The following is a 144,179-nucleotide window of genomic DNA, read 5'->3' as shown; positions in this document are numbered from 1 at the left end:
AGCCGTGAAGGCCTGAGGCGGGGAGCGTTCCCTCCTCGTCCCTGAGCGTCAGGGCCTTGCCGGACGATCACGGTCAATGGCACTGCGATAGCTCGGGGAAGAGTGGCCCATCCCTGGGGGGGTGGGGAACTTACCTAAAGGCCAGAGAGGAGTGGTGAGTGTGATGAGCCAGCGCCGGAAAAAGAGGACGAGGGCAAGCTGCTGCTGGTGTTGGGGGAAGACGGGGCCCAGTTGGGGTGTCCCGTCTCCCGGGTTTCGGTACCAATGAAAGGAAAGGAGTGACACACAACACCAATTCACTGGAGAGTTCCGCTTTATTAGGGAAAGGTGCTGGATTATATAGGAAGGGGCATAGGGTGATTGTGGTGTTCTACGGGGGGCCCCTTCTACGGGGCTGGTGGCTGTTGGCTAGGTGCTGGGATTGGGAGGGGGGCGAGAGGTGATTGGGCTTCAGGTGGCGCCGGCGGGAACCGAGGACCCCGAAAAGAAGCCGGAAGTTTGCCATCTTACTGGTGGGAACCCTTCAGGTATGCTCTTGATAATAAATTGTGAAGGGTTCCAATTTGCCCTTAAAATAATTGTCTAGAAAAAAAAAATCTGTGTTTTTACCAAATAATTGTCCATGCTTTATGTTATCTTTGTCAAGTCTTTGATTACTTAAGAAAACTGAGCCTTTTGAATATTAAGAGAGCTAAGTTTTACTAGCAACTATTTCACCTTCTGCATTTACTTGTGAAGTCCTTATCACTTTGCTTAAGTAGGTAATTAAGCATTGTTTCACAGTGACCCATAATGCTATTGACCAAGTACTTAAAAACTTTTCTGGTGAATTTCTCAAAATCTGGTAAGTCATGGTACAGTGTTACCACTTGTAGCTATTCTCTTACCTTTCTGAAATTGCTGTCTTTAATACTGAGGCTCACATGGAAGGAATTGAACCTGAGTAACAGGAAAATGCCCTAGCTGATTGTCATAAAAGGTAGCAGCCACAAGATCTGTAAAGGGTATGGTGCATATGGGTGAAGTCCAATCTGCTTCTACAGAAATGACCTCCACTGGCCATCCTGATAGTAACATGGCAATAATCCACTCCTGATTCAGAGAAATTAAGACGAGCATGTAATGGTTGTAAATCAATGAATAGTTGGGGCTATGAAAAACCCAAGACAGCTGCTCGGTTCTTCCCTGCTTCCTGGAAAACTCCATTTTTTGGTTTTTGCATTCCTCTGTTCACCTTGTTGCATTTAAGGAAACTATTTTGGTTCCCAGAGTCTCAGAGTTCCTCCCTCTGTGTGTTTTTGAATACTGGCAGCTGGGCCCCATTCAACTGCCACTTAGCGTGAGTTATTAATATGTTCTTGTTATTCTGTATATGTGGCAAAAGCCTTCTTTAGCCACAAGACTGATACCCAGTAGCAAAGAAACTTAGAAAACACGTTTCCCATTTGGGTATACCTTCTGTAGTCTCCAGTAATAGAGGCACCCACTTCACTGGGCATATCATATAAGCCTTAATGAAAGGCTTGCAAACACTTGGCCTCAAACTTAAAATATCTAACCTTGTCAGAACTACTGGACTTCCTTGGCCTCAAGTACTCACTGGTTTTGTTGACTATTCATAGTACCCCCTTTCTGAGAACATAAACTCACTCCACATTAGATAGTCACTGTCAGAACGTGTCTATTAGTATACATTTTGCAGATCCCTCGTCTCATGCTAATCTGCAAGTCTTTAATATCTGTCTTGCCAATGGGTTTCAGCCCTGGGCAAGTTCGCTATGGATTTAATGTGACCAAAGAAAATGACAGCAAAACGTTCTTGGGTGAAAGGGTTACATCCAACTTTATTTCCAGGTAGCAGGTCAGTCACTAGAATCCCTTTCACTCAGAGTGACCCTGCATGCAACCAGCCAGTCTCTGCCTCTGGGACCCTCTGTCTGTACAGCCATCTCTAGGCCCCTCTGTCCACACAGCCGTCCTCTGGGCCTCTCTGCCTGCACAGCTGTCCCACACAGCCGTCCTCTGGGCCTCTCCACACAGTCATCCCGCACAGTTGTCCTCCGGGCCTCTCTGCACAGTCATCCCACACAGCCATCCTCTGGGCCTCTGTCCTTGGTGCTGCCACCACTCCAGCCTCTGCTCTGCTCTCCTGCAGCCTTACAGCCCTGCCACCGTGGTGCCCAGAGCACTGGGTGGAGCTCTTTATACAGAGTCAACAGCTGTGTACTGCCCACAGGTGTTCAGGGAGCCAGTCAACCAGGGCCAGGTGAGAATCCTGGCCACAGGAACTCTCATTTTATCCACATATCTTATTCTAAAGCCTGTCATTGATAGGTTAAGGCGGCCTTCCTGAACCCTATTCAAAGGTTGGTCACAGGCTGAAGCCTGGTGACTGTGTATTCTGGAAACACAGGAAGACAGCTCTTGAATCTCATTAGCAGGGACCTTACCAGGTGCTCCTGACCATGGACACTGCTGCAAAATTAGAAAACACGGGAGGCCTCTGAATCAGATTAATGAGGAAGAGAAGAAGCTGATGTGAGCATAGCATAAACTGCTTTCAGCTAAGATGACTGATCAAGACTTCATATTTTAACTAGATGTGAAATACTTTCTTCTGCTTCTCCTTTCCTTTACCCTGACATTGGCCTGGAAAGATAACACCCTCATCCTTATACCCCAGGCCTTGCTAAAGAGAGTAACCTCTGGAATTTAGCACAACCTTTAAGGCTAGGAGAAAATTTAACTGTGCCCCTATCTTTACACAAACAAAATAAGACCTCTCACTGGTAGATTTCCCGAAATTTATACCATTAAATTAGAAAGGACGTTCCATAGGCTTTAATGATGCCTTTGGGCAGGCTCTGCTCCCTGGTTAGGGGTGCATGTAGATGGGGTTGTGATCAGGAAACTCTTAATTCCTGAAGTTACTGCAGGATCTAATGCTGAAGTAACCGCTGCCAGATAAGGGTTCTTAGGCAAAAGTCAAAGTGTTCTTCATAACATGATACCCTCAATTATCTTTTGAGAAGGAGGTGTCTGTACTGTGGCCAATGCCACCTGGTGTCCCTCTATCAACACTCCTGGGAACTCAGTTACATGAAGTCACTGAGTTTGATTTGAAGAGGTAGCTACTCATTTTATTTTGATCAGCTTGTGTCCTGTGAACCATGGTTCCGAAGTGCACTCCAAACAGGAATTATCCTGCTTATAGGAATCATAATAATCTCCCTGGTGCATTGTATCCTCTCAGAAAGCTTTAAGTGCATGTAAGCAGCTGCTAACTACCAAATAGATCATCTTCCTAAGAGTGGAACATTGGAGGAGAATCTAAAAGAATGACTGACTTAAGAATTATGAACCTGAAGTTAACTTGTGAGTATCACAGGGGTACAGAAAACATCATGACCCATGGACACCAAACAAAAGGAACAACGAAAGATACAGAACTACAGAGCAGTCGTTGAGAGTGGTGCTGCTGACTTAAATGATGATCACATCTCTCAGTTCAGCTAAGAGTCTGATCAGAACTGGGGAATTGTTAAAAAAGAAAGGCACAGACCCATCTGCTGGGCCATGTCACCAACCTGGGGCTTAATACAGAACCTAACTGCAGTTTCCACTATCCCGCAGAAATATAGTCAGGAATTTTTCTTGTCAGCGCTGCTTAGATAATGTCACATAAGCCCTCTCCATCCCCAAAGGAAGATGAAGTAACCACCTAATGAGACCCTTACCCTTACCATCTCTGGCACACACAGACAGCATCAGAATGTCAATAGCATGATCTCTTAGGACACTAACCAGATGTATTCATGTCATGCTGCTTGATGTATTGATAAATGTAGCCTCATTTCTACACATATCTCCTGTTACAGAAAAAGTATTTAAGATGCCTCCAAATGAAGGGTTTGGAGCAGTTTACCAAAACTCCTCTTGAATTATTTTGTTGGCCATAATCCTCAGTAAAACTATGGGTAAACTATCTTAAATATAACACTGTGTTGATTTCCACTGAGACTTATATTTCTTATTTGGGAGGCCTTGAATTTTTGAGGACCAAGAAGTCTCCCTGTTACCATTTTAATTTTGATACAAATTAATCTGTTTCAAAGAGCACCAAAATAGATAAGCTTATCAGAATAGTCACATTCATGCCCTTTTAAAATAATATTTTATACAGTATTTTGTAGTGTTTGTAAATGGGCTATCTATGGATAATCCTTCTTGAAATGGCTCTATACTTTAAATAGTGTAAAATGAATGAATGCTTTATATATTTAAATAGTCATACTAATTTGTAGAAACTGCATGGCTTTAGGAAAAACACCAAGAAACATAATTAAAAATGATTATGAAAACAATATTTATTATTTACTATAGCTAAAAAAGTTTAAAGTGCTGAAAACATTTTTATTTGTCTCTAATTAAAATAAATGATAAAGAAGACTTAAATAAAATGAATTCCCCATAATACATCCTATGCAACAATACAAAATTATGGTTGCTTTGCTGCTCAGAACTAAACATTTAAAGAAAAAGGGGCAAATATCAACATTTATATTAGAAATTACATTTCTCTTCAGTTGATTAAAGCAATATGCCCTTTTACTCAATGTTGTTCTTAAATGAGCTGAATTTACTTCTTGATATTAAATTCCAAACAATAAAAGCAAAGGGATCTCAATTTAAAGCCACCTTGCTCTATAAAACACATTTCATATGTAGCTGAATTCCATTTTTTTGTCCCTAATGAATGAGTAACAATGCTTAGGCACCTATTGGTAATAAAAAGATGAGGTTAGATAAGACAGGGCTGTCTGATCTTTGCAGGTCTCCCAGAATCATGATGTGCTGCTTTTCAAACATGCATAGTTAAGACTCTGTGAGTATGGAAGGATGCCTTAGTGATAAGAAAAAGTAGTTATAAAAAAAATATCTCAGTAATGAAGAGGAGATTATCTGTTGTGTCAGGACCTCCTAAGTAGCTCTTGTATAAATAAGGATGACATAGGCAGTTTAAGACCTTTCCCTTTAGAGAAACAAATGATAGACATGTGCTGATGATAACTCATGTGTCTTTCATAGAAATGAAGTTATACTGTGGCCTAGTTGGCCATTTTGAATTAGAAGCATTAGAACAAATTCCATATGCTGGAAATTGAGTAAATTCATGTTGAGTAATGAGGATGATAAATTAAAGAATATATGTGTGATTTATCACTTCTTCATGGAGAACACCTTTAGAAATAGCAAATGTAAATTAAGATGACACTACAAAATGTATCAGTGGAAAAGAGTAATGCAGAATTCCAGAGAGATTAACAATGCGAACAGGAGGCATTTTAAAAATCACAGAAGAAGCTCAAGTGCCTGTTGCTCTTGGAAAGAATCAGTGGTTTATCCCTTTCATCCAGGAATCTCAGTACATTTAAACATATTTCAAATTGATTTTCACATGTGAAAGTATCCATATTGTAACTTAAATCCTAGAGATCAAAATAAATATTAAAGTGTCCTATCTTTATTAAAAACTACAAAACAGAAAGAAGGCTACTAATGAATCCCTCTTGGTAAATTATTCACAAAACAGACACAATTGTAGGGAAGATGAGCAGAAAACACTGTGCTTCACTAATGCTGCGTGGCAGGATAATTTATAGGAAAATTCATTTGTGTTTTGTTTTCTCTGCTGAGGAAGAATCAGAAAGACAGAGTTCACTGTGTTTTGTACTTGGCATTTCTCCATAGTTCTGTGTAGGTCTTTGTATTTCTTTTTGCCTTGGGGCTTTTCATAGCCTAAAGCAGAAGGTGCTTGAAAATAACCTCTCTTTCTGGCTTTTGTGAAAGTACAAACCGGGGGTCACAGATTCAAATACCAACAGAGCCAGACAAGCGCCTAAACGAACAAAGCGTACTGGGTTTAAGTTTTTCTACATAGGCTCAATTTTATGGAGTATTTATCTATGCAGGAATAATCTTTACTCTCACTAAGTATACTTTCTTCCACTTTTCTTAAAACATTTAGAATTTTGGTTCACTCTTTTCTTCTTTTTATAGTATCAAAGAAAAATTGCACAGCAGAGCTAAACAGGCAAGAAAAACTTTACTCAATATTATTACCGTAGGGGTCAAGACAGTTAGAATAGGAGAAACTGAATTCAATTTTGTGGAAACAAAGGTGGGAGGATTTTAAAATGCTGGGGTGAGCTAATGAAAAAATATAGCAGAACGTTGAAAGGAGGGCTACTCTATGTGATTAAGCCATCTGTGGTGGTGTCACTTACTGAAGTAAGGCTCATCCCATACCATAGAAGTTGGGAGATGAGGGTACTATATCCTTCGATGATTATATTTCAAAGCAATGGCCCCTAGGTCCTGGAGGAAGACCTTTTTCAGTTGTAAAACTGGCAAGAGCCTGAGAGAAGATTTACGCTTTACAGGGGCGGAGAAAGAATTCACAGTTGCTGGTTTTCTAAGTAAAACGCTCAAGAAAAGGGGAGGTCAAGAGACCTGTAATCAGGAAAATGTCTGTCTGAAATTTAGTCAAACAGAAGGAAAGCTGAGGCCTCCCAGGTCAGCAGTGACATGGCTATAGGGAAAAATATTTCTCAGACACAAGGAAGATAGCAGTGCAAATGTGGTAAGTGGCAATGACTGCTGGATTAGTGTCCTGGGAAACATCAGCGGTACTGCTGAGGCCGACTGAAGCCTTTGCAAGGGCTCACCTAAACGGGCCAGCAGTGTTCTGCTCCAGCTAGTGCTAAGGGATGAAATGTAGCCCCAGTGTTGCCAATTTTTCTTTTCTAGATCTAATTTTCCAGAAGCACTCGTATTTTTGTCTGGGTGATTAATTTAAATTTTTTCATCACTTTGAAATACTAATTAGCCAATACTGGATAACCTGACCAGCAAGCCACCAATCTATCATCTCTGGACAAATCTCAAAAAGGAGTATATTAATCATCCCAAAAAGAGAGGGAAAAGAGGAAACTGCCCTTTTTTGGCTAGGGGTTGGGAGAAAAATAAGTGAAAAGAGGAAAGATAGTTCAAGAGGAGGACCAAGGATCGTCTCCAGGGGTAATGGATCATGGAGTCAACTTGACCCCAAGTCTCCTTTCCTCTGGAATCACAGGACGTTTAAGGCATGGAGTCAAGCAGATTTGATTTAAAGTAAAAAAGAAATCTGATATTTCCTGCACAGTGAAATTTGTGGAGTCAGAAGCATACCCCAACACAATTTACACGTGACTTCACTGTTCTACTTCATGTAAAATGTATGTCTGGTGAGGGGAAGGATGTGATTCACATTCTACTGCCTGCACATACAAAAATCTAATGTTACTTCGTTTAACTGATTTATTGAACTTCATTCCTATTTATGGGGTGCAGCTTGGGGACTAGAGGGCTTCAACTTGCCAAATAATACCTCAGTCTTTCCATTTATCAAACTTTCTCCTCTGCATTTTCAGTCTCTTTTGAATCTCATAGAATTTGAAGTTAAACCTTCAAGTCAGGGCTATTCATTCAAATCCTATTTCAAAAGGGGCTCCTTTTCTCCTCTCTGTCTTCTTATTTCAAGTAGCCCCTGTGTGCAGGGAACCATATATTCTTAGTGGGAGAAAGAGCCTTACAGAATGATAGCCTCATAGAATGTGATTGCCTAGTCCTATATCTTGGAAGCAAACTTATGGGCAGTATTGCTCCACGAAGGCCAGGTATGCATAGATTTTAAGAACATAGGCGGTGGAATTATGTTGCCTGGTTCATAGCCTAGTTCTGTTACTTATTAGGTTTATGACATTGGGAAATTATGTGTCTTGATTTTGTGATATGTAAAAGAAGGATTTAAATTGTACCTACTAAGAATTTTGAAAGGATTCAATGATTTAACACAAATGCCTGAGATATGGCAAGCTCTAGATAAACATTTTCTGTCACTGCATTCCAAGACAGGCCTGCTGAGGGGTGGTTGGTGATATACTGGCATCTCTAGGGTTGTGACCATTGCCTTTGGTGAGAGAGATTTGAATACACAGCGCCTTTCTTGCCCAAAACCATGGCTATTATTGTCAGTATCTTCTTAATGGTATCAGGTAGCTATCTTCTCCTCATCATAGTTATCATAAAAGTCATCTTAGGTTGGGTTAACTCAGTTATGATAAAAGACTCATTAAATGAGTATGAGCAATAGGAACTTAGAATCTAACTACTAAAATAATTTCATAAAATTATTTAAGCTTTGCATTTCAACCCAATCAATACTTATCAAACATTTCTTGTATGCAAGAAAGCAGATTAAGAACTAGGGGTGGGAAGCAGGGTTACTCAGAAATTATAAAAACATAATTTCCACCATTCCAGAGTTGGATTTTCATCCAGAAGTGAAGACAAATATATTCATATGCCTAATACCAGAAACAAGACAAATACACTTTAGTTCACAAAAGCATTATAAATAATTTCTAATACCCACACAAAGTAAGTTTTGACTTTGTACAAGGGAAACACCTCTAAGAAAAGGTGCAAACATTCACAGTTTAAAACATTTGTAGGGATTAAATTATCAGATAGAAAAGAAGCACAATTAAAATAGGGAAAATATTAGGGACGATGGGAGAATTTTTCTTTTTCTGAAAATTCTTACTTGAAGTCCTGTCTTGGGGTTGGCCCTAGAGGCAAAGATGGGATGAGTTAGAGCTGTGATGTCAGAGGGCTTTGGTCTTTGCTCCCTCAGCAGTAGAAACTTCAAAGGTGCATGAACTGGAAGGACTCAGATCTGTGTGTGAAGATAAATACTCCATGGAGACACATGAGATAGTCTGAAAGAAGTGAGGAAGTCTGAAAGAAAAGGTAGAATCATGTGGACTAAGTAGAGTCTCATTTGCAAATCTTTTAATAGGCTTTTTTTTTTTTTTGAGAAATGGAGTGCATTTCGGATCTATTTCTTTGTAGTGATTTGTAGGAATTTATTGGAAGAAAAGGGGGCGCATGAGAAACTAACCTGGTGGCCTAAATAACAAGTACTCTAGGCTGTTTTATTCTTTTTCACATCTCCAATTAACAAAACAATGTATCACAATGATAAATTCTGAATGGATTTAGATTGAATTGCACTGAATTATAAAGGCAATCTGAAGACTAAAGGAAATTTTTAAGAAGTCTTTGTTATTAAAGAAACAGAGGCAAAGATGATAAAACTCAGAACCTATTGACAAAATAAGCAAAACTTGAAGTGTTAATAAAAAGTGTTAAATTGGTTTGTGCAGTTGGAAAGAAGTTTCAATATATGAGTTCAAGAAGCCAAAGAGTCACCTATCAAAGCTATCTCATTGCCAGAAGGTCATTGTGGTCACCATCTCATTTAAAGTTTTTTTAGAGATAATGTGTCCATTCCAGAAAATGTTTATGTGTTATTGTCAGGGACTTTTCCCCAAGTATAAATTCAACTCTGCAAAAGATTTCTTGGAAATATTTTACCTTCTTTTATATTTTAGTGAAGAGAGTTAAATTATATTTATTGGTTCTGATCTATGTTTATTATATTTTTCACTTTAATACCAACTGCTCTTCCTGTCCCATATCCACTGGCAAGTTTTCCAGGTGTTGTTAAATGTGTATTATTGTTTTTGTGCATATATGTCAATGCACCTGAGCTGATTATGCCATACATCTTATTTCTTACTTTTTTTTTTACACTAAGCATTAAACTTTTAAATTCTCTCCATGGTTTTATGTGTAGATATATTTCATTGCTTATGACTTCTACTTGAATTCTATGGAGTGCATTAATAACACCTTATTTATCAATTCTGACAGTGATGGACACCATGATTAACTCTAATTCCTTGCACTCATAAAAATGCTGTCATGAACACTCTTGTTTGTTTCCACTAGAAATCTCCATGAGACTCTCCTAAGACTGGCATTGTTGGGTTGTATGGGCTGTACTTGGTCATACAAATTATAGACAATCTTATCTCCAGAATGGATATGCCAGCCTTCTCTCTCACCAGCAGTGCATAGACATTCCTATATCTCCACACCCTTTGCGAAACTTGCAATAAAGTGGTGTCTCCTCATATTCTAATTTTCAATTCTTTAATCATTAAATTAATAAATGAAGTTAAGCATATCTGAAATGTTTGTCAGCCTTTGTGTTTCCTCTTCTGTGAATCAAATGCTCCATTTTTCTAATAATCTGACACACAAAAGTTGATATACAAAAGTTCATTATTACTCATGTAAATTCCTCATCATTTTAGACCTTGCAATAACTTTTATAATCTATTATCTGTTTTTTTAGACCCTAATAATTATTCACTGAACATAAATGCTTAATTTCATTGTAATCAAAATTTCATATTTTAACCTTTTTTTTTCCTTTTTGCTTTGATGATTTTGTTGTTAGAAATTCTTCCCTATCTCAAGGTAACAAAGATCACTATATTACTCAAAATTAAGTTAAAAATTTTACCATTCACATTTTAACTATTTCTAAGTTTCACTTTGAAGCACCTGTACCCATGTAATCTCATGCAACTAATTATTTTACATGTCCTTTAAAACAGGGAAAAGTGAAGATAAGAAGAAAGAATAAAAACTCATCTTAAACAGAAAAATCAAGATATGTAATTCTTTGATAGAGAAGAATATAAAGAAGGGTACATCCAACAGGATTAAAACACATAAAGTGGCTGAATAGTGATTCTATGGACTAAATTGATCCCTTTCCTCTGATTCATATGTTGAAACCCTAATCCCCACTACCTCAAAATATTATTGTTATGGGGCCTTTCAGGAGGCAAAAATAAGGCCATTAGAGAGACACCAATTTAATCTGACTCGGTGTTCTTGTAAGAAGTGGAGATTAGGGCCATACAGATAAAGAAGGGCACAAGTGATGACTGTACCCAGAGTGTATCCATGTGAGGACACCCTGAGAAGGCGACCATCTGCAAGCCAAAAGAGAGGCCTCAGGAGACACCAAACCTGCTGACACCTCGATCTGGGACTTTCAGCCTTCAGAATTGCTGAAAGATAAGGTTCTATTGTTTAAGCCCCCTGGTCTGTGATACATTGTTACGGCCTGTGATACATTGTTACGGCAGCCGTAGCAGAGGCATACTAATGGATTAACAGGGAAGTGAAACTTTAGATGAAGTCTTCAGAAAACACTCCTGTCATTAAATACTATTAAAACTACAAGACAATTACTCCAGAAAAATGATGACAATAACATCTCCTGAAAAAATTTACAGCTACTGATTGTCAAATGCTAAAATATCTTGCATATCAACTGGTGCTTAACAGTTGGGGCTGTGGATTGTTAGCTCATTTCTAGTACTAACTTTCAAGTCCTGCTAATTAGTGTACCTTGTTTACTTAGCTATGCTAATGTAAGAAAAAATGTGAATGTTTGGCATATATGATGGAGCAGGAAAACAATGCAGTTGTATATAAACAGAAGTAGCTATTAGTTTAATTTCCCTCAAATAGCAATTTAACAAGCATGGGTCCTACTCTACTCAAATAAATTGTTTATTCTTTAACCAACCATAAATTGAAGAACAAGTCCGATTTTTTAGTTCCCTTGATTCTCAATTTACCATTTAACAAACAGTTCTTCACTGGAATAACAGTGGCTACTGTCCTTATGCAAATAAAAGTGTAGCATATTTCCACTTGTTATCAGTGCTTTGACAGAGGAAGTTTAAGTTCAAAACGATGTTTTTCTCTTAAATAGACCTCTTCAACCTTCAGAAACTCTGTTGGTCTGAGATAGGTTTCTTAATATATTCAATGCTTTGCTGATAACCACTGCAAGGCTGTACAGAACTGTCAATAAATACACATGGCAAGAAAAAGCATTATGAAATAACTCAAGAGAAAATTTATTGGTGAGAACTGGAGCCACTATCATCAGTCAAGTGTCTCCTTTCATTTCACCTAGGTATATTGCTTTTAATTTTTTTTAACTTACGAAGGAGCATATTGCAGAGGCTAAAGAAATGTTAAGGACTCATTCATTGATTTATAGAATGCATAAGCCTTCTGGCCCTAACTGGACTGGAGTTTATCTGAGTAATTCTTATATACCTAAATGATGACACCTTCTTAGAGTGGTGATAAAACACCAACTCTGTCCAACGTTAAACCAGCCAGGCATAGAGGACAACTACCTTCTCTCATCCTCATTCCTGTTGATAAGATTATATATCACTGGGACAACAGCATGTCTAATTCAAGATATGAAATGCCTCTTTGTTCGCTCACATACAGGGAGGAAAAACACTTCGAAGTTTGCCAGCTCTCTGAAGTAATCATGACAAGCTGACTCTCACCAGGCGACAACCATTTTACTCAGCCCTATCAGACTATGTGCTCTGTAAGCCAACTGGAAATGCATCCAGATGACCTGGCTTTTAGAATCTTATAATCTTATCTTCATTTTCAGAGAATAGGGTCAACAGCTGGGAGTAACATACTATGAAAAGCCATATGAAGGTAGTCTCCCTTTCTCACCCCCTGGCCACCCTCCTGCCTCCCCTACTCCTCTCTATCTCATCTAGTTCTCCTGCTCTCTCTCCTAGTACAATGAGCATAGCACTGGTGTGCTGATCTGGATTCAAATTCTGTTTTGGCACTTAATATCTGAGTAAGTATTGGCCAGATATTTAATTTTCTGAACTTAAATGTCTTCATTCATAAAATGAAGCTAAGAACATTTACCTCATAGTGTTGTTGTAGGGATTAATTAAAATAATGTATTAAAGTACTGAGGCACTTAGCACAGTGCCTGGCAAATATTTGTGTCTTAATAAATGTTGATATGTTCAAACTCCATCCCTATTTGGATTTTTAAAAGGACATTTTATAGATCTCAATGATCATTAACACAGAACTGGAAGGATATCTAAGAAGGGAGATGAACTTGTTTGATTCAATATTTTAGAATTCAAGATATAAATAAGAGTAGACACTTCATTCAAGATGGGTCTTGATTTGTGCATGTAATCCTACAATGAAAAACAAACATAATTCCTACTATCTATTACAGAAAACACTGTTTTATATTTTTCCCACTAACTCTTATCTCAGTTAATGTAGTTCTAACACATTCCAATATTTCTGCTGTACCATGTGCCATTGCGAAAACTGCTCTAAGCATTTGACAATTTCAACAGTAGAATGATGATGTCCGAGGGATTCTGGCTACTACAGCAAGGATACTTGCCTTGCTAACTGTCTTCTGATCTTATGCCAGATCCTTGCTTGCACATACACTAGTCATTAACTCATGATTCTGACTTCCTGTTGAATTGTGATGATTTTAGTTTGGGTTTTGAAGTAGCTTTCCCAGTTCCTCCAGAGCAAGGCCATGTTTTTCTTTGCTTTATTTTTGGTACTTACTTAACAAAGCCCTGTTTCCAGTAATGTTGATAATCTTCCCGTAAATAGATAACCTGTCTTGCTTGGCTTTAGATCTTTTCTTCTTTCCTGGAAAGCTTTGCAGTTGGAAACTTTTGGAGTCTATGTGAATGAGCTCTGAAGCCCACTGCTGGCCTGACTGTGTTGAGGAAGTATTTAGGTGGTGCTCAAAGTATCTGTGTGTATCTTTATAACGGGGAATTGATTCATGAGATTATGGAGATATACATCCTCTGGGTTGTATGTTTATGGAAAATTCTGACTATACATATACTGAAATTAGCTCTTATAAAAATGAATTATATAAAACAAGACATACAGAACATAAGGCAGTACTATTTTTTAGTATTACTAAATTACAAGATGTGAAATTATTCTGTCAAATTTCTATAAAAGTTTGTAAATGCTTTCTCTCAATTTTTCTTCTTACCTTACTGTAAACCATTAAGGAACAGCTTGTAGATATACAAAGTCCCTATCTAAACTTTGAGCAGTGTTGTTCTAATATATTTTAATAAGTTACTAATGAATATATATATATAAACTTTTCTAAGAGGGTTGAGGAGAGGTTGGAGAGAAGAATTAAATTAGCATAGGTCCCTTATAGTATTAAACATATTTTGTATATATTCAGTATTGAGCTATTAATATTGTGTTACGCTAAACACATGGGTGATACAATATCAGTCAAACAAAAACATTTCCATAGTGGAAATAAATAATCCTAATTTCAAGGAGAAATGGATTGTAGGAAACATTTAAGCAAGACAGTACATACGAAGGGGCTAAGATATGTGACTTTCTACTTAGAAAAGTTAGAAATCAATATTGTTTGAGAGATTAGCCTTTTGCCCTTAAACTCTGCAGTCTTTACGGAGGATGTGGGAACTTGTAGATGAGTTGAGAAGGAAAAATTCTGAAGTGCCCTAAAATTAAGTGACTTAAGGGTCAGAAATGAGGGAAAGAGACAATGAAAAGTCATCAGTCAATAGCCACAGGCCATAGCTACCCAGAAAGTCCACATCCCTTGATGAAGTCATTTCAACAATCATCTAGAAGGTCCCCAGAACCACCACATCCCCTTTGAGCATGAGCAATGACTGACCGTCATCAACAACCAATCCATGTACTTTCCCTATGGACTAATCACCTATCTTCAGACTTTTCCTGCTTTGTGTTAGCCCACCGTCCTTATCTGTAGCCAATGTGAATTTAAAGAACTTTCTTTTCTTGATACTCCTCATAAATGTGCCCTGTTTTTTGAGTCTGGCAGACAAATTGTTTCTATTAATGAATGGCCTTACTGCTAGTGAAGAAGAAACTTCATGTCCTAGGATTCAGTACATTTTCAGGATAGCATATGTAAAACTTCAACAAACCCTTTTATTTCAGAGATCTCTCAGTCTCTAGAGTTTCTTGATTTGTCATGTGGTAGCAGCAACAGGATCCAGTCTTCAGGAGGAGTGGGAAGGGACACAATTCCCTTGAAATTGATGTGCAGGTGCCCCTAGGTGGTCCCCTTGGGACCAATCAAATCAAGGTGGATCTCCTTTTCTTTCCAGCCACTCTGAAGCTTTGTGTTAGGCTGGAGGAAGGAAAAACAAGGACATGCAAACAGAACAGAGAGATGCCATAGGGGGAGAACAGACCAGACCCCAAAGTCCATGCTGTATATGGAAAGGGGACAGCTCTTCCTGAATTCCATCCTGATGTGCCAACTAAGACCCGGATGTCAGCTTCCTCCCTCTTGGAAGGAAAAAAAGTTTCTGGTTGACTATTATGTCACCTTTAGCCAATCATACCTCTCCACACCCCTTAGGATAGCTTGCCCACTCCTCCCCCTCCTAACCCCTTATAAGCACCCCACCTCCCTAACCGGGCTTTGACTTCTCCAGCTTGTAGTACCCAGGCTGTGAGAACATCACCCGGGGGTATTTAAATAAATTACCTGGCCCTTTGTTGCCTCTCTTTGCCTGCTTATTCCGGCTAGAATTTATCTTACATATGGTGCCGAAACGCGGGAGGAGTGTGAGTGCGAGGCCCTGACCAGCTACCAGTGGCCCCGCCCCCTCCTTCCCCAACCCGGGACCTCAGCCTGCTCTCCGCTACGTGGACTATTTTCCGGTGAGTCCCTCAGTTTCCCCCAGTCTGCTTCCCTTCCTAACTCCATTTTACCTGGTCCGTCTGAAATCGTAGCTACGTCCAGGTCCGGGCATTCAGACCAACCGTTGTGAGTATCTGGGATACTCGCCCCTGGCCCAGTGGTGGGGGAGACGTCCCTCACCCAGGCTCCCAGGCCTTCTCCCCTGACTTGGTGTGCTTGGGACGCTGGGCGCAATCCTCTCAGCAGGATTTTTTTGGGAAGTGAACACAGACATGAGGAACCAGCCCATGAAAGCAGAGGCTCAGACCCCACTGCGGTGTCTCATTTCTAATCTGGCTACTCTGTTTGTCCCAGGAAATTCGCAAACAGAAGTTAGTCTCCCTTTGCTCTGAGGCCGGGCCTCAGTATCCCTTGGACAACCAATCTCACTGGCCCCTTGAGGGAACTTTTGATTTTAGCCTCCTCACTGACTTAACTAATTATTGCCACCAGAGCAGAAAGTAGAATGAAACCCCATATGTGTAGGCTTTTTGGACTTTGCACTCCCGTCAAAACCTTTATGTTAAGTGTTCTATAACTCAGGTTCTCCTGGCCCAACCTCCAGTTAAAGATTATCAGCCTCTTACTCTGCTCAGTCCTCCCTTTTCAGATCTGACAGAAAACCTCAGTTGCCCCGCCTTCCTCAGCTTGCAATCCCCTCCGCCTCTCTCCACAACCATCTCTAAGTCCTTTGTCTTCCCACATGTCGCCTCCATCTTAAAGTCCTGCATTCTCAACCATGCCGTTGTCCTGCTCTCCTCTTCCGTTGGCTGCACCACCCCCTCCCCCTCTCCTTCCACCTTCGCCGCCCTCTTCCCCCACTGGAACACGCCCCTCCCGCCCTCAGGTTCCAGAAGCCACAGACAAGAAGCTGACAAGAGAGACAGCAATTGGATATCAGTAACTCAAGTCTTTGTATCAGTTTGTCTATCTGTGTATATGTTTTTATGAAAAAAGTCTTGCTGACTGTAGTCATTGTATCTCAGTTTGTACGTTTGTGTGTCTAAGTGTATAGATGAAAAATATTTGATTTAAAAACAAGCTCTTGTGAAGATTGAGCATTCTAGAACTTCCAGAGATTCTAGTAAAAAATGTTAAGCATGAAAGCTAATTTGAGTTTAGCTGAATTGGGCATGTCCTTGTTGTTATCAGCTGCCTAAGTTTACCTAAAGTCTTTTAAGTCGATGTTATCTGCTAAATATTTTAAGAATAAAATGCTTAAAGGCTTCTCTTTGTCTAACATTCAGTAAAGGTTTTGTAAGTAATCTAGCATAGTTGCTAAAAATAAGTAAACAAGCCTAGCAAATAAATTTTAATAATAATACTGTGTTAATGTATAACAGTATATATATATATATATATATATATATATATATATATATATATATATATATATATATGCAAACAGCCCGAGAATTTTTGCAGTAACCAAAATTCTTAAAGTTTGCTAAGTTATATAGACATATTCTGTGCCTAATAAGAAATTGTGCTATAAAGCACGTTTCCAAAAATGATAATATACATTCATAAATATATCAATCTGAAGAATGCTAGTGTAACAGTTTACAGTAGCTTATTTTTCAGTGTTCACTGAAGATTAAAGTAATAGTTTGAAGTTATCAAAGCAGTTTCTTATGGTTAAAGTCTTAGTGAGTTGTCAGAGTCTTTAAGAAAATGAGATCTTAATATTAAGAAGACTAAAAGCTAAACTTTGATAACAACTGTGTAACCTTTATTTGCCTTTGAAGTACTTTGTTGTCATTCTAGTTAATTAGATAAGTGTTGCTTCATAGCAACCTATAATCCTATTTAAGCAAGTACCTTAAAACTTTTAACAACTTCCCAAAATCAAATTCAAAAACTGCTTTTGCCTCTAGTTAACTCTGATACTTTCCAGAGGGCCCCTGGAACATGTCAGAGAAATTTTTTCTCATTGGAGAAAGTATATGGCTAATTTGGCTTATTTATCTGATATATAATTACCTGCTTAATTACCTAAGAAGCACTGTCAAAGAGAATGATGCTCAACTTTGTTACTGAATGTTTTGTGTTACAGAAATATCTGAATTTCCTTATGTCAACTGTCCTAGAGTAAGCTCTCATCAGATCTTTAACCACGGTCATTTGTAAGTCTTTTGCCATTTATAGTCACTGTTTTATTACTCCTACACCAGTAAATAACTAGATTTCAGCAGAACAGATATTGGTTACATAAGATTAAGTAAGGAAGATAGTTTTGTGACTTTTTGTTTCAGATGTTGCTGATAAAGTGTTTTAAGCTTTTTCTCTTAAGCTGACAACAGTTTAGTAAATGACTGCCTTTATAAGCAGAATTGAAACTATATTTTTCTCTCTACCTGATCCCTCCAGAATTTAAAAACTCTCAGTAACTATTTTTATATTTCATGGCAGTATATTTATTTGCACAAGTTCAATAAGAATCTGCTTTCCTTGTAAGAGGACCAATTAAAAACACTGGTTATACTACCAAGGCTTTGACTGGAATGTCATACCTGAGAGACACGTGCATAAACTCAGATATGGACAGCTTTAAGGAACTAAGGCTGACTTTATAAAGCCAACAAAGCCCCTTGGAAGAACTGGCCTGGTACCTTGCTTACAGAGTTCCCAGCAGCCTTATCAGGTGAGTAAAGAAGGTCACTTCCTGGCAGGTGCAGGAACCTCAAGAAGAGAGGAATTCACCCACATCTACAGGTACTGCAGGCACAACCTGATGGCAAGTCTGGCTTGGCTTTCTAGCCTCAAGAAGCCCTTAAAAGTTCAATCTGAAATTCCTTACAAAAAGTTCCAGCAAAGCATATTTAAAAGAGCCTATGCAATCAATTGCTCTTCTTGCTGCACTTATGCAAATAATAAATCCAACTGTTAATTATTTTCTTAATCTAGCTACTTCTAATAAAAGTAAGGGTGATTTTAGAGAAAAGTATTGTTTCAATAATGCAGTCTTATCTATACTAAATCCCAATACTAGTCATTGAGATGTAAACTCGATCCAGAATTCCAGTCCCCCATAATAGCCTGGCTAATGCCCCTACTAGGCCCCTTAATAACAGTTTGTGGTTTACTCTTAGTTGCCCCTTGTGTCCTCAGGTTCCTCCAAGAGCAGCTAACCCAGATGACCCGGGTCACCACCAACCAGATATTACTTCACCATTACACACCTCCTCCCACTGAACCCCCTCCTTCAGCCTAATACCAGCCTCAAACCCCCACGACACCCCTTGTCAGCCGGAAGTAGCCAGATTGAGTCGTCGCCCATTATGACCAAAAGGCTGGAATGTTAGGCTGGAGAAAGGAAAAACAAGGACATGCAAACAGAACAGAGAGATGCCATAGGGAAGAATAGACCAGACCCCAAAGTCCTTGCCATATATGGAAAGGGCACAGCTCTCCCTGAATTCCATCCTGATGTGCCATCTAAGACCTGGATGTCAGCCTCCTTCCTCTTAGAAGGAAAAAAAGTTTCTAGTTGACTATTATGTCACCTTTAGCCAATCATACCTCTCAACACCCCCTAGGATAGCTTGCCCACTCCTCCCCCTCCTAATACCTTATAAGTGCCCCACCTCCCTAACTGGGGGTGACTTCTCAGGCTTGTAGCACCCAGGCTGTGAGAACATCACCCGGGGGTATATAAATAAATTACCTGGCCCTTTGTTGCCTCTCTTTGCCTGCTTATTCCGGCTAGAATTTCTCTTACACTTTGAACTATACATCTGCAGCTTGTGGGGTTTTTTATTCCTGCTTTATCAGGCCCCTCTGTTTCTGATCATCTGCCTGTAGCCATCCAGGATACCTATGGCCTAAGTGCCTATCTGAAGCTAGTGAGTTTGAGAGGACACCCTAAAATCTGGGTTCTGTTTTGTTGTTTTATGCCAGCAACTGTTTTTCTAGATGTACACTGTTGTGATTATTTTGTACATCTAGATATTCTGTTGTTTGGATTGTGATTACTTTATCTGAAATAACTGAGCTCACAGTGACCTTACATGGCGTAGCCATTCAGTGCACTTTCAATTTGGATTCTGTTTGCTCACAGTTAATCAAATATCCTGAGTTCTCAAATCAAACTGAATGAACTAACTTGCCCTAAAGACAAGAGACAACTGTTCCTTCTGGCCCTCTTGGGAATGTTCCTAGGCAACTAGAAAGCTTTGTAAAAGTATCACAACTTTGACCCATGATATTTGGTGGTCTCACAGAGCTTCCCACAGAAGAACATATACCTCCTTCCTGGGTTAGGAGGGACATCTTTCTAGTTCATCAGGAAAGTGCACTGTAAGCATTTGGTCTTCCAGCACTTTGAACAATCCCGAATATTGCATGATGCTCAGGACCACGTGAGACAAGTAAGAGAGTAGCCAGGGACCCATTGGCGAGACTCTGGGGACTGGTGCTCAAAGCAGCACACAGACCCAAAATACTTGGTCATTTGAGAGCAACTGTCTAAATTATGGGAAGTCAAACATTCTGAAATTTTCCTTAGCCTTCTTCAAGAATGCTGGCTATGTTATGTGTAAGAAATACAAGGCTAAGTCATGTACACTTTATCTTTATGGGTTAACCTTAACAAAGATGACATGTCTTCACAATTCCCCAAATAGGGCACTTTGATTTTTCTAAATCAAGTCATCTTGTTATCTAAATTGTTTTCTTTGTGTGTAAATAAAGTCTTTAGTTAATGAGATTCTTTCAATTCTAAAGAGTCAAGTGCACTTCTTTTCAGCACTAAAAATTGTTGTTCCAGATGCTTATGACTGTCTAGCAAAAATGGTAAAATTTTACTTAGTTTTGTGTCCTGAGAACTTGGCTTAATAATCATTAGTTTGGATACCCAATGGTCAGACAGAAACAAAAGTTACACCCCATTTGCAGCCAGATATGGATGGACAGAAATGTGGCTTAAAACTCCATTTGCAACTAGGGTCCTAGCAGAATGCTGCTGTCCGTTAGTGGAATTGCAATGTGGAATAACTGCCAGTATTATGGGAGCATTCCAACTAGACAAAATCATTTAGGAAGTACACTTAAAAACAAAATCTTCAAATTTCCAGAATAGCTTCATTAAAAAGTTTTGTTGGAAAAAAACTAATGAGAAATTAAAGGTCTGAGATCCTAAATCATAACCTATAAGACTGATTGCTCCTCTCTTTCCTCCTTTGGGTTTTCATTCTAGCAACCCTCTATTTGAGTTGTATTTCCACTCTGAAAATGCTACATGACTGTAAACAGAAGTCCACCTTGTCGTTGTCTTATAGACTAGCCCCCAGAAGTACCCTTCCCACAGCTGACAAAGCTGATGGAGTGTTTGGTGAATGGCTATGTTATCCCTTAGCCAGCCAAGGGCAAACTCTGGCAGATACCAGATCCTATAGAAAGGGTCCTGGAAAAATTTGCAGAAGCCCACAAAGGATGAAGATTTTTATCAAACGCTGTTCTTCTGAATCTGTCTGTAGTGTCTAGTTGAGAGAGGAAAATAAATTTGACGTTGTCTCTTTTTTTCCAAATCAGGACCCATCGCTTAAGGATCTCTTCTCTCCTGGGAACAGCTATTGCCTTCTTGTCCTGACTTACTTCCTAAAAGCTGGGCTTACCTGGGACAGACAGGTTGGTTCTTTCTTCAGCTCTCTTTGGGAGTGGCTCTGGATTTTAAGCAGGTGGTGTCCTTTGCAACCTTTTTGAGGACTCCTTTTACACTCAAGGGGAGTTATTCAGTACTGCCAAAAATATTTAATGTTTGTCCTGGCTGAAAACTGAAAAAATATTTGAAAGAAATTTTAGTAGCTTTCCAGTGAAAACTTGGCTATTTGGAAGATGATATTTATAATCAGATAGGAATTTGTATAAAACTCTTCTTCCCAAGACAAAGATTAAAGATGGCAGTGTGAGAGGAGAGACAGAGGCTTCCTCCTAAAACTGGATACAGTTAGAAAATTTAATTGGCACAACTAATCCTGAGAGAGCAACAGGAAAGAGGATGCATCAGACTGCACACACCTGGAGAAAAGAGCAGACCTTAGCGAATGGGGTAACATACCAGAGCTGTGGCTCTGAGGGACCTGAGCACTCCCCCATGCCAGCTCACTGGCGGGAGGAAGAGAAACAGAGCAGGGAGGGAGTGGAAGGCCTGGGACTGCTGAATACCTAGCTCTGGAGATCTGCTCTGGAAGCACAAATCTATATTCATGGTGCTTTCATGAGACTCGCATGACTACCGGGTTGGAAAGTTAATACAGGCAGAGTTCCTGGGGAGACTGGGATTCTGGCTGCTTGTGGAAAGCAGGGATCCATATCTGGCTGCTTTGGGACAAAAATATACCTGTGTGACTGGCCCACTGGCTCAGGCGGTGGAGACAGGCACAGGAGCCAGGAGGCAGGGCACAGCCCTTTCCTCCTCACCCGCACGAGTACCGCTCCCCTGCAACCCTGGACATTGCTTCAGTGGCACAGCAGCTCCAGAATAGAGATTCTGGACACTAGAGGGTGCCATATACAAACATGAAATGCCAAAGGAACCTTGTCCAGAGTAAAATTGTTAATACAACTCCCGAGAAATATTTAAATGATATGGACCTTGTGACTCTTCCTGAAAGGGAGTTCAAAATAAAAGTCATCAACATCCTAACGGAGGTACAGAAAGACATCCAAGAACGCAGGAATGAATTCAGGTCAGAGATCCAATCATTAAAGAACATGGTGGAGGGTATTAAAAGCAAGTTGGATATGGTAAAGGAGACAATAAATGAAATAGAAACTAGAGAAGAGGAATAGAAAGAAGCTGAGGCACAGAGAGATAAAAGGATCTCTAAAAATGAAAGAATATTGAGAGAACTGTGTGACCAATCCAAGCAGAACAATATTCACATTTTAGGGATACCAGAAGAAGAAGAGAGAAAGGGATAGAAAGTGTCTTTGAGGAGGTAGTTGCTGAAAACTTCCCTAATCTGGGGAAGGACATAGTCTGTCAGGCCAAGGAGATCGACAGATCCCCCAACACAATGGACCCAAGGAAGACAACAGCGAGACACATAGTAGTTAAAATGGGAAAAATCAAGGATAAGGACAGACTGTGAAAAGCAGCCAGAGGCAGAAATAAGATCACATACAAAGGAAAGCCCATCAGACTAACATCAGACTTCTCAGCAGAAACCTTACAGGCCAGAAGGGAGTGGCATGATGTATTTAATGCCATGAAGCAGAACGGCCTGGAACCAAGATTACTTTATCTGGTAAGATTATCATTTAAATTTGAAGGAGGGTTTAAACAATTTCAGATAAGCAAAAGCTGAGAGAGTTTACCTCCCACAAACGATCTCTGCTATAGATGGAAGTGTTCCTAGGGTTGGATAGCTGTCACCAGAGGTAGTAAAATCATGGTAGGGAGGGTGGAGCAGCTGATTGCAAGGTAAATGCAAAATTAAATTGACTATCCCCAAAGCCAATCAAGGAATAGAGAAAAAGTATAGAATCTGACACCTAATATATAAAGAATGAAGGAGGAAGAAAAAGGAGGAGAAATAGAAAAGAACCTTTAGATTGTGTTTGTAATAGCATACTAAGTGAGTTAAGATAGACTCTTACATAGGAAGGAAAGTAACCTGGAAACTTTGTTAACCACGAATCTAAAGCGTGAAATGGCAATAAGTACATATCTCTCAATAGTCACCCTAAATGTAAATGGACTGAATGTACCAATAAAAAGACATAGAGTCACTGAATGGCTAAAAAAATAAGACCCATATATGTCCTGCTTACAAGAGACTCACCTCAAACCCAAAGACATGCACAGACTAAAAGTCAAGGGATGGCAAAAGATATTTCATGCAAAAAATAGGGAGAAAAAAGTAGGAGTTGCAGTACTAGTATCAGACAAAATAGACTTCAAAACAAAGAAAGTAACAAGAGATAAAGAAGGACATTACATAATGATAAAGGGCTAGGTACAACAAGAGGATATAACCATTATAAATATATATGCACCCAACACAGGAGCACCAGCATATGTGAAACAAATACTAACAGAGCTAAAGGAAGAAATAGACTGCAATGCATTCATTTTAGGAGACTTCAACACACCATTCACTCCAAAGGACAGATCCACCAGACAGAAAATAAGTAAGGACACAGAGGCACTGAACAACACACTAGAACAGATGGACCTAATAGACATATATAGAACTCTATACCCAAAACCAACAGTATACACATTCTTCTCAAGTGCACATGGAACATTCTTCAGAAAACTTACATACTAGGCCACAAAAAGAGCCTCAGTAAATTCCAAAAGATTGAAATCCTACCAACCAACTTTTCAGACCACAAAGGCATAAAACTAGAAATAAATTTTGCCAGGAAAGCAAAAAGGCTCACAAACACATGGAGGCTTAACAACATGCTGCTAAATAGTCAATGGATCAATGACCAAATTAAAATGGAGATTCAGCAATATATGGAAACAAATGACAACAACACAAAGTCCCAACTTCTGAGGAACGCAGCAAAAGCAGTCTTAAGAGGAAAGTATATAGCAATCCAGGCACATTTAAAGAAGGAAGAACAAACCCAAATGAACAGTCTAACATCTCAGTTATCAAAATTGGAAAAAGAAAAACAAATGAGGCCTAAAGTCAGCAGAAGGAGGGACATAATAAAGATCAGAGAAGAAATAAACAAAATTTAGAAGAATAAAACAATAGAAAAAATCAATGAAACCAAGAGCTGGTTCTTTGAGAAAATAAACAAAATAGATAAGCCCCTAGCCAGACTTATTAAGAGAAAAAGAGAGTCAACACACATCAACAGAATCAGAAATGAGAAAGGAAACATCATGATGGAACCAACAGAAATACAAAGAATTATTAGAGACTACTATGAAAACCTATATGCTAAAAAGCTTGGAAACCGAGAAGAAATGGACAACTTCCTAGAAAAATACAACCTTCCAAGAGGTAGATAAACCAATTACCAGGAAAGAAATTGAAGTGGTAATCAAAAAACTACCCAAGAAAAAAAACCCTGGGCCGGATGGATTTACCTCGGAATTTGATAAGACATACAGAGAAGATATAAAACCCATTCTCTTTAAAGTTTTCCAAAAAATAGAGGAGAAGGGAATACTCCCAAACTCATTCTATGAAGCCAACATCACCCTAATACCAAAACCAGGCAAAGACTCCACCAAAAAAGAAAATTACAGACCAATATCCCTGATGAATGTAAATGCAAAAATACTCAATAAAATATTAGCAAACTGAATTCAAAAATATATCAAAAGGATCATACACCACGACTAAATGGGATTCATCCCAGGGATGTAAGGATGGTACAACATTCAAAAATCCATCAACATCATCCACCACATCAACAAAAAGAAAGACAAAAACCACATGATCATCTCCATAGATGCTGAAAAAGCATTCAACAAAATTCAAAATCCATTCATGATGAAAACACTCAGCAAAGTGGGTATAGAGGACAAGTACCTCAACATAATAAAGGCCATATATGATAAACCCACAGCCAACATCATACTGACAGCAAGAAGCTGAAAGCTTTTTCTCTGAGACTGGGAACAAGACAGGGATGCCCACTCTCCCCACTGTTATTTAACATAGTACTGGAGGTCCTAGCCACAGAAATTGGACAAAACAAAGAAATACAAGGCATCCAGATTGGTAAAGAAGAAGTCAAACTGTCACTATTTGCAGATGACATGATGTTGTACATAAAAAACCCTAAAGACTCCACTCCAAAACTACTAGAACTGATATCAGAATACAGCAAAGTTGCAGGATACAAAATTGACACACAGAAATCTGTGGCCTTCCTATACACTATCAATCAACCAATAGAAGGAGAAATCAGGAAAATAATTCCTTTCATAATTGTATCAAAAAGAATAAAATATCTAGGAATACACCTAACCAAAGAAGTGAAAGACCTATACCCTGAAAACTCTAAGACACTCTTAAGAGAAGTTAAAGAGGACACTAACAAATGGAAACTCATCCCATGCTCTTGGCTAGGAAGAATTAGTATCTTCAAAATGGCCATCCTGCCCAAAGCAATATACAGATTTGATGCAATCCCTATCAAATTACCAACAACATTCTTCAACGAACTGGAACAAATAGTTCAAAAATTCATATGGAAACACCATTGACCCCGAATAGCCAAAGCAATCCTGAGAAATAAGAATAAAGTGGCAGGGATCTCACTCCCCAACTTCAAGCTCTACTACAAAGTCATAGTAATCAAGACAATTTGGTACTGGCACAAGAACAGAGCCACAGACCAGTTGAACAGATTAGAGACTCCAGACATTAACTCAAACATATATGGTCAATTAATATTTGATAAAGGAGCCATGGACATACAATGGGGAAATGACAGTCTCTTCAACAGATGGTGCTGGCAGGACTGGACAGCTACATGTAAGAGAATGAAACTGGATCACTATCTAACCCCATACACAGAAGTAAATTCAAAATGGATCAAAGATCTGAATGTAAGTCATGAAACCATAAAACTCTTAGAAAAAAACATAGGCAAAGAACTCTTGGATGTGAACATTAGCAACTTCTTCATAAATATATCTCCCCGGGCAAGGAAAACAAAAGCAAAAATGAGCAAGTGGGACTATATCAAGCTGAAAAGCTTCTGTACAGCAAAGGGCACCATCAATAGAACAAAAAGGTACCCTACAGTATGGGAGAATATATTCATAAATGACAGATCCAATAAAGGCTTGACATCCAAAATATATAAAGAGCTCATGCTCTTCAACAAACAAAAAGCAAATAATCCGATTAAAAAATGGGTAGAGGAGGTGAACAGACAGTTCTCCAAAGAAGAAATTCAGATGGCCAACAGACACATGAAACAATGCTCCACATCACTACGTATCAGAGAAATGCAAATTAAAACCACAATGAAATATCACCTCACACCAGGAAGGATGGTCACCATCCAAAAGACAAACAACAACAAATGTTGGCGAGGTTGCGGAGAAAGGGGAACCCTCCTACACTGCTGATGGGAATGTAAATTAGTTCAACCATTGTGGAAAGCAATATGGAGGTTCCTCAAAATGCTCAAAATAGACTTACCATTTGACCCAGGAATTCCACTTCTAGGAATTTACCCTAAGGATGCAGCACTCCAGTTTGAAAAAGACAGATGCACCCCTATGTTTATTGCAGCACTATTTACAATAGCCAAGAAATGGAAGCAACTTAAGTGTCCTTCAGTAGATGAATGGATAAAGAGGATGTGGTACATATACACAATGGAATATTATTCAGCCATAAGAAGAAAACAAATCCTACCATTTGCAACAACATGGATGTAGCTAAAGGGTATTATGCTCAGTGAAATTAGCCAAGCATAGAAAAACAAATACCAAATGATTTCACTCATCTGTAGAGTATAAGAACAAAAGAAAAACTGAAGGAACAAAACAGCAGCAGAGTCACAGAACCCAAGAATGGACTAACAGTTACCAAAGGGAAAGAGACGGGGAAGAATGGGAGGGTAGGGAGGGATAAGGGTGGGGAAGAAGAAAGGGTGTATTATGATTAGCATGTATAATGTGGGGGGTGGGTGAAAGGGGAGGGCTTTGCAACACAGAGAAGACAAGTAGTGATTCTACAACGTCTTACTATGCTGATGAACAGTGACTTTAATGGGGTTTGTTGGGGGGACTTGGGGTTGGGGAGAGCCTAGTAAACATAAATAAAATCAATTAATTAATTAATTAATTAATTTTAAAAAAGTCTTCTTCCCTAAGGTAAAATTAGAACTGTGTCAGAGGGAAGGAAGTAATTTGAAGTTTATATAGGTGGATAAAGCTGTGATGTCACTTAAGTTACAACCCAAGTGAGAGCAACTGTCCTTGTCTTACAAATCTTTGCAAAACCAGAAATACAACTCTAGAAACAGGTAGAAGCCCACAAAGAACTCTTGTCTAGATCATCCTCATACGTAAAACTGAAGAAAACAAAAATGGGAAAAGAGGCCTTTTGAAAATACAAATGGCTATGGAAGCACCCTTGCTCAAAATCTAGCCCCAGCTTTTAGGAGGTTGCTTGTCAAGGACAAATACAAATCAGGAGTGTCTTCTCTGCAGATACTAATAACTGTTTGGGTCTGAATATATGTTTAAGGATGTCTGTACATGTGGGTAGCTGTGTGATATCATCCTACCTCTGGATGGCATTGTTAAACTTACATTGCAAAGAGCTCTATTTAACTGGTTTAAAATAAATTAAGCCAATTTTAAAATGAGTTAAAATAAGTTTATAAACTAAATATTTCTAAACCCCAAATATAATAACCAAGATGTTTTTAATTTCAGATGATATAGGATTAATCTTTAAAAATACAAGCTTGTTTAAATATGTTGGTTTAGTAAAAATAGACATCTCTTTAGAGTTATCAACATTAAGTATGCTTTGATTCTACCTATTATTAAGAATCAGCTCATGTTATCTCTGCTACAAAATATGTTGACAATAACTTGTTATGATATAGCTTTCCTTAAAAATAGCCTCCAAAATATTTTTGGTGACCTAAAACTCTTAATTTTTTTCTGAATTAAATTAAATATGGGAATTCATTGGGTATCTAGATCATTTTCAATTAAGATAAAATACTGAAACATTAATTGCTAAACGAATCTTAGTTTGTCTATTCTGCCTTTCTCCTACAGAGAAACTAAGGATTAATTTGGGCCTGTTACTAAACATGTTATATGCTTTATTAAAAGACTGTATTATGAAGAAGCACGTATTTTTAGAAATTATGAAATGTATTAATAAATTTGCCAATCTAACGAATGCGGGTGAAACAGGCAGTTCACAAATGCTTACTACTTAGTTTTCACTAGAATTTTATGTCTCTAAAGTCAAGGATCATTATAAGTATAATTTAAAGCCACTAATAGTAATAAGGGAAACCTCTCTGCATGAAAGAAAGGTAGGATGTGTGCTTCCAGTGGAAGAAGGTATGACAAACAGAAAAGCATTTTATTGAGGAAAAAGAAAGTGAGAGCCTTGTTATTTAAAGGGAAATAGTAGGGCAAAATGTGAATGTAAAAAGAGTGTTGTAGAAGGTCCATAAAAAAGAATCCTGGGAAAAGAATTTTAATGTGTGATCAATTAATTAAATAAATCTTTAAATAAATGAAATTACTTAAAGATGATTTTAATATCAAAATAAAGCTGGTGTAAAATTAAAATTTAACTCTCTTAAAAAGACAAAGTTTTCTTAGATTGTTGTATCAGTCTGCTGGTGATAATATGAGATGGTGAAGGGTTTTGCTTTGTCCTTACAATAATTGCCTAGCAAACAAAATTCTGTGCTTCATGATACCTTTTCATCAGGTCTTTGATTACTTGAGAAAACTAAGGTGTCTTAATATTAAAAGAACTAAGTTTTGCTAGCAACTGTGTAATGTACTACATTTCCTGTGAAGTATTTAAATGTGACTGGTTAATTGACCAAGGGGTTCAAAACCTTCTCGATATTTTTTACTAACTTCCCAAAATCAAATTCTAAATGCTTAACCTAATTAGGCTTGCTATGTTAAATTGATGGGAAGCATTGTCAAATAAGAAGTAATACAAAGCCTTCTTTACATTGTATTTATATAGGCATATAAGTGTTCTAGAGATTGTGTGGAATTCATAGAAATCTGATATGTCTTGGCATAGTGTTATCATTTGTAATCATTCTCTTACTTTCTGAAATTGCTGTCATCAAAACTGAGGCTCTAGTGAAAAGAATGGGACCCAAGTTTCAAGGAAATGCTCTAGCTGACCACCGTGCAAGGGCAACAGGAACGGAATCTATAAAAATTGTGCATATGCATAAAGTATTTTGCTTCTACCAAAAATATGACCCTTTTTTGCCAGACTTTTGCCATGCTGTTTTTGCAACATAGTAGCATTCTGCTCCTAAATCAAAAGAATTAAGATGGGCTACTAATGGTTGTGAAATCAATATACAGTCAAGGATAGGGGAGACCCAAGATAGCCACCTGGTTCTTTCTGGACCCTGGAAGACCCTGTTTTTACTTCCTCACTCTGGACCCTTCAAATACATGCAACTGCAACCGAAGGTGGATTATCAGTATGTTATTGTTACTGTGCATGTGTTTTCAGGGGGGTTGAAGCTTTCCCTATTTGCCTTGCCACTGCCACCTCTGTGCCTAAGATACTGATAGAGAAAATTATACCAACCCAGGGAACCCCTTTTGCTTTACACAGTGATAGGAGAACTCTTTTTACTGGACAAATTATCCAGTAGATATGTGCCATCTGGTCAATACTACATCATTTTCATTGCATGTATCATCCACAATCCTCTGAGTTAGTAGAAAGAATAAATGGCATTATAGATGACTTAGCCAAATTCATAGAACTCTTACAATTCATTGAAAAATCCTTCCCTATAGTTCTTTTGAATCTGAGATCCACTTCCTTTGGAAAACATAAGCTTTCCCCTATTTGAATCCTAACAGGAAAACCCATGCCTCTTCCCCTTGTGACCTTAGACTCTTTAGTTATAAAAGGGGAGAATCCTTACTTATTGGCAACAGTTTCTTAAAGATAGTAATAAAACTCACTCTTTAAGAAAACAATCTTTTTTACAGTAACAAGTAGAGTGACCTTCCACCCAACAGAATCTAACCTGGAGATTTTGTGTACCGAAAAAAACATCTCCACAGTGTTTCTTTACAACCCCTCTACAGAGTCCATTTCAAGTGCTTCCTGTGAATCTCTGTGCAGCCAACCTCGAGGGAATTGATTCCTGGATCAGTTTTTCCCATTGAAAAAAGGCTAATCTAGTTGATTGGTTCAGTACTCCCACCTCCAATCTCAAACTCCACGTGTTCAGGAAGAAAAACCACTGACACCTTGAAATTGACTGCCACCACCCAAGAATCTGGATCAGGCCTGTATATTTTTAAAAACACCATTAATCTATATTCCTTTTATTTCCTATCATAATTCTTAACACTAATGATGGTCAGTTAGGCTTCAGAAAATCTAAGGCTCAAGCACTATCATAATATTTGTTTAATCAGGCTGCTGTTATTCTGGTGTCCTAGCACAGGATGGGCAGCTGATGGACATGTTTTCCTACATGTGGGCTTCTTTCTTTGCCCAGCATAGAAACCAATCTAACTGTTGGGTATGTGGACAGCTGTGCCTGTCTGCTTCATCAGGGTTACCCTGGTGGATGTCACCCCTTCAAGGGGGAATTTGAAAACAATATACTCAACAATGAGATAAAAGGAGACCTTTAGCTCCCCTGGCAATACTAATTTTGGTCCAGAAATGTGGCCCATTGCCTACACCATTAATGAATCCGTACATGGGTACTCTTTTTCTGCAAATGAAACTATGCATATATCCTATCAATGGGCTTGCCAGAAGAAACCAAAAATGACACTGTTGGAACCATGGGAATTTATGTCCAAATTTGAGGTGATTAATGTACTTACTCCAGACTATGGTCACTTGAGTTACCAGGATCCCCTATGTGGGGAACAAACAAAATCAATCTAAGCAGAACCAACCCAATTGTACTAGGATATGGGATGGATATCACCAAATCTCAATGATTACTCTATTGTTTAAAATCAGTTTGATTGGTTTGGGACAGACTGGTCAAGCCATCTGGGCATTTAATAGATAGCTCCAAATAGGACCTGATGGTTGTATAGTACTAATCTTTGGTTATGGCATCCCCTCAGTTGGGTGGGCCATTGTACCCTAGGTTTTGGATACAAGGAAATATTTGCTGCATAATTATAGGAGCTGCCAATCTCCCTTTCTTCTTGCCTAGGAATAGGACTCTTTCTATTTTTCCTTGTTATGATCATTTGGCCATTTTTTTGTTCCCTCTCTTGACATAGAGGATATAATGTACCTATGTAAGCCATTACAAAATTCACTCAACAAGTGCTAAGTGATAGCCAATGGAACCTGTCCTTATTAAACACTGAAATATCTTTAATAGGAAAAGTTGTCCTTCAAAACAGAATGGCCTTAAATACTATTGCTGCTTCTCAGGGAGGTATCTGCCCAATCATATAAACTCAATGTTGTATATTCATACCCAAAAATTATACCAATGTGCCAACCTTATTAAATCATATGAAGACTCAAATAAGGGCCCTATAATTCATTCCCTGATCTAGGGGAGATGTTAAAACAATGGGCCATGCCATGGGGCTCATGGATTAAAACCATCTTTAAGATTGTATTTGTTGCCCTACTTTTAATTTTGTTTGGTGTTATTTTATTTACACTTTATACTTGTTATTCCTCTCAGCTGTGTAAAATCTAGGAACCAAACCCCAATCAACATTATGCTGGCTCAACAAATTAATTCAGTAACCTATGCCATTCCAGAAGAAGATATTATTAAAAACGAAACCGAAAAAATACTCTTTCTCTCACTCTCTTCTTGCACATAATCGGCCTGTGACATCTTACCTCATCTGACTTTCCCTTTAAATTTCCCTCTTCTATGAGAATGGCTTCCTAAGAATGAGCCTTTCTAGCAATATAGGACAATGCCATAACATAAAAGAGCCAGTTTAAACACAATTATATTTACAACAGACATTCATCAGTGATGATTGCTATGAACTATCTTTATGAAAAGGGGGAAATGATAAGGACAAATTATGAAATATCCTAAAATCAAGTGACTTATATAAGGGCCAGAAAATTAAGGAGAGAAAGGGAAGGTTGATCAGTCAATAGCCATGGGCCATAGCTAACTATCCATGTTCCTGGATGAAGTCATTTCAACAGTTTTCTAGGTCACCAGAACCACTACATTCTCCCTTGGGTATAAACAGGGTCTGACCATCACCCCAAAACAGTCCAGGAACCTTCTCTATGGACTACCCACCTATTCCCAGACCTTCTCCACTTTGCATTAGCCTGCTTTCTTTATCTACAGCCAATGTGAATTTAAAGAACTTTCTTTCCTTGAGACCCCTTATAAGTTTTCTCTGTTTACTGAGTCTACTAGATGAGTTCTTTCTATTCACTGACCTTGCTGCTGAAGCAGAAACTTCCTATCCCAGGACTCACTCCTTTTTCTGGCTAGCGTCTGTAAAGGCTCAACAGACACTTTTATTTCAGAGATGATTCAGTCTCTATAGAGTTTTTGATTTGTCACATTATCTTTAGGTAAGTGGAGACAAGGATCAGCATCATTTTGTAAGAAATAAGAGATAAGTACTAGCAGTAAGAGGCATGAGCATGATGTATCCACGAGAGTAAAGAGGGGTATGGCCAAAATTTTAGAGGAAAATCTTCTGGAAAATGTAAATTGAGGCCAGGTAATAGACAATCTAGAAAAGCAAGATGAGAAGATTTAGATAAAAGAGATAGAAATGGTCTCAGGGCATAATAAATGCTGCATTTTAAGATTGAGGGGGGCCCTCCACTGCTATCAGGAAAGAATAAGAAGTCAGGAAAAATCAGTACAATGATAAAACATTTATATCAGATAATTTAGATAGAGTTAATGACATTCTCAATATTGAATATTGGGGTTGTTTTGTCTTCAAAATAGGCTTGAGAATCAGGGAATACACGTTTTCATTTCTCAAGAACAAGGGTGCATCATAAGACACATCATTAGGAATAAGACACATTACAAAAGGCAGAAGATACATGCCTCATATGAAGGAGGCCTTTGTGAGTTAAAATGGTGGTGAGAGATGTTTTTTCTTACGTCACTTAAAAGGCACCTAGCCATAGCCATCTCCAGTGAGCAGTAAACTTGGGTCAAACTTCTGGGGTTTTCTATGCACTGGGACACCGGAAATCACACCTTCCCTTTAGAAGCCTTTAGAAGGAGACCAGAAAGAGATAAATGTCTTATTACCTGGCTGAACCCTGATGTACTTTTACAACACAAAGAAAAAGATGGGACTGGATCCCCATTATCATGGAAGGAGCTATAGAGAAGGTATCAAAGGAGGGGCTAATGCTGAAGCAAAGATTCTCAAGCAAAAACAAGAAAGACAGGAAACTATAGGAAATCTAAACTAAGAATGGGAAAAATAGAGAGGAGGATCTATGCCAAAAACCCTTTCAAATTCAGCACAGCCTTGCCTTCCCTTTTTTTTTCAACTTCTGACCATTATGCCTAATTTTGTATGTTACTGGTGAATTTGTCCAATTTCTAGCTCCTTGACCCCTACTGTTGTACTCTCCTGGAATACTTAGGGAGATCCTGAATACATATATATATATGCCCATTAGAGGTCACTGTGTGCTAATCCAGGGAAGCTGGGGAGGGGGTGGAGAGATCTTAAGAGAAGGATCGCCTCTATTACTGTAGTCTGGAGGATCATAGCCTTTTCTTTTGGGGGAGATTACTAGGCAGTGAGGTCTCTCCAAACTTAGCAGACCAAAAGGACTTCTCCCTTGATATGAATAAGTACCTCTCCAGAATTAAGAAGGGGCCAGATCACAAGTTTTATTAGAAAGACTATTCTTGTGTAAAGTAAAGAACATAAGGACATCAGAATTATAAAAGAATATAATAATATCAACCAATCTGGTGAGCAAGTATTTATTAAACATCTGCTATGTCCATAGAACTGTGTAAGTCAATGTCATTGAAATGCTCCAGCATAGAGAAAGAGGTGACAAATACAAGGTATTATATGTTGTGATAAATACTTATATGCTAAATTCCATAATTCAAACATTAGGAGTTATGAAATGAGGACAGGACAGGGGCATAAGTGTGAGGTAGATAAAGGAGCAAGGAATTCTTCCAAGAGATGAAGCAGAAGTTAGCCACAAATGACAAGTAATACGAGAACAGGAGCATATTTTAGAGGACACAAATGAACCCATTATGGGTGATTATATTCTGAACTCCAGTCAATCAGCATATGATCCTTTCCTTGGAAATAAGTTCCAAAGAGCTGAGAAAATTCATCCTTCCCATAGAGAGCAATCTCATGGCCTCTAAGCACTCATTTTATCACTATAATTTGTATTAGTGTATTCAAAATGTCACATCAATTTTAAAGTTTATCTACATGATTTATGTCAAAATCTAAAATAAGTTTTCACATTTAAAATCTCAACTTCCCAATTCATACCTCCTTATTTGTTCATAGTCGCGGACGACAACCATGATATCCACTTCCTTGCTCCTGCATTATTGCTTTTTCACTCATGGATAAATACAAACAGGAAGAGCATAACTTACTTACAGATAAGATGCACACTGTTTATGATCAATAATGTTATATCTCCTGAATCCAGCAGCTCAGCTCGAACCAGATCAGCCAGAATTTATTACTAGTCAATCAATACAATGTTCCTCTGCAATGTATCTCTTCCAGAATCTGTATAGTGTAAGGATTGTATAATGAAGTCCATTCTCTTCTAACCATCTACATGGTTTTAGATATTATAAACCTGGGAATTAACTTTTCTCAAGAGAATCTATACCAAGTTCTCAATGAGTGGCATGCTTTCCACTCAGTCATAGCCAAGGTGCTGGTTCTCAAGTGGCCTTAAGAGTGAGCACACACACACGGCGAAATTCCTCAAAGATCTCAAGGATGACACCTCAAAGTTAAAGGTGGTTTATTCTCGTGGCATGGTTGAAATGAGAAGCATTCCATTCACAAACTAATGCTCTTTTCCCATTTGATTTGGTTCCTGGGGGATTTGATTGTCAGGAATATGGAGTTCTAATTCAATTCCAAGTTTCCGTGTGCTCCAACTCCCTAGCACATCTTGAGGGCATGTTAGGCAAACAGAAATAGTACTTGCCTTAAAAGACTCACTAGATAATCATCGCTTTGATTGTGATGGATCACACAGCAAGCCTGTGGGTTTTAAGCAGCTACATTTTCAGGGTTCCTGGTCACAGCTGTAGTCACTTACCCTGACTGATCCACAGAAAGTGTATAATGAAACACTTTGTTTTGCCCGGGGAATAAAAGACTATAAAGCTTCTAGGAGATCCATGAAAACTGATAGCATCCTTGATGGTTTTGCAGCTTAGAGATCTCCTCAGTATCTGTGTCTGTTAAAATGTATGTTTAACGAAAAGAAAAGCATAGGAGAATTGACTTGTTTCATTAATTTACTGCTACATTTTTGTAACCAGATAGGAGACTCTATCATTGTTATCTTAGCAACAATACACAGGCTTACTTCTGACACCACCATGGCGGGGATAATTTTAAGCAATTCATGTTCTCAGCCTGCCTGCCGCCCACACCAACATGCTCTCATTGTCTTGTATAACCATGGAAAATGAGTTTGCATTTTCCTTGATGGCTCTGGAAATGTGACTCAAAGGGGTTATTCACAGAGCAAAATGGAAATGGGATGGGTTGATAGATTTATCTGAATCATGTGGAAATTAATTGTAAGTCTTTGGTGTCATCTTAATAAGTGACAGATACATAGAGAGAGACATGAGCTACAGTGTAATAATAGCTGCTTTTTAGAATTGGAAGGGCTCTTGATGGGAAGCCAAGTGAACTACTGTCATTTGCCTGGACATACTGCATAGGCTTCTGTACAGGGATTTTCTCACATGGGATGACTTTACTATTGAATCTTAGAGGACACTTGAGCTGCATTGCTTATCAAAACATATAGTCACTCAGATCTGACACTAATGGCACATAAGGCAACATTGAAGCAAAGTCCCCTAGCCCAAATAAGTTGAATGACAATGAACCAAATTGTTCAAACACATTTTGAATCGTTAAAAGGAGATTTTCTACGGTTGCATTGTCAATGTTCAATTTTCCCAAAGTACTTGGAGCTCCATCTCATACCAAAATATATCCCAATGAGCTTTATTTGATAGGCATAATACCTTTCTAATTCTCTTTAATTGGCTAATTCTAAATTTAGTTATCATGTTTCATAGTGTATACATTTCCTTCCCAAACGTGCTGCTTCTCCCCTCAATTAAGTTTTAAAACGGTTATGGTGCTAGTACTATTTCTATAGTAGATCACAGTATCGAAGATCATAGCTTTTGGGTTAAGTCAAGGCAAAGTTTACATAACATGCCTGTTATTTGTTTGTTGAAAAATTTGGGCGAGTAATTGAAACTTACTAAATTTGTATCTCTTCATTTATAGAATGTGTAAATACATTACTTATACTATATCATCGATTAAACCAATAGGGTTTTTGTGAGCATAAATTGATTTTAGAACATTCTTTGATCAGTTTTGACTTAAAGTAAGCACTCAACATTTATTATGAAGTATAGATCAAAATATATTCATCAATACCTAAGCAACATTTACTAAGTAAAAGTAATTTACATAGAGCTGATAAGTATTCTTTTTTGTCAGAATGATATCCAGGACTGGAGACATAAAGTCAAGTGCATTTTACATATTTAACTTATTGATAATGGTTTGTGGTGATCTGGGCTCAGTTAAGTATTGTTCAGGATAATATTGTTCCTATCATCAAAGAACTATGAATAAAACCCTGAACTATTGAGTTTCATGATAGTACTTCACTCCTAAAACTTTAAATTGTCTTTAACTATAGTATTTACTTGTAATTTCACACTTTATCTATTTATTAATGTTTTTGATTAATTGAAAGGGGTAAAATTGCATCCACTTTCAACATTGAACCTAGGGTTGGTAACATCCAACCTAAGGATAACTATGAATAGAAATCATGTCCACTGGATTGTCAAAAATTAGTCATTTCTGTTTTAGATGATTAACTAAACCTCCGACTGGTGACGGTGGACACAGGGCCACCCACAGGTCCCTTGGCACTGTAGTTAGAAGGCAGTGTGCTGCATAAATGACAAATAATTCTCACTCATGAATAAATAACTGAGTTGACCTCCAGATTGTTGCCTAATCAAATTTCTTCTATTTTTTTACTCTTTAATCTTTCTTAAGGTATTTTACTATATCTTTTTTCTGTCAAAACATATCAATGTCATTTTGAAAAACTTTGATCCATAATGCCACCGTTTCACCTTTTCTTCATTTTTCTGTATAAATATCCATCATTGCTGACATTTAACATTCATGAATGATTATAGCAGATTTCACTTATGCATGATTGGGTATGATTTTCTATATTTAGACACGTGTTTGGTTTACCCATAAAGTTTCCCAAATTCTTTATATTCACAGATTAATATGTTAAAGTTATCACATTATTTTTTCATAGAATTAACTAGTACATTTATTATATTTTTTCTCAGGTTATAAATATAAATATATACTTTCCTGCAACTACAATAAAGTAGTAAATCATTATAGTAGACATTTCACAAAATCATACATAAACTACATTCAGAGAATTAGAATTAGAAGACCTGAGCAATGTCTTTAGATAAAATTGAGTTACAGTTCAGCCTGACACCTTATATATTTTGGACTCCCTGTTCTTTTAATATTTGACTCACTACAGGATTAGCTAGCCTTGAAAGATTAAATGAGATTCCACTTTACAGCTTTGCACAGATGTGGCCACCACTGTAGTACTGTCAAAGAGTTAAATTTTGTCCACTGTAATTGAAATTACCTGTGGTTAATTCCCACAGAAAATTAAGGTAGAATCTTAATAAGATCCACATATTTTATTTTAGACACTAAATTTTCTCTCCTTTATTGAGGGAATTATCTGCCAATCCAGAAGTATATTTTAATTAAAACATTTTACTCATGTGTACATATACATCCACATATTGTGGTCTTGCTCTACAATTTTTACCATAAGCCACAATTTGATTAAATTTAGGTCCAGGAACAACTCTCATTGACATACCAAAAGGACGTTACTAGAGCATGCTTTCCTCTAATGTCTTGCTGCTTAGGCCAAAAGGAGGGGTCTCAGTGTAGGATACACACACCCACACACCCAAATATGCATACATAATATATACATGTATATACACATATCCATCATTTGCATACATGGGTATGCATATGTACCATGTGTTTGTATAATGCAAATTTGTGTGTGTGTATATATATATACACGCACACACACAAATATATCTGTAATAAGCATAAATGAATAAATGCAAATTTTAGTTACCAAATAGCCTAGTAATCATTGCAGTTTAAAGCAAGTATAGAAGTCAAGGAAGGAGAAACGACCATGGATCTAGGCATGAAGAGTTGCCAATCCAGAGGACAGAGGGCAGAGGAACCAGCACGGGGCATGGGGTTGAGGCAACATTTCCACTCCCACACAGGCTTCCCAGCTCTATCATGAGCCCTTTTTGTGTGGCATAATTGCATAAATATTGCCACCCTAGCCGCTCTTTCTCCCAAGACTCTCTCTCTCTCTCTCTCTCTCTCAACCACTGCCATTACTAATTTTTATGGGTGCTACATTTTCACAAAGTAAGCTGGAGCCAAATTCTCTAGATATCTTTATAGTCTGATTGGCTATTTCTTCTGTTTCTGATTTTATTTATTGTCATATTTCTCTGAATATAAAGCAGGACCCACTGCAAGCATATACAGAGTCTTTATGTGCTTTGCCAAAAGGTATCCCATTTGGGTAAACCAGACTGGAAAAGGCACCTATCCCCCAAAGAATGCAGTCATTTCAGAGGGCAAAGCTGAGTGAGCTTAGCAAGGGAGAGATTTCTGCCCCCACCTGCAGGCTCTCAGCCAGGCATCTTTGTGCAGGGTACAATTGGTACAGCCCCATGCGTCACCCTTAATGGGAAGCCTACACTTGGCCACATTACTTATGCTATTATATCTTGTAATGGCTTAACCTAAGTTAATTTTCTTCGACCCCTGCTGTAATTCTTAACACAACTAGTCTGTTGTTTTGGGACATTGCCAAAGTCAGGGGGAGCTCACTCCATTTTATAATTATCTCTATTAATTAATTGCTTACTTTTTCCAAAGCTGTATGATAAAATTTCAGAACATTAAGAAATAGAAATAATTTGAAAAACTTTTTTTCAAGTGCCTTTTTTGGAATTTTTCCAAAACAAATGGAGTTGACAGAGAGGTTTGCCAAAGTCGAGCTTAATGACCACTATGTGGCAACTGCTTTAAAAGGGGATGTTTCTGTCCTCTGTAATCTTCCCAGGGACAGATATTTGACAGGTATGACATCTAATTATTACATTTTTCCTCTTCTGAAACATTAAAAGTAAGGGGTTCTGTAGTCTCTAAACCATTTTGAAGTAATAAGCAAACAAAATTCTAGTCAGAAGATAGGTAGAAGAAAACATTTTCGTTATTTTTTCCCCCTTAAATAACATTGATAAAATATCTCTTGGGCTGGGCAATTTACAGTAGAGACAGTTTATCTATCCTATGACTCCCCTGAGAAAAGGAAGAACTGTGGTCTGGCTAATGTCCTGACGGCTCCCTGCTGAAGCCAGCAGCATTCCCAACTCTATTTTAAAGCATAATTTACTTTAAAGGCTTTGGTGTTGTACTGAACTAGATTCAAATACTGCCTCTGACACCTTGAAGAAGAGAGTTGAATTTTCTATAGTACACAAATCAGATTATTAAATAATGCTGTTTCTGCATGTAATGTAATCCATAATTTAACTGAGTACAAAATCTTTTAACAAATCAAATGGTTTTCTCACTATCAGAGAATATTTACATATTTGACATATAAAATACAGCTATGAAAGTTTTTATTCACATATGTATGTAAATTGGGGGATGCAGTAACAGGATACTTTAATATGTGAATAAAATCCTCATAGTGCTGTTTGCAAACATTTTTATTAATAAAGCCCATTTAAGGCTCCATATCTTTTGTACCAATAAAACATGCATGGTGAAATACATTAGAGATGTGACAGAAGGAATGACATCACATACCATATGTATGAGTGTATTTTCTGGAGCAATAACTGGTTAATTACACAATTTAGGTATCTTACTTAAATCAAGTTTATATTTCACTCTGGATTTTAGTATTACATTAAGGACTATTGTAATGAACTCATTAAATCTGAAAGTCAATATTAATTTATTAGAAGATTCTTGGTGAATTACATTGGCAAGTGGAAAGAAATGGTTTAATATCATCTATTTGATTATTTCATAACCTATGTGCAGATTATAAGGCAGTTTCTGGTTGCTTAATTCTTATTTCAGCTATAGTTACCTGATATTGAAGTACACTATGTTATAGTGGCCTTTCAATGGAAAATCATAGCATAACTCTCCATGATAATCTTTATATATGTTTTCACAGAGAACCCTTCTATGTAAATTTTGTTTTATGGAATAATAAAATCCAAATCTTTTAGTGGGTTTAAGGGGGAAAAAAAAATCAGTCTTCTGATCACCTTCCTTATCCCACCCCAGGGGAAACTGATAAATACTGTTAACTTTTTGGGCTATTTTCTAAGTAGAATGCTTAGGAATTTTTAAGTAGTATGCTTCTCTATGTTTCAATTTTAAAAAACATGTTATCTACTTGTTTTCTTCTATGAAAGTATGGGTTTTATTCTAGAACCCACCTTCTACTACCACTCAATGAGTATTTGTGCAGATACGTATGCATGTGCATCCTATGTTTCCACACATTTCCCCTACTCCGATGGTCCTTAATTTTATCAATTTTTGGTTAAAGACAATGTTGTGTTTGTGTTATTAAAAGAATCTAAATATTATTCAGTGCTGATTCATGCAATTCACTATATTGTCTTTTTCAAAAAAACGTATTTCTAATGACTCTGGAGGTAATTACTGTGCTTATCATTTACTTCCTTTTCTTTGTCACGATTAGTATTCAGGCCCAAACTTTATAAGGGAAGTATAAATCCCTGTTCAATATATTAAAAAATATTACATAATGCATCGGATATATTATTTTCTTGTCTATATACTTTCCAGAGACTTTATATCCTTCTCCTTTCTGGACCAGTTGCTTTCTAAGTCTGCCATGCTGCTGTCACTCTGGGATGACTTTTGTCCTATCCTATTAAGTTATTATGCTATATTACTATATTATTATAATTATTTTAAAGAGCATATCAATATGGCTTCTTCTTAAGAAAGGGTAAATGTGAAAAATTTTGAAAATATATATAACTGAATTTTTTTTATTTTAGCCTCACCCATGACTGAAAGTTTAACTTAATATTAAATCCTTGTTTGAGAATCATATTACCTCCAAAGTTTGAAGGTAGTCTTCCCTTATCATGCAGCCATTTGCTACTGAAGTCTAATTCCATGTATTTGAGTTAGTATTAGTTTTTTTTTTGTTTCTTTCCTATGCATGTCCTCTAAATCTCTTTTTGATTCCCAATTGTTTGGAAAATTTCTTGATGATGTGCTTTGGTGTGGGTTATTTTTTTCATTCATTTTGCTAGGCTCTTGACAAGCCCTTTCAATCTAGAAAGTCATATTCTTTTTTATCTAATATTTCTTTGATAATTTCTTTCTTTTATTTTCTATGATTCTATTTCTGGGGCTTCTCTTATGGAGTAAGATAATGGAAAGGAGAAAAATGGAGCTCCTGGATCAATCCTCTAACATTTTTTTTCTCTTCTCTATTTCTTGGCCTTTTTCTTCTGTCTTCTGAGAGAGTTCCTCTCATAACTTTATATAAATAACTGTTAAAACTTTTGTTTTCTAAATGAAACTTTTATAACATGGTGTAGCTGTTGGGGTAAGGGGGTTCCCCACCTGGGGCAAGTTCCATATGAATGTGATGAGACCAAAGGAAGACAAGGGAAAGGGCAGGCTGGTGAGCAAAGGTTTATTCCTGGTGGCTCAGTCTCTCTTCCCCATGGTGCTTTTCCCTGAACCCCAGCTGCTCAGTTCTCTTTCTCTTGTTGTGTGCTCTGGCCCCTTTCACTGGGCTCAGCTCTCAAGCTCTGTCTCTCCTGTTGAGACACATGATCCCTGCCCCAGAACACCTTGCCCCAAGAGGAACTCTGTGGACAGGTCCCTGGTGACTGGCAGGTGCCTGACCAATTAATTACCTACCAGAAATGGAGGGGAGGAGAGAATGCCTGCAACTCTCCATCCCTGATCCCAGACTCACAATCCCAGTGATCGCCTTCTGAAGGCTCAATGGGAGAATCCATTCTTTCCTTATCTAGCTTCTAGGAAGAGAACACCCACATTCCTTGGCTCCTGGACCTCTTTCTCCATCATCAAGTCCAGCAATGGTCAGTGGGGCCAGTTCTTTTCATATCACATAATTCAGACCATTCTTTCATATCATATCTACCATTGATGACTGACAGGAAATTATTTGCTCTTGAGGGCCTATGTGATCAAATTGGGGCCACTGGCTAATACAGGATAATTTCCTTATCCTTATGATCCTTAATTACAGGTGCAAAGTTCCTTTTATCATGTAAGTAACATACTGACATTATCCAGGGATTAGGATTAAAACATCTTTGGGGTCCATTATTCTGCCTGCCAGCAGGGAATCAAACAGAGATCCAAACATTCTGTTGCTGAACTGTTTTTAGTAGTTGTAGTTCTCCATTATTTGAGTGAAATAGATTTTTATTCTCCCTTTTGAATATAATAATCTGTCTGCCAGCTCTCTAGGAGTTAAATTTTGAAAAGTGACTGATGTCAAACTGATTAGGATGCAAAATTCCTTCATCTGCCCCTGGTGCACATGAGTTCAGAGAGCCTCTCATTCAACCTCTGCAGAGAGCAAAACTGCAAGTAACACCCCACACAGAGTGGTTATGGAATTTCAACCAGTTGTGTTATTCCTCAGTCCTACATTGTGAAATATTCCGTGCCATCTTTTTGACACCTACCAGCTTGCAGTCACTTAGCTTTCAGCTTTCCCACATGCTGAGCTGTAGGTCTGCTTTATGTCTTCCAAAATTTGGTTGACATTTTTCATCTGCTGTCATTTCTTCCTCTATTGTTTTTGGCAGTATAGGTTTATCCTTTTTTTTATTTTTTATTCTTTCAGTTAGTTTACAGGAGACAATGAGGATTGAAGACTATGTTCAATTTAAAATAGAATTCCCTGTGCATAAAAATTAATGAAAGTATAACCTTCCTTATTTCTCCCTATTCATTGTTGGTTCGTTTTTGCAACATCATTTACCTTATGCTAAGTCATTTTGATGCTGTATTCTGTAGTATTATACATAGTATGAAAGATTTATAATTTAGATATAACTAAAAGACAGAACTATATGTAAGAACAATCTGTCATGATGACTACGAATAAGGCATTTATTTTGAGAGTGGAATATTAAACTCTAGGGGAAAAGAGGGAAATGGTCATCAAAGATAAACTATTACTACCAAATTAAATGTGAAGTTTTGGTATGCCATTATTATAATCTAAGTATCTGCATCATCTTTAATGAAATCCATTAACTTATCTTGATAATTTTTTTTTACTTGATACATTTGTATAGCAGAAGGAATGCTGTTGCGTGTTATTATAAAAAACAGACTAAATAATAATCATCCACAGAAAACCATTTTTAATATGGTTATAATAATAAGTGAAATTAAATTCAGTTTTATAATGTATCAAAATAATGTATTTCTCAAAAACAGAAGAAGGGACACATACCAGGATTCATGTATTTTCTTTGAATTTCTTTTTAGAGCCCAATGATATTAAATATTAAATAATTGGATCTAGTATATAATTTGGAAGCAAAACACTCTGCAAGTTCAATTAATTTTAAACAGGGAAAAAAACAAATTGCTAGGAGGCATTTGAAATGCCCCAGGCTCAGACATAATGACTAAACCCTGTCTGATCTCTAGAGTGTCACCTTTTTCTTTTGTTTGGAAACTCACTTTAGTTAAGATTCTAGAATTACAGGTTGTCAGCACATATGGTACATCTTATAATCTACAGCAAGTGATAGTAAGGAAATAAATAAATACATGGATTTGTAAAGACTAGTCAAAATAAAAAAAAATAAAAGAAAGGGTAACTACCAGTCTTGAAAATCAATATTATAGGACTTTAGATCCATGATAAAGGAAAGTATAAAGTGATATGAGATCTCTGCAAAACAAAGCAGTGAATTATGGACTGGGGGATTACATCATTCTGCTAAAGGACATCTGGAAAGTGCCTGTTAAATGTTCCTAAGACATGATTAGCCCTAGTGTTCTTTAAGCAGGTAGAAATCAGGAAGTAACCATGATGGCAGTAAATGGTGCAGCAGGCACTACCGAGAGGCACATGGGCTCTAAAAAGTCAGTTTTAGGTGGCCTATTTGTTAATAAGTCACTAATGGAATTAAGAGGGGGATCTTTTCTTTATGGCTAGCAGCAAATAATGGAGGGACCAAAACTCAGCAATCAGACTTAGATGTAGGGAAGAGCATTAGAGCATTAAGTAGGGGAATTCTCATGTAATAGAGGCAAGAGAATATAAAGTTCTGGAGGCAATATATTGGGTCTGTGTCAGTGAGATTAATTTCACGGCTATAATTAAACTTGATGGCTGATATACTTCTTATCCAGATCAGCATTTATTGTAATAAGCCCAGAAGTACACTTTAGATAGGAGGATTGGAGAGGGTAGGAACTAGCAAAAGGAAAGATAGATCAATCTCTACAAAGCCAACATTTGTTTTCTGAGACTTTCTGAATTAAGATGTATTTGGATATTAAATGAGACCCAATATGACAAGTACACTATGCTGAATTTCATGATCAGGAAATGAGTACAAGTCTTCCAGAATACTGACTGGCTCAATGGTTCTTCATCCTAGTTATGCATTAGAATCACCAGGATCTTTAAAAAAAAAAATGCTGATGCCCGGGACTTAAATCAGATTCTTTGCCGGTGGGACCTAGGAAGCACTATTTTTATAGACTCCCCAGGTGATTCTAATGTGCAGCTAGGTTCAGAACCACTGAAATAAGCAAATCTTTAAGAGGTAATTATTTTCCCTTAGATTGTGATTCAAGCGATTCTTGGAAACAAAGATGACCTTGAGAAATTCTGGGAAAATTGTTTAGTTCTGTTCAGTTCAAGTAAAGCAAAGACCAAAGTTACAAAATTCAGCTGTGAATAAAACTCAGAAAATCATTCTACAAGTTTCAATTATTTTTATAGTTCCTATGCATTTCTATAACATACCCAGCAGCTACTCTGATGTCTCTTTTGCAAGTCCACTGAGGAAAAACAATACCTTTTTTGCAAATCGTCTCTGTTTCTACACACTAAGCAGAAAGGAGGATGGGAGCTATTATGGCGATATTTTAAGCAAAAAATTCTTCCAACCATACACTTTATCTTGCCAATTGAAGCAAAAGTAGTGTGTTTTTTTTCTGTTTCCCATATTATCTGGAAAACTACCTTGATTATGGACTCTGCAGGCGTAGCAACAGCCTTCATCTAGAGAAGTCGAATTCATGATTTATTCACATCTCTAATGCTAATGAGTCATCAGTCTATGAGGAAAATTCGAGTCTATCAGTTATTCCAAGGGTACTGAATGTTCATCTCTGTGACATTCCTGGAGGGCGTCTTTTGATAGTTGATTATTATTTGAAGTGGCAGGAGGCAAGCAACTTCAAAACGAAGCAGCTTCTTCAGCCAGAACTAATAGTCTTGGGAAGATGTTTCCTATGCAAAATATACCTAAGTTTGTTGATTGTGACCACAGAAATTTGGAGGATGTTATGAAAGAATGTACATTAGGAATAAAAAAAGAATAAAGTAATATAATCTTGTCAACAAGTTAAATGTAGAATTAGTGCTATTTCCAATCAAGGAGAGATTTGCCAAAAATAGTTTATAAAAGATGTGACTAATTCTTTCCTTGAGTGGACTCAATATACTCACCTTTTAAATCATAAAACAGTAAAATTATAAAATAGACGTCTCTCTAAAACAGAGGAGGAAAAGAAATTAAATAAACTATTTTGCTTCAAACAAAACAGTCCGATTTTTACTCCTGTATTGGCATTCTACAAAATCTTTGTTTTGACAGAGTATTTTGCTACTGAAACAAAGCAATAACAATAATAATAAAAGCAAGGTTATGAAACCCACTATTGGAAAGGATCCAATTAGAGCTGCCACACTGTGGATAAAGTGAAGGTTCCTGTGGCCAGGATTCTCACCTGGCCCTGGTTGGCTAGCTCACTACACACATGTGGGCAATACATTGTTACTGATGCTATATAAAGAGCTCTTGCCCACTGCTCTGGGTGACACAGTTGCACAGCTGCAGGAGAGCAGAGACTGGAGGGTAGCAGTGCCCAGGACAGAGACTGAGATGGCTGTGGGGGTAGAGAGGCCCAGAGGCAAAGACTCACTTGCTGCATATAGACTTGCTCTGAGTATGGGATTCTAGTGACTGACCTACCACCATGGGAAAAATGTTGGGTATAAACCCTTTCACCCCAAGACGTTCCATTGTCATTCCTGTTTCAGTGACTCCATAGTGAATTAGCCTGGGGTTGAAACCCATTGGCAAGACAGTTGGTGTAGTTGGTGGGAGTTATCACTGACCAAAGAAAAGAACAGGCTGCCCTCATGGGAGGAGTGTGTCAGTGGGCTGCCGCTGTGGATGAGGAGACATTTGAGTGTCCCCCAGTGGACGTGTGGTCCAAGGTGGCTTGCCTTCTAGAGGACTGGGCCCCTTCCCAAGACTGGAAAGGGGTGGAGGCAGCACCTGGGGTAGTAAAGTTGCCCCTCAGAGAAATAGGAAATTCCTTAAAGAAACAGAGTTCCTGTGAGGCCAGAGAAGGGTGGGGAGTTTTCTCACAATATCGAGAAAGGCTATAAGGGAGAAAGACGCCCTCCTGCAGGAAGCATGAGAGAGGCAGCAAGAGAACATGAACTGTGAGGTGCTGTTGAGGAGGTAAAAAATTTGTTGGTGACTGAAATGGCATTACTGCGAGGTGCTGTGGACATGGTAAAGGATGTCACGGTAGCCTGAGAAGAAGCAGCATGAGAAAGAGCAGCGGCCCTAGAAGCAGCGGCCTTAGAAGCAGCACAAGACTGCAGGCTGCCAGGTGCCATGGGGCAGGTGAAGGATGTAGTGGAGCCATCAGCCCTAGAAATGGAGAGGTGGAGGTTTGACAAACAGGTGGGGGTGAAGGCCCTGCTGGTGTCGGAGGCATTGGCCCCTCCTCAGATGAAAGCCCGCCTGGATGGAAGTTGGTGGAAAGCCCAAAAGAAAATAACAACTTGGCAACTGCGGGTTCCTCCAGGAGAGGTGCAGACCCTCCGCAGGTCATGGAGCACACTCCATGCTCTGCTCTTGTACTCAGGTTCAAGCAATGAAAGCACAAAAGGAAATATGGTCTGCTACTCGAAGGAAGAATTTTAAAGGCCCCCATGAAGGTCACGAGGACACAGAGACTGAGCCGGCTGTGGGGGTAGACAGTTCCAGAGGCAGAGACCAACTTGCTGCATACAGACTCGCTCTGAGTGGTTGGGATTCTAATGATTGACCTGTCACCATGGGAATAAAGTTGGGTATAAACCCTTTCACCCCAAGAACATTACATTGTCATTCCTCAGTCTCATTGCATCCATAATGAACTTGCCTGGGGCTGAAACCCATTGGCAAGACACATGTATAATCCTAAAATATGTGCTGGCACCATGTAAACAGAAGTATCAGTGTCTAGGCATCTAGCACATTGTTAATGTAGACTGATCACCTCAAACTGTGCTGAACACATCCTTCTAGACTCTAGACTTCACTCTAGAACAGACTCCACTCTTCATTCTCTGTCTCCTCTCTTCTCCTTGGCAATTGACTATGAACCATGGTGTTAACATTTGACTTTGACCCCAACAGACACTCTTCTGTAGCCTAAGCAAGTTTGGATAGTACCTCTTTCCCTTCATTGTAGCTCTTTGAAAGCCTTACAATTTAGTTTCACTTGGTTTGTGCAGATTAAAAAATACTAAATAGATTGAGAACACAAATACATGAGGCTCAGAGCTGAAGGCAAAACCACTAATACTATTTTCTGTGTATCAAATGCTTATTAAAGTAACTAGAGAAAAGCTACTTTTTGCTACTGCCTTTGGATCCCTATAGAATGAGCAAATGCAAAATGTTTGTAGGAAGTTTGAAGTTGAAAAAAAAAGAAAACTAATAATATTATAAATCGTAATCCAAGTATGAAATTATTTTGTGAGAAATCACATATTTAAGAACCATTTTCATAACTGCATCTAGTTGCACAACTGTTTGTCTTAGTTCACTCACAAAACCAGGTTTTCTGATGACCTCACAACTCTACACCTTAAATCCCTATAAACTCATTGAAGGGCTGCAAAAGGAATCAGAGCTGGAATCCACTTGAAACAACCATCTAGTCAAGCCCCATTTCACACAGATCCACAATGGAACCATCAAAAGGATAGGGAAGATCTTAAGAGCTGAAAATTAAAATTGCTCCTTGGCTTTAAACTATAATGATCTTATTCCAACTCATAATCCCTTACTCCATAAGTTAACTTTGCTTATCTTCCCCAGATATGTGATCAACAACTATTTCTTAAACATTCTTTTGTATTCTGCTTTTATTCTGCAGTGTCCTTACATCCTTAAGTATAAACTCACAAATATCTAGTAAGTAATCAGTCCCCATCTTTCACAGTCTAAACTGCCCATTAAAGAAACGAATTCTTTTATTCCATTATATGGGATCGGCTGACTGGTTGGTTGACTTGAGTCATTCCTACCCAGTTTCTAGGAGTCTCTGAAATGCCCATCTTTTCTATCTTATTTGTGTCTGCTACCTGAGCTCTCCTCAGCTTTCAACTCTTTTACAATGCATACATCAAAATTGAATAAATTTTCATGACCAATGCAATAGTACAATGAAATAATTAACTCTGACCTTTGAATTTCAACTTTCCTAAGTTCTATTGGCCTTTTAGTGAAAGTGCAAGTCACAGCATGCTGGGCTCTGTGACGCTGCTGTCCTTTGGTCTTACTGATTTGCTACCACTTTCCTCAATGTAGTTTGATGTACATCCCTAAATATACTAACTTGTGTCTAATCAACTTAATTTTGGTTTGGGTGGTTTGTTATGCTATGGTTAATAATTTAATTCAAGTATTGTATTTTAATTAAATAAAGTGTACTTATATGACCTTAAGGTGTATGTAGCAGACATCATTCTTGGTCTGCAATCTTTATTGTGGGGTAGTTCACACAAATTAAAAGTGATAACACTGAACAGAATATGGTAACTACTCTAGACATTGTACAGAAATCTGTGATAGCTTTCCTATTCTTAAAATTCCATAGCAACCTCGATTTTGTAAATCATCAACTTAGATTCTTTCCAAATGCTTCATGAGAAACTTATATGGTCTGTAAGCAAGATTAACCAAAGGTTATATACTATTGTATGGAGACAGTGCTAGAGAAGACACTGAAGTGTGATGGGCAGAAGCAAACTGTACCCTAAGGCAGCGTGTGCACAAGTATCTGGCAGAGAAGGCTGGTCGAGGTCCCTGGAGGTGGGTGGTTGACGCCCCCCTCCAAGAGTTTGATGGGAGAAGCCCTTCAAAATCTGGCAACTTTGGTGGATCATTGTATTCCACACATTACGCTCAACTACATTTGCTAAAGCTTTTTTTAAAAGTAAAAATAAACTATGTAACTTTGTGATAAGAGTTCTAAGTATGTATGATTTTTCCCTCCAAAAAGATTTGGAATTAACAAATAAAACAAAATCATTCAGGATCTTGATGATATGTACACCTCAGATGGAAGGATAATGAATCGCACATAGAGAAAATATATATGGTCAACAAACAAACCAGCATCTCTTGAGTATGGCGCAGTGAAGCATGATGATGTAAATGCTCATTTGCATATCCATCAGTTACGATCCCTTTGGGGAAAAGTCACAGCAGCAAAAACCCTCACCTTCCCCTGGCAACAGCACAGTTACTTTTACCCTTGGTTCTCCTTTGGTTTAGAGGACCCTGATCTTAGCACTTCAGAAGTGTAAAGATAGTCGGATTTCTTAACTCAGGTGCCTTTTAGGCAATCGTTGGTCAGCACCTTGTATTGCAGGGGGCTCCTCTTCATTTTCTTGCTGAGGTGCTCCAGACACAATACCAGGTAGACCATGTGTTATACCTTTTGTATCCCTAGAACCTCATTCAGTAAGTAAAATGCAGCTGTTCTTTCACACCAGAATGGTTTTTAACAGACTCATTTATGTAATCTTCCTGATTCTTATATTATTTATATCAAATAGCCACAAATCAACATTGACTGGTGTTCTCCAAACACTTCCCTCAGCAAGTGAGAAATCTATTGATAACTAAAATGGCTTTGGAAAATTAACTGTACTCAAGGACACTGAGTATCATCCTAGGAGAATGATACAGCTGAGTCCTATGATAGCCTCTTAACTGAAACAGCAACAGGGAGTGTGGATAAAGTGAGGGGTTCCTATGGCCGGGGTCCACACCTGACCCTAAACTACTTGATGATGTAACTGGCCTGCTGCTAGGCTACTGCCTCCACACCCGTAGACAATGAGCTATTACTGACTGAGTCACTACATAAAGAGCTCTGCCCAGTGCTCTGGATGGAGGCAGACAAGGAGGATTACAGACCTGCAGACTGTTGGATGCAGAAGTAATTCTAGTGCTCAACCTATTGTGGGGAGAACAAGCCCAGTAATAAAACCTTTAACCCCAAGAACGTTCCATTGTCATTCCTCAGTCTCACTGAATCCGTAGTGAACTTGCCGAGGTGAAACCTGTTGGCAAGACAGAGAGGAATAGGCAATACCTCAAATGTGCACACAGTTCCTAGATGGTTTGAAACATTATTCAGTCTTGTAGACAGAAACCTAGTCCCAATTAGAGTCACTTCACAATATTTATCCTCTTTTTCCCACCTACAACAATACATATTTTTTTCTTTTTAAGGAGAGCTGGCAAAGGTAGTGTGCCCCCATCTCTTTGGGTGCCTATTCCTATGTAAATGAGAACATCTGTTTTATTCAGATGGACAAACCCTGTCCTCCAGTAAATACCAGAAACAGCAAAGCTAGACTCTAAATCACTAGGTGCCATACTAGGCACTAAAAAAGAAAAAAATATACTGTAGAAGCTGAATCATTTAAAATTAGACAGCACTGAAGCATTTGAGAATATGCTGTGGGGAACAATTTTGCTTTGCATTAGGTAGCAGGATAGATACTTGCATATCCTAATTTTATGATTTTTCTGCCCTGATAATAACATTCAGATAATGGGGTACTGCTTTCTTGGGAGCAGAAGCACTGTACATCTTGCTGACTTATGGAAAATTTCCCAAAAGTGAAAAGTCTAAGGGGAATCCAGTGCCAAGTGGCAGTGAGTACTTCTAGTTAGTGTTCCTCTCAGATGCCTGTCACTGCAGCTGGGCAGCCACAGCCACCAACAGACATCTGGGGGGCAGCTTTTGTGCAGACAGTACAAGTCGCCAGCAGTCTTTTGTGAATCCCCACTGATGTTTGAGTATTCTACTGAAATTCACAGACATAAGAAACTGGGAAGAATGGCTACCATGTATTTTTGTTATTGCTTTAGCAAGTGCAATTTTAAGTCACCCTTGTCTCAGTGACACTGCTTATTATGGCTTTTTACACTTGATAAGGACTTAGGTGCAGCTGCTAACTTTCTAGCACTTTGCTGAGATGTTGTGCAAGAGAAATCTAAGTGCTGTCCCTCAAGGAGCTTGCAACTAAGTCATTGTTTCTTAATCACCTATATCTGTTTAATATTTAGCTATAACTTTATTGAGGGGTAATAAACATCAAGGAAAGAAGATGCCTAAATTTGTGAGGGCTGTCTTGAATTCAAAATATATTATTACTGAGGGAACACTATAAATTTTTTAAATAGAGGAATGGTGGACATACAATATTACATTAGTTTCATTTTTACAACATGGTAATTCAACAATTATATATATTATGAAATGCTCACCATGGTAAGTTTTGTTACTATCACCATACAAAGTTATTAAAATACTATTGACTATATTTTCTATGCTATACTTTTCATCCCTGTGATTTATTTTATAAATGGAAATGTTTACCTCTTTATGCCTTTCACTTATATTGACTGTTCCCCTACATTCCTCCCTATGACAATCAGTGTGCTTTCTGTATTTATGAGTCTGTTTATTCATTTAAGTGAAAACACATAATATATAATGAACTGTTTTAAAGTGTACATTTTAGTGGTACTTAATGTATCCACACTGTTGTGCAGCACCTAGCTCTCTTCAGTTTCAAAACTATTTCATCTCCCCTAAAGAACCCAGTACACATACATTAAGTAGTTACTTCCCAACACCCCATTCCCAAGTAACCCCTAATCTACTTTCTGTCTGTGGATTTGCTGGTACTGAATTTGCTGGTATTGTATTTATAAAAATCATGCAATATGAAACCCTTTGTTTATGGCTTCTTCCACTCAGCATAATATTGTCAAAATTCATCCAAGTTGTAGTATGTACCAGTACTTTGCTCCTTTTTATGGCTAAATAGCATTACATTGTATGTACGGTTTCTTTATTCATTTGCCCATTAATAGATATTTTGGCTATTATGCATAATGATGCTATGAACATTTGTGTATAAGCTTCCTTGTGGACATATACTTTTATTTCTCTTGGGTACACCTAGAAGTGAATTGCTGGGTCATATAGTAATTGTATGTTTAACTTCTTGAAGAACCAACAAACTGTTTTCCACTGCAGCTGCATTGTTCATACAACTACCAGCAGTGTGTGAGCATTCCTATATCTCCATATCCTTGCCAATATTTGATATATATAAGATAATGACTCAAGTAACTCATCACTTTAGAAGCTTATAGCTATAAATGCCTACATCAATAAAAAAGTTCTCAAATCAACTATGTAGAATGACACCTTAACAAATTAGAAAAAGAAGAGCAAACTAAACCCACAGCCAGTAGAAGTAAGGAAAGAATAAAGATTAGAATGGAGATAAACAAAATAGAGAATAGGGAAAACAATAGAATCAGCAGAAACAAAACATGGCTCTTTGAAAAGATCAACAAAGTTGACAAAAAATAAGAAACAAAGAGAGAAGACAAATAATTAAAATTAGAAATGAAATTACTCCTGAACTTGCAAAAATAAGAAAGGCTTATAAAATAATATCATGCAAGGAGGAGCCAAGATGGCAGCATGAGTAGATAAGTGGAAATCTCCTCCCAAAAGCATATACATTTTTGAAAATACAACAAATACAACTATTCCTAAAAGAGACACCAGTAGATACAGTACAACAGCCAGGCTACATCTACATCTGCGAGAACTCAGCATCACACCAAGTGGGTAAGATATAAGCCATGGCCCAGCGGGACCCAAATGCCCCCCCCAACCCCAGAACCCCACGGGAAGAAAGGAGTCGGAACAGAGAGGGAGTGAAAGCCCAGGACTACTAAACAACCAGCTCTAGAAATCCACACCAGGAGTGCAGACACATGGTGCACGGGGTACTGAATATTAGAGAAACGGAAAAGCAAAACCTGTGGGCAGGTCCCTGCAACCAGCGTCCCTGAGATAAAGAAAAAGTGAGTGCTTTTTGCAAGTCTTGAAGGGACAAGGACCTCAAAGCTGGATGAAGTCGTCCCGACACATGCACCCCAGCACCTGGGAATCCAGGGAACTGTAGGTGACCTAAACCCCCTGGGCGACAGAGCAGCTCTGAAGCCCCTCACGGTGATAAGCAGTCTGCCAGTCATTCCCTCAACTGGCGCGGACCCTGACACACTGGCCCAGTAGTGGGAGAGTGGCAGTGCATGCTGGTGGCGGTGGTGATGAAGTAGCGGCCTGTGTGAGCCCATGGTGGCGGCACCTGAGTGGCCTGGGACTGGCCTGTGTAGGCCAGCAGTGGCGGTGACAGAGCGGCCCACACAAGTCCGCAGCAGTGGCACCGCAGGGGGCCGGGAGCAGCCCACATGAGCCCACAGCACCATTAACCGAGCAGCCCTGGAGCGGCCTGCGTGCGCCGGCAGTGGTAGTGCCAGAGGGGCCTGGGAGAAGACTGTGGGAGCCGGCAGCAGAGGAGCAGCCCAGGAGCAGCTGCGCCCCCAGTAGCCGCTCAGCCCAGCGCACAGCCACCTGGGCCAGACATAAAGTCCACTACTGGCATACAGCTGCCCGACAGGGGCACTGCTTTTGCGGGGGAGCACACCCGGTGTGCCTGCCACTTCCCGCAAGGCTCTGCACTGCTCTGACGGAGACCCCACCCACACCAGCTTAGGGGATTAACCTGGAAGCTGCTCCAGAGTGTGGGTAACTGACCCAGGCAGCAGAGAAGGTAAAGGAGACCAGCAGGCAGGAAAGGACTTTGTTTGCCCAGCTGACACATGCGCTACCAGCCTACAGCTACCTCTACCACCATGAAAAGGCAGAAGAATTTAGTCCAATCCAAAATAGTCCAGACAACCCCTGAGAAAGGGCTGGGGGAGATAGACCTAAACAATTTCCCCAAAAAAGAATTCAAAATAAAGGTCATAACCATACTGATGGGTCTTCAGAGAAATATGCAAGAGCTAAGGGATGAAGTCAGGAGGGAGATTACAGAAATGAAACAACCTCTGGAAGGACTTAAGAGCAAACTGGATGAGGTGCAAGAGGCTGTTAATGGAATTGAAATCAGAGAACAGGAATGCAGAGAAGCTGACACAGAGAGAGATACAAGGATCTCAAGGAATGAAAGAATATTAAGAGAACTGTGTTACCAATCCAAACAGAACAATATTTGCATTATAGGGGTACCAGAAGAAGAAGAAGAGAGAAAAAGGGATAGAAAGTGTCTTTGAAGAAATAATTGCTGAAAACATCCCCAAACTGGGGGAGGAAATAGTTGCTCAGACCACAGAATCACACAGAACTCCCAACAGAACGGACCCAAAGAGGACAACACCAAGACACATAATAATTAAAATGGCAAAGATCAAAGACAAGGGGAGTATTAAAGGCAGCCAGAGAGGGAAAAAAGTCACCCACAAAGGAAAACCCATCAGGCTGTCATCAGACTTCTCAGCAGAAACCTTACAGGCCAGAAGATAATGGCATGATATATTTAATGCAATGAAACAGAAGGGCCATGAACCAAGAATACTGTATGCACTACGATTACCATTTAAATATGAAGGAGGGATTAAACAATTCCCAGACAAGCAAAAGTTGAGGGAATTTGCCTCCCACAAACCACCTCTACAGGGTATTTTAGAGGGACTGCTCTAGATGGGAGCACTCCTAAAGCTAAATAGATGTCAACAGAGAAAATAAAATCACAGCAAAGAAAGAAGACCGACCTAATACAAGCAGCCTGTATTTAACCTAACTAAAGACAAAAAATAAAATCAACTACCCACAAAGCAGTCAAAGGAAACACAAAAGAGCACAGAAGAGAACACCCAACATATGAGGAATGGAGGAGGAGGAATAAGGAGAGAAATAAAGAATCACCAGACAGTGTTTATAACAGCTCAGTAAGCAAGTTAGACAGTAAGATAGAAGAGAAACTAACTTTGAACATTTGGTAACCACAAACCTAAAGAATGCAATGTCAATGCATACATATCTTTCAATAATCACCCTAAATGTAAATTGACTGCACCAATCAAAAGACACAGAGTAATAGAATGGATAAAAAAGCAAGACCCATCTATATGCTGTTTACAAGACTCACCTCAAACCCAAAGATATGGACAGACTAAAAGTCAAGGGATGGAAAAAGATATTTCATGCAAACAACAGGGAGAAAAAAGCAGGTGTTTCAGTACTAGTATCAGAAAAAATAGACTTCAAAACAAAGAAAGTAACAAGAGATAAAGAAGGATATTACATAATGATAAAGGGCTCAGTCCAACAAGAGAATATAACCATTATAAATATATATGCACCCAATACAGGAGCATCAGCATATGTGAAACAAATACTAACAGAATTAAAGGAGGAAATAGAATGCAATGTATTCATATTGGAGACTTCAACACACCACTCACTCCAAAGGACAGATCCACCAGATAGAAAATAAGTAAGGACACAGAGGAACTGAACAACACACTAGAACAAATGGACCTAATAGACATCTATAGAACTCTACATCCAAAAGCAACAGGATACACATTCTTCACAAGTGCACATGGAACTTTCTCCAGAATAGACCACATACTAGGCCATATAAAGAACCTCAATAAATTCAAAAAGATTGAAATCCAACCAACCAATTTTTCAGACCACAAAGGTATAAACCTAGAAATAAATTGTACAAAGAAAGCAAAAAATGCTTACAAACACATGGAGGCTTAACAACATGCTACTAAATAATCAATGGATCAAAGATCAAATTAAAATAGAGATTAAGCAATATATGGAAACAAATGACCACAACACAAAGCCCCATCTTCTGTGGGACACAGCAAAAGCAGTCTTAAGAGGAAAGTATATAGCAATCCAGGCCTATTTAAAGAAGGAAGAACAAACCTAAATGAATAGTCTAATGTTACAATTATTGAAATTGGAAAAAGAAGAACAAATGAGGCCTAAAGTTGGCAGAAGGAAGGACATAATAAAGATCAGAGAATAAATAAATAAAATTGAGAAGAATAAAACAGTAGAAAAAAATCAATGAGAGCAAGAGCTGGTTCTTTGAGAAAATAAACAAAATAGATAAGCCTCTAGCCAGACTTATTAAGAGAAAAAGATACTCAACATGCACCAACAGAATCAGAAACAAGAAAGGAAAAATCATGATGGACCCCACAGAAATACAAAGAATTATTAGAGAGTACTGTGAAAACCTATATGCTAACAAGCTGGAAAACCTAGAAGAAATGGACAACTTCCTAGAAAAATACAACCTTCCTAGACTGACCAAGGAAGAAACAAAAAATCTAAACAGACCAATTACAAGCAACAAAATTGAAGCAGTAATCAAAAAACTACCCAAGAACAAAACCCCCAGGCCAGATGGATTTACCTCGGAATTTTATCAGACATACAGAGAAGACATAATACTCATTCTCCCTAAAGTTTTCCAAAAAATAGAAGAGGAAGGAATACTCCCAAACTCATTTTATGAAGCCAACATCACCCTAATACCAAAACCAGGCAAAGACCACACCAAAAAAGAAAACTACAGACCAATATCCCTGATGAACATACATGCAAAAATATTCAACAAAATATTAGCAAACTGAATTCAAAAATGTATCAAAAGGATCATACACCATGACCAAGTGGGATTCATCCCAGGGGTACAAGGAAGGTACAACATTCAAAAATCTATCCACATCATCCACCATATAAACAAAAAAGACAAAAATCACATGATCATCTCCATAGATGCTGAAAAAGCATTCAACAAAATTCAACATCCATTCATGATAAAAACTCAACAAAATGGGCATAGAGGGCAAGTACCTCAACATAATAAAGGCCATATATGATAAACCTATAGCTAACATCACACTGAACAGAGAGAAGCTGATATCATTTCCTCTAAGATCGGGAACAAGACAGGGATACCCACTCTCCCCACTGTTATTCAACATGGTACTGGAGGTCCTAGCCATGGCAATTAGACAAAACAAAGAAATACAAGGAATCCAGACTGGTAAAGAATAAGTCAAACTGTCACTATTTGCAGATGACATGATATCGTACATAAAAACCCTAAAGACTCCACACCAAAACTGCTAGAACTAATATCAGAATTCAGCAAAGTTGCAGGATACAAAATTAACAGACAGAAATCTGTGGCTTTCCTATACACTAACAATGAACTAAAAGAAAGAGAAATCAGGAAAACAATTCCATTCAAAATAACATCAAAAAGAATAAAATACCTAGGAATAAACCTAACCAAAGAAGTGAAAGACCTATACCCGGAAAACTATATTTAAGAGAAATTAAAGAGGACACTAACAAATGGAAACTCATCCCATGCTCTTGGCTAGGAAGAATTAATATCTTCAAAATGACCATCCTGCCCAAAGCAATATACAGATTTGATGCAATCCCTATCAAATTATCAACAGCATTCTTCAACAAACTGGAACAAATAGTTAAAAAATTAATATGGAACCACCAAAGACCCCAAATAGTCAAAGCAATCCTGAGAAGAAAGAATAAAGTGGGGGGGATCTTGCTCCCCAAGTTCAAGCTCTAGTACAAAGCCATAGTAATCAAAACAATTTGGTACTGGCACAAGAACAGAGCCACAGACCAGTGGAACAGACTAGAGACTCCAGACATTAACCCAAACATATATGGTCAATAAAGGAGCCATGGACATACAATGGGGAAATGACAGTCTCTTCAACAGATGGTGCTGGCAAAACTGGACAGCTACATGTAGGAGAATGAAACTGGATCACTGTCTAACCCCATACACAAAAGAAAATTCTAAATGGATCAAAGACTTGAATGTAAGTAATGAAACCATAAAACTCTTAGAAAAAAACATAGGCAAAAATCTCTTGGAAATAAACATGAGTGACTTCTTCATGAACATATCTCCCCAGGCAAGAGAAACAAAAGTAAAAATGAACAAGTGGGACTATATCAAGCTGAAAACTTCTGTACAGCAAAGGACACCATCAATAGAACAAAAAGGTATCCTACAGTATGGGAGAATATGTTCATAAATGATATATCTGATAAAGGGCTGACATCCAAAATATATAAAGAGCTCATGCACCTCAACAAACAAAAAGCAAATAATTCAGTTAAAAAGGAGCTGAAAAGACAGTTCTCTAAAGAAGAAATTCAGATGGCCAACAGACACATGAAAAGATGCTCCACATCGGTAATCATCAGAAAAATGCAAATTAAAACCACAATGAGATATCACATCACCCCAGTAAGGATCGCCACCATCCAAAAGACAAATAACAAATGTTGGTGAGGTTGTGGAGAAAGGGGAACCCTCCTACACTGCTGGTGGGAATCTAAATTAGTTCAACCATTGTGGAAAGCAGTATGGAGATTCCTCAAAATGCTCAAAATAGAAATACCATTTGACCCAGGAATTCCACTTCTAGGAATTTACCCTAAGAATGCAGCAGCCCAGTTTACAAAAGACAGATGCACCCCTATGTTTATCACAGCACTATTTACAATAGACTAGAAATGGAAGCAACCTAAGTGTCCATCAGTAGATGAATGGATGAAGAAGATGTGGTACATATACACAATAATATTATTCAGCCATAAGAAGAAGACAAATCCTACTATTTGCAACAACATGGATGACACTAGAGGGTATTACGCTCAGTGAAATAAGCCAGGCAGAGAAAGACAAGTACCAAATGATTTCACTTGTATGTGGAGTATAAGAACAAAGAAACTGAAGGAACAAAACAGCAGCACAATCACAGAACCCAAGAATGGACTAACAGTTACCAAAGGGAAAGGGACTGGGGAGGAAGGGTGGGAAGGGAGGGGATAAGGGGGCATTACTATTATCATGTGTAGTGGGGGCGGGGCACAACACAGAAAAGATGAGTAGGGATTCTGCAGCATCTTACTATGCTGATGGACAGTGTCTGTAATGGCCTTTGTTGGGGGTACTTGGTGGAGGGAGGAGCCTAGTAAACATAATGTTCTTCATGTAATTGTAGATTAATGATACCAAAACAAAAAAATAGAAAAAATAATAATAATACCATGCACAACTATTCACCAAAAAAAAAATATTAGATAACCTAGGTGAAATGGAAACATTTCTACAAACACGTAAATATCTAAAACTGTCTCAAGAAGAAATGGGAAAATCTCAATGTACCTGTAATAAGAAGAGATTGAATCAGTAATCAAAAACCTCCCAAAAAAGGAAAGTCCGGGTCCAGATGGCTTCACTTGGTGAATCTGAACAAACACTTAAATAAGTAACACCAATCCTACTCAAAAATTTCCACAAAAATAGGAGAGAACATTTCCTAACACATTCTGTAAGGCCAGCATTACCTTCATACCAAAGCCACACAACGATATGACAAGAAAACTATAGACCAAAGTCCTTTATGAATGGAGACACAAAAATCCCCAACAAAATACTGGCAAACCAAATTCAACAGCACATGTAAAGGATTAGAGTCTGAAAACAAGTGGCATTTATCCCAGGAATACAAGGATTGTGCAACATAAGATCAATTAATGTAACACATCACATTAATAACATGAAGGGAAGAAAACTGTATGAGGAGCTCAATAGATGCAGAAAATGCATTTGAACAAAGGAAACATTCTTTGAAGACAAAAACTCTTAGCAAACCAGGAATAGGGGTACACTTTCTTAATTCCCTTTTTAGCCAGACTAGGAATAGGACATTTTCTTAATTTCCCTTTTAGCCAGTTAATTTTCTTTTTGTTTTCTTCCCTTCTGTCAATATTGGCACTTTTAAAGGCAATTCTCTTCAATTTAAATGTGTTCTATATTCATTAGTTATTGCCAAAACAATGATGCTTTAAATAAAATTTCCAAATTCCATAATCTGTAGCTACTGAAAAATAATCATTTTCTTTCTCAGCTAAGGATAAGATGGGCTTGGCTCATGACCTCACACTGGGTTCTATGTGACCCTACCTGATTCTTTCATTCACCCTAGACCAGGGGATATGATAGACCAGTCTATCCAGGGCCATTTCTCCTTGTTGAGACATCAGAGAAACTCAAGATTATAAATAGAAATACACACTGTTTAAGGCTTGGCTCCAGAGTAGTACATCTTCATTTTTGCTCAATTATAATTAATCAGAAAAAAAAAGTATATTGCAAGTCCACCATGGAGGGAGGAAGTGAACATACTTCACCCCCACTTCTACACTGCAAAATCACATGGCAACAGGGAGTTAAGAATGGAGAATAATCATTCAATCTACCAAAAACCTGTCATAATAATAATGTGATTTGGGAGGAATAGGCAGTATAGGAAAGAAGAGAGGAAAATGCCAGGAATGGGGATGCTCTGTAAAGAAATATGTTTGAAAAAATGGGCTAATTTCTGTATCATATTTTCTCAAAACCTCAGTGGCTTAAAAAAACGATTTTTTCTCACTCCCTCAGAATCAAGTGTGAATGTTTCTGGTCTGCTGGCTTTTGGGTGGCTGTACTCCAAGCAGTGACTTGGATAGTCAGGCTGTTCTTATCTTCAAGTTTATCCTTCTGTCATCTATCTTGCAGCCAGGAAGGGGGGCAGAGAAGAAGAAAAATGTTTGCCAGAAACATTCAGGAAACTTACCATCTTGGTATGGGAGTGACACACCCTTTAGCTTATAGTCTATCAAGCAGAACAAGTCACAGGACTTCACCTCCAGGTAAAAACGGGAACTGGAAAATGCAATTCTTGGCAATGCATCGATTTGTCAACTACATTACCACTCCATATAAAGGAAGCAGAATCCCTGGTGATCCACTAGTTCTTTGGCTTAGGGGGAAAAAAAAGTCGAATACAGATTTTTGACCAGGAACCTCCGTTTATCCCAAGATTAATGTAGAACAAAATCTTTGTAATTGCAAATAAACTTTTTTTTTAAGGAAGTAAAACAGGAGTATATAGAAATTGGTTTAAGTCAAACTACTCTGGTTCCAAAATGTGTAATCAAGGGATATAATAATCATTAACATCTACCTAATACTTTAATTTTACTATTAATTTTAATAAATATTATTAATTCTATCTTTATACCGATTTCTGTGTATTTATTTTTATATATTCTAATACCAAGACCCAGTCACTATACAAAAAAATGGACTCAAAAACACTATAAATCAGTCAAACTGAATTCTTAAACATGTTCTAATAACCCACACAGAGACAATATAAAATAAATTTAGGAACAATAACCAGAGCAAATAAACAGAAAACACATAATAAAATATCACACTTAAGTGCTGTCATATTTATAATTATCTTAAATGTAAGTGATTTTAATATACCAATCAAAAGCCAAGGATTAACAGACTGGACACAAAAATACGACCTAACTATATGTCTCTTAAAAGAAACTCATTTCAAATTCAAGAACAAAAGTGGGTTGAAAGTGAAAAGATGGAAAAGGCAATCCTAGGCAAATGTTAACTAAACAAGCAGGAGTGAGTAGCTGTATTAAAATGGAGACCACAGAACAAAGGAAATTACTAGACATAAAGATAGACATTTCATAGTGATAAAGAATAAAAGGATAAAAGAATAAAATGACTGCATAATGACACACAATTGTAAAGGTGTACCAGCCAAACAAGAGCCTAAAAATACATGAAGCAGAAATTGATACATGTGTAAAAAGAAATAGACAAATACACAGTCACCATTGAGGATTTCCACTCCCTGTTTTCAACAACTGAAACAAGTGATAAAAAATCAACAAGGACATAGAAAACTTGAGCAACACAATCAACCAACAGATCTAGGTGGCATATATAGTGCACTCCGCACAACAGCAGACTGCATGTTTTATAAGTGCCATGGAACATCTATCAAGATAAACTATATGCTGTGCCCTAAAACAAACCTTAATAAATTCAAAATAATTGAAATCAGATAGTTAATTCTCTTATAAAATGGGATCAAGCTAGAAATCAGTTAACAGAAAGACAATAGAAATATGTCTAAATACATGAATTTCAGAAAACACATCTAAAAACCTATGGGTCAGAGTTTAAGTTTCAAAGGAAATGAAGTATAGATCTAAGTGAAAATGAAATTACCATATATCTAATTATGTTGGATGCTTCTAAATCAGTGCTAAGAGGGCAATTTATGACATTAAATGCTTACATTAGAAATGAGAAATGATTATGATTAAATAATTTAAGCTCCAACCTCAGGAAATGGAAAAAGAAAAAAAATAGACCCAAAGCACAAAGAAGGAAATAAAGAGTAGAAAAGAATAAAAAGTGAAAATAGGATCACAAAATAGAAAATCAATGAAACAAAAAGATGAATCTTTAAAAAGAAATTAAAATTTAGAAACGTATAGCAGTAATAACAAAGATATAAGTAAGAAAGAAACCACCAATATATAAATCAAATAGAAAATATTACTACAGATTGGAAGCCATTAAAAAGTTAATAAGGAGACACTATGAAAACCTTCATGCACGTATAGTTAGACAAAATAAGTGGATCAAGTCCTTAAAAACCACAAACTACCAAGTGAAACAAGATGAAGTCAATGATCTGCATAGTCCAATAACCATAAAAAAAATTGAGTTCTTAATTTAAAATCTCCCAAAGAATAAATCTGCAGAGCCAGATAGTTTTACTGGCAATATCTAACAAATATTTAAAGATGAATTAATACCAATTTTCTACAAGCATTTCCAGAAAATAGAAGAGGGAATACTTCTTAATTCATTTTACCAGTATTACTCTGATACCAAAACAGCCAAGGGCAGTACAAAAAAACAGATAATATATGACCATAAAGCTTTACTTCTAGTGACCTGTTCACCGTTATATTAAAGGACAAGATATATTTGCTCAGCACACTTAAGTCACTTACCTGCCAGACCTGAGGAATCTGGGAAAGTGTGATTGCTGCACTGCAATACCAGATAGGATCTCAAGGAGATCTGAGAGGTAACACTATCAGTATTATATACCCTCCAAAAAGGGACTGACGAGGAAAATACTATGTGTGTGTTCTTTGAAATCTATCACCTTTTTAGTATCGAATGGAACATTATCTGTTTCTATTTACTGGAACAAAAGATGGTAGGTACCTTAACCTTGTCACTCAAAATGTAAAACGTTGACATCTTACATACATGTCTCAGCATAAGAACATTAAAATTATCTTAGAAGCTATGACAGCATCTAACATGCCTGATTCAAAATCTTTGTAAGTTGCTCTATGATGTTATTATTTGTGTTCATTAAAAGCTAAACAACATTTTAAAAGCCCCTCAAAAATGCAGTGACTTAAATATGATAAAAGTTTATTTTTCTTTTACATAACATTGTGGCCAGATGAAGCTGGTTTGGCAGCTGGATGAACAGTCGTCACTCCAGGCCTTGCTCTAACTTGTTGCTTTGCCATTCTCTGGAGCACAGCCTTCATCTACCCAGGAAAATCCAGGTTACTAATCCATTCGTATTTTAAAATCAGAAAGGCAAATGGAACTCAGTCCAGAAAACCTATTTTATGTATGTATGTATTTAAGTTTAAGGTAGTCCAGACATTTCACACATCACTTTGAATAATTTCTCATGAGTTTGACATTTAATAGCCACATCTGACCAAATGGGAAATATAATCTCTAATTAGATGCCCTACACCCGGAAACAAGGAGAGAATAATTATTGGCTAATTTATGAAGAATGGTATAAGGGGCAAATATAGGTACATGATAGCCATAAATATAAAGAGGCTTATGGCAGGGACAAATAGAAAAATAAATGGAAAAGTGACACAACCAAATCCTAAACCCATATCAACTAAAATACTAAGATTCCCAGAGTGGTTAAAACATTTCTAATTAAATGAAATTTATAAGAAACTCACTTGAAATATAAGGATGTAGACAGCTGAAAGTATAAACAATCATTAACTGGTGATTATATATCTGTCCCATATGTAAAAATTTATTAAGCTCTTCCAATTAGTACATTTTGTGTACTTTACTCTGTGACTGCTGGACAGAAAAGGTTAATTCAGCACGTATGGGTTGCTCAAAACCTGCATATTCCAAAGAAAAGCCTATCTTCAGAACTGACTCTTGGTCCAGTCTTGGAAGACAGTTTCTGAGCTGTTGGAGTACTTTGCCTGACACAAGAGATTCTGTGTACCTAAAGCCTTGGGCCTAATAGTTTTTATGATAAAGGCTTGCTCTGCATACCTGAGGCTCTGGTCTACACTGTCTCATTTTGACTAAATAAGTTTACATAACATTGTGATGTATGGTGAATGCCTGTTTTTGCTTTGAGGTTGAGGGCTGAGATAGTTAGAACTCAAGTGCTGAGGTAAGTCATAGGCTACATGCCTGTGTGATTAATCCCCAATAAAATCCCTAGACAGCAAGGTTTAGCTGAGTTTCCCTTTTGGCACCAACTTGCATGTGTTGTCAGATATCATGTTTAGGAAAAGTAAGTGCATCCCACGTGACGTCACTGGTGGGGGGTCACCTGGAAGCTTGTACCTGTTTTCTCCTGGAATTTGACTATGTGTCCTTTATTTCCCTTTGCTGGTTTTGGTCTGTATCCTTTTGCAATAATAAACTGAAATCATGAGGGTAATGGCTTTTTCTGAGTTTTGTATGTTTTTTTAATGTATTGAGTCTGAGGTTGGCCTTTTCAATAAAAAGGTGAAAAAAGGAAACAAAGACATAAAGAAAAGAAGTAAACAGTTTTAGAAGTCAGAGAATTAAGAAAGAGCGATTTATTTATTTATTTTTGATACAGCATTGTTAAAGTAAGGCATAATTAGAGACCTATGAAGTCCATAGTCTGACAGGTCTTGGCAAAAGGCTAATGACAGAGATGGATGTAGGCCATGTGCCTAAGCAATTTAGAAAGAATAAATGACTTCTAAAAGGCAAAAGACAATACATGATTAAAGAGATTGATTTAGAATTTATTTGAATACCAGCCTTTACTGATAGAAAGTCTGCTTTTCTCTTACTGAGAACAAAATGAGAATCTCCCAGTTTCAAAAGAGAAAAAAGCCACCTAAAAATATCTGTATCATTGTCATCTCATGTGAACTCAAGTATCTATTTAATTAATTAAAACCATTCACCAAGCATTCATTAAGCATCACCTATTTTGTTATTTGTAATGCCTTCTGTGTACAGACTTACGTGTACTCAGCAGAAGCATGCAGTGAGAAATAAGGTATAGCCCTTGGCTTCAAGATTCACTATTTATTTGGGCAAATAGACATGCAGATACATAAGTCTGTAATTGAAGCATCAGGAGTTTTGGTGACACAAAGAAGAAGCATCTACTACCAAGAAAGCAGAAAGGAAGTTACTTGAAAACTAGGTGACGATACACATGCATTGGTTCTATTTGTCTCCTGATGGTGTATGGGTAAATCAGTAAGAGTCCTGGGAATGAGACCCACTCATTATCAGTGACTGAACTGTCAACAAGGAAATCATACCAAATATAGTGGTCTCATATAGCATCTTCCTGGCATAAATATATGGTATTTATGATGATGGTGATTTAGATAATAAAAGAGGAAGATAGGAGAGAAGTGATATTCAAATTTCTGTATCAGTTTGGTAGAGAAGACATTTGAATAGCTTGCTCCCCTCATTCAGGCATAAGCATGACATAGAACAAAATGTAATAACACAAAGGAACTTCATATACTGATATATTTGTTTATGAAGCTGAATGTGGTATATGAATGTGGGTATATAGTTTCCAAGAAGTTAAACTAAAAACATTGTTATTTGAAAAAATAAAAGTAAAGCTTTTCAATAGCATCACATTATTTTATCACATTCTAGAATTACACGAGGTAAAGGGGATGTCAAAATTTAACACAATAGATAGATATGGTTCCTACCTTCACAAACTTAAAATGGACAAGGCAGAAAACTTAAAAAGCAATTATAATACATTATGTGTTACTGCATTTGAAGTGCTCTGGCCTCCACAGACTGGGAATAATTACGACTATTACTGAACTATGTAGCAGTAAAATAAAGCAATTATCAAAACTAACATAAATAGGACATAAGTCCCTAGGAAATTCTTCAGAAGACTAAACACTAAAAATGGGGCTCATTCTATGATTACATTCAATTTTTTCTTCTTTTCCATATGCTTTATTTATATATTATCAAGCAGGAAGGTCAGTGAGTCTTCCCTCAAGGGTTCTGGCTAAGCTCTATTTGCACATACCATCAGAGAGGCAATGCTGTCACACAGATGGCCCCCTGGTCTGGGCAGCTTGAAGTGCCTTTGTGTTCCTAATTAACTAGTGAACAACTGTGCCAATTGCTTTGATACATTCAAAACCTTCTGTTCTCAGACTTTTGATGAGCTGTTTATTCAGGAGCAATACCTGCATGCTTTATTGACTCCAGCACATCACTTTTAAAGGGCAAAACTGTAGTGAGATTGATAAAGATTCCTCTGTTCGGAGGAAGAATAACATCAGGAAACACTAACCACATTCAGGTAGTCAACTCTAGATCTCACTGAGGAAAGGAAGAAGTCTGGTTATAGAGTGCAAATATTTTCTGGCAGTAACTCAATAGATCTAGAGCTCACAGTTCAGTAATGAGCTGCCACACCAACACCGTGTTTGATTTTGGGAAGTTCCCAAATCTGTAGCAGTACTTAAATAAGGGAGGTTTCCAGGATCTTTACTCAACCCTTGAAAAGACCATTAGTAAATTAGATGCTGACAGAGAGAGTAAATTAAAACATCAAATGATAGTAGAAGAATAAATGTTAAAGAGTATGTTAAATTATATTTAGTATACAAAAGGAAAGATAAATGTTAATGAAGCCCAGAGCCCCAGACCACCTTTGTGCATATACTTGTGAGAAATGTAATGGGAAGGACAAATGTTAGTAGGTTTAAACATTTCCTTGACTGAGTATAATGTAGATAGTCTCAAGGCCACATGATAAAAAGCATTTTTTTTCATTTATAAGTGCATCTAATTAAGGAAAATAGCATTTTTCAAAACTAAAAATTACAAATCCTCAGGTATGTATTTGGAAAGACTCTTCGCATGTTAGAAAGCTGAAGTCCACCATCAGGACTAGAGGTCATCATGAAGAAGAAAATAAGTGATACCAATGTCTAATCCTAAAACAGATTTGAAAAGAAGCCAGTTTGTTTCAGCCTAATAAAGGAAAATGTTTAAATCAAAATATCTCAGCCCTGGCACTATTGACATTTGGACTGGATAATTCTTTGTTGTGGGGGACTGTTCTATGAAATATTAGATATTTAGCAACAGCCCTTTGTTCTACATACTAGATAGCCCAGTAGAACTTCCTCCCCTAGTGACAATCAAGAATACCTCTAAACATGGCCAACTGTCAGCAAGGGCAAAAGTGTTTTGAGTTAAGAACAATTGGTTTAAATTAGACAAAGAGTTTCCAGTCTTTTGTATACGATGGTACAAAATTGTCTCTGCCTGCTTCTACCCTCTAAGTACAACTATAAATCTTATTAATGACTTAAAAATGACCAGAGGAGAACTCTGAAACACAGTAAGAGGAAGGGAAACTGATTAAGGATCCCAGGATTGAAGGAACATTATAATAGCACAGCTCTTGCAAAATTCAATTCAACAGATGAAGACAATCTAATTTCATCCTTCCCAGACCCTTCCCAAGAAACTGAAGGTGATCAAGCTAAATTCATGCTTGCCAGGATCCCATGAGAGTCCCTCCAATGGCACAAGGTTACCCCTATAGAACTAGCAAGTTCTATATTAGATATTAGCAAGATGTATGTATTATTGATATATTTGCCATACTTACCATAAGAGGCCAGGGTAAGAACTCTCCTTCTACAATGGGCCTGGGTCTTCCCTCACCCCACCTACTGTGTGGCACTGCAATGGCCAGGGGACACCAGGCACTGGCAAGGCATATCCTGCCTCATCTCCTGGCTCAATAATTAGAATGGAGATGATAGAGATTGGATAGACTCTGGAATTGAGAACAGATTGGCTATATTTGCCCAATCTGAACAACACAGAGAAAACATACAAAACAATAAACACACAAATAAACAAAAAACAGAGCCTCTGGACCAGTGGAAGAATATTGAAAGATGCAACATTCAGTAATAATGGAGTCCCAAAAGGGGAGGAGAAAGAGCAGTAAGAAGAATTATGGCTGAAAACATCCCAAATTTGTTGAAATTTGATGAAATACATCAACCCACATATTCAAGAAGCTGAGCCAACCTCAACAAGATAAACTCAAAGAAATCCACCCCAAGACCCATCATAATTAAACTTCTGAAAACTAAAGCCAACAACAAAAAAATCTTGAAAGAAACCACAGAAAAATAGCACTACTTATGAGGAGACTCCTATTCAAGTAATAGATTTCTCATTGGAAATCATAAGGAAGTGCCACGGTTTTGAAGTGCGGAAAGAACTGTCAACGGTTCATTTTCTATCTGGGAAACTGCACCTTAGCAATAAATAAGAATGACATTTTCAGAAGAAATACAACTAAAAGAAATTGTTACTAGCAGATCTACCCTATAAGGAAGGCTAAAGGAAGTTCTTTACCCAAAAAGGAAATGATGAGATGAATCTTAAAGCATCAGGAAGGAAGAACAACAGAAAGAGAGGAAGTGTTAGTAAATATAATAAATTAGAAATACATTATGATGTGGCACAAAAAGAGTGGAAACAATGTTTTAAAACCATAGCCTAGTCTCAATTTAGAGGGTGAGATTGTGCCTGAAAACTAGAAGTGTCTCTTTGGAGGATATACCTTAATGCTCTCAGATCAGAACTTATGTATTGGCATGCCATTAAATCACCAAAATAGAGATCATTGGGTTTCTTGTGTCCAGGAAGAACTCAATGAGCCAGAGACTCCACGGAGACCAGCAGAAGACCCCAGTGAGACTCCAAAGCATTACCCATTAACTGAGAGATTGGAAAGAAGGACGTGTGGGCAACACAATTAGGCTTAGAATTAAAAAGGGAAATCAGCTAAACAAGCCAGTTCTCAAAGCCCAAATTCAAATGTCTTTGGAATGAGCTCATCTTTTGCCAGCACCCAGGAATTTTAATGTCTCGAAAGTTGACATCAAATTGTCTTTAGGCTGTCAGGAACCATTTTTATTGCTTCTAGACCATCCCATATGCACATCTCAGATGGTCTGATTTCAACAAACATGACAGAAATCTTTTGTTATCTTGAATTAATTGATTACTAATTAAAATATACAGTGGCTACTTTTATATCATTTGTTTTCTAAATAGATGAATTCAAACATCAAATTTTTTAAATTTTATTAAGTGAACTATTTTTAAAACTATGACTTAATCAATAAACTAAGCCTGACAAGTGAGAACCTGAGAGCACAAGTTTACATAAACCAGATTATAGAACCTGGCTGCTCCACAGTGTACTCAGTGAGGAGCTGATAAAAGTGCTCTAAGGTTATCAAGGTAAGATTTAGTGTAACTGGTTATTTATAGGAACAGATCTGTGAAAAAGTCCTAGTGAATGAAAGAGATACATTTAGAAAAATGAATAAAACATACAATAAGCTACAAAAAAAGTATTTAAAACACAGCATTCGAAATGCTGCAGGATGATTGGTACAATACAAATAAATATCAGGATGACTTTTGAACCCTTATAAGACCATCCCTCTATGTCCCAGGCTTTTGGGATCTGAAGGGAAAGGAGGAAGTGAAGAGCAACTGTAACCAAGCAACTGGTGTAATTCCTTTGGTAAATTGTCCAGGGGGCTCTACTTTTCCTTTCCTCCCACATTCTTAGGGGCTTCTAGTTCCCTCTTATGATTTCTCTTATCTCCCCCTCCTGTGTTGTAACATTTAGCTCCCTTTGTATGCATTTTTACTCTGTTTGAGCTTCCTGTTCTTAAAATAGCCCAAACCCCTTCCTTAAGCATCCATTCCCATACAGCTGTGGGTTACTGTCCCAGTTCTAAACTTCCTCTTACAGGGAAATTTTATTCCAGACATTCATTTAAATTGGTATTTCCACTTTCTAACTTTCTATTCACTGTACAGCCTGCTGCAGTACAGATTCTTTCCCTGTCACTTCAGTTAAACTACATGAAAGATTATAATTATGACAGTCACAAAATTCATCGAATACTTGAGTGTCCTTACCTTAGTCAAACATTTGGAAGCATTTGGTGGTGTTGACCCATCTCTAATTCCTAAAGGGCTTTTGCCTTTGGTTTCCATATGATATTTTTCAGACCATTTCTTCTTGGAGAGATCTTATACCTCTGCCTGTGTTTCTGTTAGTTCAAAAACCAGTCCCCATATGCAGAGGACAAGGAGAGGCAGAAGAGAGAGGCAGATCTCTCCACAGACTGTTAGAGAGCAGGCTTAATAAGCCAGGGTATTTGCATATGAGGCTTGCTTTGGGCAGCCAGAGACAAGCAGATCTCTGCACTGCCTGCCAGAATCTTAGAAGTTTAAATAGGAGCCATAACTGGATTCTGTCATGTATACTGTCTGGACGGTCACAAGAACACATTGGAATTTCAGGTTGTGTCCTTGGAGCGAATTCCAGTGTAGGGAAGGCAAGCCGAACACGTACTCATGGATGGAGCAGAGGGTGAAGGGCCTCTGACTGCCCGGGTGCAGCTCGAGGGTCGACCTGCGGTCATACACTTCCCATGACCTCCTCCAGCACTTGTAAATCCTAATGTTATTCAATACAGACTTTTTCCTCTTCTCTTTCTGGGTAATTTACCTGGTTCTTATCTACTGACTTCTTAGTTGTTATCCACTAACTAATTCACTTTTTACGTGATCCTTGTCCCAAATAAATCTTCTCACCAACTTTGTTCCTCATTTTCTACCACCTTATGTTGCTTATAAAAATCACAAATGTTCAACGACCTGACCAGAAAAACCTGTACATAATACATGACCCCTGTTTCTCCTTCTCTCTTCCATTATCAAGTCCCCTGTTTCAACTTTGATTTTCTGGAAAGAGGAATCTCCGCTCTCACTCTCTCCAATCCATCACCTTAGCTCAGGATATCATTATCTTTTACCTGTATTTCAGCAAAACATCTCTTCAGCAAGCTGCCTTCATCCAGCTTTGCTGTCCTCTTTTCCATTAAGTTGTCTTCATCACCCTATAGACATTGCTCTCTCCAAAACAAAATGTGATGTCATTCCTTTCAGTTATGCCCTTACAATAAATTCCAAATATGCTTAATGGGACATTCAAACCTTTTATTAATATCCTTCATTTACAGATTTTTTTTCCATCATCCTCACCTGTCTTGCCAATGGGTTTCAGTCCCGGGCAAGTTCGCTATGGATTCAGTGTGACCAAAGAAATCAACAGCAAAACGTTCTTGGGTGAAAGGGTTTATTACCCGGCTTGTTCTCCCAGCAGCAGGTTGAGCACTAGCGTCTCTGCCTCCGCCCAGAGCACTGGGCCGAGCTCTCTATATAGCGCAATAAGAGCTTATTGCCTACCGGTGTGGAAGCGGCAGCCCAGCAACAGGCCAGTTACATCATCAGGTGGTTTAAGTTCAGTGAGGATCCTGGCCACAGGAACCCCAACTTCCCCACATCACCTGTGCCAGTTATGAAGTTCTCTTTGTTTTCTTACATGCTTAGTTTTAGTTTTAAATATTAGCATATACTCTACTTAGAACAATTCTTTCTCCTCCCACCCCCAGGTACCCTCTGTCCTTTTTTCCTTCATTATTCTGTCCATTTTCAGCTTTGAAGTCACATTCTGAATAAATTTTCTTGTCTATGATATTTTTCTGTGCTCTCCTGGCACCCTACACTGTGTTTACCAATCCTAACTCTTAATACTGTGTAGGAATTATCTTATTATTTGTATTTATCTCACCACCAATCCCCACTGTCTGAAGCTCTTTGAAGGAAGAAATTATCTGTATTGTTCAATACCATATCTCAACTCTTATCTTATTTGTCCACACTTGGTAAGTTTTCAATTGTTAATTTTTTTTTTCAAGAACAAATCACAGACTACAACTCTAGAGTTGTAAAATAAGATGCAATGAGACAAAGAAAGTAGGCTACCTAATGAATGATGATGAATTCAAACAATAACCAAATAAAAAGTATCTGAACAGTTTTGTGCATGAATGTAATTTAAGTATTTTCCAAATTCCTTATCACAAAGCCATGTCATTGAGTTGACAAAAGCTAACAACAATCAACGAAATAATTTACTTTTTCTTTCTTCTTGTTCATTTGAGTACCCCTTTGAGGTAATCTGATGAGGTAATCATAAAGCCTCATCATTAAGGGAAGCAAGTGACACCCAAAGGCTCCAGGGAGTCCACAAACTAAATATAATCTTTAGACTGCCTTCATTATGATCACCAAAAAATTCCTATATGGGTCTTCCATTAATATTTGCTACAAATGTACTTTGATGGTAAAATTACATATAGTAATGATAGTATAAATGCTATATATACTTTTTTTTTACTTGCATAGGTTCTTTTTATTTTCTGCCCTTTCATTATGATTATAGTAATCATTTAAAATATACTCATTCATTTGTTTCCATTTTCTTACAGTTTCAGTTAGGTTTTGTCTACTTCTCATTCTGATTTATTATTTAATATGTAGGCTACTAACATACTTAAAAAGTCCAAATTACACATAAAGCTTACTAAGAGAAGCATCCCTCTCTCCTGTATCCCTTTCACACCACTTCACACCCTACCTTGTAGCTGTCCAACCTCATTGTTTTCTAGTTTATCTTTGTCTCTTTTTTTTTTGAGAGGGCATCTCTCATATTTATTGATCAAATGGTTGTTAAGAACAATAAAATTCTGTAGAGGGAGGTCATTGCTCAATGCACAATCATTAATCCACCACCAGCCCAGTTCTCATCAGTCTCCAATCTTCTGAAGCATAATGAACAAGTTTTTACATGGTGAACAAATTCTTACATAGTGAATAAGTTCTTATATGGTGAACAGTACAAGGGCATTCATCACAGAAACTTTTGGTTTTGATCACTCATTATGAACTATAAACAATCAGGTCAAATATGAATATTCATTTGATTTTTATACTTGATTTATATGTGAATCCCACATTTCTCCCTTTATTATTATTATTGTTATTTTTTTAAATAAAATGCTGAAGTGGTAGGTAGATGCAAGATAAAGGTAGAAAACACAGTTTAGAGTTGTAAGAGAGCAAATGTAGATGATCAGGTGTGTGCCTGTAGACTAAGTGTTAATCCAAGCTAGAAAAGGGCAATAAAACATCCACGGATGCAGAAGATTTCTCTCAAAACAGGGGGGGTTGGTGTTCTAAGCCTCACCTCTGTTGATCCCCAATTTCTCACTTGATGACCCCCCTGTGACTGTGCCTGTATTAGGTTGTTCCTCCCTTGAGGAATCTTACCTGTCTCTGGCTAACCAGTCATCTTCCGGGGCCGTACAGGGAAATGTAAAGTTGGTAAGTGAGAGAGAAGCCATATTGTTTGAAAAGGTTAGCTTTTTACTTCTTTGCAGATTTATGCCCTGTGGCTTCTATGCCCAGCATTTGTCTTGAGGTATCTCTAACATTTGGAGAATTCGATATGAGGCATGAATTCTATATAAGGGTTGTAATTAGGAAGGAAGAAGAAAAGCTATAGAGGTAGCAGATGGAAGAAAACATGGGAAGATTGGTTATTTCTTTGACATATCTTCTTGTAGAGTAACTTAAGTATGTATAGGTTTTAAACTACTAATTAAATTCCGCACACACATTAACATAATAGGAATAGAGTTACATAACCAAAGCAGATCTATAATTACCAGATCTAGTAAACCAGTCAGGCACGCCAGGCATTTGTGAAAATTTGTCTATGATATAATGGATATTGTCCAACTGTACCTGAACAGTCTTAGAGAAATCAAACAAATTAAAACAACCCATTCCTGGGAACTGTTCACATCCCATATGTTCTTTTAACAGTAGATAGTCTGTAGTTGTAAGATTTTGGAGCACTACAACTTGCACTTCTCCTAATTCTTGGTTGAGTTCCAACAGTATAGATCCAGTCAAATTTGTTGTTTTACTGTATGCACAGGCCAGCTTAGATATCTCCTCCATCATTCCAAGGGCAAGTCTAGGAACCGGTAGGATGAATGCAGCTACAACTGCAGCATCGCCTGGATCTTTGTTGAGGTATTTTGATGATCATCTTGTGGTATGAGTCTTCCAGAGAGTGCTGATGTTGGAAGTTCTTCTTCATATCGTATCTTAGTTCATTTTCTGGGTAGCCAAATTAGGCTTTGATCCTCTGTATAAACACAAACAGACCCTTTGCCCACACTTTGATATGCCCTTTATACCATTGTGTAGAGCTCATTGGAGGTCACCACACAGGAACTGCTTTTTTTTTTCTTTTTAAGAGAAAGGAATATTATCAGAAAAAGTGTACCTCCATAGCCGATTATCTGACACCCTTTAAGTGACCAAAATTAAGGATATTTAAAGCATGCATTAATCATTGATTTACAGTTAGTTTTATCCTATCAGAGAGTAATCCCCCTTCTTTTTCTTTTTTTTTTTTTGGTATCTATAATCTACACTTAGATGAAGAATATTATGTTTACTAGGCTCTCCCCTATACCAGGTCCCTCCTATAAACCCCTTTACAGTCACTGTCCATCAGCATAGCAAAATGTTGTAGAATCACTACTTGTCTTCTCTGTGTTGTACAGCCCTCCCCTTTCTCCCACGCCGGCTATGCATGCTAATCTTAATACTCCTCTTCTTTCCCCCCCCTTATCCCTCCCTATCCACCCATCCTCCCCAGTCCCTTTCCCTTTGGTACCTGTTAGTCCATTCTTGGGTTCTGTGATTCTGCTGCTGTTTTGTTCCTTCAGTTTTTCCTTTGTTCTTATACTCCACAGATGAGTGAAATCATTTGGGATTTCTCTTTCTCTGCTTGGCTTATTTCACTGAGCATAATACCCTCCAGGTCCATCCATGTTGCTGAAATGGTAGGATTTGCCCTCTTCTTATGGCTGAGTAGTATTCCATTGTGTATATCTACCACATCTTCTTTATCCATTCATCTATCGATGGACATTTAGGTTGCTTCCAATTCTTGGCTATTGTAAATAGTTCTGCGATAAACTTACGGGTGCATCTGTCTTTCTCCAACTTGATTGTTGCGTTCTTAGGGTAAATTCCTAGAAGTGGAATTCCTGGGTCAAATGGTAAGTCTGTTTTGAGCATTTTGATGAATCTCCATACTGCTTTCCACAATGGTTGAACTAATTTACATTTCTACCAGCAGTGTAGGAGGGTTCCCCTTTCTCCACAGCCTCGACAACATTTGTTGTTGTTTGTCTTTTGGATGGCAGCCATCCTTACTGGTGTGAGGTGATACCTCATTGTAGTTTTAATTTGCATTTCTCTGATAATTAGTGATGTGCAGCATCTTTTCATGTGTCTGATGCCCACCTGTATTTCTTTTTTGGAGAACTGTCTGTTCAGTTCCTCTGCCCATTTTTTAATTGGATTATTTGATTTTTGTTTGTTGAGGCATGTGAGCTCTTTATATATTTTGCATGTCAAGCCTTTATTGGATCAGTCATTTACAAATATATTCTCCCATACTATAGGGTTCCTTTTTGTTCTATTGATGGTGTCTTTTGCTGTACAGAAGCTTTTCAGCTTAAGATAGTCCCACTTTTTGCTGCTGTTTTCCTTGCCCGGGGGGGATATGTTCAAAAAGAGGTTTTTGCCTATGTTTTTTTCCATGAGTTTAATGGTTTCATGACTTACATTCAGGTCTTTGATCCATTTTGAATTTACTTTTGTATATGGCATTAGACAATGGTCCAGTTTCATTCTCCTACATCTAGCTGTCCAGTTTTGCCAGCACCATCTGTTGAAGAGACTGTCATTTCCCCATTGTATGTCCATGGCTCCTTTATTGAATATTAATTGACCATATATGTTTGGGTTACTGTCTGGAGTTTCTAGTCTGTTCCACTGGTCTGTGGCTCTGTTCTTGTGCCAGTACCAAATAGGTCTTTCACTTCTTTGGTTAGGTTTATTCCTAGGTATTTTATTCTTTTTGATGTTATTTTGAATGGAATTGTTTTCCTGATTTCTCTTTCTTTTAGTTCATTGTTAGTGTATAGGAAAGCCACAGATTTCTGTCTGTTAATTTTGTATCCTGCAACTTTACTGAATTCTGATATTAGTTCTAGCAGTTTTGGTGTGGAGTCTTTAGGGTTTTTATGTACAATATCATGTCATCTGCAAATAGTGACAGTTTGACTTATTCTTTACCAGTCTGGATTCCTTGTATTTCTTTGTTTTGTCTGATTGTCGTGGCTAGGACCTCCAGTACTATGTTAAATAGCAGTGGGGAGAGTGGGCATCCCTGTCTAGTTCCCGATCTCAGAGGAAAAGATTTCAGCTTCTCGCTGTTCAGTATAATGTTGGCTGTGGGTTTACGATATATGGCCTTTATTATGTTGAGGTACTTGCCCTCTATTCCCATTTTACTGAGAGTTTTCATCATGAATGGATGTTGAATTTTGTCAAATGCTTTTTCAGCATCTATGGAGATGATCATGTGGTTTTTGTCTTTCTTTTTGTTGATGTGCTGGATGATGTTGATGGATTTTCGAATGTTGTATCATCCTTGCATCCCTAGGATGAATCCCACTTGGTCATGGTGTATGATCCTTTTGATATACTTTTGAATTCAGTTTGCTAATATTTTGTTGAGTATTTTTGCATCTACGTTCATCAGGGATGTGCACCCAACACAGGAGCACCAGCATATGTGAAACAAGTACTAACAGAACTAAAGGAGGAAATAGAATGCAATGCATTAATTTTAGGAGACTTCAACACACTATTCACTCCAAAGGACAGATCCACCAGACAGAAAATAAGTAAGGACACAGAGGCACTGAACAACACACTACAATAGATGGACCTAATAGACATCTACAGAACTCTGTACTTTGCTTTTGTAAGCTGCATATAGATGGGTCTTGTTTTTTTAGCCATTCAGTGATTCTATGTCTTTTGATTGGTGCATTCTGTCCATTTACATTTAGGGTGATTATCGATAGGTATGTACTTATTGCCACTTCACGCTTTCAATTCGTGGTTACCAAAGGTTCCAGGTTACTTTCCTTACTATCTAAAGTTGGTCTGTACTTTCCTTTTTTGGTGGGGTCTTTGCCTGGTTTTGGTATTAGGGTGATGTTGGCTTCATAGAATGAGTTTGGGAGTATTCCCTCCTCTTCTATTTTTTGGAAAACTTTAAGGAGAATGGGTATTATGTCTTCCCTGTATGCCTGATAAAAGTCCGAGGTAAATCCATCTGGCCCGGGGGTTTTGTTCTTTGGTAGTTTTTTGATTACCACTTCAATTTCTTTGCTGGTAATTGGTTTGTTTAGATTTTGTGTTTCTTACTTGGTCAGTTTTGGAAGATTGTATTATTATAGGAAGTTGTGCATTTCTTCTAGGTGTTACAGCTTCTTAGCATATAGGTTTTCATAGTAGTCTCTAATAATTCTTTCTATTTCTGTTGCTTCTGTCATGATGTTTCCTTTCTCATTTCTGATTCTGTTGATGTGTGTTGATTCTCTTTTTCTCTTAATAAGTCTGCCTAGAGGCTTATCTCTTTTGTTTATTTTCTCAAAGAACCAGCTCTTAGTTTCATTGATTTTTGCTATTGTTTTATTCTTCTCAATTTTGTTTATTTCTTCTCTGATCTTTATTATGTCCCACCTTCTTCTGCCTTTAGGCCTCTTGTGTTCTTCTTTTTCCAATTTTGATAATTGTGACATTAGACTATTTATTTGGGTTTGTTCTTTCTTCTTTAGATATGCCTGTATTGCTATATACTTTCCTCTTAAGACTGCTTTCCCCGCGTCCCACAGAAGTTCGTGTTTTGTGTTGTCATTTGTTTCCATATATTGCAGGATCTCCATTTTAATTTGGTCGTTGATCCATTGACTGTTTAGAAGCGTGTTGTTAAGCCTTTATGTGCTTGTGGGCCTTTTTGTTTTCTTGGTACAATTTATTTCTAGTTTTACACCTTTGTGCTCTGAAAAGTTGGTTGGCAGTATTTCAATCTTTTGGAATTTACTGAGGCTTTTTTTGTGGCCTAGTATGTGGTCTATTCTGGGGAATGTTCCCTGTGCACTTGAGAAGAATGTGTATCCTGTTGCTTTTGGATGTAGAGTTCTGTAGATGTCTATTAGGTCCATCTATTGTAGTGTGTTGTTCAGTGCCTCTGTGTCCTTACTTATTTTCTGTCTGGTGGATCTGTCCTTTGGAGTGAATAGTGTGTTGAAGTCTCCTAAAATTAATGCATTGCATTCTATTTCCTCCTTTAGTTCTGTTAGTACTTGTTTCACATATGCTGGTGCTCCTGTGTTGGGTGCATATATATTTATAATGGTTATATCCTCTTGTTGTACTTAGCCCTTTATCATTATGTAATGTCCTTCTTTATCTCTTGTTACTTTCTTTGTTTTGAAGTCTTTTTTGTCTGATACTAGTACTGTAACTCCTGCTTTTTTCTCCCTGTTGTTTGCATGAAATATCTTTTTCCATCCCTTGACTTTTAGTCTGTGCATGTCTTTGGGTTTGAGGTGAGTCTTTTGTAAGCTGCATATAGATGGGTCTTGTTTTTTTAGCCATTCAGTGATTCTATGTCTTTTGATTGGTGCATTCTGTCCATTTACATTTAGGGTGATTATCGATAGGTATGTACTTAATGCCACTTCACGCTTTCGATTCGTGGTTACCAAAGGTTCCAGGTTACTTTCCTTACTATCTAAGAGTCAAACAACTCACTTAGTATGCTGTTACAAACAAAATCTAAAGGTTCTTTTCTATTTCTCCTCCTTTTTCTTCCTTCTTCATTCTTTATATATTAAGTATTAAGTACTGTACTTTTTGTCTATCCCTTGATTGACTTTGGTGATAGTCAATTAAATTTACTGTTTGCGTCTCAATCAGCTGCTCCACCCTCCCTACCATGATTTTACTACCTCTGGTGACAGCTATCCACCCAGGAACACTTCCTTCTATAGCAGTCCCTCCAAAATAGACTGCAGAGATGGTTTGTGGGAGGTAAACTCTCTCAGCTTTTGCTTATCTGGAAATTGTTTAATCCCTCCTTCAAATTTAAATGATAATCTTGCTAGATAAAGTAATCTTGGTTCCAGGCCATTCTGTTTCATGGCATTTAATACTTCATGCCACTCCCTTCTGGCCTGTAAGGTTTCTGCTGAGAAGTCTGATGTTAGTCTGATGGGCTTTCCTTTGTATGTGATCTTATTTCTGCCTCTGGGTGCTTTTCACAGTCTGTCCTTATCCTTGATTTTTCCCATTTTAATTACTATGTGTCTCACTGTTGTCTTCCTTGGGTCCATTGTGTTGGGGGATCTGTCGATGTACCTGGCCTGACAGACTATGTCCTTCCCCAGATTGGGGAAGTTTTCAGCAACTACCTCCTCAAAGACACTTTCTATCCCTTTCTCTCTCTCTTCTTCTTCTGGTATCCCTAAAATGTGAATATTGTTCTGCTTGGATTGGTCACACAGTTCTCTCAATATTCTTTCATTTTTAGAGATCCTTTTATCTCTCTGTGCCTCAGTTTATTTCTTTTCCTCTTCTCTAGTTTCTATTTCATTTATTGTCTCCTTCACCATATCCAACTTGCTTTTAATACCCTCCATCATGTTCTTTAATGATTGGATCTCTGACCTGAATTCATTCCTGCATTCTTGGATGTCTTTCCGTACCTCCGTTAGGATGTCGATGATTTTTATTTTGAACTCCCTTTCAGGAAGTGTCACCAGGTTCATATCATTTAAATCTTTCTCGGGAGTTGTATTAACAATTTTACTCTGGACAAGGTTCCTTTGGCGTTTCATGTTTGTATATGGCGCCCTCTAGTGTCCAGAATCTCTATTCTGGAGCTGCTGTGCCACTGAAGCAATGTCAGGGGTTGCAGGGGAGCGGTACTCGTGTGGGTGAGGAGGAAAGAGCTGTGCCCTGCCTCCTGGCTCCTGTGCCTGTCTCCACTGCCTGAGCCAGTGGGCCAGTCACACAGGTATATTTTTGTCCCAAAGCAGCCAGATATGGATCCCTGCTTTCCACAAGCAGCCAGAATCCCAGTCTCCCCAGGGACTCTGACTGTATTAACTTTCCAACCCGGTAGTCATGCGAGTCTCATGAAAGCACCATGAATGTAGATTTGTGCTCCCAGAGCAGATCTCCGGAGCTAGGTATTCAGCAGTCCCAGGCCTTCCACTCCCTCCCTGCTCTGTTTCTCTTCCTCCTGCCCATGAGCTGGGGTGGGGGAGGGGCTCCGTTCCTGCGGAGCCACAGCTCTGGTACATTACCAGTTTGCTGAGGTCTGCTCTTTTCTCCAGGTGTATGCTATCTGACGCGTCCTCTTTCCTGTTGCTCTCTCAGGATTAGTTGCGCCAATTAAATTTTCTAATTGTATCCAGTTTTAGGAGGAAGCCTCTGTCTCTCCTCTCATGTCGCCATCTTTAATCCTTTGTTTCTAAATATACATTTTTAAATATTAATTTTCTGTAGCATTTTGCTTAGTACACAAAACATTATGAGATTAGGAAATTGTTATTTCTCCATCTTATAGTTGAGAGACTGAAACGTAGAAACCACAAGTTATTTTTTAAAATAGTAAACTATTTTCCAGCATATGGGAAGTTACCAGAATGATTACATGGAGATATTACAAAATCAAATTATCTAGGCATTTAAGGGCTGACGTCCAACCTGATATCTGGGCATGAGATATAAAGAGACTTTTCATGATATATTTCAACTACACAGAAAAGTACAGGAACTAGCACAGAAAGAAAGCAGAAAAGGGTGACTAAAAATCTTCTTTCTCATCTAGTAATGTAATTTGGGCATTTGTAGAAGTAAAGGGCCATTTAAACCTCATCTAATCCTTGAAATTTTCCTGTATCAAAGAAGTAGAGTTTCAGCTTGAAAACCTCCAAAGATAGAGGATTTCTTATCAGAAAAGTTTCCATAACTTTTTTTTTCATTATAATGAAGTAATATGTGACTTTCTCTAATAAGGCTCTCTTCTACCATTGAGCACTCCCTCTTCTCTATCCATGCATTCATGTAACACCAGAATTCTGTCTCCAGAGCACAAGGCTTATGGCCAGTTCCCATTTAGGGGAATCACAGAGAGCTGTCTCTCCTGCCACCATGTTACAAAGAGGGAGGATTTTGATTTTAAATTGCTGATTAGAGTCCTTTCCAGACTTTCACTGAGCCAAGGAGCTCATTAGCCAGTGCTGTCACTTCCCGTGACCATGCGATGAACCCTGGCACAGCGTGTGTCTACAAATGCACAGAGGCTGTGTGCAAAGCCAAGCCTCCCCTGCTGTTGTTGATGAGAGAGCTCAGCCTGGTCTCCGTGAGGTCAGTGAGCAACTTCAATTGTGACCATGACGTTGTGGCTCTGACTGCAGACATAGCCTGAGTGGACTGAATTCAAGAATGAATTAATGAATTGGGACTTCTGGATTCCCAATCTGCAATTGAGCAGACTCTGCAATCTACCCAGACACTTCCTAATGTCTGTACACTGTAGTCCTTTCCCAATGCCAACTCCCAGGTCTTTTGCTACTCTTCAGACGTGGATGGGGCTACTTAGGTCTCCATTAACTGATGGAGCAAGAACCTGAAAGACACGTTCCCTTCTCCCAAGCTTCTTCTGATCCCTGGCCTTTATTCTTTTTAGAAAGTCATATACTACATTGTATGAGAAATCTAATATGCTAAGGCTATATGCCCATTTTCATTCACTTTATGAAACTTATGTGAACTTACTATTTAATGCTTCAGTAGTTTTATCTGTAAAATAAGGATAATAGCTTATTTTCAAAATTACTGTAATATTAAAAAGTATAGTTGCAAGTGTGAAATAGTTAAGATATTATATGACAAAATATATGCTTTATCATAATATGTTTATTATCTTGATATCTTCAGGATACTTTCATCTGTCAATAAACTTTCCTTTGTTTATCTTCATTACAAAATAAACCTTGATGCTACACACATACCTTTCTTAGGATGGAGACCGGAGTATTTTTGGGGAGTGCTATTCCTGCCTTCCACTTTTTTGCTAAGCTGCTTCTGTTTGGCTGGGAATTTCCTGATTTTAGCACCAATACAGTCCCACATTCAAGGAAACTCCTCAGTCTTCAGACAAACTGAGATGATTAGTCACCCTGTACTTCATGTACTAGCCCCTCCAGTTCCCTGAACCCTCCCTCTCCAACCCTTGTTTCAGCTATCTGTAGTGACTCAAAGCTAGTTTAGATTAGACAATAGCCATCTAGCATCCTGCTGGCTAATGAAAAAAAGGCTCAAGATTAACCTCACACAAGGTATAACAACACATTCATAAATTTCCTTGATGTATTTAATTAGGGTTGTCATTTCTTCTTTCCCTTTCTGCAGTCAGTGATTTTATGTTCATTCCCAATGATCTCCATTTCTTCCTAAATTATTGCATACTGTGCTCTTAGTAACCAATTCTAAAAATAAACCTCTGAAAGTTATAATATTGAGTTCTTCCCCCTTTTGAACAATGGGACTACAGTTGGACACAACTTCATACAGACAGCTCCTCAGTAGTATCTAGTAGAGATCATTAAATTGAGCTGGTGAGACTCTTTTTTGAGAAACCACTCACTTGAACTGAAATAGAGCACCTAGGTTTTCCTCACAATCTTTTTACTTACCTTAAGCCCCAATTTCTTCTCCCCAATGGATTGTTCCACTTTTCCCAATTGTAAATTCATTCTTGTAAGAGAGCAATAATAACCAATATTTATTGGATGCTTATTATATGCTAATACTTGTAATAAGCACTGTACATATACCTCCTTTAATATTCAAACAGATTAATTAGGTAGATAATATCCCCATTTTCAAATTAGGAAGGAGATGTTCAGATGGCTTTAAATTCCCTAGAATCTTGCAGCTGGGAAGTTTTGAAAGGGAAATTTGAAATTATGTTTTACTGACTTTAAAGCACATGCTTTTAACAACTAATAGCAGAAAAATTACTTGGGCCATTTCATTTTTCTGCCTCTGTAAACATTATATTCTGTGCCTACATCATCTTATTAATCTGACAAAGTACTCGTTTGACAGTGCTCTCCCAAAGTTACTCAGGAAAAATTAGTGTATAAATGTAATTGCATAAAATTTTAAATAACCTTTTTATCTTTAATAAAACTTCTTGATTCCAAGTCTTTTAATTCATAACTAGTCTGCTGCTTGAATGCATTTCAGATGGCTTAAGTATTAATATATTTGTACAAATATTATAAATACATATGTAAATATATATTCACCAGAGATTAAATGCATTTGAGAACATTTATATTTTATATAAACAAAATAACTGACATAAATTAATAGTCATATTAAAAATAAGACATGTAGACTAAAGAAAACATAGTTTAAGTATAAAACATCATTACTGGGGCCTTTTTCTGTTGAGTAAAGTAAATTATGGGGGTCGATACTTCCAAAAGTAGTTTGAGTCTAAGATGTCTTTTCGAGATTCTGTTACTCTTCATTTATTCAGGGCATTTGATTTCTCCTTCCTTTCCAAAGATATCTTGTCAAATTTCCTCCAAATCTTGTCCTGTTAAAGTAAATTTAGCCTAATCAAGCCCAAGCAGCTAAGAATCTTCCTTCAGAACACAAGTTGAAGGGAGAGCAGGTGTCACCAAGAGTAACCAAGCCAGTGAGACCCAAAGCCAACAGTCCATCTTCAAGTAGGAATCCCAGCCTGTTTAAAGAGTGGACACTAGTGCAGAGAGCATTAGAACTCCTCCTTTCCTTCATCCAGTTTCCCTACTTTTTCCTTCAGCTCCTCCTCTCAGCTCTGGACTCCATTTCTAAGTGACTCTCAACCTTGACCTTATGATACTTCTATGCCATGTCCTAAAACTAACTGATTTCATCTCTTCACAAACGTAACATTTGGTGGATCTACAGCATCAGTTTTGAATAAATCTTTGTCTCACAAAGGCACTTGCCATCCCAATTCTGATTATTATCTTAAAAATATTTCCTAATACTCAGGAGTCAAAGTTTTTTGCCCACTTTTTTTGTGCGGTAAAATACTGTTTACCGCATATGTAAAACCCTTCCTGTCCTCCTTACAGAGTCTCATCTTCCTGGTCATGACTCAGTGAACAATTCTTTTACTCCAATCTGTCTGTAGACATGTTAAAAAAAGAAATTCCCTTCACTGTATTACCAAATCCTTTCTTGATCATTTCCTGTTACCAACATCTGTAGAACAGAATGGGTCATTGAGAATTTTGGTGGCTGATTTATTAGGTTGTATGTGCAGTACTGACATTAATGAGAAATACTATGTTGTACAATTCCATTTTCCAAACATTATTTTCATTGTGGTAAGTAATGTCAACCCCAACTAATAGGAAATTGAAGTATAAATAGAATAATTTCCCAATACACTATTTTCCCAACTTAAATATGGACATTTTATAACATTGCATTTGCTTTTTCGGAGGCACTGTTCCAAAGAAATAATGCACGTAACAATTTTTTCACCTAAATTAATAACTTTTGACCCACTAACAGGTAGGATTAAAGTTTGATAGAGTTGATGCGTTATTTAAACTCTGCTAAAATTCTTATCTGAATTGATTTCTCCATCTCTAAGGTTTTTACTCTCCTTTGTCTTTTTAATTGTATTTTTTACAGCAAAATAAACACTCATATTTTGATAAGAGCAGGTATTATATAAAAATGAGTATAATCTAATTCAGAAACATAACCACAGATAATTCCAAGGTCATATATCTTACTTCCTAATAACACAGCTACCGTAATGACATGGAATACAAGGTTTAGAAGCAAGCTTATTTGTTAACTTTTCTTACTCTCAGTATGCTTGGTTTATTTATGTAAAAACAACAAAACAAAAGAAACAAAAACCCTCTCAAAATGGAAATATTTTTCCACTTTTCCCAAGTGTCTCTGGGCTTTTGTGAACTCCATTTATTTGTGTCTGGTAGTCCATCACTTTAGATCAAATTGGCTTAAATCAATTTCCTTAGAAATAAGGGACCAAGAAGAATCATGACTATCACCTCAAAATTTATGTGTAAAATAGGAAAACCTGTTTTAAAAATCTTACCATTACAGTCACATTCATATGGAAATAATCTGTGTTTGGAGCTCATATATATTCAGTGTCCATATATGGAGGAACCCTGCATCTACATTCTCTTGAATTCAAGAATTTTATGTGTATTAGTTTCCTAGGGCTGTCACCACAAATAGCATATACTGGCAGCTTAAAAGAACAGAAATATATTCTTTTGCAGTCCAAGAAGCCAGAAGTTAAAAGCCAATGAGTCATCAAGTTTGGTTCTTTATGGAGGCTCTGAGGGAGAGACTATTCTATGTCCTTCTCCTGGCTTCTGATGGTCCCCAGTGATCCTTGATGTTCCTTGACCTGCAGCTGCATCACTCCACTCTCTGTCTCCATCTTCACTCAAACAGCCTCCATCCCTGTATATCTGTATGTCTTCCCATGGCCTTTATAAGGACATCAGTCATTGGATTTAGGACCTATCCTAATCTAGTATTACCTCATCTTAACTTAATTACACCTTCAAAGAGCCTATTTCCAAATAGGATCTGGATGTCCCAGATGGGCATAATTTTGGGGGTAGGGGTTTTGGGGGCACTATTTAATCTAGTGCACTGCATCACCTTTGGCCAATAAATTGTAAGCAGAAGTGTTCTTTGTATTCTCCGCTTTTAAGAGCTAACACTTTGTTTGCCATGCCCTTTTCTCCTGACTTTGCCAATGTATTAAAATAAAATCTCCATCAGCCTGGAAAAAAACTCTGTGGTGGCATGTGCTGTAATGTCTCAGGAAAGAGATGTAGATATTATTGTTTTAGGACACTGAGAATTTCAAGTTTTTCTTTGCCACAGAATAACTGGACCTATCATGATTGATACAAAAAAGTAGTACTGGATCAGGGATTCTGCCTTAACAATTTAAAATATGCCACCCTGGCAATGACACCAGGTATTTGGGGCAACGGATTTTTATCAGAGGCTAGAAGGATGCTAATGCAGGCCATGCAGTGATTAAATATTTAGAAAAAGGATCATATACGATAACAGAGAAGGGAGATATTGTACCTAATAAGCTTTATATTTAAGTGAAAAGATGAAAAACCATTGTTAGGGGCATGAATTGGTTCCCGTTGTTCGTACTTGCCAGGATAATACAAGAGAGATGGGTTCAGAAATGACCTAGCTGTTTTGCAAGCAGAATTTAATGGAAATTGAGACAATACTAAGTTGAATGACTTTCTGGGCTGGAAATTTAACTGGTGTTCATCTCTACTTATAAAAACGTAAAACTGACAAAACAGTTGAATAAAAAAGCCAATTAAAGCTTAGGCCTAAGGACTCGGTGTGTAGTTATCACAACGATTTAAAAACCTCTTAATGGATATAATTTTCCCAGCAAATTCTTTTAGTTGGAAAAATACAGCTTAGAGGAAAGAGAAAATGGCATTCCTCTCCTGTGGAAGCACAACAGGTTTAAATGATCCAAATTAAATCCAGGGAAAGAGACATGGTTCCAGAATAAGTGTGTCTATTGACATGTGAAACAACAATCAGTATAAAGGAAATCAATGACCTTTTTGAAAGAATTTTACAGAAAAACAATCCATGGATCTAAAATAATTGTGTTTTTTTGGAATTTAAAACAAAAGTTGGGCCCCCAAAATTCTGTGGGCAAGAAACAGGCGGAGATGACCAGCTTCAAAGAATTCATAAAATATCAATAAAATAGTTCATCTTATTGGCAAAATTAAATTAACCCAGACTATTATCAATCAATTTTAACTACAAATGAATTTAGCTATAAATAAAAGTTCATCATTATTTTTTCCCACAAGAAAATGCATCATATTGTCCAGTTGTTATTGGTAATTATTATCTCCAACCTACATATAACACAAGATTAAATATAAATATGCTTTCTTCCATCTATGTTTTCCTGTAATTTGAGAGGCAGTAAGCTAATAATGGGGATAGATTCAAACCTTTCCCAGAATTTAAATCTTTTATATATTTTGGATCACTTTCTACAAAATACAATGTAGTGTGGAAAAAGTTTCAAATATCTTAAATTGCAAGTTTAGAGGAAATTTAAGTAAGGAACCTTTCCTTCAATGTTTTAATAATGAGAGATTAAAGAAATGTTTTCCATGTTCTAGTAATTTTTTTTCCACTGGAAAACATTGCTTCTCTTCAAAGCATGCTCTAATTTTAGCTGCAGGTACATTAGAATATTTCAGGTAGGACATTTATAGTAAATTTGCCCACAATACAAACAAATATGTTGTTTCATGTTGCTAAGACTGACTTAGTCAAGCTGTGAGCCCCACTCTTCTTCACAGCAGTAGGGGTACTAACAAAACAGAAGACAATAGGGGGGGAACAAAACACAAGGTTTTGTATCACATTGTAAATAAAACTAGGTAGATCTGATCTCAGAACAATGCATACTTCCCATGCAGTGCTAACTACTCTAGTATGGGAAAGCAATTCAGTAATAAAAGTAGAAAGTGACAAAAGGAGTAAACATCAAAGAAATATAAAGCAAAATATGGTTTATGGTTTAAATAAAAAATCTGTTCAGACTGCATTTTGAATGTTCAGAAAACAAGCTAAGCATAAGCTATATGTTTTCCTGTCAAAACAGTGATATGAAATCTATCAGTATTAAATAGGTACATTTGTGCATTTGACTGCCTTTTTGTAAAGCTAGTGACTTTGAAGAGTGCCTTTTGATATGATTCTAAACTAAAATTTGTGATAAGATTGTTAAGTCAATTATGAGTACTTATCAAGCAATGAATTAGCCATAGACATGGAAACACATTTGAAAAACATGTTCAAGAGTTTAAAATAAGCTTAAAAATGGATCAGGAAAAAATTCAGTGCAAGTGACAAGTCTGCAGAACTGAAGAGAAATGTAGAATATGTTTAAAATTTCTTACACTTCAAGTTATACTTAATGTATTTTGCCTATAAAAATGAGTATATTTTAATAGAATTAAGGCTAAAAGTTACATATTATTAATATCAGATGCCTTACCCTGATGTCCCTATTTTCCACTCAATCTTGTCATGTAATAATGAAATTATGAAATTATTCATTTTGTAAAAAAAAAGAACCAAAGATGTTTATTCATTACTACCGTACTGCAAGAACTACACCAGACTGTATTAAAGAACTAATCACACCACTTGGTACATTACATAATAACAGAAGCAAAACAAAAGTAAATAGATTGAAGAGTATGGTAAGTGGTATAAGAAGAGCTTTAGAAAGTACCTCAGGTTGGGTCTATCTCATTGGTCCATTCAGTTGTTGGGAGACGACTAGAATGCTAGGTGTTTATTTGATTAGTGATCTTAAGAAACACCAAAGGTCAGGGAGAAAGTAAAACAGAGAAGAGAAGGGACTACACAGGTTGTGTTAAAGAGCAGGGTACTATTTCGGTCAAGTGAGATGCTGAGAGATTGTGGGATATGCCTAAGACTGTTCACCCCAGGGCTGGTAGTATTTATCCTTGGTTAGACTCTCTCATGGATTTTAACTCCATGACATTTTAGCCAGGCCAGCACTCGTAGGTGCTTGCAATATGATGTAACCTGATGGCGTGGGGACCACGAGAGAGGTCGGAGCATGGGCAGGGTAGTGAGAGCATCTGCTACAGGGGAATACCAAAATGTACCTACCCCAAAAGAAGTATGGGGTCAGGGGAGAATTGAATGTCCCTTCCAGTAAGAAAATTAAATGATAGGAGTTTTGAAAGATAGGAGGAGTTAGCAGGAAAAAGCATGAAGTAGGACAATACCAAAAATAAAAAGAGTCCAATATTGTGCAGCACGCCACCTTCAGAAGTCCTTAGTTTAAGATTTTACTTCTTTTTTTCTTGTGTTTGCTCTGAAGGAGGCAGGGAGAAAAGGGAATGAATATTTTAAACTTTAACATAATCCTTTCTTTAAGCTTCTGTTTTAGTTTAGCAAGCTATCCTGAAAACAAGAGAAGGCTACGAGAATTTTAAGAAGAGCTCTTTTTAAAAAAATTGTTCATTCTTTTTCTTTTTCAAATATGTATTGAGCCTCTTCTCTCTGCCTATTGTACTAGGCACTAATAAAATGATAAACAAAGTAGGCATGTTTCTTGTCCCCGTGCAATTGGGAAAAGGCAAGTCAGTAGGAGTTTTCAATATAATGTCCTATCTGGTATGCTACGGGCTGTTCAGATAGCAATAGGAAGATGTAAAAAAGGGTAGTTGTACTGGGTTGAATATGGTTCCCCCAAAACTTACACCCAACTGTAACCTCAGAATGTGGCCTTGTTTGGAAAAAGTCTTTACAGGTATAATTAGTTCAGATGAGGTCATATTAGGTTAGGATGAGCCCTATATCATTACCTGATGTCAATTTCAGATTGGTGTGTGAAAACACAGGCACTGTAGGGGGAAAAAAGCCATGTGAGTATAGAGACAACTATTGGGATCGTGTATCTACAAGTCCAGGAGCGTCTGGTATTGCAGGCACCCGCCAGAGGTTAGGGGAGAAGTAGGTCATTTTCTTCCCTGAGTCCTCAGAGGAGCCATGGTCCTGCCAACACCTTGATTTGGGGCTCTAGGCTCTAGAATTCTGAGAGAATAGATTTCTGTTATTTTAAAACATCTCTGTTTATAGTGTCTTGTTAGTGCATCCCTGGGAATCTAAAAGAGCATCTAACTCAAACCTGAGGGAAGTTGAAGAGAATAGTTGGTACAGGGAAGGAATACTTCAAGCTGCATGAAACAAAAAGTGTAAATATTCAGAAGAGAAGGAGAAGATTTTGCACTGGAAAAACAAAAATTTTTTTTTGTAAGATGAAATATTGTAGTGTGGGATTCAAAGGCTAAGCTGGGAAGAAATACAGGAACTGGATAATAAAGGTGCTTCTAGATTGAGTCAAGGATGTTAGAACTTTATTTCCAGGACAGTAGGGATTAATCAAATGATCTTAAACAGGGAAAACATAGAATCATAAATTCAGCACAGATGAATTGTATTCTTCACAGGAGAATGGGCAGAAGAAGTAAAAATCTTATGGCAGAAACACCAGCTATGAGGTTGTTGTAGAAATCCAGATGGAAAGCGATGATTATCTAAGTAAGGAATGTGTCAATGGGCATGGAGAAATGTGGATAGATTTGAGACACATTTATGAAATAGATTTTTTACAATTTGATGGCTACTAGGATAGGTAGAAAGTGAAATCCAGAATGATCAGATGTCCCCTTAGACAACTACATGTATGACATGCACTGATTTAAAACAAATGGAATGAGCCGGTGAATGAGGGAGAGCTGATTTTAGGGTTGGACAATATCGCATCAACATGCCTACGGGATATGTGTAATGAGCAGTTGAATACGTGGGTCTGACGCTGAAGGAGAGAGATTTGTGGAATAGAGTCGGAAGGGAAACACTGATCAGGGAAACAACCAGAATAACACAGTAATAGAAAGGATGAGTGGGAAGGGGTAACAGTGATGATGGTTTCAATGAGAGGAGAAATTAAGATATATTAATGGAGTGAAATATTCAGGACTTATTGGAGATAAGAACATTTATAGAGGGAAGTGTGGAAATACTATGTTTTATTTTTGAGAGAGATTTGAGCATATATGTATGAGTGAAATCCATGAGAAGCAAGGGAATTATATTCCAAAAATAGGTCCATTGTAATGAATAATGAACCGATGGGGCATCCCTGATACCAAAATGGGTCTTGATGTAGCAAGGATTTGCTGGACAGTGTATATATAAAAGATGGGAGACACTCTTGAGAAGATTACATTTTCAGGTGCAAAATCCAAAGTGGAGCCATTTTTCTCTTTAACAACTTCACTTAATAGTGGAAGTGAAGAATAATAGTGGACTGTGAGGGGTGGAAAAAATTTGCAAAATGGAAAGATGCTTAAATAATAGAAATGCCTGCATGACTCTTTCTAAAAACTTTTATAACAGTTAGGCTTGAGGGTTTTATCACATATTCCTAGACACTAGCAAATTTTACAGTCAGTAGAGCTGGACTGGCCTTGGTATGACTTCATCCAGATACTTTACAGACATCACCAAGCACATGGAAGTGAGGCACAGGTGCCAGTTTTCAGATATCTCTGTGGAGAGAGAGAAAAAGATTATGTAGATGAAAATTAGGATACATTTGAAGGTATAAGATTTACAAGTGAAAAAGAGAGAAGGTGCTTAATTTCTCTGTAAGGTAACAGGCCAAGTTAATTGCCAAGAATGAAGGTGATGGGAGTGGGTAAAGGACCTAAGGAGGATAGTAAATTCTTAAAACAGCTCATTTGGCATTAGGAAGGTTGACTTGGTAAACACTACAGTGCAGTTTTGAAGAACTCATAATAATTCTACTGTACATTTTATCAGAACAGTAGTTACTGCTGGTGGTAGTAGAAAGAGGTTGTGAATCACCAAACACTAAGAAGTTCAGGTTCAGGTTGTGATTCATTGCAGTTTCTTTGCTGTTTCACTCTAGTTAAGTCACTGTTTGACAATACACTATTGGTCAAGGCCAATGATCATTTACATGTTCATTCATTAATGACAGTCCATGAAATGCTCAAATGTGAAAAATTGTTTTGTTTTGTTTTTGCTCTTTACATTTCTTCTTTTTAAAATGTTCTTTCTCTATCTCCCTGTTTTTATTCTTCACTTAGTTATTATTTTCCTTTCTCTTCAGTTTTCATCAAGCAAATGCCTTTTTACTGCTTGTAGACTCTGCTTTTATTATACTTCAAACTTACATATTTGCATTTAAAAAGTCAAATAATACTTCCTGGTTTATGAGGAAACAGCAATTATCATCTAGACTCACCATCACCCCCCAAAGTCCCTTGACAGTCCAATACTTCGCCTGTTTGTACCATGCTTGTGGTACTTACCTATTTAAAGCTTAGAGTTAACTTCGTACTCCTAATACGGCAGTTGAGGATTTAACTCCCATGTACCTACCACTCACAAACACATTCCCCACTCCTCTTCCTCCTGACACAATTCTATCACAATATTGGTTATGCCAACTTTTATTTAAGATTTATAACTTGTTGACTATTGAAAAATTGTTCAGAGCAGAAACAACATTTTTTTTCTTGTCTAAATTTTGATTTTCACTGGAGTTAAAATTGCCTAGATATTTCTTTAAAAAATTTTTTTTATTAAGATATCATTGACATACACTTTTATGAAGGTTTCACAAGAAAAACAATGTGGTTATTCATTCACCCTTATTATTGAGTCCCCCCCAAATACCCTATTGCAGTCACTGTCCATCACTGTAGTAAGATGTCACAGAGTCCCTATTTGTCTTCTCTGAGCTACACTGTCTACCCTGTGACCCCACACAGACCATGTGCACCAGTCACGATACACCACAATCCCCTTCTCCCTCCCTCTCCACTCATCCTCCCCCACCCCTCCCATTTGGTAACCACTAGTCCCTTCTCAGAGTCTGTGAGTCTGCTGTTATTTTGTTCCTTCACTTTTGCTTCATTGTTATATTTACAAATGAGGGAAATCATTTGGTATTTGTCTTTCTCTGCCAGACTTATTTCACTGAGCATAATAATCACTAGCTCCATCCATGTTGTTGCAAATGGTAGGATTTGTTTCTTTCTTATGGCTGAATAGTATTCCATTGTGTAAATGAACCACTTCTTCTTTATCTATTCATGTACTGATGGACACTTAGGTTGCTTCCATATCTTGGCTATTGTAAATAGTGCTGCGATAAACATAGGAGTGCATATGTCTCTTTGAATCTGACAAGTTGTTTTTTTGGGTAAATTCCTAGGAGTGAAATTCTCAGTTCAAATGGTATTCCTAGTTTTAGTATTTTGAGGAACCTCCATATCGCTTCCCACATGGTTGAACTGGTTTACATTCCCACCAGCAGTGTAGGAGGGTTCCCCTTTCTCCACATGCTCACCAGCATTTGTTGTTCCTAGTCTTTTCTATGTTGTCCATCCTAACTGGTGTGACATGATATCTCACTGTGGTTTTAATTTGCATTTCCCTGATTATTAGTGATGTGGAGCATCTTTTCATGTGCCTGCTGGCCATCTGAATTTCTTCTTTGGGGAAATGTCTGTTCATGTCCTCTGCCCATTTTTTAATTGGGTTATTTGCTTTTTGGGTGTTGAGGCGTGTGAGTTCTTTATATATTTTGGATGTTAACCCCTTGTCAGATATGTCATTTACAAATATATTCTCCCATACTGTACAATGTCTTTTATTTCTGCTGATGGTGTCCTTTGCTGAACAGAAACTTTTTAGCATAATGTAGTCCTATTTGTTCATTTTTGCTTTTGTTTCCCTTGCCCAAGGAGATGCATTCCAGGAAAAAGTGGCTCATGTTTATATTCAAGAGATTTTTGCCTATGTTTTCTTCTAAGAGTTTTATGGTTTCATGACTTACATTCAGGTCTTTGATTAATTTTGAGTTTACCTTTGTGGATGGGGTTAGAAAATAATCCAGTTTCATTCTCTTACACGTAGCTGTCCAGTTTTTCTAACACCAGTTGTTGAAGAGGCTGTCATTTCTCCATTGTATATCCATGGCTCCTTTATCATATATTAATTGACCATATATGCTTGGGTTTACATCTGGGCTTTCTAGCCTGTTCCATTGGTCTATGGGTCTTTTCTTGTGCCAGTACCAAATTGTCTTGATTACTGTGGCCTGTAGTAGAGCTTGAAGTAAAGGAGCATAATCCCCACCCCCACTTTATTCTTCCTTCTTGGGATTGCTTTGGCTATTTGGGGTCTTTTGTGGTTCCATATGAATTTTAGAACTATTTGCTCTAGTTCATTGAAGAATGCTGTTGGTATTTTGATAGAGGTTGCATTGAATGTGTAGATTGCTTTAGGCAGGATGGCCATTTTGACAATATTAATTCTTCCTATCCATGAGCATGGGATGTGTTTCCATTTATTGGTATCTTCTTTAATTTCTATCATGAGTGTCTTGTAGTTTCCATAGTATAGGTTTTTTACTTCCTTGGTTAGGTTTATTCCTAGGTATTTTATTCTTTTTGATGCAATTGTGAATGGAATTGTTTTCCTGATTTCTCTTTCTGCTAGTTCATTGTTAGTGTATAGGAATGCAACAGATTTCTGTGTATTAATTTTGTATCCTGCAACTTTGCTGATTTCAGATATTAGACCTAGTAGTTTTGGAGTGGATTTTTTAGGGTTTTTTATGTACAATATAATGCCATCTGGCAACAGGGACAGTATAACTTGCTCCTTGCCAATATGGATGCTGTTTATTTCTTTGTTTTGTCTGATTGCCATGGCTAGGACCTCCAGTACTATGTTGAATAAAACTAGGGATAGTGGGCATCCTTGCCTTGATCCTGATTTTAAAGGAAAAGCTTTCAGCTACTCACTGTTAAGTATGATGTTGGCCATGGGCTTGTCATATATGGTCTTTATTATGTTGAGGTGCTTGCCTTCTATACCCATTTTGTTGAGAGTTTTTGTCATAAATTGTTTGTTGAATTTTGTCAAATGCTTTTTCAGCATCTATGGAGATGATTATGTGGTTTTTGTCCTTCTTTTTGTTGATGTGGTGGATGATGTTGATGGATTTTCAAATGTTGTACCTTCTTTGCATCCCTGGAATAAATCCCACTTGATCATAATGGATGATCTTTTTTATGTATTTTTGAATTCAGTTTGCTAATATTTTGTTGAGTATTTTTACAGCCTAGATATTTCTTTAGATGAATTTTCTATGTACTCTAGCATTAATTCACACCAAATTTTTGGTAGAAGTATACATCTCTCAATATAGTAAGACTCATCTAAGAATTCGTTAGTTCCTTTTGTGCTCAGTTACCCTTATCAAACTTTCTATCTTTCTATCCCAGTGTATTCTCATACTATTAAACTCTGACAGCTAGCATATGGGATTTAATTCTTAATCAGTTTTGGGATTCTATTTGTCTCTTTCCTGTTATATATTCTATTTTGGTTGCCATCTCTTATACCTTCTTTTGAAAGAAGTTGTCTCAATGAAAAAATTGTATTGGGCAAATTTAAACAGGTAAGAAAGACTTAATTCAATACTACTGTAGTAAGTTAGTGACACCAGAACTCTGAACTCAACTCCACTGAAACAAAGAGATGGAATATTTTTAATTATTGGGGTTGGGGGGAAATCATGGGCCATCTCTGCTTGCTAATTGGCTTTATTCAAAGGAAAAATAAACATCCCATATCTTTATGACAGAGGGTAGTTTTACAATTTGCAGAAGAGTGCCGGCATAAATCAGGCTATTAATCTGCCAGTGAAATGAGAGATAGGGGCACTATCTTTCTTGGTGATTATATTTCAAAAGGATGGCTCCCATATCCTAGAGAAAGAAATGTCCAGGTTGTAAAACTGCCAACAGTCTTTTGAAAAGATTTACATCTCAAAGAAGCAAACAAATAATTTGTAATTATAAATTTTCTGAAAGGAATATTCTAAAAATAAGGAGGTCTCGGACCTAGAGTAAGGAAAAAGCTTGTCTAAATTATGTGCCACTGAGGGGAATGTTGAAGTGTTCTTGGTCGTTTGCCTTACAGAGATAATTGGCTGATACTTTGAAGCACTTTTGAAATACTTTTGAAATATTATGTGTTTCACACCTGAGTGACCATTTGTTTTGATGTGACACTTTTCTTCATAATAAAGAAAGCATCGTGCATTGTCTTCCAGTTGCAATACTCTTAAAACTTTGGATGCCACTCTCGTTTTAGAACCTTAATATGGGCATACTTTTTTTCTTTCTGTAGGATGATAGTCTTATTTTTGCTCCTACGATGGTGAGTTTTCATTAAAAGTATGGTATTGAATGAGCCTCATTTAATTTATTATGCAAAATATCCAGTGTGTCTTTTTTTCAATGAAAAATTAAAGCCTTTAGTTTAAGGAAATATTCTTATATTATTTCCCCTCTATTTTTTCTTCTTCACTTCAGTATTAGTTGAAGGTTGAAACTGGTGGAGCAATTATTTTTGAAAACCTTTTCCCTTATATTTCCATCTAATTTTGCTGTCTAAGCTTTAGGCAGTCCTTTTTCTTCTTTTAAAGACTTCCATCCAGAATAGCTGTCGCTCATATTGCCGAGCCTTTCCCAGGTGTGCTCTTTCTTGGTTCTCTGCTGTGGTCCTGTGGATACCATCCTTTTCTTTTTGCAAGTGAGGTATCACTTGTCTGTCAGCTTGCTGTCTTCCATTTGGTTGACATCTGTCTTTCACTCTTTCTCCTGTTTAGTTTCTGTTGATTGATGCACATATCTTAAAATTCTTAACTGGTTTTTGTCAGACTTGAGGAAGAATAGTACATAAACATACATTCAGTCTGATGTGTCAGTTTAAAGAAACACTAATTTTATAACCCAGTCAAGAAAGAATTACCCATTTGCATTTTCATGTTATAATAGGTTGTGAAATGAGATATCTGTTACCTAGTCTTTATTTAGACTAAAATGATTCATTTGGGGGTTATTTGACTCAGATGAGCAGGATGACATTGCAAAATTTTAAATTATTTTCAAGTAGTGGAGAAATTGGAACATTCCCATTGTGGTGAGTGGTTGAGAAGGGAGGGGTGTGAAGTGAAAGAAAAAAGGGGAAAAAAAGAATATGAGAGACTGGGCCAGAAAATTAGTATAGGTGGCATTTCCAAGTGCCTGATAAGATACTTGAAAAAAAATTATTTTTTACAGTGATAAATATAAATGTGGTAACTAATTCCAAAAGAAAACTTTGCAGATTTCTGAGGTTTTGTGCTATAAATAACTGTATCTGTATATATACCTCTTTATATATATAAGATATATACTTAAACTATATTTTTATATAGTCATATGAGATTTTTAAAGGGATGGTGTATGCAACCAAAAATACTGCAAGTATAGTTTGTACACATCCTAAACAACAGTAACAGGAAGACCCACTGGTATTGTACTTGAACCAGAATATTAAAAGGCATGGAAGAATATTTTTAAAAAGGAAACATCCATTTAGCAAGAAAAACATATTTTATATTTTTATACATTAAAGGTGATACATTAGTATGTAACTTGGGGTTTCTTTACCTTTCAAACTGACTTTTACACTTCAGAAAATTTTTCTGTCATTAAGAATATGGTACTGTGCTACAATTTTCAATGTTTCATAAAATGTATACTAACTTTTATATAATAAGGATGCAAAATATATTTTAAAATTTTGTATAATATTACACATGCCTATATGCAGGCATATCCTTCATTGAGTTATTGGAAATATATATGAGTTAAGTATTAAATTAATTAGGTTTCATAATCAAGTGTCTCATCTATGCCATTTTTACAAACCAGAATACTTGGGAAATAGATTCAATGTGTCATATTCTCATATTAACACAATTGCTTTAAAGGTAAAAGCAGAAAACCTATCTGCTAGATTCTGTTAACAGATGATATGTTTGATCTTTCTTTTCTATCCCCCTATTGGCACATGATTCCACAATTTTCTCCAAAATGGAAATTTGGGATGACATTTACATTTCTCATTATACTGAATTGCTTTGCATAGTCTCTAATATGAAATTTTAGGGAATTAACCAAATCTAGGCTACGTATGAAGAGAGAAGATGAAACTAGAGGCCTAAATTAACAAGAAAACATATCATCAGTTCTAAAAAGTTAGTATTTTTACAATAAATATGATAGCTGCAGGTTAAGACTAACTTAAATTCTTGTGTTTTAGTGTTGAAATAGTTGGAGTTCTAATGAGTGAAAAAAAATCTAAACCTATCATGAGAAAAAAGTTGCTACCTGAAAATCCTAACAACTCTTTTGCAGATATATTCACATGTATTAGAGGGACTAAAGTCATACTAAGACAAGAATGTCTATTTAATAGCTATTGCAGTGTGAGTACTGCCATCAATTTGCATCATTTACTTCCACAACATTCTCAGACACCTGCTTTTAGTGCACTGCTTTGAATCTAGCACTACAACATGAAGACAAAATTTGTTTTCTAGGCATGACATATAGATACAATAAATTTTAAAATGCTCTCCTATGTACTCCTCTGGTGATCATTCTGCTCTTGTGTACAAGATCATGAACATCCTTCTGGCTTTTACTTTTGACTCTGGAAAAGGAGCTCACGAGGATAATGTCACGCAGCAGCTCATCGCTCATTGCATGCCTGGTGAAAGCTGATGGCACAATATCATCTTCTCCACGTATGGAGGGGGATACCTCACTTGTCACAGGCTGCTGAAAGTCGTCAGCTTTCATCAGTGGATCCTGACAGCACGGAAGGGATGATTCACCTGAAGGAAGCAGAGGGCATAGCATTTCAAAAGTGATCTCTAAAGGCTGATTATTTCTTGTCCTTGACACCCTGCCAAGGGCTGGATACATTGAACATTTGGGAGGTAATGGAGCCTACAAATCACTAGTTGCCTAGAGTCTCCCTGGGCCTACAAGACGAGAGCATGCTTGACTTTAGTTCAGTTTTTATTACATGTTGTAAACTTTTGACTGCTCTGATATACCTTGTCATTGATATGTCAAGATTGGACTCTGACAGGGTGTCTAACCTGATTGAAATCCAAAAAATGCTCTATCGGATCTTGTAGAAAATAATGGGAAAGCTTCTGTTGTAGGACCTTGGGCAATGGAATACATTACATAATCATGTCATTGGAAAAACACAGACTTATTTTGAGAGCATTTTAGTAGGAGAGAAGGGGCTTTCTTTGGCCTGCAAAAATTATAGTTGAAACATACACTACAAAAATTCAAAAGCTATGGAAGTCACAAGTTATACATCCTGCTTTTTAAAAGGGCTTTGTTGGAAATTTGACCATCCAATACCTGCTGCTAAGTGGTGTTTTGTTTTTTACTGCAGTTGATATAAACGATTCTTTTAGTACACAAGAGAAATCACAAAAGACTTGTTATTTAGTGAAAGATAAACTCTGCTTTTGTTATTCTAGTATTTAAAGTGCTCACTTGATAATATTTGAAAATCTTTTATGACTATTTCATGAAATGCAGTTTCGAACAATATAATCTTGCTCCGTAAGAACACTATCAATGATAACAGTGGTTTACCCTGTGGAGAAGGGAGTGTGGATCAAACTGTTTTTTTCTTCTGCAGAGATATTTCCTGCTCATAAAAGCTATCAAACAGGAAGATAAGGGTATTCTTTTGGTCACAGTAAATCCTAATCAAAGTAGCAGAGTACTGCTGGAAAGGAGTAACTCCAGAGCAAGCTTCAGGTTGATTCCATAATTCTTCAATTGGAGAGTTTCCATTTGTAGATTAAAAGATGCAGACCCTCACTACCAGGCAAAGCTGATACTTTGAAGAGTTAAATAAATAATCACATTCCTCCCTTGAGATTAGGAACATTGCCAAAGTCAATAAATGCAGCTTTCGTGCTCATATTTGAACCAAATGATTACATTCTACGAACTTCCTTGCAAAGAGCCCTTTAAACACAAGCAGAAAAAACTGTGGGATGGAAAAAATGTCATTATTTTTAAAATTCACCCCTTTCCTCATGTTCCTCTGCCCTGCATGCATACGGTATTAAAGAGAAAAACAGAGCAGGACAAGAAAGTGGTAAAATAGATTTTATTCAGGAACTATTGCAATAGGAGAAAAGAAACTTCAGTATAGAACTGGACTTAGTTCTGAACACCAGATTGGGGTTTATAGTCAAAAAGCAGGATGAGTTGGGAGGGGGGATGGAAAGTTATGAAGAGACAGCAAAGACAGGAGAATTATGGTCAAACTGATTAAGCCACATTCTTGTGGAAGGCAGGCCAGGGTAATCAAGTACCACTTGGATTATGGTGGGAGATGTGGAATTTGATCAGCTCTCCAGTGATCAGATATTAGGAACGGAAGAGTCTCTGAACTGACTGAGCAGAATTCTTGCTAAAACTGAGTTATGTAGGCCCAACAAGGAGAGGGCCGAATCTGAGTCCTCGTCAAGGTATCTCAGAGAATCAAGACTGAAGTCGGGTCTAGGAGAGAGTCTTCATCAGCAGTAAATGATTGTTCTTTGCTGGCACTAAGTTTGTCATGTACATCAATTGTTTATTTTTCTTTTCTATTTTTCTTGTCATAAAGTATTACCCTGAAATTAATTTATGGCCATCATAACTTTCTGATACCTATAGGTATCTTTCGAAAATCTGTAGCATTTTGGAGAAAACTACATATTATTTATCTGGAGTATACATTTAATCTTTGAAGCATGTAAGAACTGAATGTAAGTTGTTGGGGTAATAGCTGAAAGGCTTGGGTCAAAATTTTTTATCTTGGTTTTGATTTTTTAGTTATCCTCTATACTTTAGTTGCTGAATATCTAATATGGAGATCGTACTAATATCTATCCTATAAGAATATTGTAGGATGACATAAAATTAGGTATGTAAAGTTTTTAGTATAGTAGTATCTTATAACAGCTTAGTGTTCAAAATATTCAAATCAAAGATAAGGAGATTGTTTAAAAAATTCTATTTAATTGGAAAAAAGGAAAAGGAAGATTTCTAGAACTGAGTAAAACTCTTTAAAATTCTGGACTCTACATCCTGTCATTGCTGAGTGCCCTCTCTGTCATTTGTGGTTTTATATCTGTTACTAACACTTATGCAGTTCCTCAATGTGATAAATTATTCACAAGTATACAATGTCTACACTTACTTTAGCCTGGGATGAGTTGGTTCAGAAATAATGTTTGGGACAAGGATTATAAGCATTTATGGAAACAAAGGAAGCAAAACTTATATAGATGTAAAAGACCGATTAGTTTAACTAGTAGTCTACTTGTTTTTGCTAAATACAAATAAAGATGTGTGTATGTGTGTGCACATGCATATGCATGCCTTTTGGAGTCTTTTGATTCTAATTTAAATTTACCCATAAAATTTTCCATTGAATACCATTGAATTTTCTTGTATTCCCTTGGGAGGCATTTTGTTGCATAGTCTTGAATATTTCATTTGGAGACGTCCATCCATCTCATTCAAATTGTTGACCTGTCTTCAGTTTCACTTTCCTTCCTCTCAAACTTGACTTACCTCATTGTTTTGTATTATAATCTGCTGCCAAGTCCTTACTCTGAATTGGCAACCAGGACTTAAAATGCTATAGAATTACATAACTAGAAGATGAGAGTCATATTAGTTTAATACACTCAGTCAGTGACCCATGCTCCTTAATTTTTAAAATTTGATCAAAAGAAGCTAAAAACTTGGTGTCATTTTTCTGATTCATGTTTGCTAAATGTTCTTATTTAGTTTTAGAGTATTTGTTGTTCAAATCAGAAATGATGTGAGCAACACCAAGATGATCCTTGGCACACTTGGACCCAGAATCACATGCTGAGCACTGCTAAATTAAGCCTTAAATTTTAGCATAAACAAATGAACTTTTTTTAAATTTTACCATCACCCACTCTGAGCAAGGCAGAATATTTTATTACCACTATTTAATGCTGTTCACATTAGAAACTGACTGTAGCTCCTATTGAGAAATTCAGACTTGGTAGTCATTGACATGGGAATGCATAGCAAATTCCAGAACAATGACCAACAGGGTTTTCCTGGGGCTGTCCCATGGATTTCCAACAACACAAGCACCCAGTTGTAGGGGAAATGGAAATATGAAAGCTTTTCCAGCTTAGAGAAGGATCATCGTTTTAGATCGTTAGTGATGACCTTTTCCAGTGTAGTATGATCCATCAGTGAGCAACCTCATAACAAATCGACATTTGAAAGCTGCATTGCAGAACAAATCACTATTATAATGACCTAGCTGCTTCTGTTGTTGGGTGTTACAAGAATGTTCTCAAAGTTTGGCAGAGATAGGGGGATGGACACAGAGAACAAAATGGAATCCATTCACAATACATGTTAGTATTGGAAAATTCTTAGCCTTATTTTCTAATTTTACTAAAGAGCAAATTGGGAACCAAAAGTGAAGTGTCTGATGCAACATCATACACAGTACATTCTAAGTCATTCCCTCATTACATTGCAAACCCATACAAAGTGTGTGTGTGTGCGTGTGTGTGTGTGTGTGTGCGTGTGTATTTCATTCTGCCTTATGGTATAATGTCTTTCCATCAGATTGGAATGACATGGAAATCTTTATCTTCAACTTTGACAGCTTTCATAGCTGTAAACTTGTTAATTTAATAGTCTTCTAGATAAATTCATTTCTTCACAAAAATATCTTAAGTGCACCACAAAATTAATATTTTGTCTTTCATATTCTTAATTTATCCTCCTTGCCAGGTGAGCTCTTCTGCCTTGTCCTGCCAAACTTTGGTGAGGTCAATGTTTAGTCCCATCCTTTGGGGGTCATCCTTTAATTTCTTTCCTTCTTCACCTTGCCTTCTAGTGAATGAATGAATAGCAGCATGATCATCTGGTTATTTGTTCCCCATGGTATACTGTATGTCCTTTGGGGAAACAGGCTTAGTCTCACTCATTTTTTAATGCCTAGGGTTTTTGCTAAACTTTCCGGAACACAATAAATAAAACACTAGTAGGTAAAGCAATGAAAAGAACTAAGATATTGTTTGTTTTTAATGCAGTAGGACTTAAATCATTTTATTCAAACAAAAACTTCCAGCGCATAGTATGAGGCAATTAAGTCCTGCTTTAGTTCAGCCCCTGATCAGGATTCTTCTAGTTCTCCTCGGGCTATTCAACAGTTTCTTAACTCATTTTACTATGCTCATTGTGCCCACCTTCAAATTGCCCCTTGAATTAATAGCTGCATCTCTGAGTAAATATTATCTGGATACCATTTAAGTGATTTACAACCCTGTTTATTCCTCACTTCAACACATTTAATGATATATCTGTATCTACTGGTCCTCAGAGAAGGTCTTAAGGAAAACTAATGCTATTTATATTCAGTCACCCAAACATGTGCCGGCCTATGTGTCATGGTGTGCTAGACTTCAGGAGATCCACATGGTCACCTTTTTCAGAAAACATATCCTACATTAGAGCAGGGATGATAAAGAATTATCTCCACAGAGTCAGATCCTAGATGATACTTTTAAATTTTCTCCTCAGATATCCATGCCATTTTCAAACTGTCCAGTTCATTGAAACAGTGTGGGTTCATGGCAAACATCCCCCAACCATTAGGTGACTACTGGGGCAGTAGCTCCTTTTAGTTCTCCTATCTCAGAAAGGGGCCCAAGGCCCCATTTGAAAGCAGCCCCTAGAGGAATCCTCTCTGCACCACAGGGTATGATGAACAGCAGGCAAGTGTGTCTGCACTACGGTATCAATCATTGCGCAAGCCACGGCTGCCGGAACCTGGGTGACAGCTCGCAAGGACTTCAGTCACATCGCACTCCTTTGTAGGGGCAGTCCAGCAGCACCAGGACTCCTCCTGCAATGTGGTCTGTTCCAAAAATTCTTCCTCAAATCAGTCCCATCAACTTTGTATTTCTTATTACTTTAATTTTTCCAGTGAGGCATTTTTGGACACATTTTTCTAGCTCTCCTTTCAAGTCATCAAAGTTTCTATCATTACGCATGAAGTTGCATGCTGGTATGTGGTTTATGACTGCATTGTCTTGAGCAAGGAAGATAAAGCTGTATTGTAAAAACAAGTGACACTAGCTACTGGCAGATTCTCAGGTAAGACTTTACATGCTGCATTTCTGTGCCTGGCAAATCTCTGTGGCAGCCCAAGTAGTTACTAACAAGCATATTAAAGATATGTGTCTGATAACCTTAGTGTCTCAAGTTTCTTAATTCCTGTTCATTTTCATTACCAGTCATATCCAATTCATTGTCTTTTTCTGGATCTTCAGTATGATTATCTATCACATCACAATTTTGTTTGCTTTGAACTAAAGCTAATACTGGACTTGGGAACTTGAATGAAACAGGGATAGAATTTGGGGGGGGATGATCCAAGAAGCCCAGAGCCCTTGATGGGCATGTTCTTAAGCAACTGAGTTACTTCACTGAAGCAGAAGTAAACAAAAAGCAAAACTGTACAGGTTACAGATGTAAAAATGTACCCAAACAGATAGAGGAACTGTGACACTTCCCATTACAGGCCTATAGCTGAAAGCCCTTTCTCAAATTTCCTGGAGCAGAAGCTGCAGGTGAGAGAACTGGTGATGGAGGCTGAGTGCGGAACTAGTGTGGGAGTGAGACCCTCTGGGGATGCAGTCGAGGGTTTGGGGGAAGGTGGGGCTTTATCTCCAGTTACCCTACTGAGTTCTCACAGGACTCCCAACACCAGCAGCCCAGAACCGTGGCAACCTCCCTCCCTGTAGCTGCCTGGGTCCCAACCTCTTTAGCTGCAGTGGTGGAGTTGCCTCAGGGAATGGGGCGGGCAGCCAGGCAGCCGAGCATCACACAGGCAGGGACACAGTGGTGGCCACTGGCTTGCCAGTTCCTTGCATTCCCCACCTCCCATCTATTTTATTTTTTCTCCCCAAAGAGATTAGCAGTCAGGTTCTTTCAATGAACAAGAATTAAGAACCTTTTTATAGGGAAGACCAAAGAAGTTTGAGTGGTTCCACGCTTCTTGATTCGACATGATTTTGACATGAACCAACGGTTATTTGAAATGAAAAAGAGCCAAGTTCTAAGTGAAAGCAAGTCCGACAAGGACAAAAATAACAGTGCTACATTCATCACTTGCCATATTTTTTTTTAAAAGAGGCTGAAAATCTCCCTTTTGAAAGATTTTGTGCAGTTTGGTTTCTGTCCTCTAGCATGGAGACTGGTATTTAGGCTGGGGGCAAACATTTGCTCTGATGTACATGACTGCATTCATATATCTTTTCTTCTGCAGAAGGCATCTTGCCTAAGCATGTGGCACCTTGGCTAGCAGACAGAGGTGCTAAATAAACAGTCTATTGAATTAAATCAAGGGGTAAACTTTTGATCTGAGACTCCTTTGAGATTTTGTTTATGTTAGCTATATAAAGTAGTAAGTGAAAGATGTAAGGAACAATATTATCTACCTCCTAGAGTTCTTGGGAGGACAAGGAAGCTAATATTTAGGTCATCTTAGTTCATCTTTGGTATATATTAAGGTATTAATTAAAGCTTATTATTTTTGTTGAGCTATTATCAGTAATGAATGTGCATGGTACTTGCATATATATGTGTGTGTTTTGGTTCCCATATATGTACTTTTGGATACATGTGTGTATTTTTAAATCTGTAATATCATGATTAATATGTAGCTCTAAACTCACTTAAAATTATTCCTTACTTTATTTTTGAAATTTAAATTCACATATTTTAAAGATAGTGTATATGAATACTATATAATTTGATTTTAGGAATTTTTTTAAAGAGCTAGTCTAAGCTTTATAGCTTTCAATATTTTTAATTCTATCTTTAAAATGTGGATTATCCCCTTGAGTATCAGAAAAAGCTCAGCTTCCAAAATTGCAAGAATGTGTGATTTCTTTCTAGAGCACCAGCACAAGTGAATTTTACAGGGATGGGGAAGATTAACTAGGAACTCAGTACGATGTAAAGGCATCTGAGAAGCAGTCAGAGATGATACTTGACCTTTTGAAGCTTCTCAGGGGATTGAAGTTAAAGCAACTCCAGGTGGTCTTCAGAATCACTTGACATTTCCCATAAGTGATGGGCCAAACAAGAAAAAGCCAGAAAGTCAGAGTTCTAATAAAGTTCCATTTCAGCAATTTATTGAATACATTTATTTAAAGTATCTCTTTGACTCTACAGTCAGGGTGTCTAAAACGCCCGTCTGTACTCATCACAGCAACCTACATGGTGCTTATATTTATCTATCATAGCTCACCCTCAGATATTTTCCTTTGTAAAGGGGAGCCTTCCCCTCAGAGCTCCCAGTGAATTCCAGTCTCAGCATTGCATGTGTGTTAATTACATGAATCATGTTATGAGTCTCAATAATTTTCCTGAAATGAAGATCCCTATTTTTAACGTCTTGATTTGGATAACTAATCAGTAACCAAGACAGGTTCTTTGTTTTTTAAGATTAATTAGCATCTACTATCTGATGTGCTGTGTACTCAACACTGTGGATACAAAGATGAATAAACAAGGAAGCGTCTTCCTAGAGGACCTTGTGGTCTAAATCACAGGTCAACAAACTTAATTTTTTTCCTGAAGAAGACCAAATAAACCCAATTCACAACAGAAGATAGAAAAGCTTTCTCTGTTCACAGTGGCAGTAAGCTGTTTTCCCCACATTGTGCCCGTTTCACACTGGCCACATAACCCTATTCCACTCACCACATTTCATTATAGTTCTTTCTTTGCGTCCAGGGTCAGCAAAATACAGACTGTAGGCCAAATCCAGCAATGGACTAGATCTTGAAGAATAAGTCAATTACAAGTTGTTAGGAAACATGAATTTTACTTCTTTCCAGTAAAGTTCCTTTTCTAAACTTAAATTTATTATTTTTTCTGAAGGATACCATCACCGTCTGAAACTGTCAGACAGGAAACATTGAACTCGGTGTTACACTACAACTTACCAGAATAAGCTAACTTACTTACTTAGTTACTTGAATAAGTTGCCACAACATGTGGATGGGAACTAGTCAGGGCTTTGTAAAAATCAATACTTTATATGATATAGAGGTTTTATTTAACTAAAGCACTTCAAATTACCCATACATAATTCTGTACTGGCCTTGGAAGAGGCTGTACAAGTGAGGGTTTTTGGCACATGGTAAATTCTATGTCCACATTCTTTTTACTATTTCCACTTCCTTCCTCTCTAGGTCAGACCTTCATTATGCCTCACGTGGATTGTCTACTAGAGTCTCTTGTATTGGTCTTCCAAGGTTGCCATAACAAATGACCACACACTGAGTGGCTTAAAACAGAATTTATTCTCTATTAGTTCATGAGGACAAAAGCTTGAAACCAAAACATCAGGAGGGTTTGTTCCTGTGGAGGCTTTGAGGAGAAACCACACCCTGCCTCTCTCCTGGGCCCCAGTGCTTGCAGGCAACCCTCCGCATCCCTTGCCTTGCAGGTACCTGCCTCCAGGCTACCTCCATCTTCACAGCACCTTCTTCTTTGGGTCTCCTCCTCTTCTTACAAGGACTCTGGTCAGACCATTTAGAGCTTCCCCTAAATCCAAGATGATTTCATTTTGAGATCCTTAACTAAAAGCATCTAATAAGGTCACTTTCCGAGGATCTGGGTGGACACAATATTTTATGAGGCATTACCCAGCACACTGCACTTCTCCCCTTGGTGTGTGCTCGGTTCCTGTTGTGTTGCCGGAATATCTTCATTATGCACAGTTCCAGTCTTGACACTTCCTTGCTCTACAATAGTCCTAATTTACTGAAGCTCCCAAAATAGGACATAAACACCTTTTCTTGGTATTTAATGATGCTCCATCATTTCAGGATCCATGCTTTCTTTTCAGGTTTTCTTCTACAACTCCAAAGCCTAGCTAAACTGGTTTACTTACTTTCTAAAACAAAAACAAAATACCCCTGTATTTTCCTACCCCTTATGGCTTTTGGTTATTCCTTTCTTTAAACTAGAATGCAATTTCCATCAAATCATTCCTAATGAGAAATATCTATCATTCTTTAAACACCAAACACAATTTATCTAACAAATTAATTAATTATCCCCCACCAGGAAATTTTTTTGCTCCCCTCAAATGTATATAGGTTGTTATTTCTTCCTTCTTTGAGTAATAACAGAACATTTCATATTCTTTTGCATAGATTTTATTCCTTATAGAGCACACACAGGTATTATTGATTCTCATTCACTCTAAATATTGTACTCTTGCCTAATCATCCCTAGGTTCAGAAGCAGGTGGATTCAATGCCTGTGTCTTGGTCATTGTATAATGCCTGCATTGATTAGTGTAGGATCTTAGGGACAATATAACACCACCACATGGAAATGATCTGTAAGGTATCCTGCTACACTGGCAACACAGAGTCTTGGGATTATGGGCATAATTGCTAGCAGAGATGTACCTTATTGAAGATTCTGTCTAGACTGATGTCAAGATAATTTTTAAAAATCTGAGGATATTATAAAAACAAATACTAATTGACAATAACACAATTCACACTATAGAGCTAAAACTAAATAAAGTTTGTTACATGTAATTACTGTAGATTCTCAGAGAATTGTTCCTGAGACTTTATGTCCCTATACCTACAATACGATGGTGTGTCCTTTTTAAGGGAACAGAAATTACTACTAAGCTGTGGTCATTGCTCTGGTTAAAGGCATTCCATCCTTCTTTATAGGAACTTAAGAAAAATAAATAATGGATACAAATGCCCTGCTTGAATATTTATCTCTCTAATCTACTTAGAGAGATTTGTCCCTTAATAAGAGAAAGAATTTTGCCTGAGAATGGTTAATAGAATTAGTCCATTGAGGTATGGGTAGAGTTAATGGCAACCATAAATTTTCCCTGAGATACAAGATACAAGTGCATAAAACACCCTCTCCATTTTGCTAGAGCAGTAGCCCAGATAGTCTCTGCCACTTCTTTGGTGCTCTCTCTGCTGTCAGCTCCTAATTATAAAGGAACGATGCCAGGCTGGGGGCTCAGAATTCTCTGACAAGTGAAATATCTTCCTGTCATACAGAATGAAGAAAACAGTGTAGATTTTATTTAAATATATTCTGCCTATTGAAATCAAAAGAAAACAAAAGGGCAAAAATAAATGTAATCTTTTTGACAGGTTTATGTCTCTTAGTATCCTGGAAAGTTTCTTTCATTATAATTAAAAGATTCAAAGTATAACTTCACCCAGAAAATAGAGGCACCCTGATTTGTCATAGGAAGCAAACACAAATAAACAGTTAACATAAACATTACATCAAATGTGTAAAAGCATATTACATGAATTCTGGAAAATTGAAACTTCCATCCTTCACCACTCAAGAAAAAAACAGATGTATGGATAACATAAAAGCATTTTGGACATAATGCTACTTGCTGTATTTTCCTAGAAGAAAGTTTGTAATGTAACCTAGAGCAAGGAGGTGGCAAATGCTCTCTAAGACCAAGTTTGTCTTATAGGAAATGGTCAGGGTTAGACAATAAAAGATTTAGAGATTTCTCATATAGATTGGATGTGTATCATGAAAAAAACATGGTATTAACCTTGCTGTGGCAAATGTGTTTGATTGATTTCAGATATTTTAGGAGAGAACCAACTACAGCCTGGAAAATAGATAATGCTTTCTTTTATCTACATTGTTTTCTTTATCAAAGGTCATGATTTCCTCTCTTTCTCCCTAAATCTACAAGGTTCTGTAATATTTACCTGAACATCTCTATGGAGAACTGTAAGGTGAATCACACAAAATTGGTTGAACAGAAGCAATTTCATTGGGTCCTATCTAATATTTGGGCATTTATCAGAGTGAAGTTCAAATTTTACCAAAGAATAATAGGTGAGGAGGTACACAAATAGGAAAGGGACAATGTGCCCAACACCTCCTGTCACACATGGCCATCTGATGGGGTTTGCTGTTCTCTCACCAGGAGCCATGGAGGGCAAGTAGATTAGAAAAACAGGTTGATCCCTCTCATAAATTTTCAATACCTGGAACTATTAGAGATAAACCATGAGGGGTGGAAAAACAAGGGGCCTATCACACATGTCATATTTTCTGATTTTATCAAGAATTTTGAACTTTAATGTAATATCCAAAGGTCCCTAACCATGTGTGACCCAGGCCCCAGAACCTACATATGAGCCACAGTGTAGCTCTACCCCCTTACTCACCTCCTCAGTAATGCATGGACTTTAAATTGATAGAAAGATTGGGTCAAGAAATAAAACTGACAAACTTGAGATGGATTTGGATACAGGCAGATATGACATCAACCCTGGAGTTGCTGAGAAAGTGGAAACACCTGGATGTTTCACTGGGAAACTGTACCTAGTGCTATTCAAATGTGTAATGTCAGTGTACTCTTCCAATGTCCTCAAGAGATATCAGCAAGACTAGGCCATGGGGAAGATTTATAGTAGACCATCTACAGTGGACCTTTGAATAATGTGAGGACTAGGGAGCTAAGCTCCCACATATAAATTTTAACCCCCTAAAAACTTAACTATGAATAGTTTACTGTGGACAGGAAGCCTTACCAAGAACATAAACAACACATATTTTGTATATTATATGTATTATATACTATATTCTTACAATAAAGTAAGCTAGAGAGGAGATTTTTTTCAGACTGTCACAACCTCCAAAAAAAATTTCCAGTGCATTAATTGAAAAAGATCTGCATATAAGCAGACCTATACTGTTCAAACCCATAGTGTTCAAAGGTTAACTGTACTAAAATAGAGTCACAAATCTGCTTGACGGAGAAGCGGCCAGTCTGTATTTGGTATGGGTGGTTAGGACTCTGGATACAATGTCCAACCTGAGGTCCTGCATAGGTAAGGAAGCAGACAATGCTGCCTGTTACTGATGGCACTTTATTCTGGAAATATTAGGTACACTTTGAGATAAGTATATCTAACAGACTCTCAAGTTCTACTGAACCTCTTCAGTCAGTTCCTTCCAGGTCTACAGTAGAATGAAAGATCCCTCACTTTAGAGAATTTATTAATAATTTAAATTCTCAATCTCAGTTTCCTCTCTGATTCTCCATAGTGCCGACAAGCCTGGCAGTGCCTGGGATCTACTCATTCAATGTCTGTAAATGGCAGGTTTAGACCAGAAGACTACTCATAGTTCCCATTTCACAGAATCTCTTATGCAGCCAGAAAGATAGTGTAGTTGAGTTTTAAACGACCCTCTGGAAATATATTATTTAGTTAAACTTTGATTACAAAAGGAAGCACAATTTTATTTGTATTCTCCAGATTTTCCCTATTTTATATCAATGACGGAATTATTCCTCATTAGTATATACCATTATTCCACTTTGATTTTGGTGACAAAGTTAAACTTGCCTCAGGGAAGTCCAACCTGAAAAGCTCTGACTAGAAATTAACCGATGCTGGACGAATGCACCCCTTTCCCTTCCCGTCTCCCATTCCTCATTCCCATGGCTGCACTACAGCTAAGGATTATCACTATCCAACATTCATAATCACCATAATATATAAGTGCCTGTTTAGTTGAATTAAGTAGTTTCTGTTTGCTGACATCAACAGTAAAATATAGTCAAAGGGACACCAAACTTTGATGAAACCTACCACTCATTTCCATCTAGTGAGGAAGTGTGTATATCATTTCATGGATGTAGTGATGAAAACACTGACTTCCAAATAGCTTCATATTGTACATCTTTATATAAGCTTTGTTAGATTTTTACTTATTGATGCAGTTTTCTTTTCTCAGAAGCTTTGTAAGCCAGGAAGGTGTAATAGAAGACATTTGATGACCCTCTTGAAATGTGTCATTGAATTATACCCTGAAAGTACTTCTACATCATCCCTAAATGTGCTTCTTCATTCACAACCAATCCAACCATAATGACCGATTCAGGAAGAAATCTTGCCGATGCAGATAAGTAGGGTTTCTATCTGTCTCAGGAAGCTTCTTGATACTACTGATTAGATTTTCCACTTCTATACAGAGTCTCCTTCCATAGACAAGACCTTGAAAAAACTAAAGTAAACTCACTTCAGGCAGGAGACATTTCAGTCTGTTACTTTTTTCCTGGTTGATTGCTATACCTATTTCAAAGGGACCTGTTTATTATAAATCATATTGTACAGGGGAAATATAATTAAAAACTAAATCTTCTCCCGACCTGAAAGGAAAGGAGCTACACATAGCAGCAATTCACCGGAGAGTTCCGCTTTATTAGGGAAAGGTGCTGGGTTATATAGGAAGGGGCATGAATTGATTGAGGTGTCACTTCTACGGGGCTGGTGGCTGTTGGCTAGGTGTTGGGATTGGGAGGGGGGCGAGAGGTGATTGGGCTTCAGGTGGCGCCGGCGGGAACTGAGGACCCCGAAGAGAAGCCGGAAGTTTGCCATCTTACTGGTGAGGACCCTTCACGACCCAGAAATATTCTCCCAAAGGTGGTGGAGGAAGAAAGCACTTCGTCTGCTGACTAAGCATCAGCTCAGAATGTGATGTGCATCAGTCAGTCCTCTGAGACTGCCAAGACAGAGAGACTTTCATCCCCGCTGTAGTCAAGCAGATGAAATACATTACATGTGTAGAAAAGAAAACCACAGGCTCAAAAATGTAGTCACTTATGCCAGGCCAAGTCACCAAACTGGGGCTTAATACCTAAACTAATGTAGTTTCAACCTCCCCCAGAAATATAGTCTTAACTGGTCAGTCAGGAATTTTCTGGTCAGTACCAGTAAGGTTATCTGTCACGTGGACCCTCTCCATCCCCCAAAGGAGATGAGGTGAACCACCTAATAAGACCCTGTGCTTTCCCTGAGGGAGACCTTGCCTGAAAGAATTTTTCTTTTCTTTTGCCAATAACTTCCTCACCCCACCCCCTCCTATAAAAACTTTTCATTTTATACAACTCCTAGCATGTGTCTAGAAGGATGCTGCCCGATTCATGAATTGCTTAATAAAAACAATTAAATATTCAGATTTATTCAGTTGAACAAGTAACATATACTTGTCTTCAAGATAAACAATAACTAGTCTTTCGGTAAGAGGACTTGATAGCACTACTTGTCACTCATGTACTTCCTAACTTTACCTGGTAATTGCAGAGCATCTGTGCTAGCCAACTGGCTACTAGAGGAAAAACAAAGTTCTCAGATCTTCAGCGCAGGGTAGTTTCCCAGCTTTGAACAAGGCACCCTCTGGGTAAACTCCTACCCTCCCACGGACCCTGGGAAATAGTGATGCACTTTCCTTTGATATTTGCATTTCAGAGAGACAGCTACCAGGTCTTTGAGGAAGGCATTCCTGGTTTATAAAGGTGACATAAGGCTATCTTATTTTCAAAAGGATTTATGTGCAATTCAATGAAATGAGAAATACTTATAAGTTTTCAAATGTAAATGCTTTAAGAAAATTGAGAGTAGGGGTATGGTCTCTTATTTTCACAGGGGAGAGTTAAGCTTTTTATTTTTAAATTTTTATTTGTCCTTACAGTCATTCCCAAAGCATCACATAATACTCAAAGAGGAAAAGATACAATGTTCATGAATTAATTGCAATTTAGAGTTCTCTTCAAAACTCACTGATTTTCCATAGTACTACCGTAGAAGTACATGGGGGTAAAGCCCGGAATTTCCGGAATCTCCCACCTGGCCTGACTCCCTTTACATATCAACAGGTATTTACTGCTGCAGTTCCCCACAGCCTGGGGTAAGGGGTGGAGAGAAGATGGCTGTTTTCTCCTCCCCTCCGTTCCTGGTACATAATTGGTCTGGTGCCTGTCAATTACTGGGGACCTGCCCTCGGACTTCCTCCCAGAAAGGAGCTGGTAAGGTGACTGCAGGGACAGAGAGCACCAAGGGGCTGGGCTAGTGGGCACTGGGAGAAAGGAAAGGAGCTAGAGTGGTAGCCAGAGGGGACGAACCAGGCCTCACTGTGAGCAATAAAAGGGTTTCTCCAGCCTGCCTTTCTCTTGGTTGATTTCAGTTTCACTGGTTCTCTTGCCCAGGGCCAGGGAACACCCCTTCCCCCGGGGAACTACAAGGTGCCAGTGTAAAAATACAGACAGATGAACAAAAGAGAGAACCCAAAAGGCTAGAGAAGCAGCCTTTTCTTAGGTGATTCAGCCATTTCACGCTCAGGAAAAGATGACCCCATGTTCACAGGTCTGGCCTTCTCCCACTGGGGGTACTCTTGTACAAATCACTCAAAAGCTGTAAATGACAGGCTTCATCAGATGATTTCTGATATTTGGCTCTTGGGCCTTGTCTGTAAATAGATTCTGCTCCCCACACACTCATGCATGCTAACCTTTCTCTGGTATCCTTACAGAAACTAACGAGACCATTCCTAATACTGCAATAAATACCTCTGAATTGTTTTCCTTTTCAATTTTCTTGGAAGACACAACATATATTTTTTGTTCTAAGAATACCAGGGTTTAGACTTTCACAGTGATTCAGGCCTAAATTTCAGTGCCTGTTTTTTATGTTTCTGACATTTTTCTCTATTATCACATACATATTTTCTTATGGGATTTTAGGAAAAGAGAGCTTGTGTTGCAACCAGGATACCACAGAGGTAAAGAGGGACAATTCAAAAGGTCAGTGGAGCACTGGGCAAGGATTTCATCAGAGAGAAATAGACAGTGGATCCTTTAAGCCACACCGGAGCTGATAGTTTCTTGTGTAAAACACAAAGAAAAAGAATAACACCCTGGAGGAACAAATCTAAATGGGAGAGAGTGAGTGATTAGAACATACCATTTAAAATGTTCCCTCAGAGGAAAATACAAACCTGAAGGTAAAAGAATTGATGTTCAAAGAGCTTTTTATAGTTTATATTTATAAAAACAAAAGAGAAAAACAATAGGTCTACTTCAAGCTTGCTCTGACAACATTTGAAACAATAAAATGTTTACAGAGGAATTATTGAACACCATGACCTTCTTGGGGTGTTCCAGTTCACCTTGAAAATGAGGTCAAGTTACGCTGACAACTAGGCTCAGAGTTCCTTCAAAAGAGGTACAAGAAGGCCCACTGTTGTTTATACCTCAAAGGTTGTTTAATTGAATATTGGCAAGTGCCTTGAAACTCGAGCAATTTTGCTGGCCCAATGGGAGAGTCAGAGCAGATGCCGCATGGTTAATTGTATTTTCCATGGTTTCAAAAAAGTTGAAGTATGTTAATAGGAAAATGCTAAGGTTGCAAGTATTCAAATTAGCATTTAAATTATTTACTTATTGAAATATATGTGTGTGTGTATATACATATATATATGTATTTAAAACTTATTTGTACTTTAAATAAATAGTGCCTTCCTTATCTCTAATAATTACTTTAAATATATAGATAATGACAAGGTTGATTTTAAAATTCTAAGATGTAAAAATGCTACCCTTAAAGAATTTATGATGGATTTAAAATTATGTAAAAACTATAGATTAGAAAAATGAATAGAAACAAATTGCATGGCCCTGCTGTTGTAAATAATTTGGATTGCTTTGTCTGGTAAGACTGTGTCAAGGACTTCATAAACATTCTGTTGTTTAATCTCTATAACATTTCTCAAATACAGGCACTATTTTCTCCATTTTATGGAAGAAGGAAATGAGGCTCGGTGAGGTTTGTTGCAGCCAATACCTTCTCAGATGGTTTTACCTAACTCACAGTGAAGCCCTGTCTCTTCGCTGGACTCTTCCCACACCCTGTTCCCGTGAGAACATGGCTCCTCCTTCAGGTCTTCTTCCATCAATCACTCCAGGTCACCCCGTGCGTCAGCGGCTTACTCAAGGTCCTCTCCCTCCGCCAGGACAGCTCTCCAACCCCACTAGTCTCCCTCTATGTAAATTCCTAGTCATTTTTCAGACCTGAAATCAAGTGTAATTTCTCCAGACAAGACTTCCCTAAAAAACGAGAGCAATTAGACCTGTCCTATATCTTTTATGGTACCTTATGTGATTCTTGAAACTAACCAACATTTTTAATAATTCACTTATTTACTTATCTGGGCCAGAATGTAAATTCTATGAGAACAGGGGCTGAGTCTGTTTTGCTCATTGAATATCCCCATTACGTAGCACAGCAATTTGTATTATGTGAAATAGTAAGTAGATATATAGATAAACCTAAAATTCACTTGCAAATTTCAAAATTTTGACTCCAAACCATACACCTGTAACCAGTAAACTAGGCTAATTATTGTGACTAACTTTGTAGAGCAAAACCACTTAAGTCATGTGAACACAGGAGTACAAATCTAATTCTAGAATGAATTACAATTGCTTCTGGGAGATTAAGGTATTTAGAAACAAAGCTGTGATTTTAAAATACCATTATGGTAATGAACACCAATATAAATAATTCCTTAATTTTTGGTGAGATAAAACTACATTAAATTAGCTAATGCATTGTTAATACAAGATCAAAGAGGTTTGCATTCGGTATAGTGACACTCTTCCAGTAGAGTACCAATCTCCTGTTCAGAATAAGCTTACATAACCAAAAAGGGGTCAAATTCTTTAGACTTAATCTTCATTTTGTAAAGTATAATAAATACCTACTGTCCTATTGTATCCTTATTTGCTAGTGTTGGAACAAGGAAATATATTTTGCTCTGAGTACAGAAAGATTATATGTGATTCTTACCACTTCAGGACAAAATGGTTGCTGTGGCACCTCAGGAGTTTAGTCTGTTGACAGATATTTACTGTAATCTGTTCCACAAGTTAGCATTTATTTGTGTGGATTATTACCACTGCCTTATATTTGAACACTAACATAGAAAATAAAAAAACAAAGACATCCATTTTTCATAGATATAAGACAAATATTACGGTCCATGGAATAAATTCGACTCTTGCTGGAAGTATAGAGAAGCTTACCTAGAATAAAGGTTATATCAGTTCTAATTTGGAGGGAAATTACCTAAATTCTAAAGCATCAACAGTATCCATCTAAATCTTTTAAAATGTCAAAATATTTTTTACATTTTATATTAATTAAAAAATAATTTTATTGCATACTTATTATGATAGTACAGGCTACATATGTGACACAAAAGATTTTTTTATTTTGTGTTTAATGTGATTTTATAACATAATGGCATAGCCTATATGATGCCTTTAGCACAAATCAATGTATGGCCTCACACGTCAAATAAATACTTTGTTATACTAGATCATATAATAATAGATAGACTCTTTTCTTCAAGCATTTTCTCCTTACAGTAAACACGGTTTTTAGGCTTTGTCATAGAAGGCATTGGAGAGATACTGTGGGAAGAAAAGGGCTTCTCCTTCTATTTTGTTTGTCCTCATTCCTGCCACGGCCTGACAAACAGCAGACGGGAAGGGACATTCATGCGCGCACTCACCCAGAGCACACAGTCCTCGGTGACCACGCAGCAGGAGACCAGGGGTGTTTTTCCCTGCTTTCCAGGTATCTACAAACTGGCTTTAGCTCAGGCAGTCCAACAGGCTTCATTGTTTAAACCAGTTCTGAACACTATCGTGGTGAAGGGTGAATATGTTCTAGTGTGTTCCTCTTTAGGTACATTTCTTTAGTTCTAGAAGACAGAGTAATCCTTTGGAGTCCTCTTTAGAGTTCTCTTTCCATTTTTACAGTTACAGTTCTATCATAGATCAAAAATTCCTTATATTAAACTCTCTTTATTTAAAATACTATGTGGCTCTTTCTTCTCACTGGACCCAAACCAGGACATAGTCTATAAATGATATGAGGAACATTTTAAGAACTTACTTTATGTTTTTTTAACTTCTTTAATAACTGCAATTGTTGATGTGCATAGATATATATGTATATACACACACACACACACACACACACACACATATATAGTCATATTAAGTCCTTGATCTGGAATCCAGTTCATAATTATAAACTTTTAAAATAAAAACATCACACACAAAATGGTCATATGCTTTTTTCAGTGGATCACAGAGAAAAGCTGTGGCTTTATAAATAGGTATGTCCTATTTTTCCACTGTGAGAACACTGTTATTTAGAAGCAAGTATAAAAACTAACCTTTTCACTTATATACTGTCATCCTAAAGCTAGAGCTTTTGCACACATAATATACATTAAAAATATTAAAATTCAATTTCTAAATTTATGGCCTTCAGTATTATTATCAAAGACTAAGAAGGAAGCACAGCAGAAGTATTTTTTAAAAATGTATGAGAAAAGGTAAATTTTATTAAATGTATTAGAACTAATGATTTGCAATGCAGTTTTAATTATTAAAGTGAGATAATTGCCTCTTTGTTAGCTATTATGCAGGATTTGTTCTCCTCTAACCAAACTAGAACTTGGTAGTGTCAGAAAAAATTTAGGTTAGATAGAAGTAAGGGACTAAAAGCCAACAAGGAGATAGAATCACTTCTTGGAGACTGAACAAGAAACAAGTGATGGAAATCCAGCCAGCCAGACAAAACGTTTTATCTGGAGAATACAATGGTGAGTACAAGACAATAATGGAGGATGACAGACAGATGGACAGGTGGACAGACAGGCAGGTCTTCACACTGGTGTCCAGGAATACCAGCAAGTGTGTAAGACTTACGTGTTAAGTTACTTAAAACTAAGTTAAGGAGCTAAGTACTAAAGCAAAGATTCTAGAAAGGCCTACATGAATGCTGAGGTAACTGGGAAGAAGTAGCATAATTCCTATTTCAGAGATGAAACTTTCAAGACCAATGAGAAAACAGAATCTCCAAGAACATAGTGGGACTAAAATCCTGGATAAGTAGGAAAAAATGTGTAAGAGATCCAAACCAGAACTCTTGCAAGGGATTATATAGGAGAGAGAGACTCAGTTACTTGATAGAATATAGGGTGGCTTTATTTGAAAACCTAAACTAGAAAAAAGGACGTACCACAAGAGAAGAGTGGACCTAACAGCGTTACCTCAGTGTGGAAAAGGTGATTTGCTGGACTGGAACTTTCAAATTCTTCCAACTAAAGTCTTTCTTGATTCTGGGCCTAGTTCACTTTAATTGGGAAGGTAGTGTGAAATCAGGTGTTTCTAAGCCATAGTTAGAAGTGAGACAGTGAATAGGAGCAGAGAAATAGGTAGGATGTGAAGTCTTCATCACAGAAATAATGCATTTCTACTTTGAAGTCCACTAAGAATTTGAATTCATATATGTATATTATCACCATATGTGGGCACATTCTCAAAATGTTAAATAGAAGAGGACATTGAGATAAAAGGAAGGAAAAGGCAGGAAGAATAAAAAAGTGATGCTTGACCTTCATAAAGCTGATTATTTGATTTCTAAATATTAAAAGATAGCACTTTACAAAAAAAATGTACTTTGTCATCTCAATGAGATTTAGTGGAAATAAGAGGATGAGATGGGTCTTGGGTTGCATCCCTGCCATCCCTTTATTAATTGCATGAACTTGTGCACATCACTTCATTTCTTCTTGCCTTAACTTTACCTGTTAAAGATTTATCTTCTAAAGGAGAAAGTTGGTGTTCCAGATATCTATAGCTATGGAATTAACAGCCACAAAACTTGGTGGTAAACTACAACCATCCTACTGTATCACATAAATTTTGTAGTTTAGGACTTCAGCAGAGCTCAGCTGGATAGTTCTACTGTTGTAGGTACCATGCTGAAGGTTATTTGGTGATATTCTCCTGTTAGATGATCTGGATTAGAAGGTGGAAATCACATATTCACACATATGGTAGCTTGGAGGGTGTATCTGAAAGATGGAGTTCAGCTAGAATTATCAGCAAAAGGCCTGAGTGTGGAGTCCTAAGTATGGCAGTTTCAAGGTAGTCAGACTTCTTATCTGGTGGGCCAGGATAGCAAGAGTGAAAATGTAAAAATCTCACAGTGTTTTACAATCTAGCGCAACTTCTGCCATACTCGGTTGAAGCAGTTCCAACCATGTACCTATGCAAAGGGAGGGATCACCAACCTGCACACCCATGAGAGAAGTGTCAAATAATTTGCTTACATACTTAAGCCACTATATTCCATGCCTGCCTACAAAATTATTGACATTTCTTCATCATACAAGAACAACCAAAAGTCTCTCCCTATTGTGCTATTAAGTTCAAGTTCAAGATCCTGGATCTCATCATCTAAATCAGATCTAGCTATAGAAGAAGTACCTAGGCTTTTTCCCTTTGGGTAAAGTTGCTCTTAGTGCATAGACCTGTGAAAATGAAGAGACACATTATCTGTTCCCCATCTCCCTAATGCCCAAACATGAAACAGCATAGGATACCTATAGTAAATTATAGTAAGTGTTCCTTTTCCATTAGGGGAAAAATGCAAGACTCATGGCAATCACTGTCCTATAGCAATTCTTAAATATATTCTAGCATATGTTTTCATTTTCTTAATCGAGGCTCAGTTTTGGTCTCTGTTTCATTCTGCATGACTCTTAGCTTTGGTCCATCCCTCTAAAAACTTCTTTTTCCATTTCCATGTAATATGACATTTTCCATAAATATATTTTCCATAAAAACCAATTTTCTTAGCCTCCTTCCTGAATGCAGAATTCTGGTTATCTCAAGGTCTTCTTTTCCTTTTTTACTCTTTCTAATCCCTTTCAATCTATGCTAATAAAGTCCTTAAAAATCTTGTGAGCTTCTGGTGTGTCAATTACTAATTTATTCCATTATATAAAACCATCCTCATAAATCTTTTTAAGATAAATACTTCTCTCAGTTTCACTGTGAAGCTGTTGTTTGACCATTCACTGAGCATTATTGGCTGTCTTAGAGAGTGCCTTTTTCTTATGTAATGAATTAGGTATATTAGATACAACTTTAAACCCTTCTGAAGTCTTAACAAAGGACTTTACAACCACAGGCTCTGTTCTACTGGCAGTGCCCTCAGTTTTATCTTTACCCTGAGAACATCTCTTACTTGGAAGACAACTCCCTGGTTGGAAAGATTATCCTAAACCCTTTACATTCACTCCATTTTCCATTAGCAATGGATTATTTAATTCAACTCTCTTTTCTCTCATTTTATTAGACAGCTAGAAGAAACCAGGTGGTATCTTCAGCACTTTGCCCAGAAATCATTTTAGCCAGATTATCAAGTTGATTAAGTACATTTTATATTTTCCAGATTATCTCAGGTAGCAGTGTTACCAAACTTCCTGCCAGCGCTCAGGAATTATTTTTTTAAATCTCCTTCAAGTCTTCTGTACCAGTCACTTCAAAGTTTATGAGACTTTTGCTTATGGCTCTGGCCCCAAACCAAAGCCACACATTTTAGATTTTGTAATGTTAGCACTTCACTTCCATGAACCAAATTCTATCTATCGGATAGATTAAAAAACAAAAAAACATACCCCAAACTTAGCTGCCTAAAACAGCAATCACTTTATTGTATCTCATGGTTTTATGAATCAATAATTTGGCAGCATTCAGATGGGTGATTTTTCTCCTTCATGTAGCTTTGATGGAAGTCATTCAAGGTTATTCAGTTGGCAGATGGGCTGGAATGGAGGGCCCAAAACAATTCCAGTCGTGCGATGCTTCATTGGGAATAGCAGGAAGACGACACTCAGCTCAGGTCATCAGCCAGAGTTTGTGCAGGAGGCCTCTCCAGCATGGCAGCCGCCTCCCGGGCTGCCTCAGAGCTTCAAGAGCCAGGGGTCCAGCTAACTCCTCTTGGGGAGAGGAATGAAAAGAATTTTGTCCTAGTTTAAAAATACAAAAATTGGGCTAAATGACCACTAACATCCTTTTTGTTTTTAAAATAACTGTTTCAAGAGCAACAATGAAGATTTAGAGTGGATATGAAATAAAAGGAAAACATTTTAACTTCTCACAAGTTATGAGCATCTAAACCTGCTGAAGCATTAAATAGTCTACAGCATTCATCTCTCAAAAGATTTAATTCCAAAGATAACTGTAGGTGATAAAGACATTTATAGCTGACACTGGATGGAAAATATCTAAAAATATATAACTTTATATCTATGTTTCTGTAAAAAGAAGGCTGTATTGCTTATTACCTTTTGTCATGAAATGCTTTTTTCCACTAAGCCTATATACAAAACTAAAAACATCATTCTTGAAGTTGTATTTTCAGCTACTTTGATAACATGGAAAAGATTACTGCCAGAGAAGTCTTTCATGTAATTCATTACTTCAAATAAAGATATCAGAATCAATAAATGATATTCTTCTTTTGATATGGTCCTATGTGGTACCTGAAATAATGAAATCATAAAGATGGAAATAATCTTAGAGCAAATCCTTTCAGCCACAGATTGAAGAACTGAGCCCTAGAGGCACAATGAAGTTTGTCCAAGGTCTCTTAGCTGGCTAAATGGCCAAGTCAAGGGCTCCTTTGGTGACCCTGGTGCCAACAGTTACAATAGCACCCATGAGAGAAATAAGCTTCTCAAATGATAGGACTATTCCTTTTTGGTTTATGCTTTCATTTATTTTCTTTAACACCTCTTTTTTCATTTGTTGTACATATGTTTTAGATCAACCTTATTGAGTTGAAGCAAGTTCTAATTATATTATAATTCTAAATTAGTAAACATTTACTGCTTCAACATACTTTTAAAAGAGTAATAATGATAATGGATAACAAATTTTAAACATACTTCTAAAAACAGTGAAGAATTGGTAAAGAAAAAGTTAAGTTTATTGTTTTATTTCTTTCACTTGGTATTTAGGGAACTGTGGCTTTTCTGTGTGAGTGACTACCTTAAAGTCTTTTTGCCCCAGTTTGTAAATGTCCTCTGAACCACTCTGAGACACAATCATACTATGTGGGTTTGAATACTTCCAGTGATAGAGTGCTCATTGTTTCTAGGAAAAAAAGAGAAATTGTTGGTAAAACAATTATAATCATTATTATTTGCTACCTTATAGAGAACTGATATGTGTCTCCAATCAACATATATATGCATTTTTATACTGGTTTGGTCTATATGAAATCACAGAATATGTCAACATCCCCTTTTAAGATGAACATACTCAAATATTTGAAAAGTATCAAGTTGTGACTAAGTGTTTCATAATTTAAATATACACAGTTTCCTCCACTGGCAAAGATTCCAAAATAGGATATATGTAAATGAATAGTGATAAGCCATGCTGGGCATCCCGCTAAGAGAACAGCATTATGGACTACATCTGCTTTGCAGCTATTCTTTTTCTCTCCATTTCTTTTGTATAATTCTTTTATCACTGTATTTTTAAATTTCCTTTTTATTTTATATACCATTATGCTTTGTGTATAGTTACATAAAAATTGAGTTTTATATATTTTAAAGAAATGGTTGTATTTCCCTGAAATTGTACAATGACGTGGTAATATGTTTCATGACAAGATTTGAAAAATGAGGACTTGTAGAATTCTCATGAGTTTGAGAGATGTGGCAGAAGTGGAGGTAAGAGATAATTAAAGTAGGAGAAGGACCTTCCCACTGTTGATGGCTTTGAGGATGGAAGAAGGGGGCCATAAGTCGAGAAGTAGAGGAACACAGGAGTTTAAGTTCAAGATAATGACATAGGGGGCTCCAGAACTCACCTCATCCCAAAGACATAGCGAATCTATAGCTATTTACAGAACAGTTTCCTCTAAAAGAAAAATAGTAACTATGTGAGCAACTCTTACACATCAGTTGAATGAGAGAAAATCCACAGCAAAATGAGTTCTGGCACACCCTCGATTATTGGAATTAACCAATAACAAAGGCTTCTTGGAAAATCACAAAGGTTTGAGAGATGGCCAGGAAAGGGCAGAGCTGATGGAATTTAGATAATATGGCTCAGGATACCAAGATCCCACAGATTAGGACTTATTGAAGGAATGAAATAAGGTAGAATAAACAGTTCCAATCAGGGGATGAAGCTTGCATTTGTAGAACCACACTTCTACTCACTCTTGATGAATTTTTTAATAAGTACGTTTTCATTTTGATGGAAGAAAAGTAGTTTTAAACTATGAAGAATAATGCAGTATACTCACAAATCCTACATAGGAGGCAGTCCTCGTGAAAGTTCTTCCTTTGAGTAGGTACGAGGTGTTTGCTTCCTTAACGCTACAAGCAGTATGGAATGTTGCCTTTACTAAGACTTTATACTGCCAATTTATCCTAGTCCCCATTACATTACCCCAGGATTTCAATCAATTGAAAAATATAGGGGATTGAGGAATGGGTCTAGTAGTAGCAAAACCCTGTTACACTTTGTAAATGTGTGTTTTCACAAATCAACTATGTTTGTTCTTGATGTATATATCCTTTATACCATTTTTCACATGCCTAAGAGGTACTTATCTATGGATCTGTTATTTAACATTATGAAAGTTTTTAAGAATAAGGATTGTTTTATATAACTTTGTAACTAGCAAAGTGAGTCTAGTTAAGTGGAAAGCAGGTAATTCTTATCAATTATTGAATTTAATTTTTAATGCTTTTGTATATTATTTAAAGGCATTTTAAAAACCTGTTGCCTAGATATGGACATGTTGCTCCATTTAAGATCTGACCACTGCATAATACTACTGTATAATTTTCTGCCCTAAAACCTCAAGCATATAATTTGTTTCACTGACATAAGAGTAATATGCTTAGATAGTATTTTGGGGTTCATATTACGCTATTCACAGTTAACTAAAATCTCAGATTATATTTCATGAATTATTTTCATGTCTTTTCATCATGTTTCTCAATTTTCTAAAAACTAAGTTTAATACCACCCATTTATCCTTGTATAAATTTTTTCCTTGGTATTTATTATAATGTAACTGCTTTATTCTCTTTTATTCTCCATGAAATATTTCTAAGTTCTAAGTTTTCCATTTATCTTTCAAAAGTAGAAAGCCAAACCTATTACCTTCTGACAGCAATGTCTATTACAGATGAGTATTCTCCTTCATTTGTCACATGTAAATTTCTTTGAACATAGAGTTTGATTTTTGTGATATTGCTTTGTAAAGTGCTATATACATCAGGTATTCTAAAATAAATGTTTGATCCTAGAATATTGGATTCTTGGTAAATGTCATATTGGAGTGGAAAATAATATAGTAATTTGTGACCAATTTAGGACATGCATTGCATAATTTCTCATTTCTGTGCTTAGATACTTAGAGTTATGTATTTCTCTTTTATCTTTTAAAATTTCACACAAATCTTTTCCTTGTAAATGCAAGTGAATATTTACCATTTTTAAACAATGCACAGCTGATGGGCAGAAAAATTAAATATACTTATTGAATTTATGTAAAATATACTATGTTCAGAGTCTAAGTTATAGGTAATTATGGTATCAAATTCAATATATGAAGAAAAACTTGATTATATGTCCAAGAGATTAAGCTGCATAACACATTTTTTATTGGCAACCTAGTTATTTTTATAAGTAACGTTCTCCAATGATATTTGCTGACTAGACTCCCAAGTAGCATTTGCATTTCTGTTATTTTACATTATAGATGTTAGTCTATTTTTCTATGCCTATTAACATCTTATAATTTTACATGAATTTTCTTCACCACCTCACCACAGAATAAATACAAGATAATTTCACAGTTGTTTCCCCACAATTCTATAATAATGATACCATTAGTAAGATAGCTCTCTTTCTCATATCTATGAGTCACTGTCAAATTTTCTTTTTTTAGCCAGTTTCTATAAACTGATGGGAAAACAATTTACAGCAAACTCTAATAGAGGAGTTAAAATACTATAATTTTCTAAAATGAAACTATTCCTAAAATGTGTAAATGTTTTAGTATGCATTTTTTTCTACCATTATGATCATTATCCTTGCTTGATTCTATATTTCTGTGTATTAAGAGGCTGAAAAGGATATGTCTTCCTTTTCACTTATAAGTTGGGAAGGCACTAATTCTTTTTTAATGTCATTTCCTTTCTATGGAAAGGAAATGTTCATTTAGATCCTTTAAAAGAATTAGCAACTGCTCAAAGTTAGTCAGAAGCTTTAGGAATGCAGCTGAATTTTTTACTTTTAGTTAAATATATTGGACTTGACTGAAATAGTGAGGAAAAGACCGGAAGCCAGGCAGTTCCAGACAATGTGATTGGTTATGCAGACTAGTACCTTAAGGCATTACTTGAATTCAGTAAGTCTATTTCCTATTTCTGTTTTTGTGTATGAACCTCTACTACCTGAAATCTACTAATAACCATGCTTACTGCTCATATATAACTGTGCTGCTCTGTATAGTTATCCTTCTGGTCCTTAAGACCCAACTCAGGCATCACTTTCTCCAAGAAGCCATTTTACAACCAATGAGCTTATATAGCCCTCTGTGTTTTTAATATTGTGGTATTGTCTCACTCTATTGTAATAATTCATTTATTTTTCTGTTCCTTTTCTGCATCCCCATTAGACTATGAATACATTGAGAGCAGGGTTATGACTAGTTTCTAAAATATTGTTTTACCCCCCATTTTCCCTGAACCCATGTTACTAAGATTCCTTTGGAATCTCTGCGAAGCCCCCTCCTTACACTTCCTCTACCCCTAGATATACACATTAGGGCCTGTGGCTTCCAATATCATGTACATATTAAGGTCTTTGGGGACAGATCTCAACTCTAAAATTAAAATAATTTTTCAAATTCCTATTTAGTATTTTAGCTTAGAAACTGCACAAAGAAGATATCGAAAACTAAATACATATTTCTTCCAGAAAATATTTTGCCTCTTACTTATAGTTGAAATCAAGTTAATTGTCCAATAAAATAGTCAACTTTTATTAAAATAAACTTGAATTACATGAATAGACTATTTATTATAACGATAAATATGAATTTGAATTCTGGGCCTAACTCTGCAAGCTTTGTCAGTAACTAATGTGGAAAACCTGGAGACCTCTCAGAATTTTATGTTAATTGCCTGTAAGATATTTTTCATATTATCTAAGATCGAAAAACAATTTCATTTCCATGATCCTAAGGGTTATGTACTAATATTGTAATGACATTTGGAAGAAGAATGAAAATAAAAGCACACAATCTGTGAATCCAGATGAATTTACCCAGGCCAAGATTATTCATCAGATAATCTTGATTTCACATTATTTCTCTCTCTTTTTTCCATTCCAAACCGATATAATAAGACAGGAGATATGACTTGCTATTTATTTCTGTATGCCTACATATAGTTGACATTATTAATAATGTAAGAAGACAAGCCCAATGTTTATTTCCCCCAGTGAAAATTTGGCATTTAACAGAAACTACTTCCTTGGACATAGTGTTTTTCTTGTGACTTCCAAGAATGGGTCTTATTTCTGAAAGCACCTTTAGAGGATACTATGTAACTTTTTTTCACCATTATTAGATGTTGAAACTTTTCAACACATAGAAAACTATTTTTTTCCAATAGTCAAAACTCACCTGAATTTGAATTTTGTGTGTTTCCTCAGAAACTACTGTGCTGGAAACATCGAACTCAGTATTGACTTAGGAAATGAGTTACTGTGACAGAAATAACCATATGTAAATCAGCTGGGGGTAATCACCAACTCAAATATATGATGAGTATATGCATATTGTTTAGCAGTAGTAACCTCATTCATTAGTTTAGGAAGAAAGGTAGGGAAGAGAGACAAAAGAAGCTATGCACAGGGCATGGAAAATTCAGCCGAAATTAAAGAAAGTGGGGAATGGGATGAAAGACAGAATCAGAGGAGTTGCTGATCTGCGGAGGGGAGCTGGCCTGTATAAAATCATGCAGGCCTGGTCTTGTCCTCGCCACAGTGGACCCTCATCACTCTGAATGCTCTGGCCAGATAGGTAGGATTTTGTATTACTTTTGAGAGATTTGTAGTCCTCTTAAGGAAATGCAACATGTGCTTTTATCACTATTCATATTTAATTCTACTCTATTCCTTCACTTTGAATCTAAGGAATTAGGAAATACATTTCAGATTTTGTAGAAAGAACAGTAAATAAGTCAGAATGAATGATGATCATTCTATCACAAAGCCCATCTCTGAGGACCAAATTTCTGTGCAGTGAAAATGTTCACATTTCTACGAAAATTGTAGTGAAACTAATTTTTTTTTTTTCCTGGCCTTTTTGATCAACAGTAACTTTAAGATTCTTTTTGCTGTTATTTATTTTCTTTTTGTTTAGTAATTGAAAGACAGTCCTGTACTTCTGATAAGTCAATTAAAACTCTGATTTATATACCTATATATCTATATTTATATAATAGATTGAAACCAAGTTATTCATTAAAATAGATTACTTTTATTAAAATAAGCCTGAATTACATGGAAAGACTTTTCCTTTTTATTATGGCACAGATATAGATACATAGATATATAAATCAGAATTTATATAGATTTATATTTTTTCATTAGCTAAGAGCTGCTATTATGGATTGTTACAGTATATATTAAACTAGGTAAAGAAGGATTATAATAAAATATCTTAATGATTTTAGCATTCCTTTTCAATCAAATATATTTCTTGGTTACGATTTAAAAGGTAAATTTTTGAAGTACATAAGAGTATTTAATAAAGACTATACCTAATAATTTCCCTCATGGAGATTTTAGTCAAGTCAAATAACATAATATAGGGAATTAGCCATACAAAAATTTAAAAAATGCATGCAATATTTAGGAGCTTCCTCAATAAAACTTATTTTGAAATAAGCAAATACTTGAATGGTTTTAGACCTTCATTTGTAAAAAGTATGCCATGCTTTCTGTTTTAAAAGCAAATAAATATTTAAGAAGATTATTTACAAATTCAGGTAGAAGTTATAAATGGCTTATGGAAGAGTGGAAAGAATACTGGATTTGGAATAAAGAAAAAAATAAATAACTAGTGTTCTCTTCACAGCTGTTTTACTTGCCTAGCTAAAGGATTCTGAGAGGTGTATGGCCTTTCAATTTCAAATTTTCTCATCTATTAAATTCTGAAATAAGAATGATGTTAACCATACAGCATGTTACTTAGGGATATTATTTATATTAATATATATGTTGCTGAAGCAATGTGAAAACATTAAAGAGATTTATCATAGTGAAAACTAACACTACGTTCTCCCAATTTTCCAAAAGGTACCAACTCACTTTTGTTCCATATTCTTCTTCCATTGTACATTATAAGTTTCTTTTCTTCTGAAGAAATTGCCAGAAATAAGAATGAGCCTACCTTAGTAGTTTTGTGTAGGATGACAGTTCTGGATTTTTCTACTTATTTTTCTATTTGAAATATTTATTGAGCAACTACGTATATCTTTATTTTGCTTTTAAACAGAATGGGAAAGTGAAAGTAATTTATGACTGTTCCTCAGTTCTCTTTTACTCAGTTTCTATGTATTAAAAAAGTATTTTCAAAATAGCTTTTTCTTTCCTGCTTTTAAAGTAGCACTTTAAAGTAACAACAATAAGTGGTAACAATAATCCTAGAAAATGCATGCCCCTTCTTTCAGGTAGCAGAAAATAAAGCTGATATTTACCAAAGTGACATTTATTAAGTGATATTTACCAAAACTGTGAATTTGTTTCCATTTTGTCTCTGTATTTTAGGGTTTACTATTCCAATTTTCATCTTGAAGGTAATGTAATTTTTTCATTCACTGGAAAGAACCTCATCAGTTTATTACATAACCTTAAAGCTCAGCCATAATTCATGAAAACTCCTCAGACTGTGTGCACTTTTTAAAACTTACCTAGATAAAAGTTATCTGCATGTATAAAGGTATTTCAGTATACAATATTATATTTTCTCTCCATCAGATAACCAAAAGCCTTAAGCTAGGAGCAGAGTATATATATATATATATATATATTTATATATCACACACAGACACATGTAGAATTTAGTGTACATAATACATATGATATAATGTGATATAAGCATTTATATATAAAATACTTACTAATTTAACCTATCACAAGCAGAAACTAAGAATAGCAGAGATCCTAAAAAAGGCTAGCATATTTATTTATGTAATCAGCCCTCATAAGCTTAAAGTCTTTGTAATGGATTATGCTCACCTAAAGATTACCTTATTAAATTGTATCTATACTACCTTGTAAACCTTGTAAATATTAAATCCCTAATACTGCAAATGATTTTTGTGCCCTCTGTAAAAGCTTCAATAATATATTTTTTATTTGATCTAGTTATGAAACTAATTAAAAATATGTGTACTTGAGAAATTTAAATTCTACCAGGTTACCCAAACCATGTGTGCAATATTTTCCAAAGTAAAGAAACTATATAATGAACCAACCAACACAAAGCTAAAATTTTCTTGTGATGCTTTCATTCTCGTTAAACATCTTCCATGAGCTATAAAACCTGTCTAGTAGTTACTATGTAAAACTCTCATAGTGTTTTCATAACTGTATTATTGATGGCCAAATCTCAAGAGAGATAAGAAGATGAAGGGATGGAGGAAGAGAAAGATATAAAATAATACCCCTGAAGGTTGTACTCTTGAGATTTGGACAACAATCACAGTGAATGTGATGACTTCATATTAAGTAAAAAAGAATCAGATATACTATTGAGAATATTTCCAAGCCAAAAAAAGAAAAAAAGAAAGAAAGAAGAGTAAACAAGGGGTCACATTTTTTTTAAATGTCAAATGAGAAGTTGTCTCGCAAAAGTTGTCCTCCAAGCAAATAAAAGGACTCGCATTCAGAAAGCAGGGTACTCACCCAAGCACTGTGTCCAGTTGATGACTTGGTTAAATGGGATTGTCTTATATTAATACACTAACCTCATTCTCAGGAAACATCGGGAAGACTTAGGAAGCAAACACACAAACAGTGAGAGCACACAAACAAAAAGAAAAGAATATTCTAATGTATATGCATATATATATGCATGCATACTTGCATGTGAAAAATACACACACATATAGGAGAAGTTGATCTATATGAGAAGATATTTATCATATATGTGAATACACATATATCTGATATATCTGTACCTCAAGTACACATATCTTAAATTACTCTTTTAAGTTCAGTTTTATAACTAGGTCAAGTCAGAAAACTAGGCATATACATAAATTAAAAATGACATATAAAGCAGATGTCTGTTTAAATAACAAAAGTGCCACTTGTGAATTTTTATGTATGGTTCAGCATTACACTGTTTTCTCTCAATCAGTGGTGTGTTGCTCTGGCTGTGAGCCCAGGTCTCACATGTAATGATCAACCTGCGGCTAGCACAGTACCATCTGGTAGTGTCTCAGGGAGGAAAAACAGTAAAAAGAAAACTATCAGTTTATGCACTTTATCCTGAAAGCATACTAATACAAATCATGGCATGACATTCAGTAATGGAGCATCTTGCAAATAAATGAAGTAGATAACAGTATACACAATTTTTGTAGAAGAAGGATGAAAATGTAAAAACTAGGGAACAGGCATAGAAAAATGACTTCTTTAAGGGAGTGAAAAATTTGAAAGTAATCACACAGTTTTGTCTACAGGGACAACCTGAACTAGTTACACATCTAAGGACAGTGTAATAAAAGCTAGAAGGCCACTACTGGGCAAGGATTGTGGTGAATCAAAAAAGTTGTCACCAGGAAAGAATTCACATCCCTGACTGTGGAAAATAATGGAAAAACAACATGTTTTCTACTAAATTATTTATTGTTTATGGATTCAGGCAGGCCACTGACATAATCCACAGCTGCCTTTGGCTGCCTGTTATCTAGTAATGGAAATAGGTATTTATGTCTTTATCCTGCTTCACACAAGAGAAAGCCTGACTTATGTGATGGAGACACTTTCTCTTTGTGTCCCATTCCTATAATTATCTCAGGTATTAAGAATTTGACAGTAGAATTTTCAGGAAGGAAAGACTTGCTAACTCTATATATTGCTGGGATAACAGCCCACCTACACATGCTGAATTCATTTTATTCATTGTCAATATAAGCATAGTGGAGAACTTTAGGTCTGGCCTCATAAAAGGTGGATCATTTTCTATTTCACTTTGTTAATACAGATGCCTTCATGGGTGGGGGGAGAATCATTAGGACATTACTTTTTTATGTTCTGCAAACTACATGGAACAACTAAAATGTGTAATGCAACTAGTGGATAAGGAATAAATAAATAAACAAGTAAATCTTACGAAGCAATCTTATAAATATTTCTTTTGACTATTACTTAAAAATTATTCCCTGATCTTATATATATATATATATTTTTAAAAAGGACAGGAGTTTACAACATGGTACACACCAAATTACTCTGTTATAGGTTAAAATATGTTACAATTGCCTTCTTTTTTTTCTTACTCTAATGGATTCCCTTCGAGGAAGTATGAGATAGAAATACCTCATACAGAAATTCATATTATAGTAGGTCATGTTATAACAAGACTTCAGGGTATTTAGATATAGATTTTTTAGTTATTATCTCCTTATTTGCCAAATTGTTTTTTTTTCAAAATGGCTTTTCCAAAATCCATCCTAATACTGGTGTTTTAAGAGTCAAGAAGGTTGAATGAGTCATTGACCTTGGTAAAACAATGGTCTATGTAAATTTCCCATTTAAACTTGTCTTTAACACATCATTTTCCTCCCTGATTTATAGAGCTTGCTGTTGCTCCCATATGTTGGGACTTTATATTTTGGATGTGGACACCACCGAGAGAAGTCTACTACAATTTTGACCTTAGTGTTTTCCACAGTTTTTCTAATGGATCTCAGAGCTTATAGATGTTGTCTTTGAGTGCTAGATCAGAACATAGATCAGAACCTTAACATGAACTTTTATCATAAATTGGTAATAACATTCCATCAAAGAATAATAAAATCATAAGGTTCAGTAAAAAGACATATCCAGTTTCAGTATATGTTCAAAGATGTCTCTATATAGATAAAGCCCACAAATAAATGTTTTATCTTTCTTTGAAAGTTAGAAAGGCATTTTGGTACTTAGAAAACACAAAGGTCCCCAAATTGAGGAATTACTTTTACTGTAATTCCTACAGAAAACACATTATTTTATAGTTGCTGTGATTGATTATAACTATATTAAAACAGGGCTTTTTGTGTTATGTCATAATACCTTATGCAGGTATTTCAGGAGAGATACATGTTAAGTCTGACCAGGTTTTAGAAGATTACAATTCATCACTAAATACTTTCTGAGAAAATCTTCCTGCTGCCATCCTCAATTACTTCACAAACTGGAAGAACTTGGCATGTTAAACTGTTAAGGGTCTCAGAATTGTGATTAACATTGCAGATAGAAATGGTAAAAGTCAAAGTTATGCTAACAACTATGTGGTTGTTCAAATGTTTAAATTAGAAATTTTAGCAAACCAGCTTTTTAGCTCTAAATTTAATCCCTTAGGGAAATGGCAGCTACAAAACACTGACAGCTCTTTTCTCTCTTTTTAACAAGCTATAAATGAGTTACTAGTTTAGAATAAAAATAGTTTGGGGTGAGAAATACAAATTTTGGTGTTGTAATTTGAATTATTTTTTATAATTTATTCTCCACAATTCTCTCTTTTGTCATATTTACTTAGAAATATTTTATGAATTGAATAATATGCCTATTTAATATAGTGCATAACTGATTCTAATGTAAGAACATAAGAGAATTTCTATTCTGAAGCAAGAGGCCTCTTTCTCACTTAATATTAGCAAGACTTACTGGGGCAAGGAATGTTTCCTAGTGTTTGTAAATCTAAAAAGCAAATAACTAGGCCTGTTCAATATAGCTCTATATTTTATTGCTATTAAAGAGTGCTTGCTGTTATCCAAACAAATCACAAAAATGACTATCTTACACATTTTATACTGAATGTTATTATTATTGGTACATATCACTGTAAAATAGTGCTTTCATTTTGAGCCACTGTTAGCCATATATACTTTGTAGTAAAACACATTATATTTAGAGAAAAAATAAATGTAAAAGGTCTGGTATACAGTTACATGTTCTGCAACTTCTGCTTAAAGGGGTTTATAGCTAAAATTGGTTTTTATTATGGAGTCTCAATAGAGATTTGAATTTGTTAGGCACAGTACATTTTTGTATTTCTTTGTTTTTACTTTGTCTTTGAGGCTGGATCATTTTTGAATTTTTAAATTTATTTGACAGCTAACATAACATTTGATGAATATTAGACCATTGAGGGAAACAAAAGAAAATGATGTTTTAATTCTCTCTTAGGACTTGGAGAAAAAGGATTAAGCTGACAAAATTAATATAGGTATATCAGTTATTATTAGAAAAAGATAAATATTGTTTCCCAGTCTATGAAGAAAAATATCCTTGGAAACTATGATATCTTTTTGACTTGTCAGTAGGTTCAGTGTGAAACTTTGTTGTAATATCTGTCTATCTTATGTAAGTAGATTCTTTTCAATGTAGATATGCCACCAGGATGTGCTCTGTAATGTGCACCTCCTGATCTAATGAGCACTTGATCTTAAGAATTATGATCACTACAGAGCTGGGATGGATAATGGGGTAATCACAATATTGTAAGGATATAATTGTTATTATGACTAATTGACTATGGTAGAAATAACAGACAATTTTATAGCCCTTCTATTGAAAAACAACTCATAGATACAATAAGCCAAACAAAATAAGTGTACAACTTTATGAAACACTGTAAGGCAAACCCCCTTGTAACCATATGCAGATATAGGAATTTGCTGGAAATCTTAGAATCCCTTCCATGTGTCTTACCCCAGTTATAGCCTTAGTTAAAGGGAGGATTTATAATATGTATTTTATGTGATACAATAATACATACATGTATAGAGAAATAAGTATATATATATAATGATATAATATATCTATAAATATTTTATGTATGTTCAAATATCTCATGAGTTCATTTGGCAACTTCTTATTCACACTCAGGACTACAGAGTCTTTCTTTAATCACATTAGTATTCCATCTGTTTCCCCATTATTTAATACTGAGAATTCTGATTTAAAGGACAGAAGGGATGGTATAAATAGTCCTATAATTACTAATTTGCTTTATCTCACAATATATACACATCTTAGAATTATAAAACTTAACATGACTTCCCCCAATGGAATTACTGAGAAGAGCTAATGTATATTTTTTGTTATGCTCTATATGTTCATCACTTATTTTTTCATAGTTGCACTTTATCCACATTATCAGACATACAGACACAGTTTTGTTTTAAGCCCTTACTTAGTCTTAATTCTACAGATTACCATAGGTTTAATGCTCATCATCTAATAATGTTAAGATCACTAATAAAATTCTTAAGAGCAGCTTATGGGACTAGTATTCCCTTAGTCATGTATTAGTAGCAATATCGCTGTAAATCAGTTATGCTGGACATAAAATCTTTGACTCACATTTTTAATCCCTTGAGTAATTTAAACATGTTAAGCCACCTTTTTCTGATACTAAAGTGTTTTCATAAAATCTGATGACAAAATATTTTCTGTGTATTTTAAGTCATGTTCTCTCTTTCCCTAGATGCACAAGTTATTTTATCAAATATATTTTAATCCAGTAATTTTACTAGCAAATGGCTTAGTAGTTGTTGTTCTGATTCAGGATTTTCAGGTAGGTATTTTGACTTTCAATATGTAATTTCTCTTCCTTATAGAAAGTTTTCTTGAAGTATACATTTTAGCATTAATTCAATTTCCTTGTTTTGGTTTCCTTCTTTATAAACACTACTTATCTGTATGTTGTATCTTAGATACCAATCTTCAATATTTAATATTTTTTATCTTCTTCTTCCTTCCCCTCCTCCTCTTCCTCCTCTACCTCCTCCAATTTTCATTCTTCTTCTTTGAATCATGTTTATTAAGATAAAATTTATGTACCATAAAATTCACCGATTTTAAATGCGCAATATAATGAGTATTTATATGTGATCATCTTAAATATGCAATAACATACAATGCGAATCTATACAGAAGAACTCATGGTTCTTCTGTTGCTTATATGCATGGGGCAAACCATTAATGCGCGATTATACATAGCATGTATGATCCACCACATGTAACCACCACCAGAATCAAGCTGTAGAAATTTTTATCATTCAAAAAATTCTGCTCAGGCTCCTTTTTAGTTAATCACCTTCCCCATTTATTGCCCGTAGCACCCATTGATCTGATTTTTGTCCCTATGCTTTTGCTTCTTCTAGAATGTCATGTAAATGGGATGATATAGTATGCAGCTTCTTATGTCCAGCTTTTTTCACTTAGCACAGTGCATTTGAATCATCCATTCTGTAGATGTTTCAGTCATTTTGTTCCATTTTATTGCTGAGCAGTATTCATTTCATAGATTGTATGTCTCACTTCACTTATTCATTCATGAGTTGATGGATTTTTATGACTTTTTATCTATTATGAACAAGCACTGTTTTTCTATGTTGTGTCCTTTCACATTGATTACATCTTCTTGGTTATTCAAATCAAGTATTTCATTGGATCAATTTTATTACATTTTTCTCTTTATCTCATTTCTAATCTCCTCCCTCATCTTTTATTGTTCTTTATTCAATTTCATTCATTTTAGGTTTCATTTCCATTGTAATCATATTAGCATAACTTCTATGATTTTTCAGAACTTTTACACTTATTTCAACCATTTTTACTCCCCTTAAAATATTTACAGTTTGATTAGATAAACAAAGGCTGGAAATGCAAAAAAAAATTACTAAATACTGAAAGCATATCATTCTATATGCATTTTAATATCTCCTATTTTTGTAACATAAATGATTTAAAAATTCCATAAAATGCCTTTAATTCTTATAAACAATTATACCTACTAATATTTGTCAATATTTATCAACTACTAGGAATATTTTTATATTATTTCTAGATATTTGTTTATTGATTTGTTATAGTGATTGCTTAAAACTCATAGTTGAACATAGGAGACTCTTTTACACATTAGCAGGATAAATTGATAGCTCTTATTATCATTATCATCCTCACTAGCATAAGAATAGGCAGTCATTCTTCAAAGGTAATTTTATCTACTCAACAAAGCCCCTGAGTAATGATTTCTATCTTGTAGGTACAGGTGCATGTGAGTTTTATATACTTTATTGGGCCACAACATTCAGATTCTGAGGAAATTCAGGAATATTATTTCCTGTACAGAATACTCTTGGTAAGGTTTATTTGTGACTGACTGGGATACCTATTATCAGTAAATGAATAAACATTGTTTTTTATTACTAACAAGGATAATATTTTTTCTACTAAATTACTTCTTTATGTAACTATGGAAGTCAACTCCCATATGGATTAAGGAACAGTTTTAACTTGGTAGATATACAGAAATAAAGTTATAAATGTTTTCAAATGGATTTTCATAATGATAGTCATCTCTTTTGTGCTTTATGGAGATTCACAGGCAAAAATTCAGTTTTAGATGATAAGAAAAGATGAATTTTTAGCCAAATGATATCTGTTATGAATCCTTATTATGAGAAACCAAGTACTACGAAAGGACTAAGATATCCTCAGAGTGAAGGCTATTGCATAAAAGATGCTTTGTAATTAAAAGAAATCTGTGTGAATTATGGGATTTAAAACAAAATTCTAATTTTGCACCAGATAATCTTGAACAAGTTAGTCACCGCATTCTAAATGGAGGTATTGAATGAACATCTTTTCAAATTCTGAAAATTTATGTATTTCTGTGGTAAATCCTCTCAGTATACTATTTAAGAATTTTTGAATGACAGTCTTAATTTCTCCAAGTGATACAATAAGAAAAATTAAAGAGCCTTTTGCATTTTCATGGAATAAAAAGGGTTCTAAAAGGCTCTATCACATATTGGGAGTCTGGCCCAGACAGCATAATATCATGCAATGATATGAAGTACTCACGGTTCTTCTGTTGGGTTTAGTGAGATGCACAAAGACAATTTATGACTCTTATGTCACATTTATGAACCTTAAACATGGTCTTATGTAATTTTTACAGACCTATGGAACTTGGGTCAATGAGGAACTGAATTATGTATTTAGTTTTATGTATCTCTACCCTTTCAGAAAGCCTTTGAAAAAGTGGTGTGGCCAAAGAGGGTCAGAAGAATATTACAGGAAAAACACCTTCTCTATAGATTACTTGATAAAGCTTTATAATTATATTTAATAATAAACATTGGTCCTTCAACTTGGTTGACTTAAAATCCAGTAGCCAAAACTACATCTATTATTTTAAATACTAGAAGATATTATCACCTACAATGGATGGAACACTCCTCATCAATAGCTACAGTTACTTACTATTATAAAAAGTTAAACAATGCAACATTCTTAAAAAGGCTCAATGCTAGTTTAAAGTGGGCAGAAGAAAAGAGAATCAAAGTAATGAGAGGCTGGCAGTCACCTGTAGGGGAGCCATGAACTTGCCTCATCCCTGCAATTCCCATCCAAAGAGGTTCAGCACCAGGTGTGGGCTCAGCTTTCTCATTCCTACATTTTAAGAGCACCCTTAAAATTTGTCAGCTTCCTTCACTTGGCACCATATGATATGTCTATAAATTCTCTCAGTATCTAAACAACTTCCTATGACATATTACAATTTTGTTAGTAAGTTTTAAATCACACAAATCCAAAAATATAAATCCAATTCATTGTAATCAATCATTGGACTGACTGCTGGTCTCTAATAGCTGTTTGGTAAATACTATTGAAAAAATTTGATAAAATATGAAAAATTCTGTATGTAAACCAATAGGCATTTTTAAGATGTGACTTAATCATCAAACTATTGTAAAAATTTATCCTAAACACATAAAATGGGAGTCCAGATGATTAGTGTTTTCAAAAATCAAATATAAAATTCAAATTCCATCAGAATACTGTGAGCACATTGAATTTACCTTTCAACAGTCTATTAACTATTTCCTTGGGCTTGATTTGCCTTAAAAAAGGAGAAAACTCAACAACCCATTTTGTGCCAAAATTAATTCTAACAGTAATACATTTTGTGCTCCACTGACTTTCAATTTATTACCAGTGGAGCTTGGTTGATTGTTTTGATCTTCAGTTTATTGGCAATGAAGTAGGATTTACTGTGCCACTACCTTTCAGTAACATAAATGTTACTTCATTGAGCTGGTGCCTCATTGAAAAGCACTACAAGAAAATAATTTAATTGTCTGCCTTTTCTCAAACTCATAATGCTTTCGAGTATAGTAGAATGTTTAATGTCACACTTGTCTCCTTGAATATTTATTTTTGCAACTTCAATTATTCAGAGGTAAAATGTGTTAGTTTAAGGAGCTGCCATTGCAATTTGATTACATTGATATGAGATGGCAGAGGATAGGTCTCAAGGCATTAAATATTAGAAGGTATGTAAATTCACACCCAAAACATTATACATCCTTTAATAATTGCTAATATTAAACCTTAAGCAATACAATCAAAGATGACTTTGGAAACAACTTTTCAAAGATACATCCTATGATACATGTATCTTTCCATCTTTTCCTAATAAGGCTTAATTTTTTAATATTTAGTTTATTTATTGATTAGAAAATCTAGTTTCTATGTCAAAGAAATGATTATTTTTAAGGTTTTTTTTGTTGTTGTTATTTTGTTTTGACTTTTGCTTCATTTCCTATAACCTCAGGTTTTTCTTCAATGCCTGTGTTCTGGTACTATCCCAATAAGTTCAGAAATGGTTTGCTTTTTATTTGTCTCAAAAATCAAAGAGTTCACATCATTTTTTGCTCCACATACATAAACACTAAGATAGACTTTTTTACATTTAGTTTAGTGTGGATTCCCTTTCAAAATTACTTTCACCAGATGATGATTTCTAGATAAGGCTACCTAGAAACGCCAGCATGTTTTTTCACATATTCCAGTATTCGACTTTGACCTCTCTCTCAAGAATTTCTAGAAGGACTTCGGGGTTAAGGTGACATAGTGTTAGCAATGCTTTCTGTGAAAACTGAGAAGCCAGACATTAATAAGACATAGAAGAGATGTTTGGTAAGGGAAAGCAGGAATCTATACTCTCCTTCAAAAATCTGGTTCGGCAAATTCTTGAAGGGGTTTTTCATGAACTCAGATAAGTGTATGGACTAAAGGCAAGGCAAGTGTGTTTTACAGTATAATAGTGGGTTACTTCTGAAATTTTGTATTTGTGGAGCCTCTGAAAATTCCAAGTAGTGACATAACAGTAGTTATGAATATTGGTTTAAAGATCATGTAAGAGATCTGACCTATATATATATATATATATATATATATATGTATGTATGTATATGTATATACACCTGAGAATCATTATCAACATATAGATAACAGTTGATGCTATATATAGTAAGTCAAACAATGAATTACAAGGTTCTTCCAACATTTTGGGTGTGGGCAAAGAGGGTGGAAACATAAAGAAGACTGATATCCCTGTGTATGAAGGGGCATAAACGCCGGTGTCATAGAAACCATGGGTGAAGAAGTCTTCAAGGAGGAGAGGGGTTAGTAATAGTACATTCTACAGAGTCCTCAAAAATGAAAAGTAAAAAAAAAAAAAAAAAGTAAAAGAACAAAACCCATAATGTTGCCCATTGTATTTGGCAATGAGGAAGTTACTGATGACCTCAGTGAGAGCCATCTCTGCAAGTGTAATGGACAGGAGCCAGATTGCAGAGGCGGAATATCTTGAGTTAGGCAAACTGACGCGAGGTTACTTTTCCAGCATTTCACCTGTGAGTTTAATACAGAGGGAAATACAGAATATAGTAGGGTATTAAAAGTAAAAGACACCTGAGCACATTATTAAGCAGGGTTTGGTTTATGGTGAAGGCTCAATAAATGTTGACTATGACTGTTTATAGAACAATTTCCCCATCCCTGATATTTTTATGTGCAGAGAAGCAATTTGTCTTTCTTTCATTGTCCATTCTGTGAGAAGAGGAATGACTTACTTGGTTGGTGATTTCTGTAAAAGAATTGTGCCTTCTGTGCTCATATCATGTCTTTTCTCTTTCTCTGTCTCTTTCTCTTTCTTTTCTTTCCCTTTCTCTATCTCTCTCTCACACATACACACCTGGCCTTTAAGAAAGCATAGATCCTCTCTTTCTCTATGTAGGGCCCCCTTGGGGAGGCCTATAGTTTTGTAACACTGACTTCAATTGGATGGATAAGATTGTCATTGGTAAGTGAAGTACATATGCACAACAGACCTAAAACAGTATTTTCTTATTGTTTTTTCATAATAAAAATGATACTTTGATCCCTGTGAGTCAGACTCCTTTGTCCATATCAAAAAACAATTCTAAATGTAGCCGGAAAAGAAAGATTTACATATAATACCCCTCATATTCTCAAACTAATATAAACTTTTGGGGCAGGGAAATTTAGCAATGTGTTGCAGGTCCTTTCTTTTCCACCTTCTACTACTAGCCTCTGCAGAGATGTAGCTGGTCCTGGAGCATGATTTCCCAGCATTCACAGAGGAGGCTGTGTCTGGACATGGTGCTCAGTCATACTGTCCATACAGGCAATCTGTCCTGCTCGTCTAAGGCCCAGACAGTTACATCTCTTGTCTCATTTCTAGTATGTCCACATCCCTATCGAGGTTATAGAAAACTGTTACTGCTTCTACCACTTCAAGCTGGGAGGCTTTCTTATTGATCTGGTACATCTTTCAGAAGCAAATATTGCACTGCCATGCTCTGTGAAGGCATTCTTCAAGAGACTTTTAGTGTCTGGATGATATTCACAGAAATACTATTTTTTGGATCTCTTAAATATATTTTATTATTTATTTTCTGTAAACAAGTGCTTTTTAAACTGAAATCTTTGGCTGGTGGCATCAATCTGTTGGGTCATACAGAACTTTAAAAATAACCCAGAAAACACCATATTGACGCTTGTAAGACAAAGGGAATGTGTTTTGAAGTGATGGTATTGGTTTTGAGTGTATGTGTTTTTTACATTAGATTGAAATATTAAATGAATTCTAACTCATGGTCTTGGCCAAAAAGTTTGGGATACAAAGAAGTTTAGACCACTTCTACTGGATTTAATCCTAGTAATGGGCATATGCTAGGCTTGCCCAAGAATACTTAAAAGACTTCATTCTGGTCCCATATTATGCTCATTAATCTATTCTCTTTCCTCTCACTTAGGGATCCACTGCCATCAGCGAGGCCTTAAATCACTTTGTATCCTTCCTTACGTAATGGTTTATTATGCCAGTATTATAGTCTGAATCCTCCAGGATCCTTGGCATTTCTACGTATATATCTATCTATAAAATCAACAAGCAAATGTCAAAATGATGTTTATTTTTAAAATGATGTTTCTCTTCAAGAACATTAGAGAATAAGAAATGAAGTTTGGCTTTTTAGCCTGCAATCTTGAATTCCATTTCAGCCACGTAATTTACTTTTCATAAATTGTATCTACTCAATAGAAAGAGGACCTTGAAGCAAAAGGAAAAAATGCAGAAAAGCAAAACTTTGATTTTTAATTTAATAATACCCCTTTTTCTTCACAACTAATACATACACTAGTTTAGGTCCTCGCAATCTCTGTTTTGGGTTAATTTGGAAATCTCCTTATCATTCTACAGCTTCCAGACTCAGTCCAGTCATTATATCCTCTCTACCATCACAAAGGCAGAGAGATCTTTATAATGGAGAAGTCTGGCCTTGTGATTCATTCCCATTAGATTCTTTATTGATGACTAACAAATGACTTCAAAATGTAATAACTTAAAAGACAGCCATTCTTACAGTGTTTCATCACTTCACTGGTCCAGAATTTCAGGCAGGGATGAGATGCATAATTCCTCTCTTACATCCAACACTGGAGGAGTCCACTGTGAGCCTTTCAGGACCAGACTTTCTGGTCTGGAGGATCCGAGGCAGCTCCACTCACAGGTCTGGTGCCCGGGTGGGGGCAGTTGGAAGCCGGGGTTCAGCTGAGATAGTCACCAGAGTCTCTGTGAGCAGCGTCTTCTGCATCATCAGGCTTCTTACAGGGAGACCCAGAGCTCCCAGAGGGAGGGAGCCTACAACTGGAAGTGAATTCCGGAGTCCCTTAGGGCATGGGCC

General features: G+C 36.7%; 1 pseudogene; it reads right to left on the bottom strand.

Annotated features, from left to right (window-relative positions):
• Positions 1-51,295: 51,295 nt before the first annotated feature.
• On the bottom strand, positions 51,296-105,610 carry LOC140843471 (polypeptide N-acetylgalactosaminyltransferase 11-like; annotated as a pseudogene).
• Between the last annotated feature and the right edge of the window lie 38,569 nt (positions 105,611-144,179).

The sequence above is a fragment of the Manis javanica genome, chromosome 9 (assembly GCF_040802235.1).
Source record: "Manis javanica isolate MJ-LG chromosome 9, MJ_LKY, whole genome shotgun sequence".
Classification (NCBI taxonomy): domain Eukaryota; kingdom Metazoa; phylum Chordata; class Mammalia; order Pholidota; family Manidae; genus Manis; species Manis javanica.
The sequence above is the reverse complement of the archived record's forward strand: the minus strand, read 5'-3'. Positions and strand labels throughout refer to the sequence as shown.